Raw genomic sequence first — 121,896 nt, 5'->3', positions numbered from 1 at the left:
AATACAATTACTGTAACACATTTTTTTACAACTCCAGAGCAGGTTTACATTTATTGGTTAATAAAAATAAAAAAACTTTTAAAAACCTGTGCTTTCACTTATTTCCCCAAACAAGACCCTTTACACCCTCCCAGCCAAATTAAATAGCAGGTTACTGGGTTCAGACATGAGATGCCTCAAGAGTCTCTTGTGATTCCTCAAACTAAATACACCTGTGCTGCAAAAATAAATTGAGTAACGCTCTATTAAACATATCCATATATATTTTATTCTCAATACGGCAAAATACAAAGAATATTCAGGACAGACTCTCATTAGTCACAATTAATACTCACTTCACAAGAATGCTTTAAATTACATAAACCCAAGTTTGAAGATCAAACTCAGAGTACCTTTAATCATATTGCATCCATCATATATAGTATCTCTATCATCAGTTCTCTTAAAACTAATCCAATTTAGACTATTGTACATAGTGTATGCTGCTGGTCTCACTTTAGAGACGACTTTTAGAAAAATGATGTTATACAACATACTGTATAAACTGCTACAACTGTTTTGACCTGTAGAGAAATACCTCTGTTTCAAAAGACATGTTGGACCAATTGTTCAAAAGGGACACATAGTAAATACATCTCTCTCTATTTCTCGCCCTCTCGATCGCGAGGAGGAAACAGACGTGGTTTTACATAACGGACTGTACACGCCATCCATCCATTCATCCATCCATCCATGAGATCGACAATATACATTTCATGAAAAGTACACGCCTCCATATCAAATACAGAGAAGACAAAATATTCACACTTGGTTCTAGAGACGTTGATTATGTGGCAACCATGACACTGGGAGACAGTGAAGCAGAAGACAAAGAATACGAGCACGGTAAGAAAAGGACTGAGAAATTAATCTGATATACAGCGTTAAGAGACTGCGATGGACTCTTAACGGCTTGGAAGAAGAAGAAAAAAAGCCCACTGAGGGATGGAAAAATGTGCATAAAGTATCTCACAAAATGTATTTACAGCATTTTTAATAAAAATGTCAACCTGTAGTAAAATTCACCCTTAAAGAAATGTTATATTTACAATTTATACAGTTGTATTTAAATAGAAACATGCAAGTGTTAACATCTTCCTACTGAATGTGAAAAAAAGAAAATTCATCTTACCCTGGATTCTTTCAAGTTAGAATTAATATTAATTACTACTTACAAGGAAATCTCATGAACAACCCCAGAACATTTACATCTTCCTCATTTCATAAAGTGGAACTCCTTAAAATGGCAAATAGAAGAAAAAAATATTATGCAATGGGGCAGAAAAATAAATAAGTGTAGCAAACTGTTAAAAATTGATCTAATTGCTAAATTTTGTACATTTGACTACAAGATAGCGTGGGGAAAAGAAGGCGCGGACATGTACTTTCAAAGTGTACCAGTGTATGAAGACATGACTGGGCTGCTGAACCCACAGAGGAATCCCTATGAGAAAAGTGGCCTCCAGCTGCAAGTACAAAATGGCTCATAGCCATCGGTGTTTGGTTATAAAAAAACAGATCTATATACACTTATATACTTAAACCAGTACACAAAATTGCAAAAGCTAAAAGGCATTGGACACTGGAGTTCAACAGGTTTCTCATTGAGGCAAAAACAGAAAAAAAGCTAATTCCCAAGCCAACTTTTTTCTCTTCCCCCCCCAAAGAAACAGATCCTTTTTTCTGTAAAAATCCTGCATAGATTAAAATAATACCCCCTCTGGCTCTTTTTTTTTTTTCAAGTGCCAGAGGAAATAACATTGTCCCCTCCTACAATTAAGGCCAGGGAGCAAGTGAATAAAAGAGGAAGAAGAAAAAGAAAAAGAAAAAGGGGGTCAAACCTGGGTCACATAGTCAAAGCCACAGATTTGTTTCACCTCGAGTTGAAAAGAGTTGGAGATGAAGCGACAACTCCCCAAAGTTATGTTTGAAAAATCAAAGAAACATGTCAGAGTGTAAAAGACCTTTTTTCAAACTGCCATTAACAAAAACCAACAACTAATAGTTTCCATGAATCACATTTGATCCAGGCTTAAGTGTTTCCAGCATGTTGTAGGAGGAAGTGAGCTTACAAAGAAAAAGTACAGTCCTTCATGCCATTGGACATTAACACCAACACGTCTTGGGTGTCATGTTAACATCTTCATTCAAAAACCACCGCCGTCTACATTTCCCTTGATGACAGGTCATTTTAAATAAGAGATGCTCATACCTGGACCGCTGGCATACGCCGTCACACGTTTTTCATCTACCGTCTTGTAATACAAGTGTGATTCAAATTTAAATTAGGAAAAAAAATAATGACATACACAAACAAATACTTTGCATCTCATAATCCTTGGTTCAACCCTGTTTAAAAGAAGGCATTCGAAGAGTTATACTTCTGCTAGGACAGAGGGAGAAAAAAACTGCGTGGTATATAAATAAAAATCTATATTGGCCGTTATACTTACTTTTGAAATATATGATAGATTTAAAACTCTTTGTTCTATAAATGCAACACTGATGAGTTTGCCTCTCTAAATATTTCCTTCCAGATCAACTAGCGTCTGTTGTGGTCACTCGGGCCCCGCTCCTCTGTTCTTCAATACTTAAGACACTCCCTGCTGTTCTTTAGAAAAATACACTCTGAGCAAACAAGGGATCAAAACACAAACAACACTGTGTGGAAGTCACTCTGCCCCGAGGATATTTCTCAATGAACAATGTCGCTACGAGGGAAGGAAGAGGCTGGTCTGTCTAGGGGGGGCCGCGCTGCTGCTCCTCCTCGCGTTAAACCTGACGACGCAGCGGTTTGAGCAACATTCAACCCTCTAGCAGGGCTGAAACTAGCTTGCGATTGTGGAAAATAAAAACCGAAGACGCCGATCGACTAAAGAGAACATCAATAAATATGTGCGTGTCAGAAGTATTAACCTGCTGTGCACAGTAGCCCTTCCTACGGTCCCTCCTCAAGCGTTGGGGGCTCGCGCCAATATTAAGCGCCAGACCTCAGAGACTCTGCAGGAACGATAAATAAAAAGATGGTGTAATGTACCTTCATTTGTGGCCAACTCCTTCTTTCCCTTTAAAACGTGTAAACACGACTTAAAACTCAACCTGCAAAACTTGAATGTTGTCAGCTTCCAATAACTTTAAAATATTTTTAAAAATGAATAAAATTAGTTAAAAGTAAAAAAGAAGAAATAAAAAAAGGGGGAAATTTATTTAGATATGACGTGTGGCTGTTTGTTTTCCTGTCACTCACATACAAGGCACAAAAATGATAAGAGAAACCTTCATTTTAAAGCACCTTTGGTGTTCATAGGAGGTACTTTGGTGAAACAAAGTGAAATAAAAAGTTAAAAGCCAAAAAGTAGCCTAAAAAAAACCAACCAAAACCCCATTTTTGAGCGTTTTCATAGCAAATAGTCCAGCGAGCGCTTCCATTGCCAAATGGATAAAAACATGGCAAAGATTGTAAGAACGCCGGTACGTGAGGCCCGGCGATGAGCTCTTGTGTGGTTTCCTTCCTGTGCTGCAGTTGGATGTGTCTCCCTGTGCTGTCCACGCTCTGAGATGCTCTGGATTGCTCAGTGTTTTTGGCAAGCTGGTGTAGAAAATGGACACAGTGTTGTAGATATGTTTGAGAAGTTCATCACCTGTGTGTGTGTGTGTGTGTGTGTGTGTGTGTGTGTGTGTGTGTGTGTGTGTGTGTATACAGTACATCATTGCATGTTTGTCTGTCTGTCTGTCTGTCTGTCTGTCTGTCTGTCTGTCTGTCTGTCTGTGAGCGCATGCGTGACTGTTTTTGAGCACATGTTCCTTAACTCAAGCAGCTGAGGGGTGTGTACGTGTGGAAGCAGCAAGCAGGGAACGGGTCCTTGCTAGGGAACGAGCTTTGCGTCCAGGCGCAGCCAGTGGAGGCCCTGTCGCGTGTAGCGCAGCAGTTCTGTCATGCTGCTGGTGTTGAAGATCAGAGGTCCCATCACCTTGTCCAACTCCAAGAAGAATTCTGGGAAACCAAAAAAGGCACAGCGAAAAGATGAATTGACTGATAAAAACTTGACAATTTCATGATGATCAACGAATTTGTTTGAGACATTAAATTGTTGTTGTGGATCAGGAGTTCCAACTTTTTCCCTTTATTTATTAGCTGGTCTCGAAGAAATTGTCCGACTGCAAATTTTATTTTCAAAAAGAAAGTGCTGGAATAGTAAGAAACTTCCACAATATTAGCATTACTTTAGAAAGTGGTGAAACAAGATGATTCAGCTCTAACAAACAAACTAAAACTGATCGTTTACTGAAGTATTAACAGCAAAAGAACAATACTTTAACATTACAGTATTCTGAATGAGACCCGATAAGTATACTTTGCAGCATTGCGATCTTTCAGAAATAACCCTTTTCACTAGCCGCCCCCCCCCCCCCCCCCCCCTCACCACTCGAAACAACAATCTGACCCAAACGCAAGGATTTGTCATCTTGCCGCTAGTTCACCTTTCTGCTCCTTGGATAGCTGCTCCGCCTGGTCCCAGACCTCGGTGGCGTACAGGAAGTTGGAGGTGACCTGGACGTAGCTGGCGGCCATCTGGTGGATGCGCTGAGGTATGGTCACAGACGAGCTGGCGCTGCTGCTGCTGCTGATGACCGACGAGTAGCCCACGCCCGTGCCTGGCGACAGCTTGGGAGACACCGGAGAGGGCATGCTCGCCGCCTTGCTGAAAGGGGAGAGGGAGAAGAGCCCGGGTCATGGAGGGACAGCGGTTGGTGGATGGCGAGTTGTTTTGTCTCATGAGAGCTCAACGACTTCAAAACATCCCCCGATAAGCAGGACGGATCATCGGCCCCGTACGAGTCAAGAGCTTCAAACTGTATTTCGTCACGAGGAAATACCAGCATCCATGGGTGTGGGTGCTGATATTTAAAGTGATTTATGATTATATAGTTCCAGTAATTTTCTCAGCTTTCTGTGAAGTTTGAAAACATTAAATCACTGAACACGTGCAGAAGACGCACGTCTCCTTTACAAACAGCAAGCGACTTACTTTCCCATTCCAGGAGAGGGAGCCTGGGTGTTACTCAGAGAATTCTGTCGGGGCAAAACGCAAAGGAAGAACATTATGTACAAAGCAGGTTAGACATTCACGTCAAACAATTAAGTCAACCACCAACATGGAATTCATACTGCTTCGCTTTAATTTAGGAGGTTTTGCCAAGCCAAACTTCGGCTTATAAGAAAACAAAAATAAGTACCTTTAAGTGTTCGGTGAGTGTTTTGGAGTACTTTAGTGCGCTGTCTTTCCTCAGCTTGAATAACCGCAGGTAGAGCAGAGACTGGCATCGAAGGCTGGAGAGAGAGAGAGAGAGAGAGAGAAAGTTAGGTGGGTTGCTACAATACACAACCCTCCTTCCAAGCATCTGGAGGCCTTTTAGTAAGGGACGACACCTCTTGGAGCCGATAACAATTGTGGTCGGAACTTACCAGAGCACCGCCAGCCTCTTGTCGGCTGAAGTAGCATCCGGAGCCAGGTAGCTTTTTAACTTCATAGTGTATCTGAACGTAAAAAAATAAAAAGTCACATGTAAATACACAGACTTTATGAACATGAACTTACAATGGAAGTACAACAACAACAAAAAATAAATAAATCTATCCACCGGAACAGTGCAGCTCATCTTTTTAACTCGCCTTAAAGTCGCCTTTTATTGTCAAAAGAAACCCAGCAGCTAAATTACCCAGAATGCAACTAGACCACTGTGGGCTCATTTGGGTATTGCGCGTGTAATGTTAGGAGCAGGTAAAGTAGGTGCACAGCGGAAGCAGAGATGAGGAGCCGGCTACGGAGGTCAGGTAAGCTCACTTCTTTGCAACTAAACCCGCAGGTTTGTTTTCCAATTCAAAACTTGTGGGGCTCAGCCACAGCGCACGCAGCGAGCCGAGGAAGTAGGTCACATTGGCCAGTTCAAAACATGCGGCGGTACAAGGAAAGACCTGTCGACACACTCTGATGTGTACAAATGAAGTGAAGTTCCCCATTTAAAACTCGTGACAATGAATAAAAGTCTGTTTGCGCTCACTTGATCAGCTCCACCGTTTCAGCATACATGGGGAAGGGAGACTTTGCTTCTTGAGCGCTCTTCTCCAGAGCGTTACCGCATTCGATGAACGACACCACGGCGTCCAGGTAGTAAACCGCCTTCTCGAAGCGGTCCAACTGCAAAAGCGGGAAAAGGGGAAACAAACCCAATGGAGTGACTGATGGCGATGCGTCCCGGGTTAGTGGGTGAGGACTGCTCTTACATTGCATTTTATTCAAGTAAAGGCTTCACATGACTTCACTTTATATGGTTCTGTGCGGAATACAATAAACTCTTAACCGCAGAAACAAATTGATTACGTATGAGTCTGCCTTTCAACATCATAGATGTGGACTTATGAACTGTGGTGTCGGTTAATTCATTCCCCACAGACATTATATTTAAATTGAAAGCATGTCCATAATGTTCAACAATATATTTGAAAAGAACAATACTGCTGTTATCATCAATAGTGTGTGTGTGTGTGCATGTCTAACTTTACAGATTTCTTAGTGAAAACCCAAGAATTTCAGTTCCCCATTCAAGCTGACACTCAAGCGGCTAATACTTTTGAGGTTTAGGTAAAACAAATTATTTTAGCCGTCTTACATTATGTACAATATGTCAAGCATTACTTTCCACGAAAACCTCACCAGGCAGTCGTTTTGCATAAAACAAGAAAAACAAGGTGTAGACCAGGTTTACTTCTCCTTTCACTGCTTTGCTTGCAGCAGCTGAGACTGCAGAATCTCAATTAGACATGGAAATAGGCTTCAGGCTCACGCGCTTACCAGTGCATCTGCATTGTGTTTCAGTTTCTTGGCCTCTTGCAAGTAGTGATCCGCCGAATGGACCCTGAAAAGACATTAACACGTCAAACTAATTTAATTAAGTTTCTGAACCAGCATAATTTTCTACCGAGCCGTTATTATTCCATTAAATCAAACCACAAAACAGACAAACGAAAGACAGACAAGACTGATATTTTTTTTACCTCTACATGAAAAAGACAGATCCCCAAAAGAGAAGCTTTTAAAATGGAAATGTCATCTCTCCTGCATACAGGCACATCTATGCATGATCTCCCCGACCTCCTGCAGCTTTGTGCATCAAAGGCAACCCTAGATCCCCACAGCAGTGCTTTCTGCACTCCCTGCTGAGGGGTTAGCCACAGTGGAAGGAGCTCCTCTTACCTGTCCTCAAACACCAGTTTGGATCTCTGAGACTTGGAGCCGTCCGTGGAGAGCGGAGGCACAGCCAGCTGGTTATCGCAGCCCTTTGAGGATTTGTCCTGCAGAGACGGCAAGCGAGATGGAATAAAGTTTCAGGGAGAAAGATGGGAGGCGGCCTGGTGTTTGAAGTGGAGGATTAAAATGGAGAAACGGGGAGGTGGGGATTGAGGGTTTCTGGAGAAATGTTCTGCGCATTATGGACATAATATAGACCTATATAGCGGCCATAGTCTCGACCACCACATTTCATTATTCAAGTTTTTTTTTCGAGGTGGGGGCGGGCGGTGCAGGAGTTAGCAGCAAATGGCTGCGGATGAGGTTACACGCGCTTACCTTGCCGTCGCGTGCGCCGCGTCCCTTGTCCTCCCCTTTCCGGTGTTTGGAGGTGGAGTTGCCCTTGGTGCCGTGGCTTCCCTCCTTCCCACTTCCTGTGCCGCTGGACAAAGAGGTGGAGGACTGGCTGACTGTCCTCTTTCGACTCGGGTGCTCTGCCTTGGGCGTCCGCTGGAGACCCGATATGGAAGGAGAGGGGACGGGCTCGTCTTTCTTCTCCACCGACCTCTTGGACCTAGAAGAAGATGAATTGCCATTGTAACATCTTTTCAGTAGTCAAGACCAGTGTGGCAGTATCGACCCCGCATTACAAAATATTCACTTCCGAATACACATTACAGTCAAAGCTATGTCCTTATTATGAAGGTTAATGGTTGCAGCTTGAAGAGGTTGTAAAGTAATAAACACATTTACAGGGTTTATTTAGGGAATTTTAAGACAGCGTCATTGTACCTGTGAAAAAATTAATGAATGTTTAAAGTGTGAAAGATGATCAGGAGGAAAACTCACTCTTTGTTTTTATGATGAGAGAGGGACTTCTCCTCTAGCTTACAACGCTTGATCTCTGGCTTTATGCCATCTTCATCGTTCTAAAAAGAAACAAAGGTTGCAGGAAATGAAAAGACACATACAAGGATTTAGCGGTGTGTTTTCTGTAGAAAGTAATTGATAACTTGAACCGATATGAAAATGCAGTACAACCTTCTATTATAGAACCTCTAGTTTGTTTCAATTCAGGGAGTAACATGATACAATTGTCACATTTGCCCCTCAATTTGCGTGTGTTCATTAGACAACCTTACAAAAAGTAAAATAAAAGATAAATGTGTTCTCTCATTGATCAGAAACCTAACTTGGGAAGATTTGCCTCAAAATGATTCCTGGCATCGTGTTGACATGATTAAATCGTCTAAATAGGGACAGTCGTTCTTGTGTCTAAGTAATCTCTGCCTCATTGTTTTGCCCTGAGTCAAAGAGGGATGGTTGTATTCCATATTGGCCCAAACAAACCAGAGGGAGTAAACCTTCCGCAGCCTTTCAAAGCCTCGAGATCAATCGGAGCTGCAGAGAACAAGGACAGGAACTTGCGCCATCGAGTCTCATACCTTGTGTTTCCTCTTGGCCTTGCTGGAGCTCTTGTCAGAGCTCTGTTTGCTAAAGTCTTTGCTCTCCCTGTCCAGAGAGTCGTCCCTCTCCACCTTTATCTCTGCGGGCTCCTTGTATGGCCGCCCTGGGATCCTAGACAGCAGTGTGAGATCTATAGGAAACGGGAAGGGAAGGAAAAAGGTACCGTTTAAATTTGGTCCAAAGAAAAGAAAAGCTCCGGCGGGGCATACGCAGACACCTCATGGGCTTCCACTGACCTATCTTCACGAGTAAAACCTGGTTCTGCGGCTGCCTTGCAGGGTAGCGCTCCTCCGGGTCACTGAGAGGGGACAGCAGCTCTTTTTCCTCCATCGGCGAGAACACGCACACGGGAGTCCTGATGCTCTCCGTGTACTTGGGCGTCTGCGACGACGACGGGATGCTGTCGTTCCCCTCGGAGTCCGACGACGAGGAGTCCGTGTCGACAAACTCCCGCGACTTCTTGGTGGGGGCCTGGGCCTTGGCCTTGCGCTTTTCCGCATTGGCGACGGCGGGCGCGGTGGGTCTCGGAGAGGATTTGGGTTCCTTCTTGATGCTGGGTTTGCGGGAGCCCTTGGTGGCGGCCTTCGACCGGGGTGGGGGGATCTCGGGAGCCGTCAGGGTCTCCACCCTCAGGTTTCCCTTGGGTTCCTCCACCACCGGGGGCTTCTCGGACTTCTTCGGCTGTTTCTTGCCCACGCTCCGTCGCGGATTGGCGCCGCCCTCGCTCTGGGCGGGGGACTTTTGCCGACCGCGGCCGCCCTCCGCCCCCTTCTGTGCCGCCCGCAGGTCCCTGCTCGGGGTGGGTGCCGCCGAGTCTTTCGAAACCCCTCCCTGGCTGCTGTAGCCGCGCCCCGAGCCGTTGTCCCTGCCCTCCTTCTTGCACTTGGTTGGAACGTTGTTGTCCACGGGGGAGGCCGGAGAGAACTGCTTTCTTTTGAACCAGTTGTCTAGCTGCCACTTGTTGGTCGTGGGTTGTTCAGGCTGAAGGGGAGCGGGAGAACACACACACACACAAAGTCTGTGTTAGTGAAGGAAGAATATTGCGGACAAGTATGAAAGCCAGGCAAACAATTTTAAAAAAAGACGGCCGATGGACGAAGAAGACGTTGTTTTGAGTCATCACCTCAGGTGAGGCGTGCCGAGGGGCCTCGCTGTCCGTCGTGCTGCTTTCGCTCTCGCTGTCGGAGCCCGAGCTGCTCTCCGAGCCGCTGTGGCTGCTCGAGTCGTCCCTGGATTGCTCCGCTCCTTCGCTGTTATTGCTGTTGTAACAGAAGGAATGTTTGGGATCAAAAAGGGTACAGTACACTTCCAGCCATGTTTTACAAACTGATTGAAGTTTTGTTCCAGGGATACATAACGTAGCTCCATTTGTGTGAGGATTATTTTTAACCACTACGTTTAAATTAGATCGTGCCAACTTTTCCATACCTGATTCACATGTTTCAGGTTCATTTTTAAGTCTAAATTTGCCTCACAATGCAGGTATTGTCGCTGCAAACACACCGCTGATGATTTTGTGAAAGGTGTGGACGTGGTGGGTGCACAGCTCGACGATGTCCCCCCGTTCATGTTTTGTGGTTTACCTCGCTGAAGTGTTCCTTGAGGCATTCTTGGCTGAGTCCTGTTCTCCGTCGCTGTCCTCGCTGCTGCTGAGCTTCAGGTCATCTTCCAGTACACTGAGATGGGCGAAGAAAATTAAATTAGATCTCTGTATTTTATTATGAGCACTGTAATTGTAGGTTCTGTCTACCCAACTTGCTGAGGTCATCCATGTCTGGTTACTTTTCATACATTTAGTTTTAGTCGTCAATCTACACTGTAAAAACTATCAACATGGACTCACAAGTAAAAAATGAGGAAAAGATGAAGCACTTACGTGGGCAGGTCATCGCATGCTTTGGACTGGTGGCTGCTGGAGCTCTTGGAGGAACTACCTCGCTCTAAAAAAGACAACAAAACTCATGAGCACTATATCTATCAAATGTATATGCATATATATTTTATGGTGGGTTTGAATGAGAAAATGGAGCAATACTCACTGTGGCCACTTGGGAAAGGGTGCGAGTCCTATGGTAAAAAAAAGAAAGACGTATTATTTCACAAATCCAAACGTTTTGTCTGTATCATGAATAAATATAAATAGATTTTAAATTAAACTCCCTGAATTTATGTTCATTGGCAAATCCTTCAGGTTCAAACTACTTTCCTTTAGTTTTACTGTCAGGTATTAATAATCAACTATTTAATAACTGCGTATAATCATGTATAATTCTCATTTAAGGGCCATAAAAAGGTTATTCATGTTTGATTGGATTTGCTACGCGATGTCTGTTTGCCCCAAACTAGACACACAGCACATGACGCATGATTTGAGATGAACAGTAAACACTGGGCCGGGTGCAATCCTGACCTTGGTGGGGAATGGAAACTTGGAGGGCTCTGTTTTGCAGGGGGTGTGGATGGCTGTCAGCGGAGGGGGCCACGACTGAGTCATTTCCTGCGAGAAAGAAAGAATAAACACACATACGGGGTGGAAGAAATGTGAATGAGTTGTAAGGTGCGAGTAACACAAAGTGCAATAATTTCTTTTCTCTATCTGAATACTTGTGTTGAACAAGGGGGGGGGGGGCAGGTTGTTTGTCTGCCAATATACATTTACCTTCAGAATCTCATCGACACAGTTGGCGTCACCAGATCCCTGAAGACAGAAACATGAGGTTTAACGCGTTTTCATAAATCAACATGAGTGTCAGTGCTGCAGGTGGGAGGGGGCCTCCATTCCGAGAAGCATGAGTCATTCTAAAGAGGATTTACAGAGTGTAACATGCTGCGAGGTAACCGCGTCCAGCTATGACATCACTAGGGATACATTCTCCGAACATAAACACTGCTCTGCTAGTCAAAGTCAAAATACTATTTCAGCAGCTGTAAATTTACACCCAAAGTGTGCAAGCGCTGTACCGTGCGGAGAGTCCGAAGACAAAGCCTCACCTCTACGGGCTGCGAGGGGATCTTGAGTTTGGAAAGCGAGGCCTTGCTGTTGGACTTCATCTCTCCCATGGTGCTGCTGTGCGACTGTCCGCTGTAGCTTTCCGCCTGTGAGCTCTTGGGTTCCGCTGTTTCCTGGCCGTCCATAGGCCGCACATACGCTGTGGGCTTCTGCAGCATGGAGCCGGGCTTGGACATGAGAGAGGGCGGAAAGGCCTGACTCGTGTGCTGTCCAGTGGGGAAGGAGGTGTGAACCCGGGAGGGAGAGTCCCAGTTGGCCTCTCGGTCTCGCGGGGACTTGGAGCGGTAGCGCTCCTTGCTGTGATGCTGCTCGGCGGACAAGGAGCCCCGCAGGTGGCTGTTGCTGCCGCCGGAAGAGCTCAGCGAGCCCTTGGCCGGACTCGACGTGTGCGACTTTGAGTGCTCCGACACGCCGCCGTGTTTGCTCGACTTCTTCTCCCGCGCCTCGCCGCCGTGCCTTTGGCTACTGCTGCTGCCGCCGCTCCCGCCGCCGCCGCTCCTCTGGCTAGCGTGACCGCCCGGGAGTCCCGAGCGCTTCTGGGACTGGGCCGAAGATCCGCCCGCTGCGGGGCCAACGGGGGTCCACTTGCTGCTCTGGCTGCTGCCCCCGCTACCGACGCCGCGCTGGTCCCCGCCGAACAGAGGTGGGCCCGATTTCTCCTCGGAGGAAGACGAGCTGTTAGATGGTTTACCGCCAAGCTTAGGAAGTGTGTCACCAATCGGCTCTTTCATCTCGTCGTAATTGCCCAGCATGCTCTGAATACGGCTTGACAGTTTATCTTCCTTGCTGGACTGAAGAGAGAAGCAGAGAAAGGGGGGACGGAGAGAGAGGGAGAGAGGCAGGGGGTGTGGGGGTGAAGACAGTGTGATGATAAAAGGGGGAGAAAAGAAAAATTGACAGCCATAAAGGAAAAAAAAAAAATTCATTGAGAGAGAAGCAAACAGAGGGAAGGAAGAGAGGAGCGGGGCAGAGAAAACAGTCATTATGGGCACAAGTTCAACACTTAATGAATTAAGTTAAATGCTTTGCAGAGAAATGTATTACTCCAACAAAGACCAACTTCAAGTCAATGCAAAAGGAGCATAATTCCAATGCAGATTTACATCTGTCCAAAAATAATTCAAAATAACAATAGGGCTTTCGCCCGACTTTCAGTCGGCTCAGGCCCTAATAATAAAATCCAGAGCTGCATGTCAGCTTTACCTTCTAAATTATTGATTTAACGCAGAGACCTGCCGTTCGGTCAGGGAGCTGGTCCAAAACAACCCCCCCCCCCGATTAGTCCACAACCATCTGTCAACACTGATAAGTTGCCCACAGTCCCGACACGGGGGTTAATCAATCACTTTGAAGCCACAGGTTCCTGTCGACCTGCGAGCAATCAGCCCGTGACGTCCTGTGCAAAACTATCCAGTTTCACACAGAGCGCTCGACATCTACTTTGACAGTCACACATGGGGGGGGAGGAAACATTATTGTTATCTGTAGCAGGAAGTGTTAACTAGCGTGGTCATAACATGCACACCACTACCTCCTGCTAGCACGGCCTGGCCCAGACTCCGTGTGTGTGTGTGTGTGTGTGTGGAGCAGAGTGTCCACTTTCTTTTCTTGGATGTTCGGGTTCGACGATCAGGCTTATCACACATAATGCCGTTGGCTGATAATGCTAAAAACAAAGTGTAAAACACGCAATTACATATGATTGTGCAGCTTTTTTTTGTCGTGTTCAAGTTTAGGTTCATGGCCTCTTCCTCTTCCTTACCAACCAGGAACTATCCTTTCCAAAGTCATATTACCACAACAATTACTTAAGTTAAAGAACTAAACACATACTTTCATCTGCTGTTCGACCGGTTGAACTTGTCCATGTTGCCTGATTTTTGTGGTTAAGACGTTGAATGATCATTGGATTTTTGATTTCGTAGCCTTTTAGATCTCGCCAGTTTAAAAAGCCAAATTAATACAAATTCAAAAATGACCCCACACACACAGGATTATGAAATAGACTAAAATCCAGATATAACAGATCAATCAATGCTGCAGAGATTAAAGTTTGTGCGCTCAGCACCATAAAAAAAAACAAAAAAGAAGTTACTGCTTTGCTGTGCTACATCTGGGCGGCCCAAGCCACAGCTGCGTGCACACATGGCCTTTAATGCTGAACACAGTAAACTTAGTGGAGCGTACCAGAGGGTTTGGCAGAAGAAGAGGGGGGGTTTAAACTGAAGCTTACATAAGATGTAAGAAAGACAACAGATACAGAGAAGCCAGTGACTTAAACAGGTGGCTTTTTGTCCTCCATTTTTATTGTACTATTGCTTCTGAAGACATGAACACAAATCGAGCAAAACAACATTGTTTGCCGCAACTGCATTAGCTTCTGTTGTGCAAAGGTCACGGACTTTTCCTCTAAAAGGGCAGCTTCATACCTTTCACTTAGTTTTGGTCCACAACGCACAGGTCGGCACTCACCTCTGGTGCACCTCCCTATTGCCGACCTGTCGGGACACATTCCTCTCTGCCTCATTGATGACGAACTCTGGCTAAGGAAAGGGACCACTTACCTTTGCTCAAATCTGGTTAGTGTTCGAAGATTAGGCCAATTCAGAGAACTCAAATCCTCTTACCAATTACTCTGGCTGGCCTACATCTATATGTATCCACCAGCATGGGAGGGAGACGTGGGAGGAAAGGGATGCACTGCTAACCAAAGTTACTCCACGGCTGATTATCGCACCACTAACCATTATTTCATTTTAGACAAATGCTTGGAAAAAAGCATGCCCCTTTTAACACTAACCACAAACTATGTTGCACACAGACACGCCAATTACAGCTCAAATTTTGAGCGACATCGTCGGGACTAAAAGTAGGATGGACATGATGACAGAGGTCGCCCCGAAATGAAGCGCACAGGTATTAAAAGGTATTTCATCGGTTTGCTCTATTTAAGCTTTCATCACACAAAACCCACGACTGAAGGTCATTATGAAAAAGAAATAAATGGAACAAAACCTTCCTCCCCTCATAATAGGAGAGGCAAAGAATGTCCATATCGCCATGAAATAGGATAGTCCTGACAAACAACTAGGAGAGAAAAACCAATCACGTTTGTTTTTTCCTGACTCAAGCAATGCAAGGGAAGTCAAATACATAAAGCGTGCACACGCACATGTGTACAAAGACACCAAATGGAAAGAGGGTTTCCACCTTTTACCACAAAGGCCAATGGGTAAACATTCCCTTCTGCACGAAAAAAAAAAAAAAAAGTATGACGGTTCAAAGAATATGTGATAACAAAACTGAATCAAAATGAGTGTTCCTGGAGGTTTGTGTCGTTCTCACTTCCTGCCACTGACTAATCAATGTCATGTCACATCTGAAGGGAGAGGTAAACAAACTTACCACTTTGTAGGGTTCAGGGAAGAGAGGTGAATTTGCTGGAAAGGCCTCTCCTCCTCCTCCTCCCTGCTGGATTTCTTGATTTCTCCTTTCTCTTTCTTTCATTCGGAGCACATTCCGGTCCTCACGGTTCATGTTGCTAATAACGCAAACAGAACAACAAGAAGTCAACATAAGTACACGCGGAGGAGACTGTAAACACACTCCTCATTTTGTAGGGGTTGGGGGAGGGGGGGGGTGTTCATCTAGGGCAGCCGTACACGATGGGATTCAAAAAGGAACGCCTAATAAGAATTTCCACCCCCCCCCCCAAAAAAAAGGTTACTCCTAAACAGTGAGGTACCGTAACAAAAACAAGCTCTGAAGTCCCCCTGCTGCCAGGACTTCTTGGTCCGGATAAAAATGCCAACTCTTCATCGCAAGTCGCAATCAACCACCCTTTGCTTTGAGTCACTTCATTTTTTATTGTTTTGGGCAGGGGGGGTCGGGAGGGGGGGGGGGGGGTGGTTAGCCACAAACTGGCATCGCGAACAGAGCGGACCGATTGAGAACGTAGTCCCCTGATCTAGACAACAAGCAGGAAACTTGTACAACAAAGACTCCGCTTGTACAGATGGTCAATGTAAATTTGTCTCTTAACGCCCCCCCCCACACACACACACACACACTCATATGCAACTGCCATTTACAACGTCGTCAAGAGAAGTTTGTCAACTACAATTTGAATGGCTGTTTGCTCACAAGATAAATTATTCAAATAAACAAGTTGTGTTTTTTGAAGTAGACTGAAGAGGCGTCATTCACACGACATGAACAGAATGTGCAAATGTTTTCTGGAAAATAGAAAAAAGATCAATCTGCCTGCATTTAGGATTAATTCCACTTGATCTGTAAGCCATCGGCTCCATAACTACCACACACACACACACACACACACACAGGAAAAACACACTGTAACAAGAAGTTTTTTTTTCTTTCTTTAAAAAAAAAAAAAAAAAAAAAAAAGGGACAACCACAACAACCTACAAGCAACTACAAGGCTTCAAAACAGAAACGAGCATATTTGCAGCCGGGCGCGTCGCCTCTCGTTTTACGACAACAATGATTCTAAGGCGACTGAGGGAGCAATTACACAGACTCCACCCCGCCTCGTCCTGAACTATAAACACAACGCACAAGGAGGTTATCAATCCTTACCAAGTAAGGATGAAAGAAAGAGGATGGGAAACCAATTTCAAAACAGGAACACCCGCCCCCCCCCCCCACTGAAATCTAACCGGACGATAGAGCAGATGAACCAGGCTACAGTTTCCTGAGAGGATTCACACTGCTCGAAAGGCAAAAACCGATCAGAGCAAGCAATCACAGTAACATAGGGAGCTGCAGGGAGGGGTATTTTAAGTTACCGTCGCACTGGTTACCCTATGAACAAAAGAGCCATTATTTTTTTTTACAGTGGATTATAAATTACAGAAAACGTTTTGTCCATGGCCTTTAATGACTCTTGAAGGCTGCGTAAATGGAATCGGCAGAAGAAGAAGAGACAAATTGGAAAACATGGCCGTAAAAAAGGTGACTATTGCCATGACTACGATTTGTAGACTCATTTAGTCCTTACTTCAGGCATCAAAACTAAAAAACTAAAATAAACCAGCGAGTTTGAGACGAGGGAACTGAGAAGTGGTTAGTGCTCATTCCTGTAGCCATTTATTGTAGACTTAGTCTTGACTTCTGGCTGTTTATCTTTAGGCTTATCACTCAGCAAGTCTAAAACGTAACCTCCCAACCAACGCCTTAACCAAGCCTTTAGCGGTTTCACGTCATCAACGTCACCCAACTCTAGAGTCATCACTCCTCACAGGCCACTTCATTCACAGAGTACAGCAAAGTAGGCTACGTTAAACCACAGCTCAGGAGGAGCCCAAGGCCACAGTGATCCGTTTGAGACGCACCATTAACACCGCTTTTATCAGCAGGTCAGGAAAAAGAAGAAAATGTTCTTCAGTCAATCCATCGTCCAAACATTCATTAACTTCCCACCGCTTCACCTCTAGACTTACCGCGCCGCTGGGAACCAAGGTTAGGCTACACGCTGTCAGAGGACTCTGTTCAAGTGAAGTTGCACAATAGTGTAGTGGCTACATCTGAATGGGCTCAGGTCTCCTTGAGTGTACACTAGAGGTAACCAAACTGTAGAGATACTCCCACCACATCTTGGTTTATTCCGCTTGATGTTATTTTGTGCAAAGATCATTCTCGCTAGAAAATGTAATGGGAAAAGGCAGTTTCACGCCCACAAAGTAACAGTTTCAATATCTCCACTGGTTGCAGACAACTAGACAAAAAGGTGATGTGCCGCGGGTGATTTACTATGCTGGGAGGTATACATCTATATGTAAAGAGCCGACCTTGTGATGGGTTACTGTTCAAACAGTGTTAAATGGAAAGCGCATCCTTTTAAAAAAAAGAGCACTACTGTCCATTCTGCCTGACTAATTGACCAAAACTGTTTTCTATAAGCAGAGCAGGAGGTGGGGGGGGGGGGGAGTCACACCCTGTCCTACTGTAGCACAGCACTTAACAAAAGCAACAGAGTGGAGGCTCAAGTGTCTATTGGTTTCAACAATACTGGAGCATTAATGTTGGTATTTACATACCAGCTGGCTTCGCCTTTGCATCATCAGAATAATATTATTCTTATATCTTTCTTATTATTATTGGCTTTTGGTGCTCAATTAGTACACAAAATCACTGAATGAAAGAAAAAAAATGTGAAAAACATGCAACATAACTGACTATGCATCAAAGCAAAGCCGGTTTGTGAGTTGGCCTTAAATCAACTTCCCAACTCAAACCACATGTAGAAGCAAAGCAGAACACAGTTCAATAATGCAATGCCATCATATGAAATCATGCAAACAGGGGGGCAAGGTTCTTCTGGATGCATAATAACCATCAAAACATTTTTCTATTAATTAAGAATAAAGCCTCAAAACAGACTTTGAAAGAAATCCTGTGACCTGAAAAAGTTTGAAGCAACAGCATGGCAGGTTTTCCCCGTGTCAGCAAACACCTGCGCGTGTGTGTGTGTGTGTGTGTGTGTGTGTGTGTGTGTGTGTGTGTGTGTGTGTGTGTGTGTACAATACCGTGGTGGACGCTACTGTGTGCAAAGTGTGGCAAAGCATTACAGAAGTCCCCAGGGAGAGCATCTGCTACAACACGCCGAATGAGGAATGAATTAGTTTAACGTTCACTGTCACAGCCTAAGATGAAGTTTTACAGTTAATCAAAAAAAGGAATCCAATATGGCACATCATTGAACGGCAAGTTCTGGCGGCAGAAAAAAAAAAAAAAAAGAACTTACAACATGGAGTCATTTTGTCCCTACATCTTTTGCATGAGTTTCATGATCAGTTGCACATCACTACTCAATAACCACGACTTCAGCCCCCATTTCACCTGTGGCCTGCTGGAATATGGCAAATATCAGCACAGTTTATGAAAAATATAGGACATGCAATATATATTTGACTTGTTTACATAGCCAACATAGGCACAGAAGGTAAAATGGTTTGAAGTTCAGCCCGAGCTCCAAGGCAAAAGGTGCAAAGCCCTGCGGAGTTGATCAGCCGCCAACATAGTACGGTAAGGCAATGTAGATCGTTCCCACACAGCAAATCCAATCTTACACAAAACGAGTTGAAATGACATACATTAAATTCAAAGCGGGGTCGCCATGTGTGTTTATTGTAATCGTTCAACAGTGGGCTGGAGTGGAAAAGGTCAAAGTCTGAGTGGAAAAGGCAGTTCGCTCTTAAACCAAAATGAACTTAACTCATCCGTTTTGTTCCAACACACAACATTAAAAGGGCAAGCCACATCTTCTACACAACCCCCCCCCAAGAACTGTATGTAATCTAAGCACAACGAATACAAGACTGGGATTCTGTGAGACAGCGACGGTAGTAGGAACTTTAATCATTTTAGCAGGACAACGTCACGGAATGGAAGCTGTGTGTTTTATTCTTTCCAGACACCAAGAGAAATGAGTGAAGCAGCCAACTAGCCATGCATTTCTTACCCTGACTGAGAGGCCATGGCCCCAACCACTGAAACATTGGGGAGGAGGAGGGAGGAGGATTCAAAAGGATCTCCCAAGGATTCTCGTTATGACTTGTCAGCCTAAATTCATTAGCCAACCTCCTCCAGTGAAGACAAAACAGGCCCTCTCGCTTTTCTGAATGTATCTGTGGGCGTCGAGCTGGAAGAGTGCAACTACAGTTTTCTTTACTCCACTCGAAGGTACAGTGCATTTCCTTGGAGTGGTGACAAATCTGACTTGGAGGGGAGGAGACCGCTTGCTCTCGGGAGATACCACGTGGGCGAGCAGCGGGGGTGATCAAACCTGACGGGGGCTGCGTGTGTCAGTCTTGAGTGTGTCGATAGAAGGGAGGTGAAAAGAGGGGTTCCAAATGTTTAGACCGAACGTGCGACAGAGGTGGGACACAAAAAGATTTGTGAAACGATCCTGGTGGTCCCATCTTTAAAAAATAAAAATCACACAGAAATGGGCATTGAGTTCAGTAAAGGAGGCGCTTAAAGCATGCAAGCTTATTGATGATGAGGCATTTGTAAGGAATGCTGTAACATAGTAATAATCGTTTAAAACTAATAGGTCTGACTAATTACACATATTTGTATTACATCAAATAATAGAGAGCAGTTTAATATACTCCAAATGAGAGCACTTAAAGAAAAGGAAATTAAGTGGGACGGGGATTAAGAAGACAGAATTAACACTGAAAAAATAAATGAGTTCAGTGTAGGTCAGACTTACATTTACACTTACTTAAGGAAAGCCATTAAGGTGGACAATTCACAGGGAGAAAGATTATCAAGGGATCAGCGAGAGGGGAACAAAACCTCACCGCTCTCGGAGAATGGAACGATCCACTTGGTCCCATAAAAGGAGATGTTATTTTACACCACTGGGGCCTCTCCTCCGTGTGATGTCACTGCCCTCAGTAAGGCCCAGCCAATAAGGGCCCATCTTTCTGTCAACAACGTCCCTCCCCCACTACGCTGGAGCACAGGGCAAAGCACCCTGCAGCCTGTTAAAGAGACAGTGTGCGGTTTCAGGCAGGCAGAATGCAGAAACCGGGAGACATCTTCACATGATGACGACGGTGTGCTGACCAATATGTCGTCATCATCTCAATGCTGCATTTTACCATTATTTGGTATCTTGTTACATTTTTGTTGTTGTTACAACCTCGATTCAACTCCTTAAAGGACGCACGCCTCGCTGACGGCTAAAGACGTCGTTGCTGTGGTACATTATAGATATCCAGGGTTGGTACATGGATCCAGAAAAGATAGTTAAACACATTTTGAAATTTGCCTGAAACTACATTTTTTGCCATTTGGTTTAGGGAAGTAGGAAAGAAAAAAAAAAAACATGCTTGCCAAAGACTCCATCCCCCTTTCAACTTTCTGAGATCTTTGCCCCACAGAGTTACATTTACTTTATTCAGGGGGAAGAGACATCCAAAACGAAAACCACATTATATTGTTATCTCCACCCCCCCCCCCAGAAACTGGTGAGGGACTACTTGTTTTAGCACTATTCTCCTCTGGTAACTTCATTGTGGTGCAGTGAATGATTCTAAGGAGAATGGGTTGTCGCTGGATCTTTTATTATGTGCCTTCATGTCGGATGCGAGTGGATATGTGTCGTAGTGGCGCTTCACATTGCCGCTTTGAATGAATTGCCACGGGTTCTGAACACATGAGACAAACCGTTTTAAATTAATGAACATTTAAAAGGTTCGTTATTGGTTAAAGCTTCCTGTTTTTGGAAAACGCCATGGGAAATACCTTCTATTATATTATATGTCTGTCTTTATATCACCATAGACAGTTTTCCCAGAGGGATCGTATTGCCATGATGACGTAAAATAAGGATTATCCAAGTTTGTTTCAAAGATTCAACCCAGTGACTTTCAGATAATTTTATAACCTCTTTGACGTGCTATTAAATTACAGTGTCACTTAATGGATCATGCAAAATGAGCCAGGGAGAACAATTATCCTGAAAACACTAAACGGGAAACACCCGTTGACTCATTTTAGAGAAGTTCGTTGTGACATTTTAATATCAGTATCTTGTCTCTTGACGTCAATAGAAACGTTATGGCGCCGTGTCTCATATGTGCTTTTAAAAATAATTATTGTGTTTTGGAATACTTTTACTGATCTCTTCTTGCGCAACCCACCCCCCCACGATTGCCTGTCATTGATAGTCTCCTCTGGCCATTCAAAGGGTGTTTACAAAGGGTATTTTAATATACACCAACAACGAGTTCTTGGTACAGGCGGGCATTCAGTGCCCCCTCCTGTGGTGCTTTTCAAGCAAACTTGCTGACAGCACGCATTCCAGGGAGAGCGTCCGCTCAAAAGCTGCAAACCTGCCTCATATAAGCAGCTGCTTGGGGACGAGTGACATCAAGACCACGAGCCGCTAGAACCGGCTCTCGGTAGGAAAAGGTCCTCCAAAAAGCATGATATCTAAAAAATGCAAGGCCGTATGTAGCACGCTGCAGGACGCACAATTCATTGGCCTCATCTCTCCTCCTTTTATGTTAAAAGTATTGAGTTGATGTTGTTTAAGGAAGATGATGTCGACGTTAGGATCAACTACTCACAATGCTTCAGTAAAAATATATATATATATTTCAATGTGGCTTCCGATTTTCTGTTGTTAAACATATCAAAACAAGACTCAAAGTCTTGATTGGCATGTTCTCTAAACAACCGCATGGGTCCTTTCATTCTGCAGGTTTGAAGCGTTTAAACGGACTCCCTGGCTGCAATGCCACCACGCAGCAGTGCACAATCGGAATCAGAGGGAGCCTGTAGAGCATTTCTCACAAATAATTAACAGGAGATTCATTTCAGACCATTGTTATATTTAACATCCAGCAAACGCTCCTCACGGAGGACTATTATTAACAATGAACACAACACACTCAGACGATAAGATGATAATACACCTTGAGGTCAGTGATTATAAGTTCAAGAAGAGAAGGAAAAACAACACTAGATCAGCAACTTTCCTGAATGTTTAGGCTGACACGTTGGATTTACTAGCTTAGGTGCGATGGGATGTTACACTGGGTTTTTTTACATTCATACTCATTTATTTTCCGTCGCTGCATTGCTCTCGTCTTGCCTCGTGACCCATCCGAAAGAGCAGGATAATCCGTGGTCACGGTAATAGAAAATGAAGCGGAGCTGCCAAAGGTTCGTATGGATTTTTAGTTGAAGAATAAAGAAACACAAACTCGGTGAGAAAATGCCTTCCCTAGCAGGTTTGACATAGGTAGCAACACAACGCTTAGGCTACTTTTTCCCCAGCAACAATATTTATGAAACTTGACACGCAACCCCTACGTTGTCTTGGGTGCATATTAAAAACAACCTGCGTCATTCCAGCTCCTTAATGTTGACACAGACAGTGAAGACAGGTTTACTTTTTTCCCCACATGAACCTCGTCATCCATTTCTAAACTACGGTAAGAATTCCCAACAATTACCACTCCCCCGCCTTTGAAGCAACGTCGACTCAATATACGGTTATGCAACAGCCGCTTGAACTCGCCTTGTTCCAGCATGTCAGGCCCATTTATATTAAACAACACGTCATGATCTTGGACAGCGCCATCAATTGAAAACTGTGTGTGGGAACCATCCAGGTTTGATGAGTACAAGTAGCCTAACCTTACCAACAGAGAGAAATTAACGGCACCGAAATCTTAAAACATTACTTAAATAAGAATAGACAATAAATGACACGCATTTGTGCCGTGTTCAATAGCTCTGATTAAGCCATTATAATTATGCAATTTCTTGTTCAACATTGATTATACTGCAAAAGGAAAGTTTGAATCAACTGTACAAACAAAGCTTTCATATGTATGTGTTGAATATTGTTCTAATTCACTTACTATTGCCCATAAATGAAACGGCATGTGAAGTCCATCCTGCACTGGTCAAACAGATCAATACTAAACTTTGTTATGTCAGGTCCTGTTTTAGCCTGAACCTTTAATGGTAACCTACATGACGACCCCCCCCCACCCCCCTCCTTTTAAAATCTAATACTCACCACAAACCTGGGCAGAAGGCTTGAAGTACATGACTGTATGTAAGTGGACATGCAGTCTTTTCTATTTATAACGCGGGGCAGCAAGATACGTCCCCATAGCAGAGTCATAGGGGATTCTGTGCTGTGTAGCGTCCCACATATCAGCAATAATCTTATTCCTCAGAGAGCAGTCTGGGCTAAATTTGACGCTGGGATATCTTCCTGCCTACAAATAGAAACATGCCAACCTCGAGCTTACTACTCTGAACCTCGAAATAAACCATAACGCTTACCAGTACATGTACATGATTTTTTGATGTGTTGTGGCCAAATGCGCACGTGAACGGAGTGACTGGTAGATGCAAAATTCAATTACACGATTTAGAACTTGTACATAGGTTTTTTTCATTCAGGTTCCAGAGGACAAGTGTAACTTCATTTGTTTCTATTGAATCATTCCTACAAATTTGATTTAATTTTTTGGACTTTCTGGATTCATCATTCAAACTGTAGTTCTTCTGTTCATGATACTGATCCATTTGTTATTGCTTGTAAAGCAGTTACCCTGCTGTGAAAAGAAATATTGTGATATCCTTTTCTTACAAGTATGAATATATTGTTAAGAGTGATTATTAGACTATATTACAACGCGGTATTTAACGAAACAAATGTTCGCAGGATTTGTGAAATGAAATGTCCTTGATGCGCTTCACCTCCACTGAACTATATAGCTGGCCACATGAGAGCCTGACTCGCATCCTAGAGAACAAAAGCTGAAGAACAGATGCATGAGGTCAGGACAGAGTGAGTAGCACATTTTTCTGCTGTGTGAGCAACAGCACTGAGGGATAAAGAACATGCTGCTGATGCCTGATTAGATTAGGGCTTATTAAACTACTATACTGTGGAAAAGCCTTCAAATAACCTACTTTTCACAAGCGTCTCTTTGAAAGCGATTGGATAATAAACTCACAAGGACAGCTGAAGACACAACTTGCTCCTACTTTTGGTGGGGTTCACAAAAACAGCATCTGTACAATGAACAAAGCCAACGCCTTCAACAAAACCCCTTTGCCTTAACATGATGAATACATTACAGTCCTCAAAGAGATATGACGGTATTAAGTATTGTAATGCATGTGGTTTATTCAGACAACTCAGTTTTGACTACTCAGTTTTGAGAAGGCAGCCAGAAAATCCTGCACAATAAGTTACTGTTGTCAAACTGTTGTTGAACAGTCTGGAACTAGGTGTTGCTCATTTTCCAAAATACCAGACTGGAAAACCACACTGCCCTACTACCGCAATGTACAATAGATGTGTCAAAGCCAAACAAGCAGGCATCCTCCCCTCCGTCTGGAATGGCCAAACAAGTCACCATGAAATCTCGACAGGACATGAGCGTGATCTGCCCTCGCTAGGCTACAGAGGAAACAGTTATACTGAAGCCACAGAGCCAAAACCCAAGCAGGAAATGAAGAGGATTTCACAGAGAGCTGCATCACAGGGAGCAAAAGATGACAGAAAATAAATCGTTATCCACTTACCCACCATGATGCACAGACCACTTTTAATGGTTTACACAACTGTTTTTTTTCAGTGCTGGTATTAGGAATAACCTAATGTTAGGGCCGACAAATCCCTAAAACATCTGTTTAAGATTTCCCTAGATACCTCTGTGCTTAGCCTAAATAAGAACTACAACACAGCCATCTTACAGTAAAAGAAAAAAGGGCAGTGAGACATTTCTTTGGTGGAACATGACTTAGCTAAACTGTCTCCTTTAAACATCCAATATCATAGTAAATACTATGATCAAACTTTTCGTACATTTTGCCATCCTATCACACGCCTCCCATTACACTTTAAAAAGCTCTTTTTGCTGCTAAATACAACTAGAGTATAAGATAGCTGGTCAAATAAAACATACAGACACGTCCGTGCAAAGGATAATTCATGAACAACTGCAAACACAACAACAACTTAAACCTCAATCTACCACCACGTTAATGTGGATGTTGAGCAAGCCCACAGCTACCTGCCATAAACGAGTTCATGACCTGAGGCCTCCCCCCACCATGATGCTGGTGATGAAGTTGATTTGCCAAGAACACCTCTCTTAAAAACAGATATCTAGCAATGGCGTTGCTAATTGTTACTTAGTTACTCAACAGTGGATTTATGATGCATTTTCTGGCCCTTCCCCCAACTGAGGCACGTAAAATGGCTTCCAGGAAGAAAGAAAAAAAAAAAGAAGCATATCAGCTGTCCTTTTGCAAGACCAAAGCTTGACACTTCAGCTACAATGTCGCCTTTCCAACTCACTCGGAATTTTGAGTGATTACCAGTTTGTCTAACCACAGCGACCACTGACACAGAGAGCAATCTGCTGTAATAAATGCATCATCGATGTGCGGAGGCCACAGGACAACAAACCAAAAAGTTTTCGCTCGTCACAGGGGAGAAAAATCCGACGATTGTTTTGGGCCTAGGATTAGTTGGACCGTCCCGTTCGGGGCAGAAGAAACTGCAAGCAAGCGCGATGATAGTCGCATGAATTTGTATCGTTACAACATAAAGAGTTTGGCTGAAATTAAATCCACGAAGCTTAAGTGGACAACAGTCGTTTAAGCACGACGAACAAACTGCGAGCAGCTTCTGTTTAGTTGCAGTCAACAAATGACAAATATCAGGCGATTATATCCGCAACAATGTAAAACAAGATGAATACTTGGCGGAATATGGTGTGTCAACGGTGGCTTACCAGTAAAAAAAAACAAACAGACGTCATGACCCGGTAGCCGACATCAGATGAACAAAAACACAATCACCACAATCTCTTACTTTTCGGGGACGGGAAGCCACCGGACGAATTAAATTAACATTTAGCAATATTGTGATTTTAACGATTAACGTCTGCCGTTATGAGAACTCAAAAGTAGCTGAAATGCCTGTCCATTTAGCAAGAAGCTAACACGCTACCTAAAAGACTACCGTAGTTAGCTAACGTTACCTGCATATTTTCTTTAGCATACTGTTAGCGTTTTAATGCTAGGCTAGCGGCTAGCTAGCTACGAAACCATTGAAATTTCCTGAGGAAATTTAAATTAACATTCTCCCAAAACGATAGATAACCATGGAGTATGGCTAGTGAGCAAATAGGGTATTTTGAAATATTCGTCATCCTTACCTCTTGTCTTCTTTTTAGGCCCAAACCATTCTAGCTATTGGAAAGCTCTTTTCTCTTTGTCTTTTCCACTTCCAGTTAGACGCAAAATGGACTCAGCAAAACGCTATAACAGCTAAAACCCTAAAACCGAATGGATGGTATCCATCTCTTCCTTTAAACGCAACTTCCCATCGAGTAGAAAACTAAATAAATTCATTTTGCCTGTCGTTCATTTTATTATTCGTCAACATAAGTGACTGATAGGTAAGGTGGCTAAGTTAAGTAGCCAGCAGGTACCACAGACAGGACTAGATGCATGGATGGCAGCAAGCAGTGCTCCCTTCACTTGCCGTGGGAAATATCTTTGGCATGCCAGCCAACCAATGAACCATAAGAAGGGTTTTTTTTTGTATGTTGGAGAAATTATTAATTTGAGAATAGCTTCCAGTCAGCTAATTTCAAAATCGCCAATAAACACGATTAAGTCATATGTAAAAGTATGTATTTGACCTGTGCAGTTCCACTGTAACGTCTTAGTTGCTGATGATTGTGGAAATTACGATTTTTTTAATGCAACATCGTGTGACGCACAAATTGTACAACATTGTAACAGACCTGACGGTTGAGACGTAAAGTTAGGAGGATTTGTCATTGTTCTTTATCTATTTTTAATTTCAAAACTGGACTAGTAAATGCGGTGCTTATCAGATTCCATCCACTTCAGTTGTATGTGCTTTAATGTTCTTAAACTAATTCCTGGAGAGCAATAATTAGATGAATTAGTCTATGTTGGATACTTGTAATTACACATAGAAGGTACCAACCAAGTATTCGCCGAACGAAATTGTTGAACAACCCCATTAAGAAATATAGTTTGCCGCAATTTCAGTCCGATATCAATGTCTTTAAAAGCCACTTTAAAAGTAAATTTCATATATTCGAAACATTTGGATAATGAGGGTGTGACATTATGTACTTTTTATGCTTCTACCACATACAAATGCATCATTATGTAAGTTGGTCAACTTTGTATAACTTTTTTCTTAAATGCATTTTGTAAAATAAAGTCTCTTTAGCAAAAAAAAAACCCAAATAGCCAATTAAAAGAGCCTTAAAAACAAGTTTATTTTAAAGTGAAACAAACAACTTTGATTTCATAGCAAACACACCCTCAAATTTCCAATCCATTGTTAAATTTTACAAACCTTTATGCCTACCACTCAACGGTCTATTAAATAACAGTTATGTTTATGTAAGTCTGACTAAAAATATTCTTTAATACAAAATAACAAATTCAACATGAATGAGGACATTAGTTTCTTCAAATTCATATCCTTCGTGGACTTAAAAATGTGAGAAAGAAATCACATCAACATGTTCTTTTGTATATTTTTAAAGCATAACATTACTTATTGGCCAACCAAATAAATTTGGACTTTTCAATTTTTGCTAAAACTGTACTATGTATTACAGCCCAAAATGTGTTATGTCTAATGGGATACAGAAATGGATTAGAGTGAGAAAAAAAAAAACAGCGGACAACTAAAATCTATTTATGGATATACAAACAACAAGAAAATCCAATTCATCCAACATATTTATTCATTTCTTCTTTTTCTTCTTCTTTGGAGGTCCTTGATCTGAACCGCTACTGCTCCCCGAGTCGGAGCTGGCCGAGGATGGAGAGGAGGAGGAGGAGGAGGAAGAGGAGGAGCTGTCGTCATCATCGTCGTCGCTGCTGCTGCTGCTGTCGCTGTCATCCGAAGAGGAGCTGGAGGAGTCGCTGCTGTCGGACGATGAGTCACTAGACGAGCCGTCTGAGTCACTGCTGCTGTCGCTTCCGTCTTTAGTCCTGAGAGCAAATGATAGAGCATCAAGGTGTGTTACGGAGGCAAGAAGGCCTGGCGCTGTACCTGCTACCGGCCGGCAGTTGTGTCCATTTGCAACAGTTATTGAAAACAAAACTAAAAGACCTTATTTTTGTTCACTTTTCTTAAAAAAACACTGACCAACTTGGTTCACCTACTTTAAAAGTGAAATGTTATTTTGCAGAGGTGTGGACTCGAGTCATGTGACTTGGACTCGAGTCAGATTCGAGTCATGAATTTGATGACTTGAGACTCGACTCGACATAACGTACAAAGACTTGCAACTCGACTTGGACTTGAATACCGATGACTCGTGACTTGACTTGGACTCGAGCCTTTTGACTCGAGAAGACTTGCTGCTTCCCATGAAAACTGGGGGAAAACATTTTCACACCACCGCGCCGCTCTGCTTATCTGCATCTGTCAAAAAAATGTGCGCCACCTGTATGCAGAGAGCGCTGCCTGAACAACATCCAATCACTGCAGTCCATTTGACCGTATCAACGAGACAGCTCGTTCATGGTTACAAAAATCGGGATTTTTGAACCCGGATTCAGACTCCGATGGAAATCCTCGCCAACATTATGTCAACGTCCGTTTTAAAGTAGTGTAATGAGCTGAGTTAAAGTTATTAGTTAATCAGTTATGCAGATGTTGCATGTGTTCACGTTATGCTTTGTTACCAGCTGTAGTTACGCGAGACAACCCGAGTTTTGGGGGGCCGTGTATGCGGAAGTGTGGTGACGGCCAAGTGACCGAAGTTGAGTTGTTTTATATAAATAAATGCAGCGGAGTTGCAAACCAGTCATCGCCTCCTTATTTACGCTGCAGCATTGGGGTGAGCGTTACAGTACTATAACACATTCACAGTCGATCCACCGTTACCCTTCCCTTCGTAGTCTAGGTCTGTGAGGCAGCGCACCATCACCCAGGGTTCCCCGTCCCCACTATAATAAAAGGACTCGAAATGACTCCAAACTAAAATGGTACGACTTGTGACTCGACTTGAGACTTGATGGCTGTGACTTGTGACTCGACTTGGGACTTGCTTCGTCTTTGACTCGACTTGACTCGGGACTCGAGGGCAATGACTTGAGACTTGCTTGTGACTTGCCTAACAGTGACTTGATCCCACCTCTGTTATTTTGTCTACAGTCTCTTCTTCAACTAAGAAAACTGTTGGCAAACAGGGAGCAAAACCTGCATTGGCAACCTTTGTTTTGCTCTTTGGGTGTTGGATTAAGCAGTGTCGTCACGCCTAAAAGGTAAAGTAATACTTAATCAAGTCACCCCATCAGGGCTTCCTTTGTGGGTTTTTTGTCTTTCATGAAGGTGTTAGGGGGGGGGAGGAGTGACACCTTTACTGCTAAACGCTCATTGATGTTATGTCTCTCACTTGAGTTCCCCATGACTCACAACCTCCGAGATCTCCCAACTGATTGAATCTGCCCCTCCTATCAACCAAGGCAATCATGGCCTGCCACTCCAAAACAAACACTGTAATTACGCATAAGCCCACGCCATCGTTTACCACGGAGCCAACCTGTCTGCAGAGTTACCAAAGTCCGCTGCTTAACTATACACTGTAATACCGATTTGGTCAATAGCCACTAGTGAACGCTCAACCAGCGATGATGCAAGTCAGTGGTCTGGGCTGGTGGGAAGAGGTCAAGCGGAAAGATTTACACAGACCCTTTCTTTTGGAAAACACAGGTGAAGCTAATAAGATGAATTGCTGTATAATACTACAATATCCTGGAAGCAATATTAATATAATAGCAATATTAGTTCCACCTGTGCTTTCTCTGCCACTGGTAAAATATCTGCTGTGTAAAAGTACTGCATTGGAGAAGAGCTGAATTGTTTTACAGCTGGTCGTATGTAGTGTCCAGTAGAGGGCGCTGTGGAGTCAACAATGATCACATAGACTTTTCCAGCTTTGACTTTGAATCCAGATTGTGAGAGCAACGTAGCAAAAGCCATCTAATCTTCCACAATGACCACCTGAACACGACGCCATAACGACACCCCTTCCAAGGATAAATCCCACCAAGTCAAGCTTAAATTTACGTGACTACAACTCTCACATGAGAGAAATACGCAAATTCTCAAGGAACATCTTCAAGACTATATTATTCATCTAGCTGCTTTTCCAGACAAAATTACAGCGCTGGTTTCATCATTTCGTTAAGAAACCATTTGTATTTTTTTCCAATTTGTTCTTTTATAAACCCTCTGAATGACTTAAGATCACTCAGTAATACACATATGTAAATCATGTTCTTTTTTTTCATGTTTTAATTTAATTTAGTGGTTTACTACAATGTCAAGATTGGTAAGACTTATAGAATTAGACTTTTTGGGAAGCTATTGTGCACAAAATGTGGCTAAAAGTACACAGTACCTTGCAAAAGTATAAAGCCTCTCTGTATGTGTCATTGTATTACAACAGCAATTTCAAATACTTTTTGGGGATGGGTTTCTAAGATTCCGAAGGAGAAAACAACATTAATTCATGGCAAAACACTAATTTGGTAAAAAAAAGGTAAAAACATGCAACAATTTACTTACTTCTTTTTAATTTTCTTCTCACTGGAGCCGTCATTGCCTGGTCTGTAAAGAGAACAAATTAAAAAACGCCTTAGAGACACAATAATTCCTGATTCCTAATAATATTAGTATTTGTCAATTAGTTGAGCTTTATTTGGGTTGTACAACCTTTTGGGAATATTCTATGTATCATTATGTCCCCTAGGTGAAAAAAAAGGTGAATCTGTTCAGTGTTCACCAGATTCACCTTTAATTAGAGACGGGTAAATTATAGCGGAACACCACTCCTGCTTCATTCAGTTTGGGAAAATAAGTGACAATGTACACTCTCAGCGCGCACAATCAACTTATAACTGGCGGATCGAACCCCGGATCGACTAACGTTCATGCACTGTAGCTGTGGCTACGGGGTATGAAGCTTCCTCAAAAGTGACCATCCGAGTTATCCAGGTACAGCTTTAGTTGCTCAAACAGAGTCAGCTGGAGCTGTTAACTTTTGAAGTGGCTTTACCCAGTAATGCTCAGGGGTTTGTTTTCATTCTCCTTCATTTTCTTTTTCATCTCGACGGTCCTCGACGGTCTATGCACATATTTCCGCTTTCCCGTGCACTCGTAGGTCCAGTGTCCAATCTCCAGACACTTCTGGCAACGCACATTTTGTTTGTTTGCCTCCCTGCATGTAATGAAAAGAAGACATCAACGATAAGGACAGATGCTGAAGTTTCTCTTTCATGATCTGTTTTCACCATTTGTCAAGGAATACAGTTTAATGTTCTCAAGATGCGTGCTAATGTTTTTTTAAAGAAAAAACATTCTATAGCTGCGTGTTTTACATTTTATGTCGAATACGCATGCATGTTTCTCTTGTTTGTCAATTTCCAAAACCATGTATAATAATAATGTCTGATCTTCCATCCCTATGAAAAATTTGGGTAGCTAAAACTTTAAAACATTGCAGTCATCATGCGGGGTCTGAAAACAAAGTGGTAAGAAAACTGTAGATTGATCAGAAATTTTTGTATGAATCCAATTCACCGCCCCCACTTTCAATAACTTTTCCATTCATTTTCCAACTGGTGGGAGTGATTAATCTATATGTGGCTGAGAGAAGTCTGTGGTTTTACAGATGTTTGTATGTGCATCCGAGTGCCAGGCTGTGTGTTGTTGTGTATCTATGTTTCTATTGAATGTACTGCACTCATGGTCGACTGTTAAAAGAGAGCCAGATCTAAATGAGTACCTGATTAAATAAAGCTAACTTGACATTTATATCATAATAGGACATAATAGGATAGGCGGGCAGTTTCACCCTGGCTACGGAATAGATCAGGCGAATGAATGAAAGAGTATACGCTAGTAATAATGGCTCCAATTAAGAACATTAGAAATATATTTTGTTGTACGAGGAAGCCATGATTTAAAAACAGCCCGATGTTGTACAGATCGCCATTTGACAAATCTCACACTATATCTCGAATAAACCCAACTCAGGTCAACCGGGCAGGTTATTTGTTTATTGAAACATGGGAGTTACGATTTTAAGGCCCCCCCTCAAAATAATGATCACAGAAAACATTCAAATAGTGGGAAAAATCAAAAATGTGGGTCAGAAAAACCGTGGCGCATTTGTGCTCCATTAAGCCCTGCAGGCTTCGTATTTTACCTTCTTTATCCGACACGAAGCTCGGCGAGTTTAATGTAATTCAGTCTTTAAAGGACGACAATGGTCACACGACGATGAAACCGATGCATTGTAACTGGTTTAAATAAAGAATACTCACGCTTGCCTCCTGGCTATTATCCTGTGCATAGGAGTCGCCATGTTGCAGTTTACTTTTTTCTTCTTCGTTGGTATGAGAACTTCCGGTGTTACGTCGGAGGTCTGTTTTCCCTCCTGCAAGATGATGTCGCCCCCTTCGTTATTTGGCATATGGTCAGTTCGGAACAATTTAAGGATAGGGTTCGTTCAGTCCAGTTTAATTAGGGGCAGAGCCGTATAAAGTTGAGGTTTTACGGGGAGGGAATCTCCGTCGCTGGGAAAAGTGACGTCATGGGGTCTGCGGACAAGCTGCCTTGAACAGATTTGAGTCCACTTAAGCTCCCACTAAAACAGGGCTCTTCAAGGTTTTTCAGGCCAAGGTCCCCCAAACTGATGGCGAGATGGAGGAGGGACCCCCTACTTGTGTTTATATTATACTGGGCCTAGTGCCATGTATGAACATAGCTACCCTGTTATTGTGCATTCAATACTAAGCTATTCAAATAACACTCAGGTTCATATATTCAGTGAACCGGTGTCCAGCTTGAGAGAGCTCCTGTGGGTAATTGAATGTGTGCATTGCGGATTGAAAAATAACGTCATCGCCATCAATTTATCCGTTTGCTACAATATGTTGGATTCAAGTTATTAAGTGTTTTTAAAGAAGTGATTTCGCGACCCCCCTGCAGTACCTCCGCGGACCCCCTGTTGAAGACCTGACACTAAACTGACATAACAAAAGAAAGTAGTTTTGTTCTTCTCGACTGATTAGCCCACACTGTTGGAATGATGCCTATTGAGTTTATTTCTTTAAAGGCTTGCAAAACCAGAGTGTAGGCCCAGGGTGAGGTGGCTGCCTCCTTTGGATATGCCTGTGGTTCTAGCGTTGAAACAGAGAAAAAGAGAGAGGAGAAAAGGAACAACCCTACACAGGCCTGGAATCACCCACAACTCAGTGTTGTGATATTAAACACAAGGTTACCAGTGGAAACAGGTAAACAGATTAAATCACGGTGAAAAAAAACACATGAAAACTACACAGATTAAATCATCTGACATTTGTTTTTGTTGAAGAAGCTTTTAAATCAAGAGTCTGAAAGAAGTTCTAATCAGCGACTAACAAATATAAATAAACACTCACCAAAGTACCTGACATGTTATGACATTGTCAATAACCTTGAGATGTCACAGACACGTGCTGTCCCATTTCAGGCCCTTGCGACTTTTCTCACTCCATTCAAGAGGTGATGATATTGGTTGCTAACTTCCGGGAAATATTGAGAAGCTCCATTGTATGCTCAAAAGATACACCATTGCCGTAAAAAAAATGTATATTGGAATGAAAATATATGACAACACTCTTTTATATTTATATAATGTAATCATATATTCATATCAAACAGTACTACGTACTGATTATAAAATAAAGTATATAAAATAATATATATAATAGAAATCTAACTAGGATTCAGGGAACGTTTTCAATTATGTTTATTTCTATAGTCCAAATTTGTTTCCCAGATTCTTTCTAATATTTACTAACATTACATATTAAAAATTGATCTACCTTAAGAGAAGACAAAAAATTATTTTCCCATTCCCAGTCCCAGTATGGTAAAATGATTATACTAAAACAATAGTGTCTTCTATGTTTATTTGTATGTCCATATCTTCAGATATTAGGCTATACTGTTTCTGAGAATGTGCATTTGGTTATCTGTGTCAACAACGCAGCACTCCTTAGTTCATTTCTACCTCTATCTCGAATATTAGAGAACACTGGCTCACATGGTTATAGAAACGTCTAGAGATATCTGGAACAACGCAAATCTCGCGATAACTCCCATTCGAGACGTCATTTCGGCCACCTTGCCGTTGAACTGTATATATGTCTATGCTGCAGACACACCGGTATTTGTCAGCAGTGGATTATGACTAGAAGTTGATATACTTAAAACATAGAAACACGCTACTTCACCTTGCTTTTACATCCATCTAAAGCATCATTGCTTTCTATTTGTGTTAGTCCGACTTTAGACAACGTTATAGCTAGAATACAGCTCTATCGCTGAAGATGTCAGTGGTCGGATTCGACTTGGGCTTTCAAAGCTGCTATGTAGCTGTAGCCCGAGCCGGTGGGATTGAGACAGTCGCCAATGAATACAGCGACAGATGCACGCCGTAAGTACCTTAATATGGGTATGATGTGTGGATTCATGAGCGCGATATATTAAGAAAATATATTTTTTGGTCTCACGTTTGTGTCTCACCGATGGTACGGCAAAGTTGACGTTACAAGCGAATGCCGCTCTAACGTTGCTTATTAGCTACCGTGAATTTGTACGGCTAAACTATCATTTCAGTGTGAATGTATTAACTTGACGTTAGTTAAGCATGTGTCAATGTTTTGGACACGTAACGGTCTCGCATGAAAGCGGACTAATCCTCTGTGCTCATCCTCCCATTCACCATGGCGCCTCCGCGAGTTAGCGGCTAATGTTAGCTAGCTGAGCTCACCGTAACGTTATATATATATATATATATATATTTTTTTTAGTGTCCGTACTGCATAGTTTGAAAACTGTCTCTCGTTGCCCGGAGAACACGGGCGCGGGGTGTTCCCATGTGCCCACCCCGTTCTAATTGCGGTTGGTCATGCCTTGAAGCTCGAAAAGCCCCCGACCAACCGGTGTGCGCCGTGTGGTAAAGCGAGCGTCGTGCGTTACGTTCTCATCGGTTACCATAGCATCCGTCAGCTTGTTGGAATCTTCTAGCAAGTTGTTTGCGCCGAAGATATATGCAGTTTATAATGCGTTTTCAAACAGAATCACATGTTTTTGTGTCGTTTAAAACACTTTGTACCAACAATGTTAAATGTCTATAAAAGATAATTATGCATTTTCAATGTTAATATGTTAAAGAATATGACTGCTAAAACAACACTTCTTAGACTGTATCCTGTATGTTTAAAACCCCCTCGTGGTGATCTTTAGTATAATAGGAGATATATAAAATCAATGAAACTGCTTTAGTTTGTATATTAAAAAGTGTAACATTCTCTCTGAGTAGTAATAGTTAAAACAAATCCATTTTACGGTCATTTCTTGAGTGGTTACAAAATGTTGGGATATTGATGATGGACTTGATAGCAATCAAAGAAAGTATTTTACATTAAAACAACATTTTAGCCATTGAGGATTTATGTATTCACAGCATTGTTTAACTTCTTAGGATTTGGGATCATAAACTGATGTTTTTAGTGACTCTATGAATCAACATGGCTGTAAGGAACTTGTTATTACTGGGGCACTGAGATATAATATAATTGTATTAAAAGATCCAATAATGGCATGTTTATTTTTTATTTTTCATGAAATTAGGTTTTTGGGGCCATTTTTCTAATGCAACATGTAATTTCAAAACATAAATTCACATGGTCTCTTGTGATAGGGATGTTTTATATGTTTTAAAGATTTAATGTTAATTTATTTTGTTAATCTAACTAGTGTAATTATAGTCTTATTCCATTTTTTAAATTACATTCTGGAATCAAAATGTTCTTTCGTCCCTTATTTCTATCCATTACATTGCAATGAGTAAGTAACACAGCATCATATTTCTTACTACTCTCATCGTGCATTAGGACGTGGTCCGGTACCTAATGAGCCACATTCCTTTGATTGTTTACAGCGAATGTAGCTCTGAGGATGAGGATGACGGGCTTGTTGAAATCACATGGACAGACCACACTGTCCCCTTTTCTGTCGGTAGTGTTGTAGAGTAACGTTTTCGTTTGTTGTCCTCAGCTCAGTAATATCCTTTGGACCACGAAATCGGTCTATAGGAGCAGCTGCGAAGAGCCAGGTAAGATCAGTCTAGTCGCCCATCTGAGAATCTTTGAAGATTCTTGTAATCAAACGCAGAAAAAATGGAGCCTGGCAACTTTGTAATTAATTTTGTTTTCTCCCGTCATGCCCAGGTGGTGACCAACTGTCGGAACACAGTGCAGGCCTTCAAGCGATTTCACAGCAGAGCGTTTTCAGACCCGTATGTCCAGTCAGCCAAGTCCAACTTGGTGTACGACCTGGCCGAGATGCCATCTGGAGCCACCGGTATTAAAGTAAGATGAAGAATATCCCGCAGCCTCAGCTATATTCAAGATAATTTAGGTAACCACAACTAGCTGGAGAAAAAAGATGCAGTTGTTAACAAAATATTAAAAGGGGAAGCTGCAACAAAGTTACCAACAGAAAGGATGAAAAGCATAACAGCTTATTCCTGACGTTTTTGCTCATCGTGCTTTCCTACCCACTCTTCTCCAAAAAAAGTGCATCACATTGACAAATAACAAATCATAGAAGATTGCAAGTTCCTGTTGTTGCCCCCCAAACTTTCTATTAAAGTTCCCAGATTCGATCTCATTCTATACAATTCTAAGTTTGGATGGCACTTCTGTGGCCTGTTTTTATGTGCTTTCAATCTATTGAGGTGCATCATGGGTCATTTATAGCTTTGTAACCTATTTGCATCAAGATTATTCAACTGCCAAATGTTCCTCAACTCTAGGTCATGTACATGGAGGAGGAGAGAGTGTTCAGCATCGAGCAGGTCACAGGCATGCTGCTCAGCAAACTAAAGGAGACTGCTGAAAGCGCACTAAAGAAACCAGTGGCAGACTGTGTCATCTCGGTAAGCATTTGCACAGCGGTTTTGCAGCTCCAGCAGGGGATCTGAGAATCTATAAAACCGCTGGAATAGACTCATCAGTACTGTATCAGTTTGCTTCTCAGTGTCCTACTGGAGGTTCTTTGGCTTGTTTGTGGCAACGCGTCACATCTAATTGGCTTTAAATGTCTTAACGGGAGTTAATGTACTAGTTGGATTGCGCCACATTGCTTATTGAAGAGATTTTTTTACACAAGGTGTGATTACGCACTGTACTTGAAGGATGAGAGCTGTCTCCAGGGTGTTTGAATGTATTAGCACCTGATTGTGTGGTCTTTAGAGTTTTAAGAACTTCACCAGATGACTTGTCTGAAAGCAAGATTTCCAGGCTGTGTTTCTCGCGGTGCTCCGTATATAAATTCAGCCCACGGCACCTGATTCCTAGTGTTACCGCTCTCACCCGGGGAGGCTGTTACCTTTACCGGTACTAAAGTTTGCGTCAGCCCAAGCGGGGAATAAGGTGTTTTTATTATTACGACCGGCAGTTGCTAAATTTAGACCTTTTCCTCAAGGATAAGTTTTGTTATGACTCCCGGAGTAACTAACACGGCAGCGTTGTCCAGACATCCTGTGATACAGGCAATTCATGCGTCAGTGATGTTCAATGAGAAGAACTAAATGATATGTTTTAACCTGTCAACATATTTGTCGCGTTATCAATGCCTTCCAATTTCTGTTGTTAGAAATTGTTCCAGTCAAATCCCTCACCTGCATTGTTTTTCCCCTGCCAAGGTCCCGAGCTATTTCACCGACTCAGATAGGAGGTCTGTCATGGATGCTGCTCAGATCGCGGGCCTCAACTGTCTGCGATTAATGAATGAGACCACTGCAGGTATACCGAAAGGCATTTCTCTCTATGAGGGATAAGCAATCACAATCATTGCAAATAGTCATCAGGCTTTTAGACAACGTTCTACCCTCAACCCACATCGACGGCAGATGGGTATAGCGCCGTCAACTTCTAGCTAATTATATGGCAAAAGTCATTGTGCAGCAAAAGTACCATTGTGCCATTGCATAGATATGTAAAAATAGAGCTGCAGTGTATTTTCATAAGCATTTTACTTGTATGTATTTGCATTCTCATACTCTTCTGTCGGTCAGGTACCTCTAGCATAGTTGTGGGGCCAAATTGACACCAGATTGTGGCTGTTTGTTGCAGTGAGTCTGGCATATGGCATCTACAAGCAGGACCTGCCAGCGCCAGAAGAGAAGCCCAGGAATGTGGTGTTTGTGGACGTCGGCCACTCGGGTTACCAGGTGTCCGTTTGTGCATTCAACAAGGGAAAGCTCAAGGTGAGCGATGGATCCTTCGTGCCCAAGCAATGAAACATGTCTTCAGAGGAGGTTATGATCTCGCAGCCCAACGTTATTGGCAGATTTAGCCCAAAAGTTTGTCATTTATTTTGTCATGCGGGCATAGATGAAGCTGGATGATGAACAGTGCTACTGAGCAATGATTTTTATTAATTTGTTAACGGTAATCAGTATTCATTATAAGTCTTCTGTTCTGATATGCTCTCCACCTTCAGATTCTCGCCACAGCGTTTGACGCGGAGCTCGGAGGGAAGGCTTTGGATGAAATCCTGGTCAACCACTTCTGCGAGGAGTTCGGGAAAAAGTACAAGCTGGACGTGAAGTCCAAGCCCCGGGCGCTGGTCCGGCTGCACCAGGAGTGTGAGAAACTCAAGAAGCTGATGAGCGCCAACTCCTCCGACCTGCCTCTCAACATCGAGTGCTTCATGAATGACATCGACGTCTCCGGTAAACTCAACAGGTGAGATGCAGCTGTACTCTCATGATTAGGGGGACACAGTCTGTTATTCAGTAGGTATAACGCGTATCATCAATGACAGCTTGGTGTTCGTGCCATTTAGAATAAAGCAACTTGTCTGCTGTATTCATGAACAACGTGGAGCGTTTACATATTTAACGTCTGAATATTATAGTGAGCTGCTTCAGATAATCCCAAATAAAATAAGTAAATAAACTGCTTTTGCTACCGTAAGAACTAACTTTTAGTGGTCCTCTGTGTTTGTGTGTGAGTATCTATTAATAATCCATGACCACGTGTCTCCAGGGGTCAATTTGAGGAGATGTGTGCAGGGCATCTGGCCAAAGTGGAGGGTCCCCTGCGCAGCGTCATGGAACAAGCCAGTGAGTGCATCTGACATTATTAGCATGTGGACTATCCCCGTCGGCGCGGTGCAGAGAGCCCCACTGCCTGTGCACTTTACAAAGATTCATCCCTCTCATTACATGGCTGCATGCTAAAGAAGTCCATCTTTATGAACAGAATATTGGTTAAAACAAATAGATTTTTTTAATTGGAAAAGAATATTCCTCTCATTGAGGTTTCAGAAGTACGTTAGAAGCAACTGTTTGTTGTCAATAGCAACAATGTGCTAAAAAAAAGACCTTTAATTGCAGTGATTGACCAATTGAAAGTATTTTGAAAAGCTGTGGAGTGACATAAATATAAATATATATAAAAAAAATATAATTTGGGTGTGCCAGAGTATTTACATTAAGTTTTGTGGATTTATGTGCTTTCACCCAAAACGTATAACCATATGTATCCTAAAATATATCCTGGATGTCATTTCCCTGCAAAAACAAACGTCAGCGAGTATCAGGAAGGAGTGCGGTGCTTCTGTACACTTTACCGAGCCTGTTTTGCGTCACCATCGTCTTCTGCTTCCCGTCACCCAGAGCTGAAAAAGGAAGATATTTATGCCGTGGAGATCGTGGGCGGCGCCTCCAGAATCCCATCCATCAAGGAGCGGATCAGCAGGTTCTTCGGCAAAGAGTTGAGCACCACGCTGAACGCCGACGAGGCCGTGGCCAGAGGCTGCGCGCTGCAGGTACGGCTGCCCGCGCGATAACTGCCCCCCTGGACTCACACAGTCGAAGCTCACCAGCTGACGGCTGTGACAGCAGAGCGGGAGGAGCATGACGTGCACATGCACACGCATCATTTTTAAGTGCCTTAGCCTATTTGTGATTTATGCAGGATTCAGCAGAATTAGCGTTTTTTGGTAAGAGACAGTAAAATGCAAGTGTGAGCTTTATTAACTCGTATCCCCCTCTGCTCCCCAGTGTGCTATCTTGTCACCAGCGTTCAAAGTCAGAGAGTTCTCCATCACAGATGTTGTTCCCTACTCCATCTCTCTAAAATGGAATTCGGCAGCTGAGGAGGGACTGAGGTACAATTTACTAGATCCTGACCAGTATCCAGCAGTGTGGAACATTATCTTGGGTGTCTCCCGATTAACCCCCCGCCCGCTGTGTCTTCACAGTGATTGTGAGGTCTTCCAAAAGAACCACGCAGCTCCCTTCTCCAAGGTACTGACCTTCTTCCGGAAGGAGCCCTTCACCCTTGAAGGTTACTACAGCAACCCTAAGGAGCTGCCCTACCCCAACAGCCATATAGGTACTTCGACCTCACAAAATTCTTATACTTACATCCTTTTATACAATCCCTGCCAAGAAATAAATTGTGTTAAATGTATTGTAGAGAAACAAAGGTTGAATAACCTGTATACAGTCTAATTCTACTCAAATGAAGACCTTCTAAAAACGCACACTTCCAGGCGTTGATGTATTCCAAATGTCCACCCCTTTCTCCGCCCTGCAGGCCAGTTCCTGATCCACAACGTGGTTCCTCAGGCGTCTGGGGAGAGTTCCAAAGTCAAGGTGAAGGTCCGGGTCAACGTTCACGGCATGTTCAGCGTTTCGAGCGCCTCGCTCATAGAGGTCCTGAAAACAGCTGAGGGAGAAGAGCAGTCAGAGACGGACCAGCCGGCCAAAGAGGAGGAGGTGTGTGCTTGTTGTTTGTGTGTGTGTGTGTGTGTGTGTCTGTTACATATTTAAACTGCTTAATGTCATCACAATGGAATTTAGATATATAAGCTCTTGAAGACTTAAATGGAACTGCATTTTTCTCTCGCCAATGCCTCCTTTTGTAATAAGTAGTCTCAAACCACAATTGGGATTAAACTAAAAAGCAATATTTTATCTTTCATACAATTTGTCATATGTCTTTTTTTTACCTCGCATTAGAACAAAATGCACGTGGACCAAGAGGATCCGAAGCTCCAGACTGGAGACAACGGAGACCCCAAATCAGAGGTGGAGGAGATGGAGGTAACCACGGCCTTGTGTTAAGACACTCACCAGGATGCAAATACATATTTTATTACTATATACAGCCTTTTTAGGTTTCTCTTCTTCCATTTTCCTTGCTTTCTTCCCCTTTTCCACATTTCCATAACGTATAAAGGAACTGAGGAAGTACACATGAAAAAAAGGAGGGAGAAAGTGAGGCATGAAAAATGTATATAGGTTATTTTAGTAAGGCGCTACGAACAAGTGGGAAAGGATTGAAACCGTCATCGACAGAGGAAGAAATTAAATTTTCAACACAGCCTTTGGGTATTTAACCGTTAAATCTTTTATTTGCACGCACTGAAATGTTTTCCATTCCCCCCCTTTTAGACAACTGAAGATGCCAAGCAGGCAAAGAAAAACGACCAGCCCCCTCAAGCAAAGAAGCCCAAAGTGAAAACGAAGACCGTGGAGCTGCCCGTCGAGCACAAACTGCTCGGGCAGCTGTCGGATGACGTACTAAATATGTCTGTGGAGAATGAGGTAATGTTCTAACAATCACCCCCAGTTTCCAGCATGCACTCACGGTATCCGTCCACACCATGTGCTGCTGCTACTTACAAGTCCTGCCTTCACTGCTTTCCAACAAAGAGGAAAGACCGTTAGTCACTTCATAGATCATGTTGATGATATAATACCTGATGACCTGGTGAATATAACACTAGTGGTTTTGGTTGTTTTTATTAGATGATATTCTGCAGATTCAAATATGATAACAATGCATTTGAATTTGATTATTTGGATGTAGACATTCACCAAATATAGTTTGATATTAATTGTCTTTTTTTGTTCGATCCACAAGTATTTTTGGGGGGGGTTTGCGCACTGTCTCGGTAACACCCGCCCTATGGCTCTTTCAGGGGCAGATGATCATGCAGGATAAACTCGAGAAGGAGAGGAACGACGCCAAGAACAACGTAGAGGAGTACGTGTACGACATGAGGGACAAACTGCACGGGGTCTTGGAAAAGTTTGTGAATGAGGCGGTGAGTACCCCGAACAGACGTTGCCACATTGTCTCCCAAATCTCGACACGCACATCCTCTTATGTTCCGTTGTCGTTTTTGCTTCTCGTGTGACATGCAGCATCGAGACGCGTTCTCCTTAAAGCTGGAGGACACAGAGACCTGGCTATACGAAGACGGAGAGGACCAACAGAAACAAGTTTACATCGACAAACTGGCTGAGCTGAAGGTAACCGGGCAGCTGGGCAGATGTTCCAGAGTGAAATATTAACACTCATATTCAAAGGAGAACCCCTTTATTGTAGTTATTGACTGGCCTCCATGCTTGTTGAGATTAAGGTGGTTTCCAATGTATGTTATCTATTGCATTCTGTAATATCATCACTGTTTTTCAGAAGTTAATCGGTTTATTCTATCACAATGAATGAGCCTTGTTTTGTAGTAGTTTTGTTTTGTCTTCTGACTAAACGTGATGCTTTTCTACAGGAAATGGGCCAGCCAATTTTTGAGAGATACATTGAAGCTGAGGAGAGACCTAAAGCGTTTCAGGAGCTTGGCAGATTGATCCAGATGTACATGAAGATCATTGACGCCTACAAGGCAAAGGTAACCTGGTTTCTTTACAAAACAAAGGCTTGCTTTGTTTCATTTAATAGGTGTTTAATCCCAGACAACAGGGTTCCATGTGAGATTATTTATGAACAATTGCCTGAAAGATTGCATAATTTATCCGTGCACCCACCTGCCCCCTCACAGGATGAGCTGTACGATCACATGGATGAGCTGGAAGTGACCAGCGTGGAAAAGCAGGTGAAGGCTGCCATGATCTGGATGAACGGCAAGATGAACCAGCAGAACAATCAGGACCTCACTCTGGAACCAGTGGTCAAAGTGGGAGAGATCCAGGCAAAGATTAAGGTACTGAGAGTACATTCAAGGTGCACACACAAACGTGCGCACACACAAACACCCAACCTTTTAAATGGAGTTTGTGGAAATGTGACAGTAGCTTCCCCAAATTGCCTTCCTGTAGATTAGTGATTATTTGAGTTATATAACCCCTTTCTCCTACTTCCTTGTACAGGAGCTCTACTCGGCCTGTAACCCTGTGGTGTCCAAACCCAAGCCCAAAGCGGATCCCCCCGAGGAGGAGAAGACTGAGAACGGGCCGGTGAACGGGCAGGAGGGGGCCGAGAGGACGGATAGTCCGCCTGGCAACTCGGACAAAGCCACACCCGCGGGCGCGGAGCAAGGGGCGGCGGAGAAGAAGCTCCCCGACATGGACATCGACTAACGGTTTCCCCCCCCCCCCCCCCCCCCTCCAACCTGACCGGTGTTCCTCAAAAACCCAAACGACGGCATCCCTAATAAATACTGTACGACAGCCGGCGTCATCGGCACGTCATCCCCCCATTCCCCCATTTTTTTTTTCTTCGAATTCAAAAATATTGCATAACATTGATAATGAATAGACTACTTTATGACATTAAGGTTGTCAGTGTCTGGCGGAAAAACGCTTCCTCCGCGTTGCTCTGACGGCCATCGTGCTAAAGATTGTTTAGTTCAGCGTCTCCTGAGCATATTTAAGATAAGAATGTCGGCTTTGAAGAATTGTAAGCAAAGAGGCAGAAGAAAAGAAGTAATACACACCGGATTTATGACTGTGTAAAATATTTCAGTGTGTCTATTTACGATATGGGTATAGAGGGGTATGTTAATGAGCATCTACTGTTCCAAGTTGTACATGACTTAAAATAATTGTAACTGCTGGATTGTGTTTATATTTAGTTTAAAGTTAAAGGAAGGAGTTATTGAGTTTACTTGTATTGTATGTTCCAACTAGATACCATAAGTTACTGTCATGCAGTATTTCTTGTTTGGCTTTTCTCATTCAAAAGCAGTGGTTGGTTGTTTGGTTCTCTAGACTTGTACTGTTTGTTTTTTTCTACTTAACAGTTTGAGCTGTGGTCCAACTATTGACCTTCTAAAAAATAAATCTTGAACAAAATATGGAATAGACATTTGTTGCTATATGTGCACACCCATGACCTTGTGAACAATGCCTTGAGAGCATGTATGTCGTACTTATGAGGATGATACATTTTTGTGTTTTTACAATTTTGACAGAAGACACAAATGCCAAAATTGCGCTGGTCCCAATCCCTCAAATGTGCTGGTTTACTTTGCCTCTTATTGTCTTTAACCTGATTGAATTTTAAACTGACTAAACAGGAAATACATTTAGTACATGGAAGTTTCATTCATTCATCTATCCGAAGCTACACAGAGCTAAAGTAGAATGCAAAATAATAGCCAGTTTCAGACTTAATTGATGCAATCATAGTAATCAAAGCTAATGATGGTAATAATACATCCAGGCTAGCATTTAACATATCATTTATCTGGCATTTGGAAAGACAAATATAATAAACTAAATAGTTGTCAACTATTTCCCTTCTACAGCAGTGTAAACTAATAAATACTCGTAATGGCCTTTGTGAATAAATGTGAAGGGACTAAGGGTCGCCGTTGTTTTTGTTTGAATGAATCATGTTAAGCGTGTAGTTCCTTTACCGACCGACAGGCCGCGCTGTCCCGCCCACTCACGGTGCCTCCGGTACTGAACCGGTCAGAGGGCAGGAGTCACAAGGACTTGGGGGTTCTGAAAAGGTAACGAGCGCGTTGTTTTAGCGGCGTTAGCGGACTCGCGTTGGCGCGCCGTAGCTCCGCTCCGAGGTCCAGCATGGGTGTCGCCGGGCTTCTCACGGCGCCTCGGGTGGAAAGTCTCAGCGGGGCCGAGCTCCGACGAGTCACTGTTTACATCAGCTAACCCCGCTAGCTGAGGCTAGCTAGCTAGCTCGAGTATCCCCCAAGCACCGCCGCTAACTTGGCCGGCGTTTTCTTCGTTCGCTAACGTTAGTTAGTCAGCGCAACCCACAAGTTCGCCGGCATCCCTGCGTCCGAAACGGCCCCCGTTCATTCAGGATATATGGCTATTTAATATATAAAGTTTACTTTTGCTAGCTAGCGTGCTAACACCGAGGCCACAGGCATCTGACGCAAGACGACGTTATGTGACAGCAAAGTTTTTCGCTAGCTTAGCTGCGGATGCGATTAGCGTTAAGTTAGCGTTCGCTCTTCGGTGTGTTTCGTCACATGTTGTTTTCTGTTGACAGGAATGTTAAATGTCCGAGGACAAGGAAGCCCAGGAGGATGAGCTGCTTGCTTTAGCGAGTATCTATGATGATGAAGAAGAGTTCCGCCAGGCGGAGTCGGCTCAGGGCGGAGAGATCCAACTCTGTCTGGAGCTCCCTCCGGATTTCAAAGTAGTAGTCAAAGGTGCAATAAAAACAAAACAAGCTCAACCTCCAACTCATTTGTACGTCAAATGTAGCCTTGCACTCAAGTTGTTCTGTCCCCCCACGCCACTCTTAAATACATTTTAGATATTCATCTCACTGTGAGTGACAGCATCTTCTCTGCGTGTTGCAGGAGAGAATCCGACTGAATATAATGTCTGCTTCTTGCCTCCGCTGGGCCTCAACTTTGAGCTTCCGGCAGACTATCCATCTACATCCTCGCCAGTCTTCACTCTTAGCTCTAAATGGATGACCAGGGCGCAGGTAAGGCTCCCGGCTGCTTGAATGACCCCTTTTTGTGATCGATAGTCGAAAAAGTGAGCGGCTTTGTCGTTATTGCCAATTAAAGAATGTCTCCTTACCGTCTGACCCCCCTCAGATGAGCTCTCTGTGCAGACGTCTGGATGAGCTGTACGAGGAGAACCAAGGATGTGTGATTCTTTTCACGTGGATCCAGTTCCTCAAAGAGCAGGCTCTGGACTTCCTGGGCATCCAGTCCCCTCTGGAAGTCATCAAGGGCGTCAGTAAGGCAGGCGGTGAGCGCAGGAAGGCTGACCCGCCGGCCACAGGTACGGTATGAGTTTGCTTCAGGCGTCTCAATTAGCTAAAAAACATCTTATTGTCGTAGCAGCCATTTCATTTAGAGCTTCACGAGTCCTCAAACAATTTACATGTCAAGTAAAAGCACCCCAACGCAGGTTCCATTAGATTACTTTGCAGAAGGCTCTTTAATAGTTTTGTAAACCTAATCCTTTTTTTTTTTCTACATTTGTCACAATTCTTTTCAGCTCTGATGCAGTGTGGGAGTCATTCTGAAGCTGCGGAGGAGAGGAAGAGAGACACAAAGAAGGAAAAGTCTCAACCACAACATCCGGTGGATCCGCGCGCCGTTTTGGTGATGGACCCGCGCGCCGACCTCCTACCTCAGCTGCTGGACTTTGACGAGGAGCAGCGGCAGAAGGCGTTCGACAGCAAGGTGTTTGGCTGCGGGATCTGCTTTGTGGAGAAGCTGGGCTCCAGCTGCCTCTGCTTCAAAGAGTGCCAGCACGTCTACTGCAAGGCCTGCATGACCGAGTACTTCCAGATCCAAATACGGGACGGCAACGTTCAGTGCCTTAATTGCCCTGAGCCCAAATGTACCTCCATGGCCACACCATCGCAGGTAAAAGGAGCAGTAGGAGAGTTTAAATTAAAATCCTGTGATTCTGTCATCAACTTTCCTAAAAGCGCCCGTAATGTCTTCATGTCTCAGGTCAAGCAGCTGGTGGACGAGGAGCTGTTTGCCCGTTATGACCGTTTGCTGCTCCAGTCCAGTCTGGACCTCATGGCCGACGTGGTCTACTGCCCCCGCCAATTCTGCGCCACCGCTGTTATGGTGGAGCCCGACTCCACCATGGGGATCTGCTCGGCGTGCCAGTACGCCTTTTGCACGCTGTGCAAGCTGGGCTACCACGGGCTCTCCCACTGTAAAATCCCTGCAGGTAATGTGACTGAAAATACATTTGATTTCATGTATAACGTTTTTTTGTTCTGAATCCAGTATCCAAAATCCAGAATGTGGGTCCTGTGTCATGTACTAAAGTTGCATGATGTTCTACATGTTTGGGAAAAATGATTTAAGACATTTTTCCAACTTTTTTGCAATATTTAATAGTAATTTAATTTAGATTAATTCACACCACATTTACAATAACAGTAACTACAGTGTGCAAAAGACCAGTCAGACAACCATGTCTCACATTTACTATTAATTGGCATTTGGGTATTGTAAAAACGTAAAATACAGCATCACACAACGCCACCCCGCTTCCACTTAACAGCAGCAACACAGCCAGTACTCACACATTTTATGTTTTTTCAGAAGAAGCGAATCATAAAAAAGTGCTCTACTAAAAAAATGAAACTTTTTTTGGGCCACAAAAAATATCTGTGATTTAATTAATGCCTAATTGTTTTTTTTTTTAATTAACAGATTCATGCATATTCAAGAAATTGAATACATACATATAAAAAATTAGTATTTAAATGAAACTAAATAATACACTATGCCATGATTCATTTCATTTAGTGAACAGTCCATATTTTTCTGGTTTGTTCGACAGAGGAATTGCGTAACCTTAGAGATGAGTACCTGTCTGCCACGAGCGTGGGGAAAAAGTTCATGGAGCAGCGCTTTGGGAAGAGGGTGATCCAGAAAGCGGTGGAAGAGTCCTTCAGCAGAGACTGGCTCAACGAGAACTGCAAAGGCTGCCCGCGCTGCGGGACCAACATACAGGTGGGGCGCCCCCTGCTGGCCACAGCAGCACCATTTATTTCCCGTCAAAGGGCGGTGTGTGTGTGTGTGTGAGGCACAGTCGTGGTGATAGTGGACTTTAAGCTGTTCTACCTGAAATAAACAGATGATGAAGTATTTAAAAATGCTATTCCCCCTGAAGATCCCCCATGATCGGCTTAAGTTTGTGTCAACTGCTGCCGTGAATTCACGTTCGCCGAGTCTGAGTCTCCAGCTAACGCGCCGTCCCCGTGTCTCTCCAGAAAGCTGACGGCTGTAATAAGATGACCTGTACCTCCTGTAAACAGTACTTCTGTTGGCTGTGCCTGGGCCTCCTCAGCAAAGTCAACCCGTACAGTCACTTTAACAACCCAAATTCAGCCTGCTACAACCAGTGAGTGATCTCCTCTGCCTTTGTTTTGTTTCTCACCACTCGAGACAAAGCGCTCGCGGAAACTTCCCGTCCACCCGTAACCTTTGACCTTTCCCTCCCCCGTGGCAGACTCTTCCAAGGTGTGGATCTGGATGAAGAAGATGCCTTCTGGAGCGACGAGGAGGACTAGCGGCCGCGCGCAGCGCCTCGCCGCTGTCCGCTCCATTTGAAAGCACTTTATCTCCCGTAATCACTTCACTAACACTGCGTGTGTGCGTCAGCGCCGTGGCAACATGGGAGTATGTTTTGGATATGATCAGGCATCTGGGGTACAAAACATTTAATGTCTGCGTGTAAATTTGGAGATGCTCAATATGACCGATTTGATGCGTGTAACATATTCAGGAAAGGCAAGAACAGCCTTAGCTTTAATCTCAGAATGTTTGAGGAACAACTGTTGACATTTTCTTACAAACATCAACAACACAGTTATTGTTAGCGAATTGTTTTAGATATTTAGTTATTTCCAACTCAAATGTAATTCTCTACTATATTCTATATTCGATTCCAGGTCTTGGCATATTTTTCATGAGAGGATTGGACATTCTCCGGGCTCGTTGTGATCGACAGGTGCCACCGGAGCCACTGAGTCAGTTTGTCGACGTGTTTGCTTACAATTATCTAGCAACGGGCCGTGTTGGCCCTTCTTTTTCATATTAAGCATCTACCCGCTGGCACATGTCACCACCATGACATTCACTCACAGGTCACTTTTCTTCAGATCAACCCCCAGGTGGATGATTTAGTGAATTTCTAAATCCAGCTCGAAGTGATACATGAATAAATGTAGGTAGGGAAACCAGTGGATTCATTATTACCGTGGTTTTGTTGTTGGTTTTGGATTCACTGCCACAATGGGAATCACTTCATTCTTTTTTTTCCCCTCTTACAGCGGGGTGTGCATTCTATGTCCCAATTTGTCTTTTCCTGATATGAGTTGATCCGCAGAAATGTGCCTTTGCACTTCATGTGATTGAAATGGAGAGACTAATGAGATTGTGTCTTCTGGGGAGTGGGTTTCATAACTGGGTTGAGTTGCCTGTGTTTTTCCACGCCGAAAAAACAGGAGACACAGCAGTAATTCATGGTGGTCACCGGGGGCTGTGGTTCTGGCGGGTGTCGAGTCGTTCAGGGACGGAGGTGGAAGGAAGGAAATCCTGACTCACTCAACAACCCTCACCTTTAGGAAGGACATTTGATTAGATGTGTTCATACCCTCCTTTGCACAACTTGTTACTTGAATGTTGCCAAAGTTAATCAAAGAGAGGCCATGTGACCTTGATAATGTTTAGAGAAACAAACATATTTTGTATAATGTTAATTTATTTTCCTTTTATCTTATTACCTATATTTTTTGAAAGGAAATGGAACTACACTGCTTTCGAAAGCACAGGCTTCTTAAAAAGTAGCGACTGTTTCAAAAGGCCGTGTTGAAAATGCACTTGGATTTGCTTTCCCTTCGATGCAGAAGCCAACGTATTCATGGCTCACGGAGGGAACGTTTGGAAACATGACTTGCAGATTCATGTTAAAATGCATTCGCCACCAGTTTTGTCGGAATAATTGTTCCCAGTTTAGTTTGTCCGGTCCTATTTCTTCTAAGCTAATGTACAATGGTGATTTGAAAATGTGTAGCCAAGTAGTTGTCCCAGTCTCCTTTTTTGAATGGTTGTTTCTAGACGAGAGAAAAAAGTACCTTTAGAAATACCTGGAACGCTTATACAAATGTATGAATCAATCAACTCTTTATTACAGACTCACGGTCCAGATAGTACAAAGAGAACAAACAGTAAATACATAATAAAATACAAACAGAGTCACAAGCTGAGTACATAGACCTACAAAGGCTGAATGAACAAACAGCTGTACCAATGTCTCCACAGCTGGGGCTGGTAGCGTGTAGTGCTAAACTTTATATTTGACAAGGCCAGGATAATGACATTTTCAGAAACGTTAACCTGGCAGATACATTTATACATAAAAGTGTTAATTCGCAGTGACAAACATATCACTGGCACTACACCATCTAGGCCTCTTAGGCAATATTCGCATGGCATCATTATAAGCTACTTTTTTATAATTGGACCACAAGTGTTCAGTGTAGAGTGGTGTGCAATAAGCTCTGAACAGAGACACCTTCACTCCATCTGTACACATACCAAATTTGCGCAAAAGAATGTTAGCTTGTGCATACATGTTACGACATTGCCTATAAATATACACATTGACATTGTTATTTTAAATTGTGATGAAAACCGGATTTGCTAAAGTTCAAAGTAAGTTTCATTCTGAAAAGCCCCCCCCCTTGGTATTCAGAGTTAAGATCGTCAACGAAACGAGTGTTCTGCGTTCGATCGAAACGGCGAGCTCTCCCCACCCCTCGCCCCCCCACCACCACCCCCGGGCCTCGTCACCTGAACCGCATTTAGCGCGTAATCCAGAGGTTACCCTGTGACAGCAAGCCAAACAATGAAATACTAAAGAAACAAAGGCCGCACGTTTCAGCCCCAGACTGAAAAGGGACGGCAACCCGGTGTGATCCCTTTGGCTAGAGTTGCTGACGGGGGGGGATAACCCTTTTCAAATGACCCCCCCCCCCCAACCTCGGTCCCCCACACACACACACACACACACAGAAACGGCAGCACCCGACCGACACCGAGGAACCCTCCGCTCCTGAGTTCTGTCCTTCCCTCACTGCAGCAAGAAGAAAGCAGGACCTCCAGACTCCAAGGTCAGTGGATCTGCGATGTGGTGGCTGATGGGAAGCAGGAAGCGGGGGGGGGGGGCCATGGAGGGCTTTGTGGATGTGTGTTTGGCATGTTTGTGTTGGATGTTGAGTGGTGTCTCAAACGTTTGATCAAATGTTCCCACAATTTTCTTTTTTTTTGGTAAACTGCCAACTGTGATGCTCTCAGGTGAGTGAGATGTAACCAAACAAAGCAACAAAATCTCAAGGCATTCAAATATATTTATATGACAATTTGTAACAGTTGCCTTATTCCAGTATTTCACTAACTATACATTTTAAATGTAAAAGTGCCAGTGTCCATTTTGAGACTTTTTTGACTTTGGATGTTTACAGAATAAAGAAATAAGCATCATCCACCATCAAAAAAAGTGCAACATTTAAAACAGCGACGCCTCCACTTTATTCGCACCCTTTGTTACCGTCCACCATTGTCCACCAACTGTCCCCCTACTGTCCCGTAGGAGACACACACACACACACACACACACACACACACAAAGACCATTAACAGCTGATCCACTGCGGGGGGGACGGAGCACCGAGCGGCTGCACCACCATGGAGAGCGAGAGTGAGAGGGAGCTGTCGGCCATGGCCCAGGAGCTGTGGGACAACGACGTCAACCGACTGAAGCCCGGAACAGACTACAGGATCTCTCTGCAGGTGCAGCACACCTTACACGACGTCACACACACGTGGGGGAGGGGGCGGGGGGGGGCCTCGGCCGAGCTGCACAAAGCCACGGATCCCTTGTTTTCCCACCTCAGCATGAAAAGAGAGAAGAGAAGAGCCCTCGAGGCCTGCCCGGAGAGAGGGGGGAGGGGGGGGGGGACATGTGACAGAGGATTCTGTGGTGTGATGTGTTAAACCTTTCTGTGCCCTCTGCGCGTTTCTTTTTTACTTGTAGGTGGTTTGGTGCAGTAAACGTGGAGCTCTGACAATGTGTAAAAAACACCCATTTGATACGTGCCCCGGGTATTTGCACCAGTTGTGACGTTTGAGTGGTTGTCGTCCCGCTGCAGGGCAAAGCAGGAGACAGCATGTGCGCGAACGACGACAACGACGGGGCAGGGTCTCCTCTGTTTACGTTTGTCGACGAGAACACGTTCAAAAAGGAGACTTTTTTAGGTGAGTGCATTCAAAAAGGGACGCTTGTTTGACTTGACTTTGTTTGTCGACTCCCTTCAGACCCGAAAGCCCCTCTCCATCCGCTCATAATCTCCTCATGACGGACAGTGGCACGTTGCATAACTGCTTTTCCCTTTTACACTGTACTAAGATCATGGTTTTGCTTTGTTTGTATTGTCTCCATGTCCCATTCTGAGGCCAAATCCCCTTTTTGAAGAGCGAGTTTGTTTGTTTTCCCGCAGCTTTCATCTCCCTGTTGGATAACTATGTGAGTGACACCGGCGAGCCAGAAATCGTGACCCCCGAGGAGGTGGTGGAGAACCACAAATTCCTGGACTCCATCATTCAGACTCCCACCATGAAGGTACCCGAGGGGCTCTTCTGACAAACTCTCGCTGTGCCCTTTTCAAAAGGCTCATTTCTCCTTACACATTGACGACAACTCAATACGCTTTCACTCTTTGGAATATTTATACAACCAAACTAACGTTCACAATGATTGGATTATTTATAATGTATTACTTTATAGAACCACGAACGGAAACATTTCATCGTGAACTCCTGCTTGTTTGCAGATAGCTCATAAATACCTGGTAGAGAAGAACCTCTCTCCAAAGGATGATACGAAATTCAAGGAGCAGCTATACAGGATCTGGTTTGAACTTTATGCGAGGAGGGGATCCAGCAGGTAGGTGGAATCTGCCTCGGCACCTAAATATTACTTAATAACCAGTGGAATCTGACGCAACATCCACTCTGCGTCTCTGTGAGCTGCCAGTTTCAGGATGGAAACAGCCACTAAGGAGCCAATTTTGACCGAATGGCTCCATGAGCTAATACAACTTAGTCGGTTCAATCGATGCCGCTCTGCTAAGTTCCGAGGGATATGTCTCCATTTTTTAAAACGAACCAACAAGGAGCATTTCAGAATGACGCCGTCAGACCAAAAAAGGGACGCGGCTGCGTTGCGTCCCCACACAAAAGAATTCGGGAAATGACGTGCGTCCCGTCTCCCGCCAGGCCGGACTCCTCTGGATTCGAGCACGTGTTCGTCGGAGAGACCAGAGGCGGGAGGACTGTCATCGGCTTTCACAACTGGATCCAGCTGTACCTGCAGGAGAAGCTGGGTCACATCGACTACAAAGGCTACAGCGTCAGCGCCAATTCCCCCCAGGTGTGCACATCGCCACTCTTAAGTTGGACCTCACGATGGGAATGAATATGTATATATTCAGTACTACTGTAGCTGGATTGTTTTGTTCTCTCTATTCTCTTTTATCTTCTATTTTCAGATCATTTTTGTATATTTTTTTGCCACACTAGTCACCAGTTTGCAATTATCCTTGCAAGACAGCGCACGGCAAAGTATTTGCGTGGTGCACTGACCCCTTGGGACACCATCGTCTTTGATGTTGCTCTTTCATCCCCTGCCATTTATTCCTCTCTCTCACTGCAGCCCGACGAGAACAAACACATCCTGGCCCTCCAGTTCAGCTGGAAGGACGGCATAAAGCCCAAGGGCAGCATCTTCATCGGAGTCAGTCCCGAGTTCGAGTTCGCCCTCTACACCCTCTGCTTCCTCACCTCGCCCAACGAGCGCGTCAAAGTCCAGTTCAGTTCCTACGACGTGGAGATCGTTTGCCACCACTACAACCAAAAGCACATAGGCACCACTTACCCTGTGCTCCTTAGGTACCGGAAACCCACCTAGTAACTTCACTAAAGGCCAATATACCAATATATCACTTCTACATACAAAGTGCTGTAGGTATTGTTCATTTCATTTTCTTTTAGATGAAGATACATTAAAACCTTTCAAGACCAAACTGCATTCATTTTCATTGCACAGTGATGAATATTTTGAGAGTTTCTTTAAAAAGCAAGTGAGATATGCATGCTATAAGTCACATGCTAACTAGTGTAACCAAAAATGATTGGGGATATGTCTTTATCGTTTAAATAAGCCCAACAATAAAAACGGGAAAAAAGTGAAACATGAAAGTGATGAACGGAGCAATATGCCATTAACCATAAACCAATAACAGTTTTTGTAAGAGAGAGATATTCGTTTTGATAATTTTAATGTAATTTGATGCTCATATGTTTATGTATCTTCAATACATTTGTGAATGCAGGACTTTTCTTTAAACTTAGCATTTCAGTGGTATTTCTAAGGAACTCGAGTAATTATTCCACCAAAGGTGGTGACTTTTAACTTAGTGTGTGAATTTTTCTCGTTCTTACATTATTCTCGCTAATTCTTTTTTAATTATATTGATATTGGTTTCACTTTCTTCCAAACGGGGGCGGTAGAGGGTTTGTTATGGCCAATGACGTCAATCGTTTTGGGAAGCAAGACCTATCAAGCTAGACAGCATGACGAAGAAATCATACGGATAAGATTCCAAAACAAAATAAACAAATAAATAAAAAAATAAAATAAATTTCCAACGTCAAGATTTATTTTAAACATGTCTTCGTGTTACAGATTAAATAAATAAATACATTAGTACTTATGTAGGTGACATAGGTATTCACAAAACACAGCTTTTATTTACTGGTGAAAGTTTTAACTCTGGGCTTAATTTGAAAGAACGTCAACGCTAACCGGAAGCTTTGTATTTTACGCTAACCACACAATAGCTTGACAGTGGTGTGACCACTGAGCAGTCGAAGGAAAAAAGGTTTTCATCGTCGAGAAGATTTAGGTTAACAGTTATATAATTTTGTTTTGGTTTTGAGGTCCCACAGGCTTGTTCCTATCTCTGTTGTTGATTCCCGGCAGTTGTATAATCGGAATGGGCGAACCGAGCGGCAGATATCAGCAGGTATGGAAACACTCGACGTTATCGTCGGTCTCTTGACAGCTTAAAACTAGCTAACGTTACGTGTTTTGACATCACGTCGGCTTCGTGCTGTTAATTAAAAACGTCGACGCCTATCCAGGTGTGCCGGTCTCGTTGTGGCTGTCGTCAATTGAATCTGTTCGGGAATAGTCTCGTTTATTCTCAATCGGGTCTAAATGGCTTGACGCGAAACCAAAACGGTTGACGTTAACTGACGTTACGTTGGCCCGCTGAAGCTGATGCTACGCGAGCTCCGTCCATCGAACCGGAGAGCTATTGGCTATTTTTTCTTCCTCTTCTTTTAAAACTTGTAACTTCAATGCAGTTTTCTCTTCTGTGCTTGGGTCTCCTGACTTAATAAAACCCGCTAATTCCGATAACATGCCGACAACGTGCCTATCATTACGTTTTTCAGAGTGACCACGTCACGTGAGCGCATTTGTTTTGTATTATCAGTGGTTATCTATCTCTCATCGTTCCTTTATCTAATGAATGCGGGGGTATCATCATCTTTTCGCATGTCAGGGGGATCTTACCGACTAAGGGTTAAGAAATCATGGGAAATAGTCATTTGGAACTGCAGCAGTGACCAGTTGCTCTTGTCCCCATTTTCTCTCTAATGCAATCTAACAAACGTGTGGTGGGATTACATTTCCGTAGTAGGAAATACAGCATAAAATAAAATAAAGCGCCACCCACATCGAATGGAAAACCAAAGCGTATACATGTACATGTAAATACCTCTGCTAATCAAGGCTGCCACTAAGGTTTCTTTAGCCGATTAGTGGATTTCTTTTGTTGAAACCAGTGTTGCTAAGTAACCCTTGGTATTCAACCCTATATCACTGGTCTTTCCTGGCTGATGATCAAATGGGATGTCTTTTAAATTCCAGCTTAATCAAGAGGAAGGAGAGGCGGAGTCTGGTGACTCAAGCATGTGCTACTCTTACATTTACACGTTTATTTCTCATTTTCAATATTCTCTATGCTCAAACAACTTTTCAGATGATCCCTTCTGCTACCCTGTCAGTTCTTTTTACATTTCAATAATAGTGAAGCACTATATAGGCAGTGAGAAGCTTCTTTACCTAAAAGCAGCTACTGCTGACACACGTTCCCAGCACTAATGTTTTAATGAACCAGGATGTGGTTGTCCGCCCCCCCCAGCTGACCAATGAGGAGGACCCACAAGAGAGTCCATTGGTAGCAGCTGAATCTCCACCCCCCTACAGCAGCATCACAGGGGACAATGCCGGTGAGACCATCACTAACCCAGATGTTTCCCAGGTGCTGGGCTAATATGCAATGCTGGTACATAGAGATGCCGTATTTGTGTTTGTTGTCACAGGGCGAATCGAAGGAAACGAGGCATTTATGAAATCTTGAGCCAGTGAACAATAAGTTACTGTGGACTGTTCGAGAAAGAAACATACGGGCATTGTACAGGGTATTGCTCTTCAAGTTGGCCTCTTTGTGGGATATAATAGTTGACTCGTATGTATCTCACACGCCGGAGATTCTTCTTCTTTGCATAAGCAGCCATGTTATGGTTATCTAAAAAGCTTATTTGCTATCATAAAGGACTTGTCAGAAATTCTAGTTCAGAGATCATCTCAAAGTCTCACTTGTGCCTTTGTTTGTGAAACCGTGCCGTTTATTTTCCAGCCTTCTTTGACTACAAGGAAGACGGGGCTTTCCCCAATCCTCCATCATACAACGTAGCAACCACGCTGCCTTCCTATGATGAGGCAGAAAGAACCAAGACTGAGACTGCGGTTCCCCTGGCAACCGGAAGAGTGAGTATCTCACTTCTTTTTTTTTTTTTCCTTTAGCATTTTGTCTGTGGTCGCAGTTGATATGTGCACTGACGCACACCGTTGCTTCTGGTGCCCAAACACTTCCTGCGTTGTCTGCAAGGCAGGAAGTGGAAAAGCCTTTTCTCTTCTTCTGATTGTGTCTATTCGACATGACTGTTTTCTTCTGATTCGACATCAACGATGACTCATAATAAATGAGAATTCAGTAATAGCCCTCCTGTGTGAGAGTGCTTCTCTCTCCCAGGCCCCTCAACTACCCTTTGTGCACTTTGCACCTGCGTTTTGTTCTCAGTAGCTTCTGAGTATACTGTATATTGGTGCAGCATTCAAATTGTGAGGAGGGGGGCTTCAGACTTTGTTCTGCACTGTTGCCGGGTCGGCATTACATGTTGGAACCTGGGACCTAGCTTCATTTAGCCACAAAGGCTGATCCCTTACTACTCAAACATTGTTTATAAGCAGCATTGAGATGAATCCCTGTATTATCTACCTCACGGGGTAGTGTGGAAATAAGCAGGTAAATCTCCATTTTCAATTAGCTTTCCAGCTGTTGTTGTTCTGATGTTGTAATTTCCCTTGGCTGCAACCACTAAAAACCAAAGCCACAAACCTTTTATTACTCGTTGCATCTTTCAAAGAATGTGGTTCATTTTTGGTTGTATAGTTTTTTTGATATTACGCTTATTGCCAGTTTTCTAGATTATTGTTTAATGGCTCAATTTTGTTGGTTTGCGGTGAACCTTCTTCCTATTTTTGTGTCACAGTCTCGTTCAGTTACACAGGGCAAAGCGCACCGACAACCGGCAGGCTTTAACACGAAAGACTCCTCCATCCGAAAGTTATGAAGGGCCGTTTAGCACTTAACTCCTGAGACCCTCTCACGCACACTACTGAGACTAGTGTGCGTGAGAGTGTCTCAGTAGTTAAGTCCTGAAAGGCCCCTCGTAAAAACTAGACAACGTGCCCTCAGCCGCGACTCTCCGACGGCTCATTTCTGACCTCTAGTGGTCCCGTGATGCTCTTTACTTGACTGCATGTGGGGCCACCCTGTTTGATCTGCCGGTGTTGTGTTTCTCTGTCACACAACCGCCCTTTTGGCTCCGCACCAGCCGCAGCCTCAGCCTCAGCACAGGGAACGCCCGGAGACTTTTGACGATGTAATTCGCAGTTCACTGGAGGTAACTGGGAGGAGAGCGTACTTTGTGTGTGAACGCAGACATAATTAGTGTTGATGTGTTCGGTTCCTCACCCTTCCAGTGTGTGTGTGTGTGTGTGTGTGTGTGTTTAAAGTGCTTAGTAGATAGGTACACAACATCTACTGGTTCTCTTGTCCTCCATTTAATTTAACTGACTCCAGACCTTTCAGATAATGTGACACCGATGGTAATTTAAATGGGCTTGCTGTGTTGTGGTGGCTCCATTGTTCTCTTGGTTGTTTGTGTTGAATTTGCTCTGCTGAGCAGAGCTTGGTTTCCACTCCCATGTGCTTGCCCGTGCTCAATCACAACTCCCTTTGATGTCGGTCACGACTTTGCACTTGCAGAATCCTGAAGGAAGCGTTGTGACACACTTGATCCAAATGATAGATTTGTTGTTTTGAATGCCTAAACAAGTCAACTCCCCTCTCCTTTTGTTCCCTGTGTTGCTCTTTCTTTCCCAGGATGAAGACTTTGTGACCAGAGACGACTTTGAGGACGCTGATCAGCTGAGGATAGGAAATGACGGCATCTTCATGCTGACATTCTTCAGTTAGTTACTCAACCTACTCGTCCGTCTCTCTCTCCTCCACCCATTGTCCTTTTTTTCATCTCTTCTCTTCCTACATTTGTGCAGAAAGGACACCTTTTCCTTTTTGAGACATTTCTTTCTTTTTTTTCCACCTGTGTGCAGTGGCATTCCTGTTCAACTGGATCGGTTTCTTCATGTCTTTCTGTCTGACCACCTCAGCAGCTGGCCGCTATGGGGCCATCTCAGGCTTTGGCCTCTCCCTAATCAAATGGATCCTCATTGTCAGGGTAAACACACACACACGCACACGCACGCACACACGGACAAACCACTCAAAACACCACTCTGTAGTGGTTGGCTTTTTGACGCAGCACAATTTGTCAAGTTGTCTTGAGAAAAGCAAGAGCAGGACTTTTTGAGTTAAACCGTGGCAGGCCATATTTATTCTAAGTAGGCACCTCTGTCTTTCTGTTGGCTTTGTAGTTCTCCACATACTTCCCTGGTTACTTTGATGGACAGTACTGGCTATGGTGGGTCTTCCTGGTGTTGGGTAAGTAGAGAATTGAATGTGTTTGTCCTGCTTGTGACACATTTGTGCTCAGTTGTTACGGCTGTTATCCTGTTATAAAGCACATAGAGGGGAGAGCGTTTTTTCCCCCCCAACAGTAAATTCCTATTTTCCCATAGCACTAGATTAAATGACTGATCACTAGTGGCTGACTGGTTGTCTCACTTTCCCTTTTTCCTGTTGCTCTGCAGGCTTCTTGCTCTTCCTTCGAGGATTCATCAACTATGCCAGAATTCGCAAAATGGCCGACACTCTCTCCAACCTGCCCCGCACCAGAGTCCTCTTCATCTACTGAGCTCACAATCAGTTTTTCGTCGTCATTCTTTTCCTCCTTTTCAATGAAACATGCTGTCTGGTTTTATCCAATCACAACGGGAGAAAAGAAGGCGTTTCCCCCTCTGCTTGACATGATTTGGACAATACATCTGTTTTCCCCTTTTGGTGTAAAAAGGTGATATGCTGTAAAACTATTCAGTTGTTAGTGGTGTACTGTCAAGTGCTATTTGCAGTTATGAAGTGTGTGATGTATAAATGAATGCCTTATTTTCTGTTTGTCTGCCTCTTGGTAGCGGCGGCATGAGCTGTTCTCCTGCCAGCCACCAGGGGGCAGTCTGGTTTGTGTTTACTTTCACCGTCTTCTATCAAATGATGTCACGGTTCTCAGCCCTGGACTCTGGGTACTTTGGGGATCATGTGTTGATTTACTCAGTGTGAAATAATATATTTCATGTCCCATTTTCGTGTGCTTTTAACCTTTTGTCACTAATGCAACATTCCTGCGGGAAATAGTGTATAATTCAGTTAAATTGAGAATGAAAATGGAAAATGATCAGTTTTTTTGGTGGTACCCACCAAAAAAACTGATCATTTTCCATTGACGCACTGAAACGGGCGAGGATGTTTAGAAGTTCAGGGACATGGTCTTCTTTTCCTTATATAATTAGGAATAGTTTGCTCACACAAACTGTAATCAGGCGTGTTAGTTCCATCACAAAGATAAAGCAGAGCTTCTTTAAAAGGCAGAGCATCACTGCAATGCTCAAGGACACAGTGTCATGCAATAAGATGATAGTCTGTCACTCCATTCCATGTGCAATCAGACGCCACATCTGGCACCCAATGGTGGAAACGTTTCCCTATTGCCAGAAGTGATTTTGAAACCCTTTCCTGTGAAGACAGCGAATTACAGAGCGAATTCTTGCTGCCCGAGCAATGAAATATTGACAGTGTCAATTGTCATTTTCTGTTTATCCTCATTGTAGTGGAATGACATGGTTACTTTTTCAAAGAATTTCATTACTTGTCTTTGAAAATGTTTGGAAATAAACTGAAAAAGTCCATTTTGGTGTTCAGCTATTTATTACATGTTATTAAGCTAATTATAGTTTACATATCAAGAATCTGAGAAATTATATTTTCTTAGCGGATGATCAAGTTTCGACACGATCGAGTTTCATTTGAACCTAACCCCACCCTGATGACCCTACAGATCCAAATAAAAACAACCTCCATGTGAAGCACTGTATAGCGTGTGTGGAAAATACAGAAAGGTGGAGATCCGGAGCTCCTCAGCCACAGAGAGGAAGCCGAGCTGACCACGATGTTCAGTTACTGACATGAGACGTACTTTTAGCCATGCTAAATTTAACACATGAGGCTTGTGTGTGTGTGTGTGTGTGTGTGTGCAGAGGAATTAGCGGTTAATTATACATGTCAGCACTATTTTTCCTTGCAGTTGGAACAGGAAGTGAAGGTCACCCCACCTGGAAGCCATGTGGCATCGACCGACACAGCGTTTGGTTCCACTGGAAACTTTTACTGTCACGTCGTGTCACATCCAGCGCGGCTGGATTTGGGCCTCTGGCGGTGATCAGTTGACACGACATCAGCTCCCTTCGGGTCGTCTTTCACAGGGCACAGAGGGGGAAATGTCACTCTCAAATTCAGATTATTTTAAGGCATGTGAAACAGATTTTTTGTTTTTGCATAAATCCAATCCATACTTTTCAAAGACTCATACGTGTAATTAGATGACAAGAAACTGCTGAGAGGCGACTGTTGACTGTTGGGTGACCTTGTTAACAAATGCTTCTCTTCCCCCACGAGCTATACACCTCCTCTCTCATTTACCTCAGACTTGCTGCACCACGACTTTCTGAAAAATCAGATTTCCTGAAGTCATTTCTTCTTATGCGGCGTGCACTTTGGAGAAAACAGAAACAGCTGTTGGTCAGAAATTGCAAACGTGCAGAAGCTCCGGGGCAGAAAATGTGAACTCCAACAGTCTCAAGCTCTTTAGTTATTGGATCTTACCGTGCAAAAATATACTCTGAAGCTATGGACGAGATAACGTGGCAAAACAGGGTAAAGGTCACCCCGCAGAGCATCAGCACCAGTCCACCAGCATCGCCAGATGCCCTCGGATAAACAAACCTCACTCTGCCAGGTGCAGACGGGTTTAATCGCCGACAGTGTGTCAGCTGTAAATTCCCGGCAAAGCACACACAACAAACATTCCTCAGCATCGACATGGTACACAAATCCCGCCCTCGGTCCACTTGAATCCCTCTCTCAACGTCATTTTTACTCTCTCTCTCTCTCTCTCTCTCTCTCTCTCTCTCTCTCTCTATCTCTCTCTCTCTCCAGCAGGGTCACCCGGTCCAGGTGTCCTCGTTATCCAGATGTCATTCATAAAATAGCTCCACCGCGCCAAGAGCTGCCTGCGTCTTGTCAGCTGCCCTCGATTTACGGGGACGGAAGTGTTTCTCGCAGTAATGGATGGGGATTATGTGTGTGTGTGTGTGCTAGCCAACAAGAGCTCGCACCGCTTGCATGTTTTAGCTATCAAACAGATAAGAGGAGGCCGTTGGAGTTGCAGTGAGACGTCTCTCCCCGAAGGAGACGCGGTGAACTCTTCGGTCGGGTGGGCTTCTTGTGCAAACGATTTGAATTGACCGTAATCACAACCTCGTGGGTTGTTTTTTTTGGTTATGAAAATAATTCTGCAGGAATATGATGTTTTGATTATTTGAATGCAGAATTTGATAAACAACGAGTTAAAATTTTATGTTATTAATCATGGATTTCATTATTCACACTTTTTTTTTTCCTACTGTGACATCTCAAAATGTCCTACATGAAATAAAAAGACTTATTTAAGAGATTTTCTACAAAAGGCTTCTAATGACAAAGATTTTGATTCCGATTTTAGCATCGACCTCCTCTTTTAACTTTTGGGAAGGAGAGCGATGAGGATTGTGTTGCGTAATCATTACTCTCTCTTTTATTTACCACTCGCTCATCAATCTCCGCCGTTGGACTTGAGAGCAAGACACTTGGAATTTAAATCGCTCCACTAAAGTTGCTCAGCAGCACAACAAGGGCCAAAGCTGACACGTGTGAAACTACTACTGCTGCATGAAGGCTGAAAAATAAAAAAATATACACATTAGAGACACCAATTTTTGCAAAAGATAAGAACGTCTCACATCATGTGACCCTGGATGGAGACGTGTGATCCCATGACCACACAGGTCAGGTAGATTTCTCACTCAAGGGAAAGTGTTTTGCATGTAAAAAGCAAATTAGAGACTTAATTTTTATTGTAAGCGTAAGTGCACAAGAAACAATGCACACAGCAACTATCAGTTCACAGCAGCCGTGGGTCGTGAGGCCACTGTTGGCAGAGGTCACAACGGCAGACGGCGGGACGGGCAGAAGGCCGGTAGAGAAATCCCAGGTTTGTGTTTACATGTTTATCGTCCTCGGTAAGAGAGGTGATGATGATCCCCTCCTCCACGCTCCACCTTGTACTGCCTAAACATGGATGACATGTCCGTCGTCTCCCTCCTCCGCGTGCGTGTGGTTTGGGGCAGGGGTTTGGTCATTGATGTGTGAGTCATCCTGATCCCCCCCCCCCCCCTTCCCCCTCCTTGCACTTCATGTGACGTGTTCACGTGTGCGCGCTGATGATTGCGTGCGCATACGTGGATGTGCTTGCGTAAGCGTCCTGTGGGCCGCCTGTGCTTATGTTGGAAGTCCTAAAGCGAAGAAACAGGTGATGATGTCATTTTCACCTGCGTGTGTGTCATGGCGTGAGCATCCCTCTCGTGTTGTGTGCACGCACGTGTGCGCGCGCGCGTACGTGTGTGAGGTTGCTAGAGCCGCGGTGAGTCATCCACGGGCCAACGTTGCCTGTTACCATGGGTCACACAGCAGGTTCCCCACCTCCCCATGAGCTGCTTTTTTTTTTTTTCCTCCCTTCTTCTTCACCCACCTCTCTTCCTTATCCACTTCCTCCTTCGCCTCCCTCTCCCGTCTCCTCCTCTGCCTTTTCCTCTGTGACTCACGGATGACTCCCCCACCATCACCAATGACATCACCACCCCCTCCCCGACGCTGTGTTGTGGTGAATCATACTGTACGTTGAGACGTTTCTCGGCTCCTCTCCTCAGCCAACCAGCCGGGGGGGGGAAACGCGAACGTCGGCCGTTCATTCATGAAATCACAATGAGGCAGCCGCAGCTTTTGTCTCTGACTACTGCGACCATTAAGCAAGGTCACGCGTTGTGCCATGTGTGCAGTGAGGTGATTCATGACCGGGTCGGGTCGTGGTTCAACGTGCGACGTTATGACGTTTTACAAGTGAATGCATGATGCAAATGTTTTGAAAAAAAAAAAATTGAATATTTTTAGTCAAAAATATTAGGTCGGAAAATGTCATTGAAAAAAAAAAAATTATATGTTGATGTTGTGTGTAAAATGTCTATATGGTTGTAAAATATTAAAAAAAAGGTCTTGAAAAAAAAATCATGTTTTATCTTATATGTATCAAAAATGTCCAGAAAAAAAAGTTTAAAAAAATTTGGCCGAGAAATGTTTAAAATCCAAATATATATATATTTTTTTTGAAAAAATGTCATGGAAAAAATAGTTTAAAAAATGTTAAAATCAAAATATATTTAGGAAAAAATGTATTTGAAGAAATGTCTAAACATTAGGTCATCTTACAAAAATGTTTTGCTGTCTCTTTAATGTGTTTTTAATGTGTGGTAATGTACCTATATGTTGACTGCAGTCGAGTCGGCTGCTGCAGGCGTTGCTGAATGTCACAAAGCGGAGGTCCGTTGTGGTGATGCATCAGACGCGGAGAGGCGGGTTTGTCCATGACTTCATCCTGTAGTGACGTCAGCGCCTTACTTCAGGGCTTTACCTCAGGGCTTTACTTCACTTTATTCAATTCTGCCTTAAAGATTCTAGGTTATTGGTTAGGAGCTGCTGGAACTATAATCTTCCCTCGGCTCCTTCTGCTCCAACTGCATGTCTTGTTTTCTGTTGTAAATTTAGCCCTGTGATAAATCCCATACTTTGTAATGTTCTATATACTCTCCTTTCTAACAAATGATCTTCTTTTGCTGCCACCTATTTCAATGAATCACACAGAACTGGACGATATGAATTGTGTTCCTGCATATTGTGTTGCATTTTATTGTGTTTTTTTTTTCTATTCTATTCTACCGTGTCAAATTTAACAGTTTTAGAGTCGTCACATGGTCACCTCAAACATACCTCCTGTCAACAGTTTAATTACCGTTTCAAGTCGGTGCTCTCGAAAATCCAACTCAGACTTGTCTGCACATGCTGTAGCCATGGCAACAATTAACCATACTCAACAGTGATGGTTCAATTTAGAAGTAACGGTGAGACTGGCTAAAGATACACATTACAATTTGGCAAAAGAGCCCCGGTTTTCCTTGTCACATTCGCTTGGTGAGCATCCAGGGTGATATTGTACTCTATTGAAATGGACAATAATCTGGCGTGACACCGTTTGTGTTTGTCATACTTGCGTGCACCCACCCGCCGTCTCCCTCTGTCTCGGCTTACAGGGCTTCTTTTTTTTTGTGAATGGAGCATGGCTGTGCCATGACGGGAGGATGGTTGAATGGGGAGGGAGCGGCGGGCGGATGAATGGGAGGGACGCGTGTGCCGAGGGAGGGAGGGAGGGAGGGATGTGGAGGGCTACGTCACATTACGTTTCCGCAGTGCATCAAGGGAACTGGTCTGTCTGTGACTCATACTGTCAGGAGGGGGCGGGGAGGGGGAGATGGGGAAGGGAGAGAGAGAGGGAGAGAGAGAGAGGGTGAGGATGAGGAAGAGGGAGAAGAAAAGGAGGGGGGGCCTGGTCTTTTTTTTTCTCCTAGCTTTATTTTTCCCTTCCACCCTTCCATTGCTCCATGCCCCATCAGTGATGTAACACGGGTGACCTATTCTTCACAGGGAGGAAGCCGTCCTCCTCTTCCTCTCCTCTCATTTAATCTCTGTCTCCCCTCCTCCCTCCCCTCCCTCCCCTCCCCTCTCCTCGCTCAGCTGACTGGCTGGATGCATGAATGAGCGGGCCTCGCTCCTTTTATAGCGCTGGGGGAGGGGATGACACAGGAAGCCATGAGGCAGACGCAGAGCAGGAGTGGAGGAAAGAGTGAAAGAGAGGGAGGAGGAGAGTTCCCATCTCAATGGGTACACATCGACTGCTCGCCTCATCCTTGACGCGCGCTATTATCCGTCTGTCCAATGTACAATGTAGGGATTAGATGCAACTGGGATTAATGCAGGAGAAATGTGCACAAATATTCTTTGTTGTTCAGTAGCGGCCGGTGGATTTCTTTTTTGGTGGGGCCAGCCAATCAGTTACAGTAAACAAAAAAAAAGGGTATCAAACACGCATTATTACTTTGCAATTAAATATGTAACATTCATTCCAACAGTTTAACATAAAAAGGACATCTTATTCAAACAATTCAGTATATCAATCAATATTAAACAATATTAGAATATGATGTAACTACCATGTTGTAACTATCATAAATACCCAATATAAATATCACAAAATAAATATATTATATTTAAGGATAAATATGTTACAATATAAATATGTATGTATATGTATATATATGTATAAATTGACGTGCACCTAGTTTGCTGGGGGAACATCCGATCAGTGTGTTGAGGAAAGAACAAGTCAAAACGTCACACAATGAATGAATGGATTTAGATAAAATGTGCCTGTTTTCATCCACGTCCTGGTTGTGTGTCCTTAACGCAGTACCGTGTGCGTCGCAGCCGGGTCGCCATGTTAACCTCGTGCACGCGTGGGCGGATGAACGCCGTTAGCATGTAGCTAACTGGCTAGCTAAACATCCCAGGCGTAGAAGCCTCTACAGAAGCGTCGCGTGTGCGGCCTCCGTTTCACGCCGGTCCGTTTGTCAGGTGATCAGGTGATCAGGTGATCAGGTCACGCTGATCTGGTTCCGGCTGTTTTAACCACTAGTTTCTCCGGCAAAGTTCTTCCCTCGTACCGAGTTTGAGTTTTATGTCCGGAGACTCGCCCCCTGACGAGAGCGCCGCGTAGGGCGGCGAAGGGATGGCCCAAATCTCCATGTATTTTAGGCCGCTGAAATTACCACGTCACCCATTAACTGCATCAGTGATTGGCTGACTGCCTCTGAGACCCTCCGCCTTTGGGACCCTGCCCGAGCTGAAACAGCTGAGACATGCAGACAAGCGGAAAGTATGCAGGAAAAGCATATATTTTGTGCTGGTATCTTAATTTACAAATTTTACCGGGTATGTTTCAAAAACACAAATATTGACTATTTGTAATTTTGCCCTCAATGGACCAGCCAACACTCATTGTGTTGCAAATACTTTGTGTCAAACTTTAAGTGGCGGTAAGCGGTCACGTGGTTTAGAGTCTGCAGGTATTTCTGGTGATAATTAGACATAATTAGTATTCATTTCATACAGTATGTGTTTCCACTGCAGATTGTTTTTCTTTATCAGCACATCCTTGTGTCAACCATTCTTCTAAGATTATTCAAATAAAATAAAACAATTTTAAATTAAACTAACCTTAGTTCATTACAAGGGTATCAAAACTTCACCAATCAGTATTTCTAATACTATATTTCTTTTGAAAATGTGCAACTTGTTTAATCGTAATGGACCTGAGTCTTTGAGGGTCTGCACTTTCCCATTAGTGAGTTTAACTCACATTTAGGTCTGTTTCACCAGTAAGCGTTGTGAATAGATATCTAATATCGTTGTTTATGTCTACCGAATGTAAGCCGTCGAGTGTACAAAATCTCTCTATGTACATATATCTTACACCCAAACTTTGCAATATAGAACATATAAATATGTGTGTGTGTGTGTGTGTGTGCACACTCATTGCTAGTCATCAGACCCCAGTTGTCTCTGCCTCCACCTTGTATGAGTCAGAGCTGCAGTACAGTGTGGGAGGGGCTGGGATTGGATATCTTGCTAGTGGCTCGTCCACACACACATAGAAAACTGCCCATATTGTTATACTTGTGAGGAATGAGGACGAGCAAGACATTACACTGTCACAACTGGTCCCAGATTAGACTTAAGAGAACATGTGAGCACGTGTGTGCATCAACACGCTCCTCATACACAGACGGACGTACGAGGAGACAAACGGCGACGTGTGTGTTTGAACTTAACACACACACACACACACACACAGCATGCTGTCACATCCGGCCCTGCGCTCCACAGCGTGGCCTATAATTAGCTGCCTGCAAAGCTGGCTGCCTGGAGAGGAGAAGAGAGGAGGAGAGCTCACCAGAGAGAGGTGGAGAGGAGGAGAAGGAGATGAGCTAACCGCATGGATCACCTGCTCCATCCAGGGAGGATGAAGAGAAGGAGGAATGTTTAGAAAGAGGGGATTTGAAAGCGGGGGGGGGGGGGGGGGGGGGATAACCAAATGGAGGTGAATCTCTATCTGTGAAGCCACATTTGATGGAGGAGAGAATCCAAGTGCGATGGGTTTCACACACACTCGCTTGAGGGATTACACTCCAAACCCTTGCAGGGACACACACGGGTCCTCAGCCATACAAGGCGACCAAATAAGGAATTGGCAATATGTGTGTGTGTGTGCTCCTTCCCCTGCAAATATTCAGCATTTTCGGGCCGCAGCATTTTTATGAATGGGGCTCCGGCAGCCAGAGCGGCAAAGTATGTCAGAGGACTAAAAAGAGAGAGAGAGAGAGCCAAGGAGCACGATGTTCACCTGGATAACAAACGTAGGCTGGAGACTCGGCTTTGAATGAATGAGTCAGACCCGACGTAACCTGGCTACATCGGCAATGTTGGCAGGAGGGGAAGTGGTGGGTGTGGGAAGGGAGGGGGGGGGGTTGGGCTGGTGTTGGTAGGGGGGCGAGAGAGAGAGAGAGGCTGAGAGGGAAAGAGGGAGGGGTTTGTGTATGACTCATACTCTCTCCGTTCTCATTGTCACTCCGCTGCATTGGAGGGCTTCTGGCCAGCTGTGGGCTCTCCCCCCTTTATCTCCCCCCCCCCCCCCCCCGTCTGCCTCTCCATTTGCTCCACAGCTTCCCCACCACTGCATTGTTGTCTCTACTTTTAACCTCTTTGCAGGTGATGGAAGGGAGGGTCCGGGGTTCAGGGTTCTAACATTTTGCATTTCACTTGGTCTACTTACACAGAGCTGATAACGGAAAAAAACCTGAATCTGTTGAAGTGAGAGGGACATTTGACACGATGGAAATACCTCCTGGAAACTCAGGTGGCGGTCGGGGTGGGCCCTCATTTTTATTCCGTGCCATCTCCGGCTTGACTAATGGGTGCACGGGGCGCTGGATGGTGGAGGCATGGCAATACAATACAGTGTGTGTGTGTGTGTGTGTGTGCGTCAGTCTGTGGTCATTACAAACGATCACTTTCAGCAACCAAAACAGCTGATCTTTAATTAGAAATACTCAGAAAAGTTAACAAGTTAAGTTTTGTATTCCGATGTTCTTTCTGATGATTCATTATCTATGAAATAAACGTGCAGGTTGGTTATTATAAGCTAGAGGAGGATTGCACTTTATTTGAGTTTAGTTGCATATGTTTTTTTCTTCATATTTGGCAAAATTGGAAATGTTAAGGTACGGAAACAAGCTTCTCAGGCTAATGTTTATATGCCATACATTACACTCAAACAAATGATTATTAGAGTTCAATTTTGTGGTTCCCATAAGCATCTTCCCACTAAACAGTTCTATAGTTTTACCTACACTCCGTTTCTTAAACTTTTCCTTCCCAGCAGAACAGTGTGAAGATCTCCTCACAATTGGAGCCATGAAAGTGAGCCAAGAGGAAGCTCAAAGCTGATCATTGTTCGCGTAAATCACCCTACTATTTGAAAGGTGATATTGCTTAAATTATTACCTCAGATGATTTATTAATGACTGTGAGTCACACAGAACTCCAGAGTGCCCTTTCATCACACGACTCCTGTTCCCCGGCCAACCGTGACACAAATTCAACACATCCCAGTGGAAACTGCAGTGCAGGGCAGAAATCTACTCAACAAACCCATCTCTGGTTATCTTATAGTTTAATAAAGAGTGTCAGACTGATTGCAGGATTTTTCTGGTTTCAATGAAATCCATTTATTCAGATCTCTGAAATGCATTGAAATGCAATACAGTGAAGAAAAAAAAAAAAACACCAAGCGAAAATTGGATGATAGAACGACACGTCGGGCCTGTTTTTTTTTTTTTTGTGCAGCGTTTCTCACGCCATTTTAATGATTAGCTTCAAACCGCACGTCGCATAATGCCTCCGGGGCCTTTTGTGGTCGCGTCTTTGTACCTGTTACAACCGTTTAGTGAGTAACTGACATAAAGCAAGCTTTTACAACAACATGATTACACGGCTCCACGTTAACCATGTTTTAGCTAATATAATATTAAAGCGGTACTGTGGTTTCGTTATCCAACGCCGTCTAAATGCGCGCTACTTTTATGAGCAGACCGGTCGGCCGCTAACAGATGTGAGGAGTCACAGGGAACAGCGAGTCATTGTGAGGCAGCGGCCGGAGGAAGAGAGGAAGAGGAGAAGTAATGAAGGTGTAATTTGCTAACCATCTGTGAGGTGCCTGGCTGCCCCCGGGGGGGTTTCCTCTTCCCCGGAACTCCCCCACCGCAGGGGCACAGGTGCTGGAGAGAGGAGGAGGAGGAGGTGGTGAGGGTGACTAGTAAAGAGGGAAGGGGTGGTTGGGTGGGGGGGAAGGAAATGTTGAGGGGAAAGAAAACAGACAGAGACGGAAGACGGATGATGGGGGCGAGAGAGAGAGAGAGAGATGGAATATCGATCAAGAGGATAAAATGACAGACCTGAGTAGAGGAAATAAGGAAGGAAAATGTGGTCAAGCATTCATGGTGGTTTTTATTACATAGTCGCATCTTCCTGAATGTATTTCCCGATCATTTGAGCTAATAATGCTCCAATAATGACTCCGCCATAGAGTCAATTGAATGTTTGATTTAAAAACTTGATTTAAGAAAAAAAAAGACATCATAGTTGGGCTTAGGATTTGAACGAAAAAATGCATCACAACAGATGACAAATATCACTAAACGTACATCAGAGTAGTGTCAGAACAAAGGTCTCCCCCTGGGGCAACCACTGCATGACATAGAAAGATAACTCACCACATCAAAACCCAGTTATATAGTATCAACAGAGGAAATGAAAGCAATGATTCACACTATTTACATTCAACCCCCTAATAGAGTGAACATGGTGAATGTGTGATGGTGAGGTGTCACATTAAAGTTGGTCAGAAAACCAAAACTAGCGGATGTTCTGATTAAATTCCAAATCTGTAGATCCATCCCAGGGATTCTGGGACGCTGGCGGGCAACATCGAAACCCTCGTGTCTTTTCTCCCCCAATCCCCCCCCCCCCTCCTAGTGCTCACCCTGTAAACTCCTCAGCTCCCAGTGACATGCAGGCCTGTGGAGGTGGAGGTGGAGGTGCTGGCTGGGCTCCTTCCTGCTTTGAAGTGCTCCAGTCAGCTGTGTCGCCTCCGACTGCCTCTCTCCGAGGGGCATATAATGTCTTTAAAGACGTCCCGGCTTCCTCCGTAATAACTGCTTCCTCTGCTCTTGTCTTGTCCTGGCTGTCTCTGTGTGTGTGTGTGTGTGTGTGTGTGCGTGCATGCGTGGGTGGATGGATGGCTGGCCGCTTGACAGGCTGACCGATGCTTAGCTCACATGTGTAGAATGACTTAAAGCCCTTTGCTATTGTCTCCAGTAGTTTGTACGTGGAGGTCTGCCGCAGTATGCCTCCTCTGATCCGATCATTTCCTACACGTTTTTTCCTATTAATTGTTTCATGTTTTAACCTCCAATCTTTTGTTGCCGTGCTGCATGTGTGTCATCATCCGATTTGGCACACGGCTGCTTGCTTGCAAATGATTGAGGCGGTAAATCCCTCTAACTGACAGAGTAGTTGAGGGCTGGTTTGTTGGCTGACTGACGGCTGCTTTAGTGTCCGGCTGCTTCTGTGTCTGGCTGCTTGACTGACCGGCTGATTAAAAGCTGGCTAAGTAGCTGACTTATTGGCTGTGGAATGCAGCAGGTGGCCTAAAATTGAGAAAGGGTTTCTTTTTTTTTTGCGCGTGTCCGGGTGCCCGGGTGCTTTTTTTTCCCATGGTTGAGGCCGTTGAGTTTTTCTGCAGGGCCTCAGATTGCTTCTCTAATCTGGCATGTTTCACATTCCCAATTTCCTCCGCCAATGCATGACTCCTCCGCTGTGTGTCGGGCCGGAGACAGCGGAGAAGGAACTACGACAGCAACCTGTCTGTCCGAGTGTGTCTCTCTCTCTCTCTCTCTCTCTCTCTCTCCACTCTGGCTTCTCCTCCTAAGTGGCTGCTCTCACCCACTGTATCTGTCTCTCTGTGCATTTTTGCCTGACTGCACTGTGGCCAGATTTTCGCTCGCAGATGAATCACAAGAGGTGCTTACTTAGCTGGCTCAGACAAGGTTGCACTAAATGGCCTTTGCAGAAACCAAATAGAAGGCCTAGTTTGGCTCGACAAGGAAACGTTAGTTCCGTGATGTCAATTCATTGTTAAAAAGGGTTTTTTTCTGGGTGTACGATGCACTACAGTGTTCAGCTTTGAACAAAGTGGGCGTCGCCATCTGTCTGCAGCTTTATATACGTTGCAATTCGCTGACTTGAAACTGAGCCTTACATCCTTGCCCTTTCTTCTCAGGAGGCTTTTTGTGATGAATGTTTGAACATTTAATTCCCCAAATGTTATGTGTAATACTCTTACTCTACATCGATGTGCACATGTGCTTTTTGCTTAACCCAACTTTAGTGTAGAAGCGTAGCCTCTGTGAGGCCACAGGGACAATAATGCTTTGAGCTACTTGCTAAGGTCAACTTAAAAAAATAAATATGATCACTAATGTAATTAAGACTCATCTTCGACGTACAACACATTTTATGCAAAATAAAATCCAATCCATACAAATATTTAGAGAAATTTCAAAATAATTCTTATCTTTGCCCTCAGATTTGCCACTGAAATAAAAACCCTGGGCCGACGCAACCGTCCCCAGGAGATCCTGACATGATACAGACATCATGTTCCAGGTATCAAAGTCCTGTGGTGTGTCCACGCGCCTTTTAGCTCCAACCACCTCCCTACTACTCGTTGCACCTCTTACACTCAAAACATGTCGAGCTTCAACATAATCCTGGGAATACATTTCTCTCAAAACAAATAACTTGTATTCAAACCATATCTGAGACAGTGTTGCTCCAATCATAAATTAATGTACACGCACACACACACACACACACACACACACACACACACACACACACACACACACACACACACACACACACACACACACACACACACACACACACACACACGGATGTAATATGTGAGGCAGTTGTGGCGCAATGGGAAATGGAAAACACCCACTTAATCACAAGAGTTCATGCACACACGGACACACACACACACACACACACACATGCATGCAGGTACATCTAGCTTATCATTAGGTAAACAAAGGGCAGCGGAAGCTCCGGAACACTCTATCAGGAGCCTATCTACAGGACTGTTGACTCTAGTGTCCCTCATTTGTTACATGAACTCTACTCGGTCACACAAACACACACTCTCTCTCGTTCTGTGTTGCATATTTGGCTACACACTCGTATACATGCAGTGCATTAGTATGTGTATCGGTGCATAGTGTGTGTGTGTGTGTGTGACAGGATGCACTTGTGTAAGTGTGTCCGTCCACGTGACCACTGCCACGTTCTGAAAGCATTCAGTGTGCTGAAGCCCAATTTATTTACAACAATCCTAATAATTGATGAATAGTCAAAATGTGTCTAATGACACCATGAATTGCAGCCGCTTGCAGCTAAGATAGTTGTCTCCTAGCAGCGACTTCATATTTATCAGACATATAATACAAAATAAACTCCAACAGGAACTACCCTACAAGTTCCTCCTTCAATGTGTCGGGGATCAATCCAATAGTTTATGTCCAGTGTTTTGTTCACTGGACAAGTAAAACATCTAAAACATATACTGCAAATGGATAAGAGCGGTTCACCGAGCTTTCTGAGAGGCTTTTCTTCTAGTTGCTCGTGTTTTTGTTTGCAGAGGCCATTGCCAGGAAAGGGAGCCGTGCAGTTCTTTCAAGGATATCCCAGAGGAAATCCAATTACCCCAGAATTCATCAGATGTTTGTTGTACTAAGTCAACTTCTCCCAGGGTCAGCATGAGTGTGCCACATCGCAGCACAGGGTAACTGAGGTAGACTGGTATGCCATGTAAATGGGGGAAAGTCTTCATCAAATCATTCACACATCCCTGTCTTTAAGTCAGATGAGAAACTCTAGATTCCCACATCGCACTAAAAGACACCGTTGCCTTTTTCTTCATTGTTTTCTGTTTCCCGCTCAGTCCCCTCCTTTTTTTCTTCTTTTTTTTTTTTTAGCCCTCACCTCTCTTTCTGTACACGTTCTTGTCCTCTTCTCCTCTTCTTTCCAACCCCCTTCCCTCCTTCCTTCCTTTCTCTGTGCCCCCCCCCCCCCATCCTCCAATGCTAAATGAGAACCAGACGTTCGGCAGACCTAATCAAGATGTCCTCAGCTGAATGGACCTTATTATGGGATGGGTAAACAGTGAGTTCCGATGTTGCCGGGGGACAAAGTCCTGGGACAAACCCCTGGCTTGATGAGAAGAACGATACTCACATCACGCGGCCAAGCACTCGTCAGCTAGAACAACCACTTATCGAGGGTCGGTAGGAGAAGCGGATCCCTCGAGGAGCTAAGAGTGAACTCGCCGTCGTTTTATTCCCCGTTTTATTTACTCTCTTGGACTCTGGGCCCACGGGGGGGGGGGGGGGGGGGTTCTGTGCAGTTTCCTGTGGATCGGTGACTTGAGTGGTCCGGCCATAAACCCTGAGCTGTGCTTGTTTTGTCCTTAATGGCGAGAGGCCGTGGAGTATAACAACCCTGTGCATGAAGCGCGGCCGTAAAACAAACAAAAAAAAAGAAACGCGCGGCGAGGCTGCTTTTGAGCGTTCGAGTCGGATTCCTCCCAACGGAGGCGTTCATTCCCAAAACGTCTTTGCCTGAAGACCAATTCTTCCTTTTTCCCGTTTAACCGTAGAGCCAGCGAGTAGATAAGCTGAAAAACGTTCCTTTTTTCTTAAAGTGAACAACGTGACCTCGCTCGTACAGAGTGAGCGTCTGCCTCCCTGCAATCACTGTTTCCTAAAAGTATCAGGTGACGTTTCACATTTCCTGTTCAAAACACGGCTTTACATCTGCTTAGAACCAGAGGAGGCCCTAGTTTGGAACACACCGACCGCTAAAGTCACGCTAAAAGGCAGACACTTAGCTTCCGTAGCGCGGCCGCTCCTCTGTGGCGCTCGCCACCCGATCACCAGCCACAGCGTCGACCTGGAGGTGTGGGCCACCCCCCCCCCCCCCACTCAGGTGAGGCGCCGTTAGCTCCTTTTGTTGTGGTCCGCGCGGTTATAGGCGGCGACCTCCGGTTGTGAAACCTGGTTGCAATTGTACGGTTTATGTGAAAATGACCCTACTTCTCACTTGATTTATTACCTCAGTAAACCTTGTAAACATGAGTTTTTGGTCTTAATTGCTAGTATAAATGGTGATTGCCAAAGTGCAGAACTCATGGCTTTCAAAAACCACAGTTCACAAACCAATGGGCGCCATGACGATGACTTTTAGGTCCCCTTGTTTTATACGGTCCCCGTGCCCCATTAAATATGAGCATTTTCAGAGGGTATCAAAATAATCTCAAATGTTCCGGAGTTAAGGGTTCATGTTAAAGTTTACTTGTCTAATATGTTTTTTTTAATACGTTGTGCAATCCCGCGCAGGATATTCCCCTCCCTTTACGCAACCGGAGGCTGATAAGAGATAACAGAACCTGCTCCGCTTGGCCCGCGTTGGCAGCGTCCGGTACCAGCGCGAATCCAAACGCCAAGAGAAACAGGATTATTTATTTCTTTAAACCACAGTGGCCTCTCTGTGGACTGGAGCTAAACTGGTAGTCAAACAGAAAGCCCTTATCACAGGTAAACACTGAGTGGCCACTCTGCTACGGAGCCGAGGGATAAACACCCATCGCCGCGCAGAGCTGCGTCCAAATTGAATTTCCGCCCTCCATGTTGGAGTCTTCTCAATGTCTCAAAAAAAAGCATCTGGAATGTTAACATGCCCTCAAAAGAATCTCCCTGCACGCCTCACGCAGTGACCACATGCGTCTTTGGGTGCCATGTCAAGGCGAGTGTGCGCATTTGAATTTTTACGTCAATTGACTTTAAATGGTTTTTCTCACCAATTCCTTTCCAGTCGTGTCTCCTCGAAAGGTTGCTTTTTCGACCTCTCTGCCATGTCTATGACCTCAACGCCCATTCGTTCCTACCAAACACCAAGATGTTTATAAAAACATTTTTATTTTGGAGCGAGGCCTGGCTTTTTTACAGCCCTCAAACGGGTGTAAGTAGTCCTCTTGTAGCGGGTTATTTTCAGCTGCGAATCAATACACATTAGTGGTGCATATTTACAGCAGCAGACGGATGCATGTGGGATTGGCTCAACATTAGCCACACAACCCATGTTCATTACAATGAAGGACGATCTGTTTTTAACAGCTTTGGGACAGCAATGTAGGTTCCTTGGTTTAAGGATAAATGACTTGTGTTAATGTTCTCATGGGATTTGTTGACAATATGTTATATTATATCTTTCTTTATGTCTTAACAGCTGTTCTCGTGTGCAACAGTCAAACAGGACGCATAACTTGTGTCGACTTAATCCACAAAAGGATTCATATACGTGTCGACTTTTGGATTTTTTTTTGGAGATTTTTGTTGACACACAATGCCTCATCCGTCACATGACCCCGACAGCAGAGAGAAATGCGATATGAGGCACGTTGTGAAGAGATCTAAATCCAACTCCCTGCACACTCATTTTGCTCTCGTTTTCCTGCAGCACAACAGTTTTTCATTTTTTGGGGAGGGAGGGAGACGAGGAGGGGAAGGCGGGATGGAGTGCGCCGCGCTGACAGTATTTATAGCCGCTGTTCTGACCAAAATTATCAGTGTGCCACAAAATAACTTCCTCTTGCCTCACCACCAAATAACAGGAAGCCTTCAATTGTGCGTGTTTATTAATTCTAGAGTGCACACACGCAGACACAAATGCACACCAACAGCTCACACATACAGCACGTGGAAACATGCTAATGTGTGCACACACACACACGCACACACACACACACACACACACACATATTTGGTGAAGGTTCGCCGTCCTCATAAGTGGAGCCGCTCCTGGAGCTCTGCAAAGTTGGCTGTGTAAACTTCCTCCACTTTTCTGGAGTTGTTTTTTTTCTTTGTACTCACCAACTCTCTCGTTCTTTCCTCTGTCTGTGGCCCTCATGCACACCCAGATGGCCACAAGCACGTGGAGACACACTCGCACAAACATGCACACACTCGGAAACGTCTGTCCTCCATTAGAGAGCCATTCGGGGGGGGGGGGGGGGGGGACGGGGGAGTTTGGGGGGCGAGGGGTTCAAAGGTGAGAGTGTGTTAATTGGTGACGTGGGGGGTCTTTTCTGCTTGGCTGACCATCACTGTGCACACACAAACGCACACACACACAAGAACACTCACTACACACAATGTATTTATAAATTATACTTAAGTCCTATTTTCTTTCCCACTAATTCTTGTTTCTTTCTGTCTTACCTTCGGATCTGTAAATCACAGGTTGGATGCTTCAGCGCTGCACGAAATACAATCACAGATGCTGCACCTGGTAGAGATGTTAGTGAGTGTGTGTGCACATGCGAGAATGCAAGTGCACGCCCGCCCAGACGGCGACCGCGGCAACAATGCTTACGTTTCTCTTTAACAAAGTGACTGACTGACAATAGTGTGGGATTAATATAATCATGTCTCGTTAGGCTTGTTAAAACCAATACATGAAACGTTTAAGTTGAATTAACTGTAATGAAGGATGTCAAAGTCAAGAAGCTCAAAGAGGTCCACGTCCTAGTTTAATGAAGCAAAAGCCATCCTTTAACAACACATACTGAAGCTAGTGCCGTCCCAAAACTTGCTCAAAGGCATCCCTTCTTGAGCTGCTTTTGTTTTGCAAAATAAATTGAGTCCTTATCGCCAGATATTTCTGCAGAATTTGCAATGCAATATTCATCGTTCAGGTCAAATCTCGGTTATTTGACCTAAGGCAAACGAAAAGGAAATTTAGTACATTTTATGAGTTGAGGTATGGAGTACCTCAGGGCTCCGTCCTAGTCCCTCTGCTCTTTGTTGTGCCGAATTAAACAAAGTCATGGAATCAATTTACCCTGCTTTGATGATGACGTGAATGTATCGTTTATGCATTGGCAACACCGGCCAGTTTGATTGACAACCAGCTAGTGTTGCAATGGTTGCCCTTGAGTTCCTAAAATCAACTTAACACAACTCAAGCTTTGCAAAAAGGGTTTCTTCTTCATGTGTTTTGTGACAAAAGCCTTTAGAGCCACCGGCCCAAAGTAAATGATTAGTTTGTTTTGCTGTGGAGGTATTGTGGCGGGGTGAAAAATCCCACTGAGCCGGTGTGAGAGTCCTTGAATGGGCGTCTGTTTCCTCCTGTAGGTGTATTCACTATCTGCCTTTCAGGGTGAGGACTTGGCTGGGGTTGCGTAACCACCAAGTGCCTAAAGCCAGCAGCTCGTTAACCTGCCTTCCTTCCTGCTGTCACCTCAAACTAAATAAACACACAGGCTATCTGCTGTGCATGAACATGTGCGCTAACACACACCGCACGCACGTGCACACTCTTGCCCTCGCATTCGTGACCATGGACATTCCTGTCTTTCTCTCTCTGAACACATGAGCTGCGCACGTATGTCACCGAAGGCTCTTACCTTTGAGGGGGGAGAGATCGTATATCTTTTTGGGATCACACACACACACACACACACTAACTTTGAGCTTTTATTTACCCTGCGGGGAGGATGTTACTGTTAGGATGGGATACAACATGTCATTAAGGAATCCTGCCTGTGACAGTTGAAAACAAGCTGCCGGATCTCTGCGGATCGTAGCCTGTGTTTGGTGGTTTTTCAGCGGGTGGCTTATTGGTGCCCAGCAGAGGTTTGCAGATGTTGTGACAAAAGCCACCAAGATGTAAAAAAAAAAAGGCCTATAGCTTCGGACAAAGTTAAAACATGGATGGTGAAACTGAACTGTTGATAAAAGGGAGTTTCATATTTTGTTGATGTTGTTTTATCCGGTGAAACTGGGCCTTTTACATATCAATCATATGTGTCTGTTTTTGGGTGTGACACTGATGAATAATGCCATAAAAAAAAAACAAGCGGGTCAGCATGAGTTGGGTTAAAAGTTGTTTTATACAGGATGGCTTTTTTACATTTTTTATGTGACAATATAAATGTAAGTGATGCAAGACGTTGGTCTGCAAAGTTTGACTGTCAACCCTTTGTTTTCAGCTTTTCACAAACACAAATATATCAAACCACATTTAACGATCCCAAATCAACCACTCATGTTTGTTTCATAGAAAACAATAACATTATCATACCCTACCCATACTTTTAATACCTTGGTGGGCCTCTTTGTCAGTGGTGCTTCCTTCCGAGGAGGAGGAAGCATTATAAAACAGAAAGAAATAATGTTTATGGCTAAATCCCTCAACCCATCCTTCCACGACCCTTTATCTGTCTGCCCCCCCCCCCCTCCACCTCTCTCTCTGTCTCTCTACAAAAAATGTTGTTATTGTATCGAAGTATCACATTTTGTAATGGGAAGTTGACTGAAATCCATCAACACATGACTTATAGAAGTCAGTGCTTTCCAAAACACAGGTTTCGGTAAGTGCAGGTCTGGGAACACCAGACAAATTGCTAAATGAAGTGTTTCATCTTCTTTAGGTCAGACTATATGCATTTCTGGTGTTTATGTTCTCGGCTGGAAAAGAGCAGGGAGGAGGGAGGAACAAAGAATAAAGAACCGTCTCTTTCTCGAGCACAAATGTCCCGTCACTGGTCATTTCTGTATTTTTTTCTCCTCGCACTTTCTTCCCCCTCTTCCCCACTTCTGTTTCATTCTTCCACTCTCTCTCTCTCTCTCTCTCTCCACACCCTTCTGTCTGTCTCTCTTTCTCCTTCTTTTCCACTGGGATGACAGCCATGTGCTTTGGAGGCCCTCAGAGGTGAAACCACACTTTTGAGCTGCTGCAGGGGGGTAGAGGAGGAGGAGGAGGAGGAGGAGGAAGCAGAAGAAGAAGAAGAAGAAGAAGGCTCCAGAAAAAGCTCTGCCGGGGCTTCCAGCCAAGACACCAGCCAGAAACCAACTGGATGTGGTGAAACTGTCAAATTACTTAAGGAAACTGCAGCGAAACCACAGGAGGCGAAAGACACAGAGGGAAAAAAAGAGTTTTTCTTTTGCATATGATTGTTCTCGGATGAGAACGTCCTTCTTCAACCTGGTTGCTTCACAAAAAGTCTTTGTTATCAAAGTATTTATAAAATGCACGTTTTAGTTCAAATCCACGATGGACCAATATTGATGTCTTTCTTCAGAATTTTGTTTCATCCGATCTCCAAAATAAGCAACAAAACATTACATTACATTACAATACATGTCATTCAGCTGAGGCTTTTATCCAAAGCGACTCACAATAAGTGCATTTCCACATAGAGATAAAAACTCAGTAAAAACAAGTAACAAGAAAGTACAAGTACAAACACCCTGATAAACACATATAACAAACAATTTGAATTCATTTAAAACCCTCAACCACGTCTACAGTAAGAATAACTTTTGGTAATTCTATGCGCCACGGTAAAAACACAACGTTTTCACAGTGAATAGATGCGGCTTTTTCACTTGGCAACACAAGCTTTGAATCTTGCGTCAATAGAAGTTATTTGCTTGTTATTTAGTAAAGCCAGCAGAACCACATCTTTTTTGCAACCCTGACCTTTGAGATTGTATTTCTATGAAACCAATATGTTTTGCCAGTTACATTTGGGAGGATGCGTAATTAACAGCAAACATTCCTCTTTGTGAACAGTAGGGAGCGCCATGTTTTTCTACCACATGCGAGTCACAGGGAGTGTCCTGGTGTAGATCAAAGACTTGTTAGGAACCCAATGTACTTTGGCTTAGGTCGGGGAGGAGCCGTGTTTCCGTCGCTTGACATTACAGCAAACGCGTAATGTTTTGTGCTTTTGAGCGTTTGACTTACTCCGAATACAACCTTTCTCTAACCTTAGCCCAGCGCAGCCCAAAAAAAATACTCATAAAAAGGTAATGGCGCTTGAGTTGCGGAGACGTGGGTATTATTGAAAAACAAATGAAATTCACGTCTGTGAACGATTTGCAGATATGTTCCATAAAATGAGCATATTGGTCACAAAGGCATTGATTGTTGGTAAGAAACGTAATTTGGTTATTATGGGATTACCTTTCTTTCACATTTGTTCTATATATCAACTTTGGATTGTTATAAATGCATTGATACTGATCATTGGTTCATATACACCTCCACAGAAAGATATATATAAAGAAAACAAAGTCTGCAGCTCGTGGAGCGCAGACAGTCCAGCACGTAGCAGCACACGCTCTTACTCTGCAGGAAGAACTACTTCTTCCAGATCTTTTTCACCCAGTAAATCTCGACCTGCGACTATTTGTCACAGGTTCAACACGGACACGAGAGGGCTTTTATTTTGTTGTCGGAGCCTGTTGAATGAAACAGTCAAGTTAAGAGGAAGATGTGAAATGTAGACGGTGTGAGACTTTACATACGGGGTGAATCAGCTGCCCGAGTGCCCCATTAGGCCGCAACAAGTCACTGCTATACGTTTCAAATAAAGCGTTGCACACACCGTGCTGCGGCTCCGCCAGGACTCCGTGCCCAGCAGTTATAGACGGCAGACGTGGCTTTAACTTCCACTGCCTCCATCCCTCAGTCACGTGCACACAAACACACACACACACGCGCACAAACTTCCTCCTCCTCACCCCATAACAAACAGCAAGGGTCTGGGCCCCCGAGGCTTCCTGTATCCTACACACAGCCAGCACATAAACACGATCACATTCATTTACCCACACACACACACACACAAGCATTCAGGCATGTGCAGACAAACAAACACGCACACTGTGCGCCTGAAGGAGGACTCAGGCCCGATGGGTAACCACTGCTATTTCTTCCCTCATTAGGCGGCAGCATTACAAGCGATGATGCTGCTGGGGGGGCTGCGGGCTTGGACCGCGTGTCCCGAGGTTTCCACCGGACGCCTCCTTCTGTTGCAGGAGGACACGAATAATATTTGTGGCTCATATTTTAGAGGTTGATTCAAGGAAACTGCGGGTCCAGATATTTTAGCCTCGATTTGACCGATGTCCAATGTTGGTGTATCTCTCGCAAGAGGACGGGACATGATGGTTAAACCTTTATAAAGGTGGCAGATCTCCTCTTTCACATGTGAACTATAAGATCAGATTGCTGTTTAGGGTCAGTTAGCAAGATAGTAAATAGACATGTTCTCTCTTCGAAGCATTCTATTTACTTTATCAGAAAACCCTTTGCGGTGGAGAACTACTTGAATGAAGGTTTTCACCGCCAAACCACCTATGAACCGCATTTCATGGGCATTGTATCAATATTAGAAAAAAGAAAATCACTAAATCGGGTTAATTCACCACGGCGCGGAGCCAAAGGCTTGATTGGTCTGTGTTGTGTTCGCATTTGTTAGATGGGATGGAAAGAAGTGGTATTGCGTTGGCCTCCAAACAAGCTAAAGCCTCCAAAATGTTAAATATTTGTTGTGCGAATCTGTGGTTCTTTGTGTCGAACAGGCAGGAAATCGAGTGGCAACACGAATGAAACAAATTTCTGTTTTTTTAATCTATCTTTGTATTATTTTTGAAATACATTACATTTTCACAAGTTTGTTCAATTTGACAGTGCCCCTTTTCACACATATTTCATCAGGCATGTTGGATTTAGCGAGAATAACTTTTTAATTTTGATTACAATATTGTAAATCTTTTCACTTAGTCAGCAGCATTGCACTTTTTTACAATCCGAGACCATGCGAATAAAGAAGCACCTCTTTTTGGTACTACACACTAAGGTTAATTAGTTATAACCATTAGTAAGAACCACTCTTCTTGGCTTCTTGGCTCTTAATTGGAACCAATAAAGGTTCTTGAGAACTGTTGGAAATTGTGATAATTATCCCAGTGAATGTGCATTTCGGTGTAAAATGAAAAAGATTCTTTGTGCGTTTTGTTGAGTACACGAACTGCTGAGCATGACCTGGTGTGTTGCCCCCGTGTTTCAACAAAGACAGAGAGGGACACCGAAAAACCTAAAAAGTGAATACAAGGGGGAAAAAAAGAAGAAATCACATCTCACATCCTTCCCGGTACCACTCCGCAAAACCGCTGCTACACTTTTGTCCCCGCAAGCGTGTGAAAGGAAGGTACCAGGGTGGCAACAGAGGCAACAGAGGCAACAGAGGCAACACGGCAACGACATCACTGGTCGTACCATAGTGACTGTGACACAGCTTGGCAGCTTTGGGGCTTTGGTGGAGTCCCGATGTATGCAGGAAGAAGTTGCATTTAAGGAAAAGAAATCGGCGAGGTTGCCAGTCACTGACATGCACTAACTGTTGTGGTGAAAACCAAACCCACCAAAGACCTGTCTACCCTACTTTTAGGCTAATCTTTTGTAACATAACTCATCAGGACGCATATGGTGTCATTTAAGTTCCAACCTACGTCGAATAGATTGTTTACTCGTGGTCATATAATTCCCTTTTTTGTATACATCTCTTTATTTATTTTTTAAGTTTAACTGGGAAATAAGTTGTATTCTTTCAAAGACGGCATTGTTTTGTTACATAGTAGTTCAAGGCATGGATTTGCTGTTTTTTGTTCTTGTGCCTCTAACCTGAACGTAAGTGATATAGCTGTGAAACATTTTAAAAACATCATCTTTAATCTGTTAGCAGGAAAGAGAGGTCATGAATGTTTGGGGTTTGATTTCCTCGGACTGTACGGACAGACTGTACAAATGCAGGGACGGGTTTGTTGATTTTTAGAAGGTTGAGTCTCCTTCCTGTTATCAAAGACAGACATTGAGGTAGTGGACAATTATGTAACACAGCACATTGTGGCCCTGTTTCTGAGCTGAATTACAAGGCCCAGGACAAAGAAGAAAAAGTCCTTTGATGTGAGCTTTAATGTCGCCATTTTAAAAACGTTTTTCCCTTTTTCTCGGTTGTTTAGCGCCCCTTTTGGTAACTACAGTATTTTAGAAATGGTCCCTACGTTTCTTATGTGCAGTCGATCTGTTTCCATGGCAATGATCTTAAGTTCAGTGTCTAAAGTTTAGCAACTTTTGTGGCTCCCGGTGATACTTGTTCTCTTCGTTTCTTGCACCCGACTCATGTCTTTGTCTTCTGCATTTTGTCATGAAGATACATTAATAATAATAACAATAATAAGTCATTAGTAAGACAAAGAGAGAAATAGTTAGGAATTGAACTCCAAACTCCAACAGGAAACAATAACTTTCGTCTGAGGCTTTTTTGGAAATTCTCAAAGGAGCACAATTTAACTGTTCATTTTAGTTAAAAACCAACTACAACTTGTACAGAAATGTTTCTTGGTGTGTGTGTGTGTGTGTTTGTCGAAGTCCAATCAGCTAGCACCAACCGCTAGCTCGAATTGTGCCATTCGCTCGCCCAAGCAGACACAGGGAGCCACAGTGTCCCGGACGCCATTGTGCTTCGGGACAGAGGTGTCTTTGTCTGGGGCCCGAGGTCGCTGAGCAGGAGCTCTGTCTCTGTCCCCTCAGTGTCCCCCAGTCACCCTCCCCGGCTCTCCCTCCCTCTTTGTCTCTCCCTCGCTACGTCCCCTTCCGATTTATATGCATATTGAACACATGAAATTGCAAGCAATTAGAGGTGTCCCATCTAACGTGTCCCATCATACTCACCCATACCCGGTCCAGAGAACACATCACCCCGGTCCTCGAACAGCTCCACTGGCTCCCTGTTCAATATCGGATTCAATACAAGCTCCTCCTCCTCACTTATAAGTCCCTCCATAACCTGGCTCCGCCCTACCTCTCTGAGCTCCTGCAACAACACCAGCCCACCCGCCACCTCCGCTCAGCAGGCACCAACCGCCTCACCCCTATCATTCGCACTAACCGCCGAACCCTGGGGGACCGAGCCTTTGCCATCGCCGCCCCCACCCTTTGGAACTCACTCCCACAGCCCATTAGAAACTCTGACTCACTACCTTCCTTCAAATCAGTGCTCAAAACCCACCTGTTCAAACTAGCTTTTTCGTAAACCCCCTTTTTTGTTTTTTTCCCCTATGTAAAGCGTCTTTGAGTGTCCAAAAAAGCGCTATACAAGTTCGATTTATTATTATTATTATTATTAACGTGAAAGCCACAGAAATGGGAACGTCTGGGAGCATCTATTGCATTCAAAGGGGTTAACTTCCAATTCAGTATTTTACTTTTACGTACTCGTGGTATGAAATAAACTTTATTCTATACTGTGTGTTTTAAATCCAAGATATTTATATGCTAGTGCATGGGTCTAAACACCAATGGCGAGTGCCACCCATTACCCGCTAGATTTGGAATCTCGTTCAGACCAATAATCCAATATTGTATATTGAAAATGCTTGTTTTTGCCCTGTATGTCGTCATCCATTTAGAATCCGATGAAGACTTGGTGGTGTTGAAAAGGTTTCTCTGTTTGCTCTCTTAAAGCCTGCGAATGAATCACTGTGCTCCAGAAGTCAGCCAAGCATATTAGGAAAAAGGAAAGCAAACAGTACAATTATTTCCCAACCTGCTTTCTGTGAAAATCCATCAGATTTTAACTTTGACATGACAAACTACTTCAGAAATGTACTTGTACCCAAACACAATGTAATAATATCCATGTTGGATGTGGCAAAGAGATGTCGGTGTAAAGAGCACGTCACACAAACCAAAGTAGAAATGCTGGTGTATAAATAAATAAATATATACTTGACAGGAGGCAAAGTTTAGTGCAAGTAACACAGCTTGGATATAAAACAAATGTATTTTCCATGCCTAAGATCCTAGTGGTTGGCTGTTAGAGGACACTATTTATTATAACTAATTTACCACTTAGAAATTCCCCAGTTTTTCTTATGGATGCTCCCCATACAAATCCAATGCAATGCACTCTCTCATGTTTGGATGGCAGTGTGGACATGCACGGACATTTGGGCCTAGTAGGCCATCCGCAAGACAGGAAGGAGGGAATCGGGTCTCCGAGGCGGTTCTAAGGAAGGCAATCGCACGGAAACACAGTCACACACACACACGCACGCACGCACACACTCACGCACACACTCACAGACCCCGGGAGGACGAACGTGAGAAAAGAACGAGAGGGAGATTAACACACTAATCCAATATCCGATGCTCCTGGACAGAGGAGCGGCTGCTCAATGCTTCTCCCTCTATCTCTCACCTTCTCTCTCTCTCTTTCACACACACACACACACACACCTATACTCATGCATGCAAGATACTGTGTGTGTGTGTGTGTGTGTGTGGGGTGGTCTGAAGGATCCGTCTCGTAAGCATTTCAGTTAAACAAACCACATCCTCAGCAAACACACAAAAAAGCCATAGGAACAGTGATCCGGGCAAGGCGGCTTCTCACACTGCTGCCACAGAATGCACAAGGCTCGCAGCGAATATACATTCAGCTGCATTTGTGCCTCTCTGCCTGAACGTGTGTGTGCGATTATGCGGTTCCTGTAGTTCCTAGAGATTCCCCTTCTTAGAAAACTATTAACTTAAAATACTTTTCACAACGGCTGGCGGGAAGTGAAGGCAGAGAGTTTGTAACTCACTCCGGCTTTCTGTGTTTTCAGGGGGTTCTGTCCACTGGGGCTCTTTGTGCAAAACATACGACTTCTGTTTCAGGGACAATGCACCCGGCGCTGGACCATCATTCCGTACCACTGGCTTTCGGGGCGGAGGGATCCGTGACCTTCGAGAGCGCATGACGGGAACTTCACAGGAAGAGAAAAAAGGTCAGCCAACGGGAACCGGTGAGGGCCATGAGAGCTAAAAGGAAACATTGAACCGTGGTGAGACATGCCAACATACCCCACCCTCAGCTCCTAAACATGCAAACACACACACGAGAAAACATGACTTGACTTCTTTCCCCTTTGCCCACAGCTCAGCTATAGGGTGAGACTCGGCTGAGTTGTTTCTGGTGGGTTGCCGTGGTGATTTTCCTCGTTGCCCACGATGTTGACCAAACATATGTGTGTTAACGGGAAGGACAAAGGGCACATTTCACGGCAGAGCCGTGTCAGAGGGGCCGAGGGAAGAAGATGTGACCGTGGGAAATTTTACCAGAAGAACGCCTGGTCTCGTCTCTGTGGCCTGGGAGCGAATTTGGCCGATTCTGTAAAGTAACAGATGTGTGTAACGTCGTTATTTCAATCACTGGCATGACCACTGTTGGATTTGTAGTACAAAGCCGCCGCAAGTTCTATCGAATCGTCTCCCGCCCTCAGAACTAAACTCTACAAGTCCCCCGGGGAGGGGGGGGGGGGGAGGTTGTGTGCGAAAGCGAGGCCGCCCCGGCGTGTGCGTGTGTGTGTGTGTGTGTGCGTGCGCGCATATGCACCACAAGGAAGACGTTCACACGGGTGCCGTGTGCGTCCACCGTGACGTCCGTGGGTCGCGACAACGCTTTTTAATACGATAACACTGTGGTGGCGGGCGTGGTTTCGGCTCGGCTGCAGAGGGAGAAAGAGGGGGAGTGGCTCGGGGAATGGTGACAGCTGGAGGTGATGAACCTCCAGCTGAGAACAATTGAATGAATGCTTCCCGGTCTACTTAAGAGGGACGGGAGCGAGTGAGAGGGTGGGTGGAGGCGAGAGCAAGCCGGAGAGACAACAATAAAAACGATTTCCGACGGTGAACCAGTGTCTGTGGGTCATTCCGTTCCCCCCTATAGTAACCCAGTTGTTACAGTGGCGCCCAACGGGGAGGGGGGACAATGATGGACGACAAAACGCAGGAGATGCCGACCCAACCGTTTGTGGCGCTGGGCCGGATGATCGGGGAGCTGGCGGCGGTCCAGCGCGACCAGGCGGAGACCAACCGTCGGTTCCTGGGGGCGCTCCAAGCCCAGGTGGGGAGACAAGCCCAGGTGTTGGAGCAGCTCGTGGGGCGGCCCGCCGCACCCCCGCCGGCGCCCGGGATGGCGGCGTTGGCCGGGCTGACACTCCACCGGCTGACAACGGAGGATGACGTCCAGACATACCTGGAGGCCTTTGAGGCGACGGCGGAGGCGTGTGGCTGGCCGGAGGACGAGTGGCCGGTGCGGCTGTTACCGCTCCTGACGGGGGAAGCGCAGACGGCGGCCATGGGACTCCCACCGGCGGCACGACGGGAGTATGCGGCCATCCGGAAGGCCGTGGTAGACAGGCTGGGACTGCTCCCGGAGGACCACCGCCGCCGGTTTCGCGAGGCCAGGCTGGGGCCGGAGGACCGGCCGTTTTCATACGGACAGCGGCTCCTGGACGCCGCGGCCAGATGGTTGCTCCCGAACGGGCCGGGGGGGGCGCAGGCCGTAGTGGAAAAGGTGGTGTTAGAGCAGCTGATGGCGGGGCTCCCGGAACGGACGGCGGCGTGGGTGCAGTGTCACCGACCCCCGACCGTGGAGGCGGCGGTTACCCTGGCCGAGGACCATCTGGCGGTGCATCCCAGCGGGGGAGGAAGACAGCCGGGGCCAGCGGAGCGACCCACACCGGCCCCGCGACAGGCCGCGTTCCCCCCGGCATACTACCCACGGACAGGAGAAGACGGCGGCGCCATTCCCAACCCACGGGGAGTGCAGCCGGGGCCAGCGGAGCGACCCACACCGGCCCCGCGACAGGCCGCGGTCCCCCCGGCATACTACCCACGGGCAGCAGCAGACGGCGGCGCCATTCCCAACCCACGGGGAGTGCAGCCGGGGCCAGCGGAGCGACCCACACCGGCCCCGCGACAGGCCGCGGTCCCCCCGGCATACTACCCACGGGCAGCAGCAGACGGCGGCGCCATTCCCAACCCACGGGGAGTGTCTCAAACGCCAGGGCAGGCGTGCTGGAGGTGCGGGCAGCCGGGACACCTCCGGAGAGATTGCCCGCTGATGGAGGTGGGGCAGGTGATCCGGGTTGCCGGCGCCCCAGCACCCTCCCCCGGCCCGGGAGCGACGTACCGCGTTCCGGTAAGAATCCAGGGGGGTATACGCCAGGCGATGATTGATTCGGGCTGTTCACAGTCTATGATCCATCAGAGCCTGGTTCGGCCCGGGGCATTGGTGGAGGCATCGCGGGTGAGGATTAGGTGTGTGCACGGGGACATTCACGAGTATCCCATGATATCCGTAGAACTTAGGTCCAGGGGAAAAAAATATAGGATAAAGGTCGCGGTTAGCTCCCACCTGACGCACCCCGTAATTTTGGGAACGGATTGGGAGGGATTTAACACACTAATGGGGCAGGCTGCGGGGGTGCGTTCACGGCCGACAGGGATATGCGGTACGTGTGCGGTGCTCAGCGGTGACGCGAGGTCGTCCGACGCTGCCGAGGGGGAGGGGGAACCGGCGGAGCCTCCCGTGGAGACTCCGGCGGTTCCCGAGTTCCGCTCCATGGAAGATTTTCCACTCGAGCAGTCTCGTGACGATACTCTACGCTCAGCCTACGACCAAGTGATATAAATTGATGGTCATCTGGTGCGCCCTGACGCAGCACAGTCGTATCCGCACTTTTCGTTGATTAGGGACAGGCTGTATAGAGTGAGTCGTGACACTCGGTCGGGGGAGGAAAACACCCAGTTGCTGGTGCCGAAAAGCCGCCGGGAAATGATTTTCCAGGCGGCTCATTATAATCCGATGGCGGGTCACATGGGATACGGGAAGACACTAGACCGGATAATGACCCGATTTTATTGGCCAGGCATCCGGGGAGACGCGCAGGCTCTGTTTCAGGTCATCTCCCGGGTTGGAATCCCGAAAGAGATTCTAACAGACCAGGGCACCTCGTTCATGTCGCGCACACTGAGAGAACTTTACGGGTTACTAGGCATTAAGTCGGTCCGCACAAGCGTTTACCATCCCCAGACTGACGGGTTGGTGGAACGTATGAATAGGACGCTGAAGTCTATGATCCGTAAATTTATTAGCGAAGATGAACGTAATTGGGACCAATGGCTTGATCCTCTGCTGTTTGCAGTTCGGGAGGTCCCCCAGGCCTCCACCGGGTTTTCTCCCTTTGAACTTTTGTTTGGCAGATCACCAAGAGGGGTGCTGGACCTTATTAAAGAAAGCTGGGAGGAAGGTCCGAGCCCCGGTAAGAACGAGATCCAATACGTCCTGGACCTGAGAGCAAAGCTCCACACACTGGGTAGGATGTCACGGGAGAATTTGCTCCAGGCCCAGGAACGACAACAACGGCTGTACGACAGAGGAGCCAGGCTGCGAGAATTCACACCGGGAGAAAAGGTACTTGTATTACTTCCTTCTTCCAACTCAAAACTCCTGGCTAAGTGGCAAGGGCCCTTCGAGGTCACACGCCGGGTGGGGGATGTCGATTATGAGGTGGTGCGGTCTGACAGGGGCGGTGCTACACAAATATACCACCTGAACCTCCTGAAAGCCTGGAGGGAGGCGGAGTCTGTTTCTCTGATTTCCACAGTATCGGAAAGAGAGGACCTGGGGCCGGAGGTGCCAAAAGCGGCCAATCCAACCCCGCTCCCGTGTGAGGCCCGGCTCTCTGAGGACCAGAGGGCAGACGTGGCCCAGTTGCAGAAGCGGTTTGCTGATGTGTTCTCCCCCCTGCCAGGCCGGACCGACCTGATAATGCACAGAATCGAGACTCCCCCGGGTGTTACTGTGAGGTCACGACCCTACAGACTGCCCGAACACAAAAGAAAAGTAGTTCGGGAAGAATTGGCGGCTATGTTGGAGATGGGAGTAATAGAAGAGTCCAACAGCGCCTGGTGCAGCCCCATCGTTCTGGTGGCCAAGAAAGATGGGGCCGTGCGGTTCTGCGTGGACTATCGCAAGGTGAATAACGTATCACGATTCGATGCCTACCCAATGCCCCGGGTCGACGAACTCCTGGACCGGCTGGGCACTGCACGTTTCTTTACGACCCTGGATTTGACTAAGGGCTACTGGCAGATTCCCCTGTCGTCAGAGTCCAAAGAGAAAACGGCTTTCTCCACTCCGTATGGTTTGTACCAATTTACCATGCTTCCCTTTGGCTTGTTCGGTGCCCCGGCCACATTCCAGCGCCTCATGGACAAGGTGCTGCGTCCGCACGCCGCATATGCAGCTGCGTACCTGGACGACGTAATCATCCACAGCACCACCTGGGCGGAGCATGTGCGGCGGGTGGACGCGGTGCTGGCGTCGCTGAGGCGGGCCGGGCTCACCGCCAACCCGGGGAAGTGTGCAGTTGGACGGAGGGAGGTACGGTATCTGGGGTACCACTTGGGGGGGGGGGCAGGTGCGCCCTCAGGTAGACAAGACGGCAGCTATTGCGGCCTGCCCACGCCCCAAGACGAAAAAAGAGGTGAGGCGGTTTTTGGGGCTGGCAGGTTACTACAGACGGTTCATCGCCGGCTTTGCGGACCTCACCAGCCCCTTGACCGACCTGACCCGGAAAGGTGCGTCAGATCCGGTCCAGTGGTCGGAGCAGTGCCAGCGGGCGTTTGAGACTGTGAAGCAGACTCTCTGTGGGGAGCCGCTCCTCCACACACCTAACTTTTCTCTCCCTTTTGTCCTGCAGACCGACGCATCGGACAGAGGGCTGGGGGCCGTTTTGTCCCAGGAGGTGGGGGGGGCCGACCGCCCCGTGGTTTACATCAGCCGGAAGCTGTCGGAGAGGGAGGCCAGGTACAGCACGGTGGAGAAGGAGTGCCTGGCCATCCGGTGGGCGGTGGACTCCCTGCGCTACTACCTCCTGGGACGCCCATTCACCCTCTGTTCGGACCACGCCCTGCTCCAATGGCTCCACCGCATGAAGGATACTAACGCCCGGATCACTCGGTGGTATCTGGCCATGCAGCCCTTTAACTTCAAGGTGGTCCATAGGCCGGGGACGCAGATGGTCGTGGCGGACTTCCTCTCTCGCCCTCTGGAGGGAGGGGGGGGGGAGTAAGCTAGGCCGGACGGCTCCCCGGCCTAAGTCGGGCGGTGGGGGTATGTGGTGGCGGGCGTGGTTTCGGCTCGGCTGCAGAGGGAGAAAGAGGGGGAGTGGCTCGGGGAATGGTGACAGCTGGAGGTGATGAACCTCCAGCTGAGAACAATTGAATGAATGCTTCCCGGTCTACTTAAGAGGGACGGGAGCGAGTGAGAGGGTGGGTGGAGGCGAGAGCAAGCCGGAGAGACAACAATAAAAACGATTTCCGACGGTGAACCAGTGTCTGTGGGTCATTCCGTTCCCCCCTATAGTAACCCAGTTGTTACAAACACCCAACCACATAATCACACAACACCATCCGGACGGTACGCATTACGCCGCTGGCGGTCTGAACGATAACGTGACCGACTGTGCGTAGCGGCTAACGCAAGGAAACTGAGTCGCAAGAGCCAAAGCTGGACGTCATTTTGTTCCCCTGAGTCCCATGAAAAAAAAATAGAGGCTCATTGTGCGTCACAAAGCTGACTAACACACGACAGGAAGAATGTACGTTGCTATACTAATACTATGACATTACTGATATTATTGTTGTTTGTTGCTTTATATGCTCGAACCCCATCGCTGAACTCCAATGCCAATAGCTCTCTCTCAACCAGCCACTTACTAGCAAAGGCAGTTTCGCCCTCCTGATTCCCACCCATTCCTTTCACTCCCACATGAGATGGCAAGGTACCACATTAGAGATGACGACTGGGTTGGACTCCTTTCTTGCTGCGCTGACCTTGGAAAGAGGATTGTGCAGCAGGGGTGTAAACGGTGTTTTTTGTATCTGTTATCATCGGACAACACGAATTGTTTTCTAGTTAGTCCTTTGCCGCGCAGACCCGCCTGCAGGCGGTGCGACCGTCAGACCTTCTTTGCCAAGAATGAAGATTGTCTTATCTGAGCATTCTAGCCACTCACACTAGCCGGACGGGCAATATATTCTCCACCACAATGGGTACGCTCACAGGGCATACTGCAAATACACAGGCCCAGGGACAAACAAACAAACACACACACACACACACACACACACACACACAATGGCTCTGACTTCCTGTGATGTCACACATGTTATATAATTCTCGCTCTCCGCTTGTTTCTGGCTCTTTCTATCTGGATTTCTGGATTTGGGGAAGATTAACAAGCATTTTGCAAACATCATTTGCGTTTTGGGGGAAAAAAACGAAAGCGGGCACCTTTATCTATTTTGGGACATGAATAATAATAATAAGTATTATAACTATTAACAGACATGAAATCTAAAAAGACAGCAAAGCCCAAACGTTGGTTTCTATTATTCCCCAAACCAATAAGGAACTTACAATAAGCTTTCACAATTAATGGGGCATCTTGCATATTATCCTAAATAAACTGCAATCCCTATTAGCTTTGACCTTTGAACTTTTGAGAACACAATGGATCCTTCTTTTGTTGCTTTGATACACATTTACTCACCATAAAATAACTGACCCGAGTTTATTAGATAGTCGATTTCTACTTGTTGCGACACTTTTGTCTTTGATGCAGTACATTTCTCAGAGAGCCCTGCGCGACGAGGCCCACGAGGCCGAGGCAGCGACATCAGACCCGCTGCATCGCCGTCATCAGTGGACGACGGCGGCGGCGCCTGCGACTTGCGCTCTTGTGCAACAGCTCGGTAAAAAAAAAAAGAGCAAACAAAAACATTGTTTCGCAACACCCCTGCACGCGTGCACGCACTTCCTCTCCCGTCCACGCACATGTGTGTCTGTTCTCCGGGTGCAGCGAGACTCAAGCCAGCAGATAAATGTACGAGATGTTATTGTGGCGCGGCTGGCCCCACTCCAGAGGAAGTGCTCGGGCTTTGACAGTGCTCTCACCAGGAATGCACTGCGGGCCGCCGCCAAAGGGGGCGTGTCGCTGCGCCCGGGGGTCGGAAGCCAAGTTTGGTTCGGGTTCAGAACCGGCCCCTGCGACGCCTCGGGGGACCCGGGCCTGCTCGGCTTTGGAAAAGAGACAGAAACGAGAAGGAAAGGGGAGAGAAGGAGGGGAGAGAAGGTCTAGGTTTGTGTGTGTGTGTGTGTGTGTGTGTGTTTTTGTGAGCTTACTTTGTAGAGATCTGAATGAGTGTGTTTGTGTGTGTGTGTGTGTGTTTTCCCTTTGAGGGGAGAATCTGAATGGAATGCAACTGTTCCTTTACACATGTCCGAAACACCCCTCCCTCTCCCCCACTCCCCCCACCACAGGGACTGTTGAAAACAGACACGCATCCATGACACACATGCACATTCACACACACACACACACACACACACACAGAGGTTGTGGAATGGAAGGAAGTATCAAACTACACCGGTGGAATACTCATGAACTAAGTCTGAGGAGCAAAGCTTCCCCATTAAGATTCCAGACATTCACCGCTTCACTTCTGCAATAAGGAAATAATACGATCACAACAGAATAGAAAGTCACATTTTCAGGCCTGTGATGTTTACCTGTAAAAAGTCTCAAGTCAAAAAAGCGGAAACGCTGTTTGATGGGTTCGATTAGTTTTTTTTTCCTTCTTCTTTTTGTGCGCTGCCCCCTTTGTTGAAACTCCTGAGAGCTGAAATAAAAACCCCTCCCCCTGGGTACAGGGGGGCAGTATAATGGTCGTATAATGGGAGAAGGCTGTAACAGAAAGCGGGCAAAGGGGCCGGCGCGGTGTGGAGGCCTCTGTGTGCTGCAGACTGGCAGTGCCTGGTGATAAGAGGCCGCGGCCTGGATGGCCTCTCCGAATGGGGGGGGAAGTGATGCAAGACAGTGGCTCTTTGTCTAGTGGCATTACTTGGTCCCGTGCCAGTGGCCCCGATGAATGAAACGGAGCGGTTGGCTCGTTTGCTGGCTGGCCGACCGGCTTCACGCTGGACAGACTGACTGCCTGGCTGACTTGCTGGTAGGCAGGCAACTGCGGCACTAGAAATCGTGGCTAATCTCTCCTTTCTCTTCTTCTTCTTCTTCTTCTCCTTTCGGGCTTAAAGGGACACTTAAGCCGTGGACTGAGAGATATTTTCATCTATGAAAAATGCTGCAGCGACACCACTTTGTCAAAAACTGTTTGACAACATGTACTTTCCTGAGAGCTGAGATGTTTTTTTTAGTGAAAATGTAAAGTGTATGTGTCTTTGACGGTCTCATTGAGCATCCTAGAACTGATGGACGTTTCGATAGTTCAAGCACCGCAGAATCCCAAACAACCGCTGCTCCTGTGCTCCTTGTACTCCTTCTCCTCCTGCTCCTCTCCTTTCCTCTCTGCTCTCCCCCGCCACTTCCCAAGCGTTGAAATGTGAGTTTTCCCTGCCTGCCCGGGCCGTCCTGTCACAGTTCATTTTGCTTTTTGAATTCCACAGAGGAAAACGAGGGTTGGAGGTTTTTGGGGGGGGGGGTAGAGGAGTATACTGTATACTGTATATATTGTGCGTATTTGTACATCTGTGCTTGTGTGGTGGGAGGCGACATGATTTTGCAATCAGGCGGTACTAAATGTGAAATGTGAGGGGATCCATTTCCAAACAGCGTGCACTTGCGACGTTTCCCCCCCCCCCCCCCCCAAATATGAGATTGTGCCCTCTGACAGTCACTGATACGCACACACACACACACACACACACAGACATAAGCTACTGCCCACTTGCCATCATCATCCTGCTCGGACATCAGGGTCAGCCAATCTCTTTTATGCCGCTTTTCAATTTGCACATCGGAACACCAGAGGAGCAGCGCCTTGACAGACAGGTGAAAGCGGTGCATTTTACCCCCTTTTACCACCTCGTCCTGGGTGCGGATGGCCGCTAGATCGAAAGCTGAGTTACTCTGCCCAATATCTTGAATTTGACCAAATACGTGACAAATTGCCACACTTTTTTTAAAATTGAAACGATTCATTTCCTAAAATCTATCTGCACGGATGGGTTGCGTCCTGTGAACAGAGAAATGGAGAGAGGGGGATGGATGGGGGGGGTGAAAGAGAAAATTAGTGTGTGTGCATCTGGGGGCTGTCGGTCCGAGGGGGGGTTAGGGTTGAGCGCTGCGCCAGATGTGAAAATTGCTTTTGCAATATGTCATCTAAATAGCAAACTGCAAATGGGGATTTACTTGAGTTAACTTGAAGCACTTAAGTGGTGGAAAGTCAAAATGACTGTTAGCTTCTTGAAAGTCTCAAACGGATTCAGAGGCCATCTGAGAGAAAATATCATTCATTGCAGGAAACTGGTTAGTGGTCTTTTCCACGCGACCTCGGAGCATTGGTCCAACATGTGCCACCCAAATGCAGCGGCAAAGTGGCGGTTTCGCCCCCTTTAAGTCGTGTCTCGGGTCACGGACGACTCAGCGGGGCAAGTTCTGCCGGTTGTGAAACGCAGCAGATAAGAAGACAAACGTGAGATGGGTCGAGTCGGATTGAATTCCTCCGAGGTTGCACCCGATCGTCTTGTTGTCCGGGGCAACATCGCACCACAACCTCCTGTTTTCTGTTGGGCTTCATGTATTGACACACACACACACACACACACACACACGTGACCCCCCTGTAACAAAGGGCCATCCAGCCTGAGGTCCACTGCCACACTTCTTATACCATATACATTATAATGTCTTCAATAAAGCCCATTTAACACTAAGAACCGAGGCGTTGTTTTCCATTCATGGGACACTGTCATACTTGGGATTGAGAATGTTTGCATATATTAGAAAGGATCAGCACAACAGTAATACTTTGCCCGTAACAACATCTGATGTGCGTGTGCATGTGTGTGTGTGTGTGTGTGTGTGTGTGTGTGTGTGTGTGTGTGTGCGCGCGCTGGGCGTGACGACCTTATTCTTGACATTGTACAATAACACTGCAAACGAAGCGGAGCGCCAACACGCAGAAGCGGTCCGACAAAGATTCCTGCTCCACATGTAGCAAGTTAAGCAAGAGTAATCGTGCAGTTCTTTTTTTTTAAACATTCAATAATTCGTTTTTAACTCTTTTCTGGTGATTTGGGGGCTGGTTGCATTCTCTTTTTTCCCCTGTGGTTTACCAAATACTTTTTGCAGCACTTGCAGGCCCCATCCCCCCCCCCCCCCCCCCCCAAAAAAAAAAAACCCCACAGCACAACTAATCATGTGCACGCACAGTTCCTGACCCGGGACTGGCTGCTCCCTGATTCCAGTCTGCCCTGATAATAAATGCTTTCTCCTACACCTGCCTGTGCCCAAGCTTCCTGTGTTGATGATATGTACGTGGACCGGTGGGGTGAAGATGACAATGAGAGGTGTGGAGGAAGTCAAATGCAGGTGTTTTGCGGGTGTGTGTGTGTGTGTGTGTGTGTGTGTGTGCGCTCGCTGTTCCAGGTGGGTGCTGACAGACCGGCGGGTAAACAGGCAGGTTGTTCTCTGATCTCCCTCCTGTTGGAGCAGACAGCGCAGCGCCTGCAGGGCTTCTGCAGCGGAAACGCGTTCTTTTATGTGGCGCTGGAAGGCCCGGCGCTGCAGCGCTCTTTTTATGTCTTCTTCTTCGTCTTCTCCTTCTTCTTCTTCCTTTCCTGCCCGTTTCTCCTCCACCTTTTCTGGCGCGCCCTCGGTGCCGTTGGTGTGTTCCACTCTCCTCTCCCAGGTGCACCCGGGTAAACACCCAGGAAACTTATAGTGGGGAAGGGCACGGGGGGAGGAAGAGTGCCTCGGGGGTAACAGCAGCACAGGTGGGCTGGGGGATGGGGGTGATGACAGTGTGTGTGTGTGTGTGTGTGTGTGTGTGTGTGTGTGTGTGTGTGTGTGTGTGTGTGTGTGTGTGTGTGTGTGTGTGTGTGTGTGTGTGTGTAACAGAAGGATTTTGTGTGCTCCAGCTTCTTAAGGAGGTGCTTTGGAGAGAATGGAATGTTACACATACAGATTACTACACACCACCCCTATAAACTGGAAGGAAGTCAGTTTAACCTGCGAGTCAAGCAAACACACACACACACACACACACACACACACACTCACACACACACAAACACGGCGGCCATCAAGCATCAGCTATAATATGTAGTGAGCATCTGTCTCATATTACATTGTCCAGAGGAAGTCACTGAATTATTTCCTGTTGCTTATGTAATGTTTTCTTTCAGTTTAAGGTCAAGCTGCTTTATTTGGCCTTCAGTGACCTACCAGTGTTTTATAGGGAGCAATCTATTCCGACAGGAAGCAGGGGACCTCAGGAAGTTGAAGTGTTGATGTCAAACAAGTAAAGCCCGTAAATGTTGTCTTGGAAATGATGAATAGCTTAAGTGAATGCACCTAATAATTTGGGTTCCTTCGTAATCTTACATGTTGGAACTGAAGTGCACTTTGTATTCGAACGCTTATGGAATTAAGCTTTGAGTCAGCGTGATTTTTTTTAACACTAGATGTGTTAATTAATACCATAATCTCAGTCTCACTCATTCTGAAGTGTGTGTGTAGGTGCATGTTTGTGTGTGTGTAGGTTATTTCACATAAGTAACGACACAACAGCCTTGTATATTTAACAATATATATTTCCATTGTCCATGTACATTCCTTTTCGACATAAGCTTTCTTCACAAACAAAAAGTTGCCATCTAAATAAATACTATATAAAATAGAACTTCAAAATAAATATCTATAAAGGGAACCTTTTATATGAGAGATTTTTTTTCTTTCTGTTTGTTATATCTAAACAAAACAAAAGCACAGATCTCCTTCTGAATCCCAAACATTGACATTGCAAAGGCATAAAGAAACGGAGCGTCAGCCAGCCGCAAGAGACTCTTCCTCTTGTTCGGGTCGACAAAGAAAAACATCTGTGCCCGCAAAATAAGCCACGCAAAGGGGTGTGGGTGTGTGTAAAAGCATCGTAGCAGGAAAAAGAAGAGAAGAATACAAATATTGTAATCGTTGAGTTGTCGTCGTTTGGATGATTATTCCACACCTTGTGAAAAGGCTGTGTGATCACATTTAAAAAAAAAAAAAAAAAAAGAAAAGTATAAAGCTAACGCGAGGCGAGGAGCATTGCTCCCACGCTGACTAATAGAAGAAAAGAAAGGCAACAACTGTTGGAAAAGAAAAAAGAAGAAGACGTGCACTGATTAAAAAGATGGCACAGAACTATGAAATCCAGGGGAAAGACAAAGACTGGGGGGGGGGGGAGAGAAAGGGAGACAGGCTTGTCTTTCTCTCCCTTCTCTGCGGTATGACACGTTTATGCACAGCAGCTGTGTTTGTCAATCAAGGCCAGGGGTGTTTTGTTGGACTACTTCTCCGAGAGGAAAAAAGGGAAGACGAGGGCAGGGGAGAGGAAGGGAGGGGGGGCATGAGAGAGAGAGAGAGAGAGAGAGAAAAAGAGGGGAGCGAGCTGAGACACTGAGTAACAGCAGGAAACGGGTTGATCCGGACAGGGGTGGGTTGTGTTCCCCGTGCGGATTCAGTGAGTGCAGTCTCCAGGACCCGGAGAGGAACCAGGGAATTAGCTTAGCCTCTCCACTGCTAATGAGCCATGGATAGCATTAACAGCAGGAGGGTGGGGGGGGGGGGGTTCTTATTTTTTTTTATTGCCCGGCATACTTTTCTAAATCAAGTGCTAGTGATAGAAAGACCTGTCGTTTTTTTTTTCTTATAACCCCTTCACAAACCTTCCTCTTGCCACCCTTCTTCCCTCTTTTTTTTTTTTTTTTTACTTCTCACAACCTCAAAAACATCTTACCCTCAAAATATATATCTAATATATTCTCTATATATTTTGTACTGAATTTTAGTTATAACGTACCATGCAATCTTTCAAAGACATTTTAAAGTCTCTTCTAAAGAACACAAATGTTGTGAAACTATTTACAGCAAATAACAGTTTACCTGCATAGCTCTATTACTAAATATATCATCAAAACATTTGTGATTTTTACCGCCCACTTACACGTATTCGGCCTTTGCCCACTCACACAATCATTCTCAGTTTTGGCACCTTTCTCTCGGACTGAATTGCTAGGTTTGAAAATATTGCCTCATACATTCGAAACTAAGGACAGTGTGTGTGTCTGTGTGTGTGTGTGTGTTTTTTTCCTTTTTTTTTCCTGTGTGATATCAGCTTTGTGCAACAAGACAAAACACATCTATGAGCAAAGTTAGGCACCCTAATGCAAGTTTAAGGGTTCAACGTGAACGAGAGGTGTGTGTTATGGAGCAACAAAGACAGTCTGCCTCTATGCCGACACAGAAAAGGCCGTCTGTGTTAAAGGGCAGAATGCCTCTAAGAACCAACTGCCGTCAACTCCATTTGGCGAATGTGCATAACAACTGTGATCACTCAAGACAGCGAAGACAAGCCACTGTATGCTAGCTTCCTCTGGCAAAGTCCTAAGAACATAATGCAAGCCACAAAAATAGACTTTAAGAATTAAAATACAGACTATCTGGCTGACGCAGCTCTGCAGCATGATTAGAATTGAATGAAGACACTGTGTGTAGACAGGGGGGGGGGGGGGGGGGTGGGGGTGTGGACTAAATGTCGTGCACGCAAACGTAACGTGAGAGGTGGTGGTTAATACTGTGCTTTAGAACATCCTTTAAGGGGGGTTTGCGTCCTCCGAAAAAAGGTTGTGCAGGTGGCAGGTTTTGATTTTCGACACAGGCTGGATATGAGCGCAGCCACGGCGTTGCTCCGCCTTCTCTCCCCTCCTCCACAGTCTCTCACACTTGCGTCCCCCTCTCCTCTCGAAAACCTTGCTTTCTGGCCAGTTTGTCGCTCACTTAGCTTACTTGTTTTAAATTATTCACTATTGCCTTTTCGCCCCTAAATGTTCTTTGCTTTCTTGTGCAAAGAGGAAGTATAGACCAGGCTCTTAGGCAGTTTAGAAATCAACATGCTGTAGGCCAAGTTCTAGAGAGGATTACTGAAACAGTCCCTGAGAAGGTTGGGTGTACTTTTTTTCTTCTTTTTTTTACACAATTTCTCTACGACACATCGACTTCTAGCATGGTGGCTAACCATTACACTAGAGCATGCAGTTCATGACATGCATTACCTCTGAGGTGATTGGTGAACAGCATTCAAAAACTTTTAGAATCTCTGGGATTCACCCCCTAAAAACAGGAAACGGACGTTATTAAGTTATTATCTCTCTCTCTCTCTGTTTCTCTACAACTGCTTATGCACAAGACATGGAAAAATTCTAACACCTTTAAGTCTGACAACGGCTCGATTTTTACAGCTCCTGCGTGGAGATGAATGTTTAGAGATACGCTTTAGCATTACCAAGCTAGCATCTGTGAGCTAAAAGAGGTAAAAGAGGGCGACGATAACAGACGGTGTTCATCATAGCGGTGGAGAGAGTGAGTAAGAGGTGGTTTCACTCTGGCACTTCGTAGAGCCCCGGTATAGGTGAACACGTGTTTTTCGCGTCTGTTCAGACAGACAGGACACTGGGCTGTGCTTTTCGGGGGGGGGGGGGGGGGGGGGGGGGAGGGGAGGCGGGGAAGCGCACAGATATATATCTTTCCATTAAATAACTTTTATGTCATCTGAGGTTCAGCAACCAGCTTCTGGTTAGTTACCGTTTACAAAATTAGTTGAGAAATACGGAGCAGCAGAGAGGTACAATGACTTTGTGCCTCCGGCCATCGTTTGCGGAAAAAAACAACAAAAAGCCCAGTTCCACGATCCTGTCCCTTCTTCTTCAGTAGGCCTCGTCTGATCATCCAACATAGGTCGAGAGGCCATTTAAGTACCTTTGTTTTACATAAGTCACCTTCCAGTAGATTAATGGGGTAGTTTAAGGGGTCGGTGTTGGATTGTCCTATCCATAGAGAACAAGCAAGTACTGAGTGGTCCAGTCCGATTCCCAGCGGGGCCACCGCCAGACAGTTTTTTTTTTTGTCCACTATCATGATCCCTGCTTTTCTAGTGTCCCGACTTTTGCTTCCACGCCCCCATTTTTACACACAGGGGCACTCACGGCGCCCTGCAGGTTCTTGCAGCGGCAGCCGGGCCTGCTGACGTTGTCGTAGCACTTCTGTCCCAGTTTGGCCAGACCTGTAGCTGGCAGATAGCAGACCAGGCAGGGCAGGACGAGGGAAAGGGCAGCCATGAAGGACCAGCGCGCACAGCAGTTGGCCTGGGAGCACGAGCACGGCTTGTCGGCGCAGGAGCCCTCGTCGTCCTCGTCCTCGGTGCAGTGGTAGAAGATCCCTTTGACCAGGCACATGCAGGTGGCTGTGTCCACCAGGCTCTGAGCAGAGCACAGGCACTCCTGGTTGCAGACCCAGCAAGAGGGCAGGGTCCGGGGGAGCGTACACTCCGTGCATCGGCACATTCCGCACTGCTCGCAGAGGAGGAGGTGCTTCTTCTCGGCCGGGGAGGACGGGATCAGCGCCAACCCCTGCTGGCCTCCGGTGGTGCACACGCCTCCCGCGGGCATCTTTGCAGACTTGAGGTCCAGCGACTTAGAGGAGGCGCAGGAGGAAGCGGAGGACGAGGAGGTGAGGACTTTTGATTCGGACGACGCAAAGCAGCCTGGAGTTCGGGTCGTGATTGTGTTGACGGGGCCCTGGTGGGGGTGCAGTTTCGGGTGGTGGTCCACCGTAGGGGTCGGGGCGGCGTGGTCCAACAACCTCTGATCAGACGAGGTGCTGCTGCTGCTGCTGATCGAGCTGGGCCTCCCACTGAAGGAAATCCAGGGGTGGGTGGTGGCGTCCGGGTTGGGGTGGGGCTGCGGCTCGCACCTGCCCTGCTGGTGGTGCTGGTGTTGGTGGTTGTGGTGATGGTTGTTGTTTGCCCCCAGGAAGGCCTCCTGGTTCTGACCCAGCCAGTTGATTCTCCGGCTCACGGACTTCTGGCTCGGGGGCTGCTGGGACACGACGGCGGGGCTGTCGGTGTAGTCGTTCTCCACATGCGAGGACTTTATCTGGTCGATGGGGTAGATGGTGAGAGGGTGCTGCAGGCGGCCGTAGGGCACTCGACTGTCCAGCAAGGGCTGAGATACGAGGGAGGAGGACACGCCGGGGATGTGGTGGGGGACCCTGGACTCCATGTGTGCCTCGCACGTCTTCACTCTAAAGCAGCATTTAGAAAAGCTGCAGAGAGACAGACACAAGAGACGGTTATCACTGGTTAACTGCTGTTTTTTTTCGAGGATGACAGGGGAGATTGTGATTATTTTAAAAGTAAAGTGCAATTTTTGTTGGTTTATCCGGGGAATCATTTCCCGGTGCTTCTGCGTCGCTTCTATCGATGACTAACCACCACTTTGTCATCATTGACCGACTAAAACTACTTTCAATAGGATTGACAGTTTTCCCTTTAACAGTTTTAACACATTCAATGATAATCAAATCAATGTATGAGACAACGTGGTAAACTTTCTCAATCATTCCCCATAGTTTGATTCACCAGAGACAATCATACAATTTCTCGCCTCTCAAACCAAACTACTTTCAAAGGCTGCAAATGAAATGTAAGGTTTGTACGGTTTGATCTTTAGACGGAATACAAACTGGGGTTTCAAACCTCCTCTATTCTAACTTTGACATTAGAACAACGGGAGTTGGGCTCACATCGCCTCCCTTCCAAAGAGCAGGGAGCACCAGAAAGCAGGGCTTGCATGCAAAAGACTCGAAGATGCAAAAACAAGGCGAAGCAAAGAGAGATGGGACTTCAGCAACACCAAACTGAGGCAAAGAGAACCACGTTTTTGTATCGAATCAAACGTCAAACGGTCAGTTATACAACTGTACCGCAAATTGTGCCTCTGGTAACTCGTCTCTCTCAAAATATGTATCCAAACACAAAGTTGAACCAGAGAAACTGGCCAATCTGGCAATTTGTGAATGGATCTGATTCTGTGAACTGCAGGTTCTTCTTTTTTTTTTTGTGAATGAACGCTGCTGGCTGCACTCGGTGTTGCAAGTATATGAATCAATGCGCTCCAGTCATGAATCATGATGAGGCTGAATGAATTCGGTTTCATCATTCATTTCATCGACGAACACTCGGCAGCCGGAAAAACACCAAACCTGCTCTACAGACTAAAGACAAAACGACGATTGAAGACAAACGACAAAGCGCGGCACTGACCTACATCTGCGGTGTTTGTTCAGCTGATTTTTTTTTTTTTTTAAAGCTCATTCAGACCACAAAATGCATTTAAGCTTCGGATTATTCTCTCAAGACAACCTGGATTTTCCAAGCACCTGGACATTGCCGATGTGTGCCTTTGTTTCTGCTTGTTAGGGGATCTATTTTTACGCGTTATGGCTCTTCGTCATTCTCCGTTTTCTTCGGATTTGCCGAAGCCTGGTTGAGAAAACCTGTTGCAACACCACTGGCACCGACACAAGAGCTTGTGATGGTCAAATCTAGAACAGTGTGAGCTCCGAGCCGGAACGGTGCGTGTTCAAGTGCGTGTGTGTGTGTGTGTGCGTGCGTGCGTGCGTGCGCGCGCGCGCGCGCGCGTCCCTCCCTTCGATGCGTGAATAGACTGAGTCATAAATCCGGAGGCGGCTGCTCGACATATTCAAACAGAAGACTTATATAGGCATTATGACCACGTATTATACCGCACTCATTATTGATAAAATCAGGAGAAGGGGGGGAGGGTGGCTAGGACATTGATGAAGGCAACCCGGGACACCGTGTGCCACCCGGACTCAGACGGTTCAGGGGTCATTTTTAACCGGCGTCGATCAGAGGCGTTTACGCCCGGACGTCATCACCCTCGGTGACCGAAATGCACGGATTCAAGGAGCTGTTCGTTTCGTTCTATCTCGCGAATTCAAGCCGCGTGAAATAAAAAAAAAAAAGAAAGAAAGAAAAAGACGCGAACGGGAAAGACACCTGACGCAACCGACACGGTGCGACAACGCGGCGGACGCACCGCCGGAGACCCGCCGCCGCACACCGCGTTCTACGGAGGCTCAAATGTGGATCTGTTCTGCCGGGTTGTTTTTTTTTAATTCGTGACAGCGGCGCTCGAAGGGACGCCACGAACCGCCGCGCTTCACTTGCTGAAATACGCATTTTGTCATTTTGTGCCACACACGAAAGGGGACATTACGAATAAGTCTTTCTTTTTTTTTATTATTACAACTAAAACGCGACGGTGTCTTCCTCGCTCCGCGCGCCCCCAGCCGCGCCATTGGTAGGAAATCGGTGGTTAAATATTTACACAAAGTGCAAACACTGGTCGGGGAAAACAGCTTGTTGCAAGATAGAGTTAAGTAACGAGGAGCGCTTGCGTGCCAGCGAGCCAGTGGATTGAGAGTCGGGCGCAAGGCGGGGAAACGAGGGGCCGAAGGTGTCGGGTGGTGCAGCCCCACGCTGAAAAGTTACAGAACACGAAATGATGACAAAACACTTAGCGCTTACTTACTCTGGGTTTCAGGACAAAATGCTCATCTCTTCGTTGCGCACGACGTTTGCGCACGGTCTATAGTCCAGTCAAAACGAGTGAGTAGCTCCCCAAAAGCTCCCCAAATTCCGAGTAGAGATAAGTCCAAATGTCTGGATGTGATATGAGCAGAGTCATGTGAAGGGAGAACTGATCTCCTGCACTATTCTCCACTCGCTGATGCGTAAAAGGCGACTGCGGTTGTGGACGCAGAGCTTTGGATGTGATGTTGCAACCACCGAGGGGGAGGGAAGTGAGTTTTTTATGAATGGGAGGGTAGAGGAAAGGAAAGGGACGGCACTGCGCAGATGCACTGTTTTTTTTCTCTTTTTTTGTGAATGGGAGGGCAGAGCAACTCAGGACGGCTGAAATGCGAAGGTTACATTTTTATGAATGGGGAGGACTCCGAATGCCATTGCGCAGGCGCGATGCCGAGATTTTTTTTTATGAATGGGTAGAAATGTCGAATGAGGGGTGTGTGAGAATGGGTTGAGGGACTGGGGAGGTGGTGAGGCTTTTTTTGTCACAAGGGAAATGTCGGGACGGATTTACGTAAAAAAAAGAATCGTCTCATCGGCTGTGGTGCCACTTTCGCTTTATTTTAGTCCGTTGGTTTATTCATCCCTCGCATCCCGCAACATATTAAATGAGTGGTTGTGGTACTTTTGCGTAATATATGGAGGGCACAACGAATTGAGTGGGTGCTAAAACTGCAATTAATGCATTTATCTTGGCATTACTGGCAAGTATAATCTCTTCCATTCTTTCGATGCTGATGCATTGATGCCAAAAAACACAAATATGCAGTCGTGACCTACATTTTAGGGAACAAAACATCCTAACAAAGCCATTAATCTTTAAGGAATGTGACAAAAGTGGATTTCATGAATAAAGTAGTACAGCGTGGAGGCTGCTTTCTATTTTTAATATGTATTGTTGGCATCAGATCCTTTCAGATCACAGGCCTGGACTCGATCCGGCTAAATAATGGCTGCTTGTTTTCCCCTTTTATCTAAAGCCGTTTATTGCGAACAAGGACGTGCCCTTCCTTCCCCTCCAACAATGTGAGGGATGACTACGGCTTCTAGTGTAAAAAAAAAAAAAAAAAGGGGGAGGAGGAGTATAGGCGGAGGGGGAGGATGGGAGCAGGGGGGCCGGGGGGGTTGGGGCGGAGGAGGTGGGAGGGGGGGGGGGTTATAATGCCTACTTTGAAACGCAAACCAGCATGAGGGCAGGCAGCATTCACAAAAGGACAGGATGTTGTTGATTTGTACCGAAACCACACGGAGGAAATGAGTGTGAATTTCCTTTCTCTCTGAGAGTGTGCGCTTGCGTGTGCGCGCGCGCGGGAGCCCGCGTGTGTGTGCGTGTCTCTCTGCAAACCCCCCCCCCCCCCCCCCCCCTGCCACCACTCTCTCGCTGCCCTCCCCTCCCTCAGCTTGGGGCTTTTAACCAGTCAAAGGTTAACAGTTGCCCCATTATCCTTTTGCACACATCACCATGGTAACCACTACACCTCCAAATTGGGATCATTGTTTTGGAGAAAGCCAGTGAAAGAGTTGGGGAAGCAAAGAATTCATTTTGTTGGTATGTGGATAAATCAGCAATACAGGTAGCAAGTGTGTGTGTTTTTACTGGCACTAAACTAGTAAAACACACACACACACACACACATAATGAAATCATTTGAATTTGACATATACTTTTATTCTTTGTTATACATAGTATATACAAGGTTTTAACGTGTGCCTGGCTGCTCAATGACCGTATCATACAGGTGGCTTTGTATGTTTCCTTTTATACACAATTTGAATAGCTTATTCTGATATTAGTTAACTGATAATATGTGAATAAATAGCAAGCAAAACAAAGGCAGTGATTTTTTTAGGCTCTAAGGGACTGTTGAAGTTAAGTTTGTCATCATGCTGCATGTTGATTCTACTCGGCAGTGTCTTGGTCCGAAAGTAACTGCACGCCTATACATCGTTTTCTATAGTGTCACTGGGACACCAACAGTACGGCGTCACAAAACAGCTACGGGAAACAACAAGATGACGCATGTCCTGACTTTCGGTCTGCAGGGATCTTTTGAATAAAAAAAAAAAAAAAAAGGAGCTTCACTCTCAAACGAAGCCCCAGAGGGGCGCAGGGCTGCGTTGTGATGCGGAGTAAGAACCGTAAAAAAAAAAACGCTTCTTCTTATTTTCTCAAGACTCAAAACAATAAATGAAACTCCTTTAAAGACGCGTTCTGAGGAACTAAATCTCCTCCATTTGCCTCATGGACAAATGTAAATCTAAAGGCGGTTCCTCTCCCCTTATCCTCGGGTACGGATTTTCTCCCTTTTTCTCTTTCAGACGTTTACTGTGGACGCTTGCAGATTTCCGCGCGCAGCTGTGTGGCTTCCAGGCATGGCCCACATGAAGCCGTTTGTTGAATTGTAGATTTCTTGTCGGTGTGATCATCCAGGCATACGTGCACGGGGAGGGAAGGCCTAGATTTCTCTCCAGAGTCTTCCCTCCCAGCCTTCCTTCCTGCCACATCTGCTGGCTAGATGAGATTTCTAATGGACGGGCCCATCTGCTTCGATAGCAGTTGGACAATTTGTGTGTGTTTTTTGCAAACCCTTAATTATTTGAAGTTTTATGCTCTTATTTCCACTATAAATGTCCTCTTGTGCTGTACCCTCCAGACTAAACCACGTTTCTTTCTAAATCCAATTACAATGTCATTAGCCTTCTTGTTTTCAAGTCTATCACTTGATGTGTTTCACTAATCTACTGCTGTTTTTAAGTCATGGCGTTTCCCCCAAAACACAAGATCTTTAGAAATTGCTGGCAATTGTTCAACAGATGTGTGTGTATTTGTGTGTCTGTCAGTGTGAGTGCTTAAATGCAAATCACAATGATGGCTCACAGCTCACATCAAAAGCTTCCTGTAGCAGGTAAGCCGTCATTTACGACCCATCTCAATACGCATCTCTTATCAGGTAACAGATGCTCGGCGCTGGAGCTGCTGTCGACATCCTGATGACTTTCAATGCCTTCAAAGAGCACCTCACACCAGGTCACCAAGTCGCCTCACAGGACGACATGAAATCCTTCCGAAAAGTGATGATTACACAAAAAGAGAGCTTTCATTTGATTTAATAAAAATGAATAAAACAAAAAAAACAAAAAAGTTTGTCATCACACAGTTTTGGGACAGATATGGAGCAGAGTTATGTATTAATAGCCAAGTTTTTTTTTTAAAGTTCGCAGATTCAACTTTGAGTTATTTTTAACGTTTCCTGACCAAAAGCATCCGACACAATCAGAGCAGTAAAAATGACGTTGGCGATAAAGGCGCCAGTTGTAAACAAACATCATCAACACGATGCGAAGAGTGTTGACGTTGTTTCAAAGACGCGCTGCTGGGATTTCTATTGTAATGGGATCGTACCTCAGGAGGGAAAATGAGTCCTGTAGCTTCCAGCCGGGCCTCAGTCCAACATGAGAGGACTTGCCCGGCTGTAGTTTTTAGAAATAATTACTGCAAACATCAATTATAAGGACCAAGTAGGAAATGCTGTGCCCTATTTCTTTGGAGCGTTTAGCGAGTCATTAAAATATTCACCTTTGACAGATAGTAGTTGAGTTTGTTCGATAGCTTTAAATATTTAGTGAGCTTCACAGTTGAAATGCTAACCACAGCTGAAATAGGTTGCTCAAAGTAAGCGGTTGAAAACGTTAAGGGAAAGTACTTGAACTAGGAAGCTTACGTAATGGTAAGCTGTAAGAGAAATAAAGCCTTCAAGAGGCAGGCTGTCGGTACAAATGAAATTTGAAAAAAAACAGTCAAAGGCTACAAATTACATTATACAGTACAAAGAAAACATCATCAATGTTCTTTTAGATGTAATTCAAAGTGTAATTTCTGATAAATGACTATGGGTCAGATGCGAAGACATGAAGATAAAGGGGTGCTTGGGTTTTTCGTGTTTCGGGGCCTCCGGTGGAGCTCGAACCGAGAGCTGAGCTCGAGCACGAGGTCCAGGTAGCTTCCACTCCTCAAATATTGACTTCCTGTGTGCCTTGGAGTCCGGAGACGGTAGGGAAGAGGGTGTGCGGTTCTTTGGGTCTGTGTGTGTCCACATCCATCAAAACAAAGAGTTGGATGACTTTGGCCTCCCCCCCTTTTTTTTCCTGCACCATAAGAGGATACATTTGAACCTGAAGCCATTAGAGAGTTTAAATAACAACACAGAGGCCGAATCAGCCGCTCTGGCTCAGCAGCTTTAGGAATTATACAACAGGTTGTTTTTATAATGTTTTATTGTTACTTTTAATCAGTTATGTAGTGTAATTCTAATCATTTCTCTTTGTTGTTTAAATAGTCACCATAGTTCCTTTAAAACCTGTTTTTTAGTAAAGTTATAATGAATAAAACATTGGTAAAACAATAAAAAATTGTCAGAACAAAAATTATTTTGAAAAATAATTGTATTGTATTGTATACCCTTTCCAGCATTTTAAACTCTATTTATTTTCTATTTTTTAATCCTAAATTCATCACGTTTAATCAGAGTGTACTCTTTTGTCGGCGTATATTTCTTGTTGAGATTTTGAAGGGGCATCGGTAATTTGCCATGGTTACGCAGGAGGGAAATGGCTTTTTTTTTGTGTGTCTCTAGATAGTCACACCCATTGTTAGAAAAGCACCGGCCCCTCAGCAGCGGTCTGTCCAGATCAGCAGCGCACAGGACCTGGTTGTTTTTTTTGTTTTTTTTCAGTTCCGGGCAGCCGTCCCAGAGAAATGTGGCCTCACCTGGTCTGGCTCGCTCAGACTTCTTACTTAAGACAACTTTCAGAAGCTTTTTGGCCCTTTTAGCAGACGCCTTTCCCCGTGCTGTTACTGGCAAGGAGTGTTACATCGAGTGTAAGCTGTCTAAACAGTGGCCTCAAAATAGTCTACAGAGCGCCATTAAGGAGATTTGTCTCGGAGAGGAGAGCTATTCTCAATTTTTTTCAAGGGTCAGTGGACGTGTGCTCACATCTCCTTTTCGCCGACGACTCACTGCGGACATTCGAGGATGCCCGGCTTGGAAAGAGCTGACCTTCGAGGTCAGACCGACTATATTTCTCCCCCCGCCCCCCCGGAATGACACAGACACGGCGTCCATGTTGACAAGCATCCGCCGTGCTCAACTGATCTGGGCCCAGACCCCCGTATCCATGTCGACCGCAGTGGCGCTGCTCCGTGGCTGCTGACCCTGACCTCTGAACTTCCTGTGTTGGCGGAAAAAGCGATGAGAGACTTTCCATGTAGGGATCAATAAAAGCATCCCATTAAAACACGGCCATGCGTTTTGACCACGGCTGGTACCAGAGGGAATTGTATATGCTTTCAACTTTGGACTCAATTCCCCTCCATTTTGTTGTTTATACGACTCTGGGACGCCGGGAAGATGGAACACAGGAAGACATACTTGACATACTTGAAGCATGAAATGTGAGCCCTCTTGAATGTCACAAATATGAGTTTGTCATCAAGCTATCTACTATTATTGTAAAGCTGGGTAGTTGTTCATGAAAAATGACATGAAAACAGAATATTTCTACACACAAATACGGTCGATATGTGTTTAAAGGAACACCCATTAAAATGTAACTCGTTCTTAAGACTTTTAAACAAAATTTGTTCTGGAAGAGTCCACAAGTCCAGACATCCACGAGCCTTTAAAGCAGGGAACGCACATCCCTCACTTGGCCTTCTATCCGCCTTTCCATAGTCAACCGGCTGGTTGGTATTATGTCTAATTCCAGGCATGTAATTAGTGTGTAGCCCGTTCTGGTTCCGTCTGGGTCCGTGTTGAGAGGGCATGTGTGTGTGTGTGTGTGTGTGTGTGTGGGATTGTGTTGAGTGTGATGTTAGCCAGCATGACAGGGTTGGACGCAGACTACGCCGCTCTAAGCTGAGCCACACGCGGAGGGCAAATTAAAATGATCTTACTGTGTCACCACACACACACACACACACACATACGTAAAGACACACTTGCGCCAGGGATACCCAAGTAGTCATATGGACAAATACATAAATAGCAAAGAACAACTAATTTGTGGCGAAGGCTTTTTAACCACGAGGCTGTGGAACACACACACACACACACACACACACACACACATCACTCACATTGAATGTGACAAAACTACGCAGGCAGGCAGCACAGTTTGACTTTTACAGTTAGTTGAAAATGATTTAAATATATCAAAACAGCATGTGTGAGCATGCAGACATCTTTGAATATCCATGGCTAATTCAGATGGGGGGAAAAATCCACATCTCTGCGTACATCACAATTTACTTGGTGCCATTTTGCTCTTCATGTCGTCCGTAACGCTGAGTTAGTTTTGTTAGTAGGTTCATGCTTATTTGTGTTCAAACACAAGCTGTAAGTGCATATTGTGCCCCCGCCCCCCCCCCCCCATTCCATCAATGTTGATGTTCTATTATGTAACTAGCATTTGACTTTGTTACGGTTAGAAAACACGTCAAATAAATTATTACACTTCATCATGTAAGCGCATCTGGTTTTGGTCGATCTCGACTCTTGATAACTGTCAAATTGCAAAATGTAAAAAAATAATTGTTCATTGTTCATCTTCATTTCCTCACAGCATCTGTGCGCATGTGTGTGTTTTGTTCATCCTACACGACGTGCGCTCCACAGCGACACTCGGAATGCCCAGAATGTGAGAGAACCGAGGGCCTTTGAAGCCACGCCCCCGGCGACAGGTCACGCTTCGGCGATTGGTCGCTCCCCTGGAGGTCGGAGTGCAGTCGGGGGCCCTGTCACTCTTCTGAAGAAGAAGGTCAAAGGTCCGCTTCCACCGGAGCTCTTCTTTCCTCCTGTGGCCCGGCGGGGGTTCTTCCGAACAAGAAAGCCTTCCTGCTAAAAATCTGTTTGCCTGAACTTTACACTTTTCTCACTTTCTGTGGTTTCGAGTTTAAAGAAAATCAAACTGAGGGCCTTGATTTTTACTCAAAATAATCATTCAGACCCCTGTTTTTTTTCTTGAACTGTACGTCTAAGTGTTTAAGTGATGGGTCACGTCCTAGAAGGGTGAGTGAAGCCGTCATGAGAAAAGGTGGAATATCACATGACCGCACAAACTATTCCCCGTAAATAAACAGGTCACCAAATCCATTTCCGTGTTTTTCCATGTTTTAGTTGAAAGAGTGAGAAAGAAATCCCTTATTCGTGGGAAAGCGGCCACAAACGGATAGCGACACCGTTGCAGGCGAGCTATGGGCACCCCATAGGTTGTCATGGCGGCAGCATCAGCAGTATCCAACTTCAGCTCACAGACACTCTGATGACAGGCTTAAATTAAGCCTTCAGAGGAGAGGGGACGGGGACAAGAGGAGAGGAAAGGAGCAGAGGAGAGGAGGATAGACAAGAGGATCAGGTGAGTATTAAAAAAAAAATGAGAGCAGAGAAGAGTTAAATGAGAGCAGAGGCCAGAAGGAAGGGTGAGAAGAAAAGAGGGTCGAAGAGAAGGCTGTGGAGATCAAAGGAAATGAAGGAAAGGAGAAAGGATGAGAGGGGCAGACGGGGAGACAGGGGGGGGTTGGGGGGGGGAGCAGGCGTGGCGTGGCGTGAGCGTGACACACTTCCTGTCAGCCGTCAGCCCCGGGGAGAGCGGAGCAGGAGGACGCAGTGGGCGGCAGACAAGGGAACATCGGTCTCATCGTGGGAACCGATCCCTGGAACATTCCCGCTGAGGTCAGCCGTGAAGTGGTCATGTGTAAAGAAGCCTAAACGAAGAATCAGGCACGTGATGTCAGCCAGCGGATGCTGACACAGGCTTTCTTTAAACCTGAAACGCCATGACGACGACCTTGGCTTTAGCATAACGTTTGAAAGCAGAAAGAAAGTCTTTTCCATTCATCAATTCAAGAACATCTAGTTGTATTTAATCATGCTCCAAAATATTCCCAATAGAGTGTCTTCTTGAGGCATGAAGATAGTCGTTTGCAATATTATTCAGTGAACAGTATAAAAATGAGTATTCTATAGATATGGACAGTTTCACATCTGTATCCAGATGTGAGTGTAGTGTGCTCTGTCTTTGATTAAACATGATGTGATCTCCTCCTGGGCTGAGAGGATGTGGCTCGAGAGGGATGCTTTGACTCACAGTCTCTTTTATTGTGACGGATGATGAGGCGGTCAATTTCCGAACTACGGTCCAGTCGATACAGGATATGAATCATGATCCGGTTCAATAGGACCAGAAAACAAACAGCGGCTCTTCACTATATAGCTTCTATTTTTAACATGATACCATTCTCGCCAAAATGAATCATCTCGGTTTCAGGAGCTGAGTCGGTGCTAATGATTATATCCTCAGTCAGCTCATTATGCTCCACAGAGAATACTTTGCTCCATCAGATGAGCATCTGTCACAGTGCAGTGCATTTGTGTAACGAGGGCATTGTTTTTGATATGCACCGTATTAACAAATAAATGAAGGCCCTGGCTTTTGGGAAAACCAACTCACTGAAAAGTAATAGAATATATATATATACATATATATCTTTGTATGTATATCTGTGTGTGGTTCTTCCTTTCCTCATGTAAAGTTTAACAAAACTTTGCCGTTGCTCTGAAGAAGATTTCTTCACTTGAAGGTGGACCAGCTCCGAATTCTTTTTCTTCTTTTCAGATGGTTTCGGTGTAATCAGGTCAGACTCTTTGAACCTCTTTAAAAGCCGGAGCATCTGCTTAATTGACCCCCCCCCCCCCCCTTTCCCACTCCCCGCCCCCATCTCCACCACACCTTTCTTTGCTTAATTGATCCCCACATCCTGTATATGAGGCAGATTAGCCTCGGATTAGCCAGGTAAACACAGCAAAGTTTTGGCGTGTGCGTGCGTGTTTGTGTGTATGCGTGTGTGTGTGTGTGTGTGTGTGTGTACGAACCAGAGGGGGGAAGTGGTGTCTTTGATCAGGCTAATGAGCTGCCATTCCTCCCCTCCAGGGCCTGCTGGTTGGCCGGAGGGAGGGGAAGAGGGGTGGGGGGGGGGGGGGGGGGGGGTTGTGTGAGCACCTGAAACAACACGGAGACCACGTAGAGCCTCCAGTGGCACACACACACACACACACACACACACACTCACACCCTCGTCAATGCAGCTCACCCCGCATCCTGCCACCATCATTGTCTGCTCGCCACCTCCCAGCACCCCCTGCTAGTCGTCTCTATCCATGTGTCAGTCACACCCTCCCTTCACGTCCAATCTCCTCTGCGGCTCCCACCCGAATAACAGCAGCCTGTCCTTTCACAATTTTCACACCACCCACCTACCTCCTTGCCCCCTACCTATGCTCTGTTCTGTCACTCACACACACTCCACCTTCACCCACCCTCCCCCAGTCACCTCCAGCTATTATCCTCCTCCGGCTCGTCGCCAAGTGACAAAATGCCCACGTGTGAGCGCTTTTCACCTTTTTTTTTTTTTTTTTTTGCTACACAAACATTTACGTTTATATGTTTATTTGTGGGTCTTTTTGATGTAATTGTTATTCATATTTTTTTCTTTTTTCAAGAATGCAGTAAAAAGATGAGGTAAATGGTATGTAAATGTGCTTGTTCAAGTATATATACCTGAAATGCAGGAACATCTCTTATGTATTTAACATTTTAAACAGTGATGTTGCCTTTAAGGCGCACTTCCTCTCCTGCACGGTGATTAATTGAATTTAGCTGATCTATCTACATGTACAAATTACAAATGAGCTAAACCTACATCGAAGTAAACACATAAACACATTGTTGCCACACAACCTGTAACACTCCTACTGCTTCCTTCCTGTCGTAAAAAATGTGTTCCTGTCCCTTTGCTCGTCATTCATTCATTCATTCAGCACTCAAACCATTCAACAAGTAACACATCAAGACATTAACAGGTCGTTGACTTAAATCACGAATGCGTCACCTGATAAAACATGCAGTTTGTTGGTGTCAATCAGCTTTACTGACTTTTACAAAAATGACGGATCACAGTGTGTGATTTGCGGCAGAAGCTTCGTTACTTTGTGACATCGCTGCTGTACGTTGATGTCGTTCTTTTTCCATTGAACTCAATCCAGGCAGCGATGCCGTTTGTCACCAGAGTGCACACGTGATTTTTTTTTTTTTTTTTTTTACGACCCCGCTGCCAAATGCCTCTCTGCTGTTGGTGTCGCGCTCCAGCGCGAGCCGCTAATTTCATAGCTGGTGAAATACAGAAACATTCCGTCCCCGGCTCGTTCCTGGGTTCCGTCTTTAACGGGGAGTGTTTGGTCAAACCGGCTCAAAACCTGTCCTGCAATGACTGCCTTTGTGGTTCCTCTCCGAGGAAGTTTCGAAGCTCCTAAAAAACACCCACCCACATACATCACACATCCTAGGACCCCCCCCCCCCCCCCCCCCCCCCCCGCCGCCTCCCGCTGACCCCTCAACCCCGATGGGTGTCACTCAAGGCGGTGACAGTCCGAGATGGCGCTGCCGACACGAGGGCACTCAGGCGACAAGCATTTGTCTTTGCCCTCCCGCTTTTCCCTTCTCTCTCTCTCTCTCTTCCTCTGTGGCCTTTTGCAGCCTGTTGCTAAGTGACCCGTTGACCCATGACTTCATTGGTCTGTGACAGCCATCCAAGCACTTATTGCTTATTATTTCGAAGAAAAAAAAAAAAAAGGCAGCTTTTCGCGACAATGTGTGACTGGGATATTTTTTTTTAAGGATTCAAGTCGAAAACAAGGGAGCGTCTGGATGTTCGGACTTCGCGTGGGCCTGCTTTTTTAAAGGCGTAACGTAGCATTTATTTGACCATCAAAAAACGGGTTCCCGCTCAAGCTGCGCTCTTTGCCATGTGTTTGTTGTGTTAAAACGGTGGAGGAACTCCCTCAGGCCGCCCTGACTCAAATGACAGGACTGTAATGACGAGGAGAAGCTTAATATTAAGGTTCAAAACTCTTCTACCTTTCGCGCTGTGAGTCAAACCAAACCACATCTCCTTGACACTTTTTACTTTTCTCACCGTCCCGTCACGAAGCCTCAATAATCCGGGAAATTCACATTTTCACAAGATTGGCCTGGATTGGCTCACGGTGTTGCAACGTATAGTGAAGATGCTCTGAGTGCTTGCGACCGTAATTCAACGGGTAAAGTGAATAATTGTGTCGGGTGTGGTTGGTCAATGGGTATTTTGTCACGCCAAACAAAAACAGAATTGTTGCCATTTGACTGATGTCCCGCCCTTAAATGACTGTGATGCATAGATGTACATGTTAAAACATATTTATATCTAATACTATTAAAAGCAGTTGTGTTTGCTTTAATTTTCATCTGGATAATTCTAGTGTGTGTGCGTATTTGGGTGTTTCTCAGTGTGTACTTAGGTGGTGTGATTTATATCCTGTTGGATCTTCTTGTAGTAGCACACACACACACACACACGCACACAGACACACAATCCACAGACCACAGAGTGGAAGACGTGCTCAGCAAGAAAACAGGTTGATGATCCAACCGGTTTAGCAGAGACCTCGTGATGTTTGTTTAGAGATCTTGTCCCAGAAATCTGTTTCACATACTCAACCCTGACAGCACTTCCGATGAACTCTGAATGTGAGGGTGATGGATATTTCAGAAGTTACTGGGGTCATGTCAAACAAACATTCGGCTTCTCCAAATACTGGCTTCCTGGCTCAGGAATATTTCACTTTGGTAGAACATCAATACATTTCAAAAAGACATCTTGACATATCGTGAGCGGTAAACTTCAGTTGTTGTTGTTGGGAGGAATGAATTTCTTTTGCTATTGCCATCCGTGGTATTGACAGCTGCAAAGGTTCATGTTTAAAGTGTTAAACCCCTGATAAAGTCTCCATATCTTTAAGAATATCAATGCACTATCAAGTTGAGAAACTGTGTAAATGAATCAAACAGAAATAGTACATTACATGCACGTTTTTATTTTAACAGCGAGCTCTTTTAGTGTGAACAAATTCATTCAAAAATTCAAGAAGAAACCAAAAGCAAGCGCCGCAGTCGAAACAACTAAACTGCTACACCTGTCAAACAACGGGCCTCTAGCCTGGACCTGGGTGAGCCAGAAGGTGGCCCGCGGCGCTTGGGGGGTGCGTGCATGGCGCCGCTCTGTGCACACCACCCACTGTAGAAAACCCAAGTTGAGTTTTTTTTTTTGTTTTTTTGCAGCTGACCTTTCGGCGCTCACCCCGGCATGAAGAAATATGACTAATACCGCAACACAAAACAGACAAGGACTCAAATCCACTCCCCAAGAGCTCTGTAATGGAGCGGATTTGAGTTATGTTGTCATTACCAAATAAAAAAAACACAGACTCTCACCAAATAGTGACGCAAATTGTTCTGTAATTACATACATTTGTAATGTAACACTGTCCGATAGAATTAAGAATGTTCATTCCACGAATTTGTGTGGAAGTGTCTCTGTATTCTTGTGTGTCTGCATACGTGTCTCTTTTTCACGTCACCCCCCCCCATCCCTCGTCCTCCAACAGCAGCTCTCTGTCTCACCTCTTTCTCGCCCTGTTGTTCTCCTGCTCAGGTGAAAGGGATCCTGGGAACAGCCGGGCTCCAGCTTCCCCAAAGCCTCTCTCAGAGCTCACGGGCCTCACAATGGAACAAAGATTTTCTCAGTGTTGGGATGCTTATGGGAAACCTGACCCAGACTGTAATGGCCACAGTTTGGGAACCGACGGGAGAAGGAGAGGATACATCTGCTTTGAAAGCTTGCTCCATTTTTACATCTTTTGTGTGGAGTCCGGTGCATTTACACATGAAATCTGTGGATCATCAAGAGTGACTTAGTGGTCTCCGATGCTGATTCTGGTTCAACCCAGGGAGGTGTTTTGTCCTGCCTTTCTTCCTGGAGGACATTGAAGATCAGGGTGAGCCGCAATAGCGCCCCCGCTGCTAAACGACACCTCGGGACTTTTTTTTCCGGGATTGGATGGAGTCTCGGTCCGGTTCGGGGCTGCAGTACAAAATGAATCCCATGCCTCGTAAAAAAAACGAATGAAGGGAAAGCTCTGTTTCCGCTCCCAGTTTACTTCATGGCTCACGCAGGAATCTTTACGGCGTGGAGCTCGAGTCCCGTATTCCCAAAAGCGCTTTTATCTATCAGCTTTGATCCAGTTTACTTACCCTAACCCTGACCCAAAGAACCCCTGCGTTGAGTTCTATACTCCAAACGCCAAGATCACACGCCAAACCATCCGCACTGATCAGTGATCAGATGCTGAGTCAGTAATCTCAATCTTTTCTGCACCAAAGTTCAATTATTTCCTAAACTAAAAATGGAATAAACGTGTTCTTGACCTCTGGGACCTGTATAAACATGGCGGACGAGGCCGTCCTGAACGGCTGGACATCACCAGCCAGAATCTTCATTTCCTGGCTTCCACCTGGCTTCATCTGTTGGTTCTGCCTGTTATTCGGTCCGTGCGGGCGTTGCCGCGCCCGTCTGAAGTTTCTCAGGCTCGCTCAGCGGCGCATTGTACAAAGTGACAGCCCCATCAAAGAAACGGGGCTGCGCATAAAAGGGACGTTTTATGACTCTGGCCTTCAAAAGAACAGTTTGAGGAGTTCAAAGCACACACGGGGAGAGTCAGACTGTGGATGGAAAGTTCAGCGCAAAGAACAAGTGAGACAGAGAGGATGGAAGAGAGAGAGAGAGAGAGAGAGAGAGAGGGAGCGAGAAGGAACATAAAAGGCAAGGAGAGGAAAAGCCTCCGACGCCATGTGATATCTCTCATCAAAGAGCGGTACCAACCTGCCTCACTTTGCATTTGCAGCTCAACGCTAAATCTTCGACATGAGGTTGTCATTCTCCCCAAGCGGCCCGGCGCACATCAAGCCCGGGCCACGGCGTTTGATCGATCGCAGTGTGCACTGTGCGTTTGCAGGTCAAGCACCTTCCAGCCACATGCTGGGGATTTTCTTCAGAAGACAGGAAACGTCTTTTTTTTCATTTTTGATTTACAGTGAGGTATTGATGGGTCGTTGCAATGGGAACAATGGTCAATGCTGGTGGACTGCACTTTTGTACACCTTTCAGCTGTGTTTTTAAGATTGACAGCGCCAGCTGGATGGTCTGCCACGAAGGCGGACACCTTCAGCGGTTGGAAATCAAAGCTCACCAGGTGCACTTTGTCTTTAAAAAGGCTTTCAATCCACCAAAAATCCCGAATGCGGTTTCAGCTACCTACTTTAATGCATAAGATCTGTTGTTATGACTTCATAAGATATTGAAATATCGGACAAAAATGACCTGTCAGCTGAAGGGTTTGTTTTGAAATATGAACTTTTAACTAGGGGTGTCAAATGATTAAAAATTTTAATCAAATTAATCAGAATTTTCAGTGAATTAATCATGATTAATCACACCTGAATCCTAACCATTTTTTCTTTCTGAAATGCATACTAAAGATAAATAACAGGACACAGATACATAATTATCATTATTATTATCATAATTATTATTTTTTACATAAATATATGTTATTGATATTTGATTTTTTAATTCATTCCAGAAAATAATCAAATCAATGTTATTTGATAAGTTACAGACTGATTTCCCTGCATGGCTCTAGAAGGGTCTCGAGCCTCTGCAGTTTATCCCACTCTGCTGCGAGTTTGTGCTCCTGCGATGACCAGACATGACCAGACATGTCAACCCTCCCGATGTTTCAAAGCCCCCCCCGAAAATCTCCCGGACCGACCTTTCTCCCGATTTCCACCCGAACAACAATATTGCTGCACCACCCGTCACTGGGCGCGCCGTTTCAGACCGAACAATAATAAAGGTTACACCTTGAAGTCGAGCGCGGCGATTAGAACGACTGGCGCTGCAAAGAAATCCGCTACCACCCCCATTTCAGTGTGAAATATTCCCATACCTGGGAGGATTTAGATCGCATTGGTTTCTCTTCCTCCGCATGTTTCAGAACAGCGCTGCTCTTGCTCTGCTGGGCGGAGCTTTTCTTCTTCTCTGTTCTGCTGCGCGAGAACGGGGGGGGGGGGGGGGGGGGGGGGGAGCGGGTCTCTGGCGCAAACAACTTGCTGAACCTGACGGCCTGACATATGCCTGCAGGTGGCAGTAATGTGTTGTATAGGATGAAGTGCATTCCCTAGAAGAAGAGGTTCTTTCCGGACCTGAATAATTTGTCACACTGCGCATGCGTGAAATGCGTCAAAAAAATTGACGTAATTAACAACAAACAGCTAATTAACGCCGTTAACGCGCTATTTTTGACAGCCCTACTTTTAACTATTCATAGTTAGTGCATGTTTAATAAACGTCAAAGAAGTCTCCTCACAATTTACAATAATCCAGCATTTCTGAACTGGAAATATTTTTCCTTATAGATACTGTAGCCCTATATACTAGCCCATTTGGACTTACATCCAATAGAGAGGCAATGTACGCTAGAGCATATGTTATCTGATATGCACTGGACAAACTAAACATACAACAATTTAACCTCATTTTAAGCATAAAAAATACATTTGATTGGAGTCAAAAGTTGTTTTAAGAACTGCTGATTTATTTCCAGCGCACACTGGAAGAGAGAGAGAGATCGTTTGGAGACAGACGGCAGGTACTGTAATGGCTCATTCATTATTCATCATGGAGGAAAATGTTGCCTTCCTTATTGAATCACAATGTACCACAGATGGTCCCTCTCCCCAGATGATTGTAACAGTAACAGTGACCACAGCACCATAATGGAACAACTAAAACTAATTAGCACACGTTAGATCAGACGCAGCCAAGAAAAACGTGGCCCGCGTGCGAAGAAGTGAAAGTATTCCTCGCTTAGATCATGTTTCTGTTTGTTGTTGAATCTCCCGTTGTATGCAGGGAGCGGACATTTTCTTAAATGTATGTTTTTTTTAATAACGGTGATGGTCATTAGAGGTGGAGGTGTGGGGCTGTGCTGTTGGAGGTGGTAACCGTACCCTAACCCTCCCCAGCTAATCCCCCCCCCCCCCCCCTCCCCCCCCCCCCCCACCTAACAAAGGCCCGCTTCTCCGCTCTGCTGGACTCTGCTGTGCCTTTCCGGATTCTGCCTCGGCCCTCCAGGCCCAAGAAAACCTGCTGTTTACAATTTCCCTATTCCTGTTTTTAAATGTTGCTTTGCTCTGAGCGAAAGAAAGAAGGAAAAAAAAAAAAGGGTGGGGTGCGGGGGTTAGCGAGATGGAGAGAAGAGGCCGAGAGGCCATTAAAGTGCTGTGTTGTGCGAACGGGGACGAAGGAAGCTATTAGAC

The 121,896-nt window shown here is 45.3% G+C and overlaps 7 protein-coding genes across 11 annotated transcripts; 4 read left to right on the top strand and 3 right to left on the bottom strand.

Annotated features, from left to right (window-relative positions):
* Window positions 1-245: 245 nt before the first annotated feature.
* On the bottom strand, window positions 246-26,849 carry aff4 (AF4/FMR2 family, member 4). Of its 4 annotated transcripts, none has more exons than XM_037466962.2 (21): window positions 26,544-26,849; window positions 15,211-15,346; window positions 11,787-12,596; window positions 11,455-11,493; window positions 11,206-11,292; window positions 10,835-10,862; window positions 10,672-10,735; window positions 10,379-10,471; window positions 9,919-10,054; window positions 9,032-9,776; window positions 8,774-8,925; window positions 8,178-8,257; window positions 7,668-7,902; window positions 7,296-7,393; window positions 6,894-6,957; window positions 6,103-6,239; window positions 5,507-5,578; window positions 5,278-5,371; window positions 5,070-5,113; window positions 4,522-4,742; window positions 246-4,033 (listed from the first exon to the last, which is right to left on the bottom strand). In XM_037466962.2, exons 2-21 carry the CDS (start codon window positions 15,340-15,342, stop codon window positions 3,906-3,908), a joined length of 3,459 nt encoding a protein of 1,152 aa, XP_037322859.2. In that variant the 5' UTR covers window positions 15,343-15,346; window positions 26,544-26,849; the 3' UTR covers window positions 246-3,905. The 4 variants fall into 4 exon arrangements, with proteins under 4 accessions (XP_037322859.2, XP_037322856.2, XP_037322862.2 ...); XM_037466959.2 differs by lacking the exon at window positions 26,544-26,849 and adding an exon at window positions 19,289-19,904; XM_037466965.2 differs by lacking the exon at window positions 15,211-15,346 and having other exon boundaries at window positions 26,544-26,847.
* Window positions 26,850-27,621: 772 nt separating this feature from the next.
* zcchc10 (zinc finger, CCHC domain containing 10) lies at window positions 27,622-32,871 on the bottom strand. Its single transcript, XM_037466967.2, has 4 exons — window positions 32,722-32,871; window positions 31,452-31,613; window positions 30,962-31,003; window positions 27,622-28,374 (listed from the first exon to the last, which is right to left on the bottom strand). The coding sequence occupies exons 1-4, from the start codon at window positions 32,868-32,870 to the stop codon at window positions 28,125-28,127; spliced, it is 603 nt and encodes a 200-aa protein (XP_037322864.2). The 5' UTR covers window position 32,871; the 3' UTR covers window positions 27,622-28,124.
* A 1,698-nt stretch (window positions 32,872-34,569) lies between these two features.
* Window positions 34,570-44,566, top strand: hspa4a (heat shock protein 4a). Its single transcript, XM_037467197.2, has 19 exons — window positions 34,570-34,880; window positions 36,506-36,563; window positions 36,679-36,819; window positions 37,266-37,388; window positions 38,157-38,256; window positions 38,587-38,720; window positions 38,957-39,201; window positions 39,505-39,581; window positions 40,137-40,288; window positions 40,524-40,630; window positions 40,724-40,857; window positions 41,062-41,243; window positions 41,487-41,570; window positions 41,922-42,074; window positions 42,452-42,577; window positions 42,678-42,785; window positions 43,043-43,162; window positions 43,313-43,474; window positions 43,641-44,566. The coding sequence occupies exons 1-19, from the start codon at window positions 34,774-34,776 to the stop codon at window positions 43,848-43,850; spliced, it is 2,523 nt and encodes an 840-aa protein (XP_037323094.2). The 5' UTR covers window positions 34,570-34,773; the 3' UTR covers window positions 43,851-44,566.
* A 523-nt stretch (window positions 44,567-45,089) lies between these two features.
* rnf14 (ring finger protein 14) lies at window positions 45,090-50,230 on the top strand. The gene is made up of 9 exons (XM_037467198.2): window positions 45,090-45,226; window positions 45,733-45,895; window positions 46,049-46,179; window positions 46,295-46,484; window positions 46,704-47,077; window positions 47,168-47,396; window positions 48,018-48,190; window positions 48,451-48,581; window positions 48,690-50,230. The coding sequence occupies exons 2-9, from the start codon at window positions 45,742-45,744 to the stop codon at window positions 48,748-48,750; spliced, it is 1,443 nt and encodes a 480-aa protein (XP_037323095.2). The 5' UTR covers window positions 45,090-45,226; window positions 45,733-45,741; the 3' UTR covers window positions 48,751-50,230.
* A 1,627-nt stretch (window positions 50,231-51,857) lies between these two features.
* Window positions 51,858-54,343, top strand: endou2 (endonuclease, polyU-specific 2). Its single transcript, XM_037467741.2, has 6 exons — window positions 51,858-52,033; window positions 52,393-52,498; window positions 52,741-52,862; window positions 53,074-53,186; window positions 53,519-53,672; window positions 53,955-54,343. Exons 1-6 carry the CDS (start codon window positions 51,929-51,931, stop codon window positions 54,207-54,209), a joined length of 855 nt encoding a protein of 284 aa, XP_037323638.1. The 5' UTR covers window positions 51,858-51,928; the 3' UTR covers window positions 54,210-54,343.
* Window positions 54,344-55,118: 775 nt separating this feature from the next.
* On the top strand, window positions 55,119-60,797 carry LOC119215636 (NEDD4 family-interacting protein 1-like). Of its 2 annotated transcripts, XM_037467940.2 has the most exons (8): window positions 55,119-55,326; window positions 56,512-56,599; window positions 57,010-57,140; window positions 58,271-58,339; window positions 58,822-58,909; window positions 59,052-59,176; window positions 59,373-59,439; window positions 59,649-60,797. In XM_037467940.2, the coding sequence occupies exons 1-8, from the start codon at window positions 55,297-55,299 to the stop codon at window positions 59,750-59,752; spliced, it is 702 nt and encodes a 233-aa protein (XP_037323837.2). In that variant the 5' UTR covers window positions 55,119-55,296; the 3' UTR covers window positions 59,753-60,797. The 2 variants fall into 2 exon arrangements, with proteins under 2 accessions (XP_037323837.2, XP_037323838.2); XM_037467941.2 differs by lacking the exon at window positions 58,271-58,339 and having other exon boundaries at window positions 55,120-55,326.
* A 38,327-nt stretch (window positions 60,798-99,124) lies between these two features.
* Window positions 99,125-106,613, bottom strand: spry4 (sprouty homolog 4 (Drosophila)). Its single transcript, XM_037467577.2, has 2 exons — window positions 105,533-106,613; window positions 99,125-103,238 (listed from the first exon to the last, which is right to left on the bottom strand). The coding sequence occupies exon 2, from the start codon at window positions 103,193-103,195 to the stop codon at window positions 102,050-102,052; it is 1,146 nt and encodes a 381-aa protein (XP_037323474.2). The 5' UTR covers window positions 103,196-103,238; window positions 105,533-106,613; the 3' UTR covers window positions 99,125-102,049.
* Between the last annotated feature and the right edge of the window lie 15,283 nt (window positions 106,614-121,896).

The sequence above is a fragment of the Pungitius pungitius genome, chromosome 16, assembly GCF_949316345.1.
Source record: "Pungitius pungitius chromosome 16, fPunPun2.1, whole genome shotgun sequence".
NCBI classification, from domain to species: Eukaryota; Metazoa; Chordata; class Actinopteri; order Perciformes; family Gasterosteidae; genus Pungitius; species Pungitius pungitius.
Note: the sequence above shows the minus strand (reverse complement) of the source record. Positions and strands in the feature narration are given on the sequence as shown.

What these genes read in the sequence shown, in the direction of transcription:
- endou2 (XM_037467741.2), top strand. Translation starts at nt 51,929, where the DNA reads ATGGAGAGCGAGAGTGAGAGGGAGCTGTCGGCCATGGCCCAGGAGCTG. An exon ending in CAAAAAGGAGACTTTTTTAG is followed by an intron (nt 52,499 to 52,740) that starts GTGAGTGCATTC and finishes GTTTTCCCGCAG; the next exon opens with CTTTCATCTCCCTGTTGGAT. An exon ending in TCAGCGCCAATTCCCCCCAG is followed by an intron (nt 53,673 to 53,954) that starts GTGTGCACATCG and finishes CTCTCACTGCAG; the next exon opens with CCCGACGAGAACAAACACAT.
- rnf14 (XM_037467198.2), top strand. Translation starts at nt 45,742, where the DNA reads ATGTCCGAGGACAAGGAAGCCCAGGAGGATGAGCTGCTTGCTTTAGCG. An exon ending in TTTCAAAGTAGTAGTCAAAG is followed by an intron (nt 45,896 to 46,048) that starts GTGCAATAAAAA and finishes TGCGTGTTGCAG; the next exon opens with GAGAGAATCCGACTGAATAT. An exon ending in GCTGCGGGACCAACATACAG is followed by an intron (nt 48,191 to 48,450) that starts GTGGGGCGCCCC and finishes GTGTCTCTCCAG; the next exon opens with AAAGCTGACGGCTGTAATAA.
- spry4 (XM_037467577.2), bottom strand. Translation starts at nt 103,195, where the DNA reads ATGGAGTCCAGGGTCCCCCACCACATCCCCGGCGTGTCCTCCTCCCTC.
- LOC119215636 (XM_037467940.2), top strand. Translation starts at nt 55,297, where the DNA reads ATGGGCGAACCGAGCGGCAGATATCAGCAG. An exon ending in CGAGCGGCAGATATCAGCAG is followed by an intron (nt 55,327 to 56,511) that starts GTATGGAAACAC and finishes CGCCCCCCCCAG; the next exon opens with CTGACCAATGAGGAGGACCC. An exon ending in TAATTCGCAGTTCACTGGAG is followed by an intron (nt 58,340 to 58,821) that starts GTAACTGGGAGG and finishes TTTCTTTCCCAG; the next exon opens with GATGAAGACTTTGTGACCAG.
- aff4 (XM_037466959.2), bottom strand. An exon ending in AACACAATGCAGATGCACTG is followed by an intron (nt 6,240 to 6,893) that starts GTAAGCGCGTGA and finishes CCGCTTTTGCAG; the next exon opens with TTGGACCGCTTCGAGAAGGC. An exon ending in AAGAGGCTGGCGGTGCTCTG is followed by an intron (nt 5,372 to 5,506) that starts GTAAGTTCCGAC and finishes CTCTCTCTCCAG; the next exon opens with CCTTCGATGCCAGTCTCTGC.
- zcchc10 (XM_037466967.2), bottom strand. Translation starts at nt 32,870, where the DNA reads ATGCCAAATAACGAAGGGGGCGACATCATCTTGCAGGAGGGAAAACAG. An exon ending in AAACCCCTGAGCATTACTGG is followed by an intron (nt 31,004 to 31,451) that starts GTAAAGCCACTT and finishes TTCTCTTTACAG; the next exon opens with ACCAGGCAATGACGGCTCCA. An exon ending in GAGAAGAAAATTAAAAAGAA is followed by an intron (nt 28,375 to 30,961) that starts GTAAGTAAATTG and finishes ATTTGCTCTCAG; the next exon opens with GACTAAAGACGGAAGCGACA.
- hspa4a (XM_037467197.2), top strand. Translation starts at nt 34,774, where the DNA reads ATGTCAGTGGTCGGATTCGACTTGGGCTTTCAAAGCTGCTATGTAGCT. An exon ending in GAGCAGCTGCGAAGAGCCAG is followed by an intron (nt 36,564 to 36,678) that starts GTAAGATCAGTC and finishes CGTCATGCCCAG; the next exon opens with GTGGTGACCAACTGTCGGAA. An exon ending in TCAACAAGGGAAAGCTCAAG is followed by an intron (nt 38,721 to 38,956) that starts GTGAGCGATGGA and finishes CTCCACCTTCAG; the next exon opens with ATTCTCGCCACAGCGTTTGA.